Source organism: Drosophila willistoni (genome assembly GCF_018902025.1).
Source record: "Drosophila willistoni isolate 14030-0811.24 chromosome XR unlocalized genomic scaffold, UCI_dwil_1.1 Seg106, whole genome shotgun sequence".
Taxonomy (NCBI): Eukaryota; Metazoa; Arthropoda; class Insecta; order Diptera; family Drosophilidae; genus Drosophila; species Drosophila willistoni.
Genome location: NW_025814055.1, coordinates 2,054,172 through 2,198,350, shown reverse-complemented (window position 1 = coordinate 2,198,350; position 144,179 = coordinate 2,054,172). Strand labels below are relative to the sequence as shown.

Sequence of the window (144,179 nt, the reverse complement as noted above, 5' to 3'; positions counted from 1 at the left end):
AGTCTTCACATTTTTCAAATTGGATAACTCGCGAGAGAACCAGGGAGGTTTGTTAAGTCGCTCCAGCCTACCAAGAGGCACACAAATATCAAAGAGTGAATTCAGAGTATCATAGAAAAAACGAACAGCCGAGTTCATATCACTACAATTGTACAGATAAGACCAATCGGTAGTAGCAATGTTTTCATTAAGGCTGGCAAAGTCAGTCTTACGAAAGCACCTAGTTAGTGGTAACTCATTTGAACCAAGTAATGGTGAAAGCAAGGGCAAATCAATTTTTAAATTTAATGTAGGATGAAATTTGTCGTCTGGAAGAACAAATAGTTCGATCCTAGATACCTCACAATAAGAAGAATCCAATCCAAAAAATGAGATCTAACGATTTTCCATTAGAATTTAAGACAGGATTGACTTGGGATAAAGATAAGCCTAGAAGGCCATCAATAAAGTCATGTGACAAAGAGGGCAGCAACGTGGTAGATTCATCTGTTAGTGACCATGCTAAAGCGGGTAAATTAAAATCACCTACAACTATGATCATGTCTTGACTCGAAACTAAAGAGGAGACAAACTGAATTGCCTCTTAATGATTTAAATATACCACCATGTCTGACAATGGTGGAATATAGGAACAAGTAATGAAAGCATTAAAAGATTTAAAATTTACTTAAACACCGACAAACTCAATCTCCTGGGTACTAGAAAATTGAATCATTTCAGATGATAAAGCAGCATCAACAGCTATCAGAACGCCACCACCTATGCGAGAAATCCGGTCACGTCTGAAAATAGAAAAGTTTGTGGAAAAAACCGATGCATCAGCAATATCAGGTTTTAGCCACGTCTCTGTGAAAGCTAGAATGTTATGCTCAAAAGAAAGACTATCTACATAGAGATTAGGAAGTTTACATTTCAGTCCTCTAACGTTCTGGTAACCCAGGTTAAGGGACGAAGCTAGTTTTTTGACATACCAGCAGATGCTGATGTGGCAGGAATGGTGTTAGTTGTTGTAGGCAGGCGAATCGGTTGCCGATTTTTATACCCTTGCAAAAAGGGTATATTAGTTTTGGTCAGAAGTGTGCAACGCATAGAAGGAAGCATCTCCGACCATATAAAGTATATATATTCTTGATCAGCACGACGAGACGAGTTCAAATAGCCATGTTCGTCCGTCCGTCCGTCCGTCCGTCTGGATCAACGCAAACTCCTCGTAGACCGTTGGAGCTACAGAGCTGAAATACAATACATAAGGCCGGAGTTGGCCGTTGGCTGGTGGGCGCGCTAGGGTGCTCGTATGATTGAGTGAGCGAGATACTAAGATATGCTTGTAAGAAGCATGTGAAAATGCATTTGTTTAATAAAGTTGAAATATTTGCTTTACTGGTGTATGGTATACCTAAGTCGGCGAGACGACTTACTTACTTCATTATAAAAGCTTTCGGAATAGCGGACAATTTTGAAATACTCCTATAGGTTAAGGCTTCGGACTTTTTGCCATTTTTATGCAGAAGAATGATATACGACTCCTTCCAGATAGATGGTAAAGAGGAAGATTCGACAGACAATAAAAAAAATTTTAAAATGGGTTTACATAATGCGTTTGCACAGAACCTGAGTATACATCCAGGTAAACCATCTGAGCCCAGAGAATAAACAGGTTTAACTAATTCAAGTTCGCTAAGAAGAGAACTTTCATCAATCACTGGATTCAAAATGCATTTAGCCTTTTTTAAATAATACGGATACGGGCTTGCTCCGATATTCCGTTGAGGAATAAGTTGTTTTGAAAAAACTCGCAAACATATCGGCAAGAAAACTGAAGCTTACAGCGCTAAAGATAATTCTTTTAGCATTGTGTATTAAGCATCATCAATTTTGAACGAGCGACTGTATACAGAGCGTAATCTGATGAACGACGTGTTTTTTAAAACTTATAATATCGAGTCTTCACATTTTTCAAATTGGATAACTCGCGAGAGAACCAGGGAGGTTTGTTAAGCCGCTCCAGCCTACCAAGAGGCACACAAATATCAAAGAGTGAATTCAGAGTATCATAGAAAAAACGAACAGCCGAGTTCATATCACTACAATTGTACAGATAAGACCAATCGGTAGTAGCAATGTTTTCATTAAGGCTGGCAAAGTCAGTCTTACGAAAGCACCTAGTTAGTGGTAACTCATTTGAACCAAGTAATGGTGAAAGCAAGGGCAAATCAATTTTTAAATTTAATGTAGGATGAAATTTGTCGTCTGGAAGAACAAATAGTTCGATCCTAGATACCTCACAATAAGAAGAATCCAATCCAAAAAATGAGATCTAACGATTTTCCATTAGAATTTAAGACAGGATTGACTTGGGATAAAGATAAGCCTAGAAGGCCATCAATAAAGTCATGTGACAAAGAGGGCAGCAACGTGGTAGATTCATCTGTTAGTGACCATGCTAAAGCGGGTAAATTAAAATCACCTACAACTATGATCATGTCTTGACTCGAAACTAAAGAGGAGACAAACTGAATTGCCTCTTAATGATTTAAATATACCACCATGTCTGACAATGGTGGAATATAGGAACAAGTAATGAAAGCATTAAAAGATTTAAAATTTACTTAAACACCGACAAACTCAATCTCCTGGGTACTAGAAAATTGAATCATTTCAGATGATAAAGCAGCATCAACAGCTATCAGAACGCCACCACCTATGCGAGAAATCCGGTCACGTCTGAAAATAGAAAAGTTTGTGGAAAAAACCGATGCATCAGCAATATCAGGTTTTAGCCACGTCTCTGTGAAAGCTAGAATGTTATGCTCAAAAGAAAGACTATCTACATAGAGATTAGGAAGTTTACATTTCAGTCCTCTAACGTTCTGGTAACCCAGGTTAAGGGACGAAGCTAGTTTTTTGACATACCAGCAGATGCTGATGTGGCAGGAATGGTGTTAGTTGTTGTAGGCAGGCGAATCGGTTGCCGATTTTTATACCCTTGCAAAAAGGGTATATTAGTTTTGGTCAGAAGTGTGCAACGCATAGAAGGAAGCATCTCCGACCATATAAAGTATATATATTCTTGATCAGCACGACGAGACGAGTTCAAATAGCCATGTTCGTCCGTCCGTCCGTCCGTCCGTCTGGATCAACGCAAACTCCTCCTAGACCGTTGGAGCTACAGAGCTGAAATTTTGCATGTAGGCTTGTATATACTGCAGTCGTTGTATATCTCGGATTCAGTCGGATCGGATCACTATATCATATAGCTCCCTTACAAATGGCAAAGTCACAAACAGTGACTTTTCTCAATAACTTCGGTTTTTTCTGAGCTATGAACATGAAATTTGATATTGGTGAGTTTATTACACATAAAAACGACTATGCCAAATTTGAACAAGATCGGGTGACTATATCATATAGCTCCCATAGGAACGATCTTTCGAAAACAGTGACTTTTGTTAATAACTTCGTTACTTATGACGCGATTGCTTTCAAATTAAACATTTGTTAGTTTAATATATCTGTTAATGACTGTGCCGAATTTGATAAATATCGGGTAACTGTATCATAGAGCTCCCATAGGAACGATCGGTGGAAAACAGTGACTTTGATCAATATCTTCGTTATTTCCACTTTTATGGCTAGAGGTAAGGAAAAAGTTACCAAAAAAGTGGCAAGCGTATACAAACTTTGACGTGGTCGAAGTTAGCTCCGGCCCTCTGGTTTTTCTTTACAGTATACCACGGAAAAAGCAAACATTAACAAAAACGCGATGAAGAAAAAATTATATCTTTAGAAACTAAAATAGAAATTTTTAACCGCTTACGAAATAAAGAATAGTGGATATTCATTCATTTTATTCAATCAACGAAGCAACAATAAGAACAATTAAAAAAATTAAGACTCAATCAGAAAAAGTGTAGCAGCTGAAATGAATACGAGTACGAGAACCACTTCATACGTAAGAAATGTGACTATGAAAGACATGAAAAACGCTCTGATGATATGGGTAAAAAACCAAAAACAAAAAAAGAATTCCAATTGATATCTTATTAACTGTATATAATGTAAGTTCAATAAATGTCTTAAAACCGTATTTATACTCTTTTTCGCTTTACACGGGTTTTACATATAACACTTTTTTTTTTGATTTACACGGTTTTGTCAGGAACGTATCTACCGTGAAAAGCGAGGTACAGGTGCAGAATTAAAAAATTGAAATTGAGAAAAATTTGCATTCCACTTAGGAGTAATGCCTACAACAGTACATTATTCATATTTTAATACAAGTTTGGTATTGACTGTAACTTGCTTTATTAGGAGGCATTATTTCGTTTGTAACTGTACCAGGTGGTTGATATGTAACTGCCCCCGCCTACACACGGGCATACACGGAAAGCCGTTATAAAACCCATTTTATTCGCGCTGGAGAAAAGTAAACTTATTTGCTGCAATTTTTTAATGTTTTAATATGGTGCGCACCATAAGGGTATAAAAAAGATTTGTTAAGTGAAAATTAAAAAACTTGATAGTATCTGAGTTTGTAATGACAATTATATATGTATAATAGGGTTATATGCGTGGATGTTATGACAAGAGGCCAAGAATATGTGGCAAAATAATCAAACCCGAAATAAATGAAGTAAGTAAGTCGTCTCGCCGACTTGGGTATACCATACACCAGGTGAAACAAATATTTAAAATTTCGAAAACCAAATGTATGTCTATTAAATTGTTTTAGCATGCCCTCATATTATATGCTATCTCGCTCACTTTACAAACACACGAGCACTCTAGTGCCGCCATGTTTCTAGTCCGATTTCAATCAAATTTGGTAGTTTGATAGAAATAGATAATATTTATTAGTCTGCCCAATTTGATTATGAGGCTCAAAAAATTGCAAGAGCCAATCGGTTTTTTCTAAATTATGGAGGCGGAAGTGGGCGTGGCAACATATTAAAATATATATATTCTGCGCGCATACTAAGCATACTAAATACATACTAAATTTGGTGACTTTAGCTTTGTTAGTTTTCGAGAAAATCAGTTTTGTTTAATTTGCGGTGGCGGAAATGGGCGTGGCAAAATTTTTAAATAGTCAATATCTGCGCGTCTATTAAGCTAGCTTACATACCAAATTTAATGTCGGTAGCTTTCATAGTTTTTAAGAAAATCAGAGTTATGTAAATTCCGTGGGCGGAACGAGGCGTGGCAAAAAGTTGGAACAATTATTTTCTGCGCGCTAACTAAACGAGTATATAACCCAAATTTGATGTCTCTATCTGCCATACTTATTAAGAAAAACAGTTTTATGTAAATTCCGAGAGCGGAAGGGGGCGTGGCAAAAATTTGAAACAAACACGATAAGCGTACATACTACACGAGACTGCATACCAAATTTGGTGGCTCTAGCTTTTATAGTCTCCGAGATCTAGGTGTTCATACGGACGGACGGACGGACGGACGGACAGACGGACATGGCTAGATCGACTCGGTTTTTGATCCTGATCAAGAATATATATACTTTGTGGGGTCGCAGATGCTTCCTTCTGCCTGTTACATACATTTTGGCGACTTTAATATACCATTTCACCCTATGGGTGTATGGTATAAAAAGGTCCCCAGCGCTCCAACAACTTTTGTTTGGCATTTGAAAAATGTGCTTGAGTGCACGAAAAAGGCTCTGATAATATAGCAAGGGTGAATTTAACCCCTTTAAGCCGCGGGTTTCCCCTTATTTTCAACTTGTCAACTTTTTTATGAATATATTTTATCTTTGTTGCCTTTGCTGTGCGCTTACCCCAAAGGGGGTTTTCTACGCCGGGTTTTTACGGTGGAATTTTTATTGTGAAAAAATACTAAATATTTAATTTCCAGGCTTTTACATGAATATTGAGTATTGGCTTAAATGTTCAACTTTAAGACCCCCACACTCGGGTTTGAAATTTAAATTAAAATATTTGTGACTACTTTGTAACCACTGTAAATCTGCTCCCTGTTGTTGTCGCCGTTGTAGTTGCTTTTGTCACTGCGGCCACGCTGCTATCATCAAGACCTCCACCCAGTCTCTCATTAAACTCGACTAGTAAAAATAAAGCAAGCAAAAAGTATCGCCGACTCTGGTATACCATGTACTAAGAATAGGGCCAACTCAATAAGGTATATATTCTTAATTAGCATTAACATCCAAGTCAATCCATCCATGTCCGTCCGCCAGTATGGCGGCTATAAGCTGTGTAGACTCCTGTAGTTTTATTTCAAAGTGACAGAAAATAGCCAAGTTATGCATAGTACTTTTTTAACTCGATGGTCCGTAGCAGCCAAAATCTAACCCTTGATCGAATGTTACAAATATAAAATTTGGTCATTATACCATACACCCATAGGGTGAAATGGTATATTAAAGTCGCCAAAATGTATGTAACAGGCAGAAGGAAGCATCTCCGACCCCACAAAGTATATATATTCTTGATCAGGATCAAAAACTGAGTCGATCTAGCCATGTCCGTCTGTCCGTCCGTCCGTCCGTCCGTCCGTCCGTCCGTCCGTATGAACACCTAGATCTCGGAGACTATAAGAGCTAGAGCCACCAAATTTGGTATGCAGTCTCGTGTAGTATGTACGCTTATCGAGTTTGTTTCAAATTTTTGCCACGCCCCCTTCCGCCCTCGGAATTCACATAAAACTGTTTTTCTTAAAAAGTATGGCAGATAGAGACATCAAATTTGGGTTATATACTTGTTTAGTTAGCGCGCAGAAAATAATTGTTCCAACTTTTCGCCACGCCTCCTTCCGCCCCCGGAATTTACATAACTCTGATTTGCTTAAAAACTATGAAAGCTACCGACATTAAATTTGTTACGTAAGCTAGCTTAATAGACGCGCAGATATTGACTATTTAAAAATTTTGCCACGCCCATTTCCGCCCCCGCAAATTAAACAAAACTGATTTTCTCGAAAACTAACAAAGCTAATGTCACCAAATTTAGTATGTATATTGGCTTAGTATGCGCGCAGAATACACATATTTTAATATGTTGCCACGCCCACTTCCGCCTCCATAATTTAGAAAAAACCGATTGGCTCTTGCAATTTTTTGACAATCGCGATCAAATTTGGCAGACTAATAAATCTTATCTATTTCTATCAAACTACCAAATTTGATTGAATTCGGATTAGAAACATACAAAATATACGTATGAACGTATTTTGCTACGCGATCCATAAGGGCAGAATTGGCCGTTGGCTAGTGGCGGCGCTAGAGTGCTCGTGTGTTTGTAGAGTGAGCGAGATAGCATATGGTATGAGGCACGTTAAAACAATTTAATAGACATACATTTGGTTTTCGAAATTTTAAATATTTGTTTCACCTGGTGTATGGTATACCCAAGTCGGCGAGACGACTTACTTACTTCATTTTTTATATACCATTTCGCCCAATGGGGGCATGGTATAAAAAACACAAGGAATATAACATAATTGCATATTGCGTAATTTTGCCCAAAAAGCTGAATGAGGAAAGACAAGAGGCAAACTGGGAGGGACCTTCCAGTCGTGCATACGGACCGTATGAATCCGAATGTATGTACTTAATAAACAGAAATACAAAAGAAAGTGACCCAAGTAAACAAATTGTTGTATGCATGAAGAGTGCGCATTGTTCTACTCGACTCGTACATACATAATATAATTTTGAGTACTCAATTCTCGTGAGCAAGGTCTGTGTGAAACGGCGAAAGAGTTGCTAGAGTTCTGTTATACCAGGAAAAATGCGGGGATAATTTTAAATTTTAACATGCATGCTGGACGCCGGCCCGAGGACTAAAAATTGGATTTACTTGGGTGGGTGGGGAATAGGTTGGTGCTGTAGGAGACTTTTTAAGTTTTTCTTTTGTGTTTGTAAAATTTGTCGGTTGGGAATTTTGCCGAGGGCTTTTTTGCTTGGTCTTTATAAATGTGTTTTTATACCCTTGCAAAAAGGGTATATTAATTTTGGTCAAAAGTGTGCAACGCATGGAAGGAAGCATCTCCGACCATATAAAGTATATATATTCTTGATCAGCATGACGAGACGAGTTCGAATAGCCATGTCCGTCCGTCCGTCCGTCCGTCTGGATCAACGAAAACTTCTCCTAGACCGTTAGAGCTACAGAGCTGAAATTTTGCATGTAGGCTTGTACATATATACTGCAGGCGTTGTATATCTTGGAGTCAGCCGGATCGGATCACTATATCACATAGCTCCCATACAAATGGCAAAGTCACGAACAGTGACTTTTCTCAATAACTTCGTTATTTTCTGAGCTATTGTCGTGAAATGCCAAATTTGATCAAAATCGGGTGACTATATCATATAGCTCCCATAGGAACGATCTTTCGAAAACAGTGACTTTTTTCAATAACTTCGTTACTTTTGACGCGATTGCTTTCAAATTAAACATTTGTTGGTTTAATATATCTGTTAATGACTGTGCCGAACTTGATAAATATCGGGTAACTGTATCATAGAGCTCCCATAGGAACGATCGGTGGAAAACAGTGACTTTGATCAATATCTTCGTTATTTCCTATGCTAAGATTGTAGGCCGTTCTTTCGCAAAGATTAGCCTTTTTAGATAAAACGTTTTTCTATTTTGATGGCTATAGGTAAGGAAAGAGTTACCAAAAAAGTTGCAAGGGTATACAAACTTTGACGCGGTCGAAGTTAGCTCCGACCCTCTGGTTTTGTTTAACTTTTGTTTTTTCTTTTCCCTCAAATAGCCAATAATTTGGACACTTTCACAAACAAAATACGCATGGCAGAAAATATAACGCAAGCGATTAAGAAATATTGCTCAAACGACCAAACGAAAAACTATCAACCTTTTTCATGTTTCCGGTTGCGAACAAAGTATTCGGAGACACATTGCAGCTTTCGAAAAATGCCAAGTCTTAAACTAATGCAATTAAATTTAGAACAGGTAAACTTGTTATTAATATTTATCAAAATGGTATTAATATCGGGACCCAAAAATAGCAATGTTATGTGTATAAACGTTTTTTTAGAAGGCCGTAAGGTTGGAGTTACTTGCAAGTTCTCTCCTCTTTTTATGAGAAGCTGTCGAAATATAAAAGTAAGCAAAAAGAGAAGACAGAAAAAATTGTCGCACTCTGTTTTACTTATTAAGAGATTTAATATATGATGTTATCATGTTGAAATCCAGGGCAGGTTTATTGTTTAATGATTTGTTTTTAAATTATGGTTAGTCCGAATATTGCTTTTAAAAATACAACATAATCCTGCTGATCCTTTGAGTATCGTTAAACTCGACACAGTAGATGTAGATTGATATTCTTCTAATTTTAATCGTATATGGATTATTATTTTCTCCGAATATTGATAGGGCACACTTCAAGTTTTATGATTAAAAGGTTCCAAAAAGACTTACAATTACTAAAAGAGTTGAGCAAATGCTTAAAATTGCCAGTAGGTAGTTTTGAATGCTATGCCTAGCTAGATAAATTGCAATTGCATGCTTGTCAATCTCTGATATAAACCAAATGACATTCATAGGAAAAGATGTTTAAGCTGAAATGGTATTGTAAAGGTCTTTATTTGTATGTATTTATGTAAGTCTGGAACTTAATAAAATACGAAGGGCAAAGACATAAAATAGACATAAATGCAGGGAATACATAAAATAGGTTCGTCGAAATTTAAATTAGAGAAGAGTAATTTAAGTTTTTTTTCGTGGATGGCATATGCTATGGTTATGCTTTAGGCAGAGAAAATCGCTAAGATCATATCTTGAAACAATTATTAAAATACGAAATGTAGTTAAGCGTAAACAAAAAGGATGTTGTGCATTTATTGTTTAGGCCGGTTACCTTCGCCTTTTTCATAACGCTTCTTCCCCATCAGGGAGTTCGTGACTTGGGATCGCCCTAATTGCACGCACACACACAATAGTATGTATACATACATACAGAGTTAGCCCCAAAAACACGTTATTGTTGGTTTTATTGTTGTTATTGTCAACTATTTAAAATGCAGCAGTTCTCGGTCTTTGTGCTCGGCACTCGGAATGTATGACGCGCGGGCACGAGCACCCATTACACTCTTGTGGCCATTGTTTGCTTTTATATTCATTGTTGCATAAATCGTTTAAAAAGTTGCTGCTGCTTTTGCTATCGTCGCATCCACTTGTCCGCATTTAATACCCTTGAAGAAGGGGTATATTATTTTTTGTAACTCCACCATGACTAAGAGACGACTTCAGATTGGCACGTTCGTTTTTCCGTTTGTCCGTTTGAATCGAGGCAAACTTCTTAAAGACCGTCTAAACTACAGTGAGTGTAAATTTCGTGGTCAGCCGTATCGGGCTAATTCAGCAAAAGATGTTAAAGATGTTGTTTAAGATGAATAACTTTGTTATCCAATAAATTTGTTTTAAATTATTATTAAACAATTCTTAGTTTAGCTGCGGATTACATAATGCTATCGTGCGGATGCATACATACATATGTATGCAATAAAATTGCATGCTTTATAGGTTAACTTTTCGCTTTGACGTCTGTAGGTAAGGGAAGAGTAACTAAAAACTTGCAAGTGTATACAAACTTCGGCACAGCCGAAGTTAGCCCCGGCCCTCTGGTTTCTTTTTTCAACCGCTTGCTCGTTTGCTTGTTACGCCTTGTTATTTGTCATTCACACCACGTTCCAAAGAAAACGAGTGCGCGGAAAAAGAGTAAACGGGCGGCAGAGAAGGGATAACAAAGTCGGTGCTCGGAGAAAGCGCAGCAGCAAGGATTTAATGGCAGCGAATACGCAACACATAAGACGCGTCTATTTCCATAGTTCTTGAACTACCCAAAAGAATTCACAGTGTGCCTTGGATTTGCTTGCTCTCGTTGTTCATGCATTTGCATATTGTATTTAAATGCCGCCTGTATGTGCATTCAAGTGTAAGTGCAGAGGCAGATCATCTTCCTGCTACTGGTGCTTTTGGCGCAGTTTTGTTCTTAAAATTTCTCGTACGTGTTCAAAATTCACATTCACATGTACATTCAACTTATTAAGTCGTTGAAAGTTTCTCAAGCGATAATGTTCAATTTAAACTACGAAATCGTATCTAAAAGCAACATGTGGGAACAAATGCTTATAGTCAGGGCCGTCGAGAAGATATCAGGGCCCGGTGGTAGTAAGCTACGCACCCCCCCCCCCCCCCCCACACCCTTCTACCACATTCAGACAGTTTTTTTTTTGTTTTACATAAAACCATTTTTTGAAGGTTGGGCCCGGGCCCGTGTTCATAATGCCTGATTACGATTAGTAGATAATACACAAGTGACATTCTTTTACGGTTCAGATAAAGTTGTAAAGGTACATATTAAACTTTTCCCAAATTTGAAAATTTCGATCAAAAACCGGGCCCCGCTAAAAACTTCGGGCCCGGTGGGAATCCCACCTTTACCACCCCCCTCTCGTCGGGCCTGCTTATAGTTAATAATTTAATAATTAAAGCAACCTTAAACAAAATTTAATAAGTCTTTTTTCTTTCTGTTTATGAACTTCCCTTCGTAATCCCAATAAACAAAAAACCTAATCGATTACCCTGCCATGGATACCGAACACTAAATGTACAATGAAATACATACATTTACATGGGTATTTAAAGGCATAGGCCCATACACCCATAGGGTGAAATGGTATATTAAAGTCGCCAAAATGTATGTAACAGGCAGAAGGAAGCATCTCCGACCCCACAAAGTATATATATTCTTGATCAGGATCAACAACCGAGTCGATCTAGCCATGTCCGTCTGTCCGTCCGTCCGCCAGTCCGTATGAACACCTAGATCTCGGAGACTGTAAGAGCTAGAGCCACCAAATTTGGTGATAAGACTCCTGTAATACCTGCGGTGTCCAAGTTTATTTCAAATTTTTGTCACGCCTCCGCAAATTACATAAAACTGATTTTCTCAAAGATTGGAATGTGGAATTTGGAATGTTTACTGGCTTAGTACACGCGCAGTTTAGCTTTTTTCAAAACTTCGCCACGCCGACTTCCGCCCCCGAAAATTGAATAAAACTCATTTTCTCGAAAACCAACAAAGCTTGAATCACTTAATTTGATATGAATATTTGTTTAATTCAATTTGTTTAATTTGGACTATCGAACCCAATTTCAGCACACTAATTTTAATATCTACCAGCCTACCAAATTTTATTAAAATCGGACTAGAAACGTGGAAAATATGCGTATAAACGAGTTTTACTAGGCGATCCATAAGGGTTGGCCGTAGGCTACTAGCGGCGCTAGAGTGCTCGTTTGTTCTTGTAAGAGTGAGCGAGATAGCATAGGCTATGAGACATGTAAAACGAATTTAATAGTCATAATTTCCTAACGATCACGTGGGGAATTTGAAAGCAACAGAATTGTAGATTAATTACTCACTTACACTAGCTCCATTGAGCCACCGACTAGGAAAGCTGTTTCCCGAACATTTAGATTCTAAATTTTAGAAGCAGGGACCGTAATCATTATAAGTTTTATTAAACCAGAGAGCCATGGCTAACTTCGACCGCGTGTATAACCTTGCAACTTTTTCGGTAACTCTTTCCTTACCTATAGCCATCAAAGCCTATTCTTAATTGAAGGTACTACTGCCAACAATGATTTAGTGATATTAACCCCATTTGAAAGAAGGAAATAATGCAACTCTTATAGAAGAAAGCCACATACATATGTAAGTACACATACAAACATACCTACATATAATAAACTTTAAACCGGTTTAACAGAAACTCGCTCTACCAATATAAATTATCAAAGAAGCTATCTTCGGCTATGCCGAAGTTTATACACCCTTGCAGCCCTTGACAATAATATTTTTACATGTCCGAAATTCTTTTTCTGCAACTCAATTCATCAATACACAAACAAAACATTGAAATTATTAATCTTTTTACTTCAATTTTTTCTTTTTCTTCCCTCATTCCCTAAGGCAGAGCACGGCACAAAAAGAGCGCTAAAAAAGTTTAGTTCCATGTGTGCACTTGCTTGTGTGCGTATGTTGCTTTACACTGCGCAAAATGAAACTTCATCAAATTCTGCCTCAAATCATAAAAACGAGTGCAGCAAATAATCTTATGCAAAAAAAAGATAGAAAAGATTTTATATAAATTTGGGATTCAATACTATCTCATTAGTAAATTTCATAGAGATACTTCAACTACTTCACCTACTTTTTGTATGTCACTGGATGATATAGCGGTCCGATCCGAGAGTTTTTAATACTTGATCTGACGCAGGTAATAACGAGCAAAGAAAGGCCGATAGCTTTTAAGACGGCTGAGTAAAATGCGTAGGTACCGACGAACAGACGGACATGGCTATATCAACTCAGCTTCTCATGGGATATGTTTCTTCTAGAACTATATGATATAGTAGTCCGAACATGATGATTTTACGCGGGCTATAAGTAGCTCAAATACCAAGTTCCATGGCTATAGCTCTTAAGATGGCGGAGTAAAATGGATACGCACCGACGGACGGACGGACATGGCTATATCGACATTAAAATTATTATAAAATTGGTCAGATGTTTCTAACGCACAGAAGCAGACGTTTCCATCCCATATAGTATATATATTCTTGATCAGCATGAGAAACTGAGTCGGTGCGTATCCATTTTACTCCGCCATCGTATGAGCTATAGCGATGAAACTTGGTATTTGAGTTACTTATAACCCGCGTAAAATCATGATGATCGGACTACTATATCATAAAGTTCTAGAATAAACATAATTTAAAAAATTGGAGTATTCCCATGAAATGCACCAATGAGATAGTATTGGATATAAAACCTCAGATCCCAAAGTTTTAATCTGATCGGATGAACAGAACACAAGTTACAGTCAATATAAATCGGCTGCCGGCAGCGTTGCTTGCTGCCTACTACGTCATCATCAAATCAACAGAGCGCATGCGTACACACACACAGACACAACGCTACATGAACTGTATGTGTATGCGTGCCATGCTTTGCTTAGGAATTGATGAAAGAAGAAGACAAAATTGTAGTAAAAATATCAAAGAAACTAACTTCGGCTGTGCTTAAGTTTATATACCCTTGCAGTCCTTGGCCATAATATTTTTACATGTTCCAAATTCCTTTTCTGTATCATCAATTCATCAATGCACAGACAAAACCTTCTAAGTATCATTTCCATTTCGTTTTCTTCTCTTGCCCAAGCTGCATGTTGCGATTGGCACGCATACACATACAGATTACGTAGCGTTGCGTCTGGGTGTATGCGTGTGCTCAGCTGCTCTGTGGATTTCAAGCAGTGACGTAGTAGAGCCGATTTATATTGACTGTGTTATATTTATCCGATTTGATTGAAATTTTGGGATCTGATGTTTTATATCCAAAACTATCATATTAGTAAATTTCATGCGAATACTCCAATTTTTATGAAAATGTTTCCTCTAGAGCTATATGATATAGTGGTTCGATCCTGACAATTTTCATACTTTATCTCCTCCCGGCTATAAGTAGCTCAAATATCAAGTTTCATCCCGATAGCTCTTGAGATGGCAGACATGTCTATATCGACTCAGCTTCTCATGCTCATCAAGAATATATATACTTTATGGAGTCGGAAACGTCTCCTTCTGTGCGTTAGAAACATCTGACCAATTTTATAATACCCTCTGCAAGGGTATAAAAAGTAATAATGTTTTGTTTGTGTATTGATGAATTGAGTTGCAGGAAAATAAATTTCCAAATGTAAAAAAAATTATTGCCAAGGGTATATAAACTTCGGCATAGCCGATGTTAGCTTTTTTGATATTTTACATTTTTCCCACTTGAGGCAACGGCAAATAGCGATGAGCTTATACGACAACAACAATAGCATAAAAAAAAAACTTAAATCGCAAATGTTGTTAACACTTCAAGGTCATGCCACCATTCAGCTTTGAGATAAAAATTAATATACTGTGTGCCTGTATGTGTATACATACATATGTAGTTGTTTAGTTTCACATACATACATATACATATGTATAGCCTAACTTGAATCATTTAACCAAAGCAAATACAAAAATATATGTATATATAAGTATGTAAAATAAATATTCTATTATTATTATGTGCTGGGTAGATGAAATAATAAGTTATACGATTTATTTCTATCAGGCATTAATTGGGCAATTTAAATTTGCGATTTTCAATGCCCAAGTGGTGATATTATCATGATGAGTGAGTCGTGACCTATGTCATCAAGAGATGTCCTCAAACTAGGGTCCACTATCAGTTTGGGTGTAATATAAGCATGATCCGTAAGTATAAGCCATAATCAGAATCAGTATGTCACCCAACGTGTTGGTATCCCCAGGGGCTGAGTAGTCGGAGACGGATAAATGATAAAAAGTGCCAATGTATTAAATGCTGATGCTATATACCTGTGTATAGGGTGTCTGATATCCACAGCCAGCTAGTCCGCACGTCAACATTTTGATGGCAAGCCCCTGGGCCAATGCCAAAAATTGGGAAGAGTTCCACGCTTGACTGACTGACTGTCTGACTTACTGACATTATTTTAAATGTCAGTAAAGTGTGTGTGTGTGTGTATCAGCCACTTGAGCTTCTTGGCAAGAGCATTTAGCAGCAGCTAAACAATAACTGCAACCATATATAGTGACACAGTTTTTAGTGGAATGAGAATTGTAAAGACTTTTGGTCTTGAACTCCATAGACGGCACCAAAATGAAGGTATGTTCAATGAAAAATTAAATGGTATATTAAAGTATATAAAGTGTCTACCTGAACTAGAAGAAAACTATGACTTTTAAATTTTACACGTAGACTAATTAGTAAGCACATTGGTGATTTTTTCATACTTTTGCAAAAGAGTATATTAATTTTTGGTGTAACGCATAAAAAGAAACATCTCCGAGCACACAAAGTGTATACAGTGAAAGCTCTGGACGCAAACAAACAGCTTTCACAAGCGGATCTGTCTCGTAGCCGGACAAAATCGCAGGCGGACAAAAATACTGGAACAGTGGCTATCCGCCCATGGGCAGGGTTCGAATTGGACCATTATATCATATAGCCATAGGAACAACCCGTAAAAACAGTGACTTTTATCAATAAGTTCGTTATTTACTATACTCACTCGTACGCACTGAACATACATACATATCTACATACATCTTATTTGGGGAGCTAACAACACACAACGCATACATAATTCATTTAGAAAAATGTTAAGACAACGATACGGTGACTGCTTAGGATTTCTTTAATGCTTATCAAGTGCAATTGGGTGGTGGTAGAAGCGGTTGGCTAAAGGGAGATGGGAATAAAATTGGGCATACGCTGACAGCTACCGTTACGCTTCGTTTCCTCTTTTTGACAGTTGCCTCCTAGCTCGAGGGTGGAAGCCTGTCCTAATTAATTGCAAATGGGCAACCAGTTCCTACTGAAACTGTTGCACTACGAACAAATTTTTGATATTGAGGAATAAAGTTCAATTATATAGCTTGTCCCACTTCTAAGATACTACATATAAGGTTCGAATAACAACTTTTCAAGAGTAATGCGATCTTGAAATGTCTTCCATATACTCTTTGATTCAGCTGTTATCTCCTCAATTGGCACGCGTTTCCGGAGTGGTCTCTTGAGTTTTGGGAACAGCCAGAAGTCACACGAAGCCAAATCAGGCGAATACGGTGGTTGCTCAAGAAATTGAGCGTTTTCGGTACCAAACGACCCTTTACGTATGTAGGGCCAGTTGGTCTTTTAAAATGGTTATCGCAGATCCTTCGGATATTCCGATTATATCAGTAAGGTCTTTAACAGTCAATTGATTTTTGAGCACTAATTCCTTCACTTTATTGACGTGTTGGTCATCTGTTGTCGTCGATGGTCGTCGTATATTACTGATAATGACATTGACATGAAATTTGGCCCAGATGTTACTAGCAATCCTGCCAACTCAAGAAACTAAACTGCCAACTAAAAACACTAGCCCGAAATGTTAAGCCCGAGAAGTTTGAATGGAAAATTCACCTTACTTTTTGCCCACAGTAGTAAGTATTTCTAATTGGTGGCCCTATTCAGAAAAACGAAAATCTATTACCCTTTTTTAAAGCCAAACATTTAATCACATATTATTTATATATGCATATGTATGTGCATACACTCATACATATATTATAATTAATAAAATACAAATGCATCTATGTACATACATCCGTATATAAATTTAAGTACCCCAAGCATAGGCAAATGAACTAAATAAGTCGCCACCAACTTCGGCATACCATGCACCATAGTCAAATAATACAAGATACTCTTGCTTTTATCAATAAGGTATTATTGCTTTGCTTGCTTGATTGTCAAAGCCACAAACAGAATTTTTCATACGGAAGCAAAAGCAATAAGGTACCAAAATCCAAGGGCTTTTGCTTGGACGAGACGACCTTGCAATATTGTATCATGGCATGCACCAAGTTATAAGGGTTTTTGGAGAGTAGTGCTGCTTACGCGAAACACATTAAACTAAATGAATAGTAAATATTAGTTTATTATTTATTTGGAACTTAAAAAAAATTGTTTTTAAAGAGATGTCGCTGCTTCGTGGTGGCCGTTCGCCACCAGCGATTAATTTCTCTTACAAGAAGGGTAATTCAATTTTAGTCAATAGAGCGCAACGCATATACAATACATATTCTTGATCAGCACAACGAAACGAGCCAAGTCGATCCGTCTGGACCAACGTAAGCTCCTCCTAGACCACTTAAGCTAGTCCACTGAAATTGCATGTGGATTCATATACGTATGTATGTACACCTAGACCTCGCTTTGCGTTGGGGATACGTTCCAAAAAACACGACGCAAACTGAAACGACGCAAAGTGAATTACGATTTTCTATAGGCAACCATGGAAAGATCAAAGATAGGTTCCCGGGCCATGAAAATACTAATTTTTAGAAAGAAAAATTGAACGAAGTGAACATTTAAAAACAAAAATGTTAAAAAAAAACTGCTTCCATTAAATCAAAATAACCTATTCAATTATTTATCTTTATGAGTTTTTAGTGGCTTCGTTCACCAAAAATTTGTCCAGAGTTTGGTGAATAGCTTTTTTTTGTAAATTTAAATAAATTTCTTGGTAGCAGTTGATGTTTGCAGCTACCGCCTGGGATACCTTAAAACTTCTGTCATTGTCAGGATCGTTTTTTATAAAAATTCTCCATTGCTTCGTCAATCAAGCCCATCGCTTTTGGAATTTGTTTGGAGGATACACAGTTCTACGAGTAGGTAAGCTAGATGTCAATGTTGAAAAACGTAAAACTGACAAAAATTCAAAGGCAATGTTCATAAAAGTTGATATTGGCGTTGCCACAATGGCTGATTAAGAAAAAAAAAGTTAAACACTCGAACTCAAAACAACGCAACAACGAGAATTTAACGACGCACAGTGAAAATTAGAACTAATAAAGCAGCGACGCAACTTCGAAAAAACGCAAAACGAAACGACGCAAAGCGAGGTCTAGGTGTATACAGCAGGGGTTGTATATCTCTGATTCAGCCTGATCGTACAACTAACTTTTCTCAATTATTTCATTACTTTCCTAACAATTGTTTCTGTGAGTTTATTATTCCTATTAATAGCTATGCTAAGTTTCATCAAGGCCATGCGAATAATATCATACAGCTCCCATGTAAATCTTCATGCAAAAACAGCGACTTTTATCAATAACTTCTTTTTTTACGCGATTCTAATGTCTTGCTTTCTTATCTGTTTAATACAGCTGTTAATGACTATGCCAAATTTCATCACGATCGGATACTAAGTCATACAGCTCTCATAGGAACGATCGGCCGAAAGACAATTTACGCTTTTCCGTTAATTGTTAAAGAAACAAGAAGAATGAAGTAAGTAAGTCGACCCGCCGACTTGGGTATACCATACACCAGGTGAAACAAATATTTAAATGTCTATTAAATTGTTTTAACATGCCTCATATATGTGCTATCTCGCTCACTCTACAAACACACGAGCACTCTAGCGCTGCCACTAGCCAACGGCCAATCCTGCCCTTATGGATCGAGTAGCAAAATACGTTTCTAGTCCGATTTCAATAAAATTTGGTTGTTTGCTTGAAATAGATAAGGTTAATTAGTCTGCCAAATTTGATTGCGATGGTCAAAAAATTGCAAGAGCCAATCGGTTTTTTCTAAATTATGGAGGCGGAAGTAGGCGTGGCAACATATTAAAATATATACATATATTTTGCGCGCACACTAAACCAGTATACATACTAAATTTGGTGACTTTAGCTTTGTTAGCTTCTCCGACCCCATAAGGTACAAGACATAAAACTACATAAAACTTACATAAAACTGTTTTTCTTAAAAAGCATAGCAGATAGAGACATCAAATTTGGTTTATATACCTGTTTTAGTTAGCGCGCAGAAAATAATTGTTCCAACTCTTTGCCACCCCCCCTTCCGCCCCTAGAATTTACAAAAAACAGATTTTCTTAAAAACTATGAAAGCTACCGACATTAAATTTGGTATGTAAGCTAGTTTAATAGACGCGTAGATATTGACTATTTAAAAATTTTGCCACGCCCATTTCCGCCACCGCAAATTAAACAAAACTGATTTTCTCGAAAACTAACAAAGCTAAAGTCACCAAATTTAGTATGTATTTAGTATGCTTAGTATGCGCGCAGAATATATATATTTTAATATGTTGCCACGCCCACTTTCGCCTCCATAATTTAGAAAAAACCGATTGGCTCTTGAAATTTTTTGACCATAGCAATCAAATTTGGCAGACTAATTAATCTTTCTAATCTATTAATTAATCTATTACTACCAAACTACCAAATTTTTTTGTAATCGGACTAGAAACATGCAAAATATACGTATGAACGTATTTTGCTACGTGATCCATAAGGGCAGGATTGGCCGTTGGCTAGTGGCGGCGCTAGAGTGCTTGTGTGTTTGTAGAGTGAGCGAGATAGCACATATATGAGGCATGTAAAAACAATTTAACAGACATATGTACATATGTACATACAGTCGACAGCACAAGTATTTTGACAAAAGTTGTTGCTCTCTTTAGCGATTTGTTTTGAAGAAATTGAGTAGTTAACGGTTCTTACTTTATAAGAAATGCATATAACAGTTAATAATAAAGCAGAATGAAAATTTTTTTCTTCAATTGCTTTATGCATTTTCTTATTTTTTGCTTTATTGTCTTTCGTTAGCTGATGAGAGGTGGACAGAAGTATTTTGGCATTCTCAGCATTTAGTCTTTATTAGTCTGCTCAAGAGTAAACAATTATCACACGTGGTTATTATTGTTCAATAATTAGTTCATTGAAATAAAAAATCAATTTTACTTATTTGTTTTGCTACATTATGGGTAAAGCAAATGAATTAAGTGACATGGTCAAGTGTGAAATGGTGGCGAAGTATAACTCTGGTATTTCTGTAGAAAATATCAGTAACTTATACAATGTTTCTCGCCAAACTGATTGTTATCAAATAAACAAGTTTAAAAAACACCAATCCGTCAAAAACCTGCCGCGAAGTGGAAGACCTCGCAAGACAACTGAGACCGCGGATCGTTATATTCTGCGTAAATTTAAAGAAAACCCTTTAGAGATGCCCAAAACAGTTGCCCGGGACCTCGCTGATACGACCGATATTATAATTAGCGAAAGGTCAATTCGTAGGCGCCTTAAGGAAGCAGAGTTTGGAACGTATGTTGCCAGAGATATTCCCTAGATTACTGCCAGGAACAAACTGAAACGTCTCGAATTTGCTAAAAAATATATTGCTAAGCCCCAATCGTTTTGGCGTCAAGTTTTATGGAGTGATGAAAGCTCCTTTAGCTTCCACTGTTAAAAAAAAAAGTTTATGTGAGAATGCCAAAAATCACACATCAAAAAAGAAGACCGATTTGTGAAAAAATTAGCCATTGGGGTGGGTCAGTTATGTTTTGGGGATGCGTTGCTTATAACGGCGTAGGAGATTTGGTTCCCGTCGATGGAACCATGGCGAAATAAAAATATGTGACCGTCATTAAAGAGCATGCTTTGCCTTCAGGGGATAAACTTATCGGAGAGTCCTTTGTTTTCCAGCAGGACAATGCGCCATGCCATAAGGCAAAAATGATAACAAGTTTTTTTTAATGAAAATGAAGTAAATGTGCTGGATTGGCCACCGCAAAGTCCTGATGTGAACATCATTGAAAACCTGTGGGCTTATATTAAGCGACAGCGTTGTGCTGATCTCGAAAGGACACGACAGGACACTATTTCTGAGGTTGGAGAGCTCTGGAGACACATTTCGTTGGATTATATCCGTAACTTGGTAGATTCGGTCCCGAGACGTCTACAAAAAGTAATAAATGCTAAAGGAGGGTATATTTTTTATTAAACATAGCAAACAATACGTTGAAACGTAAAATTATATTCATTTTTGTTATTTTGGACATTTGTCAAAATACTTTTGTCACGCATTTTGTTACTTCGAATTTTCTGATTATTAATGTTTATTTTAGGAATTCGTTTTTGATTTAAATAAACTGCGGATATTCATATCTTTTCACCAAATTTATTTCTTTTCTTTTTTTGGTCTTTTAAAAAAACTTTAACATATTCTCTGAAAATTTTGTTTGTCAAAATACTTATGCCGTCGACTGTATATTTGGCGTTCGAAATTTGAAATATTTGTTTTACCTGGTGCATGGAATACCAAGTCGGCTAGTCGACATACTTTATTTCAACTATATTTTATCAATATGTAAATAAAATTTGTGGTTTATTAAATATCTTTGGGTTCTTGACATTAACATTTAAATGAAGTAAGTAAGTCGTCTCGCCGACTTGGGTATACCATACACCAGGTGAAACAAATATTTAGAATTTCGAAAACCAAATGTATGTCTACTAAATTGTTTTAACATGCCTCATACCATTTGCTATCTCGCTCACTCTACAAACACACAAGCACTCTAGCGCCGCCACTAGCCAACGGCCAATTCTGCCCTTATGGATCGAGTAGCAAAATACGTTCATACGTATATTTTGTATGTTTCTAGTCCGATTTCAATCAAATTTGGTAGTTTGATAGAAATAGATAAGATTTATTAGTCTGCCAAATTTGATCGCGATGGTCAAAAAATTGCAAGAGCTAATCGGTTTTTTCTAAATTATGGAGGCGGAAGTGGGCGTGACAACATATTAAAATATATGTATTCTGCGCGCATACTAAGCCAATATACATACTAAATTTGGTGAGTTTAGCTTTGTTAGTTTTCGAGAAAATCAGTTTTGTTTAATTTTCGGGGGCGGAAATGGGCGTGGCAAAATTTTTAAATAGTCAATATCTGCGCGTCTATTAGGCTAACTTACATACCAAATTTAATGTCGGTAGCTTTCATAGTTTTTAAGAAAATCAGAGTTATGTAAATTCCGGGGGCGGAAGGGGGCGTGGCAAAAAGTTGGAACAATTATTTTCTGCGCGCTAACTAAACGAGTATATAAATCAAATTTGATGTTTCTATCTGCTATACTTTTTAAGAAAAACAGTTTTATGTAAATTCCGGGGGCGGAAGGGGGCGTGGCAAAAAGATGGAACAATTATTTTCTGCGCGCTAACTAAACGAGTATATAAACCAAATTTGATGTTTCTATCTGCTATACTTTTTAAGAAAAACAGTTTTATGTAAATTCCGTGGGCGGAAGGGGGCGTGGCAAAAAGTTGGAACAATTATTTTCTGCGCGCTAACTAAACGAGTATATACACCAAATTTGATGTTTCTATCTGCTATACTTTTTAAGAAAAACAGTTTTATGTAAATTCTGGGGGCGGAAGGGGGCGTGGCAAAAATTTGAAACAAACTCGATAAGCGTACATACTACACGAGACTACATACCAAATTTGGTGGCTCTAGCTCTTATAGTCTCCGAGATCTAGGTGTTCATACGGACGGACGGACGGACGGACGGACGGACGGACGGACGGACGGACGGACGGACGGACGGACGGACGGACGGACAGACGGACATGGCTAGATCGACTCAGTTTTTGATCCTGATCAAGAATATATATACTTTGTGGGGTCGGAGATGCTTCCTTCTGCCTGTTACATACATTTTGGCGACTTTAATATACCATTTCACCCTATGGGTGTATGGTATAAACATGTATAATCTAATACAAAATGCTCTTTGCAGACGGAAAGGTTGTACTAATTAGGGCGTGGATAAACCTAGCGCAGTTATGTTATTGCGAGATACAACCTAGACGTACCCAATTCGTAGTTAAAATATCTGGGGTTATGTATTTCTTACCTTGAAATCCATTTTTGTGCCCCAACATTTTTTTTAAGTTGTCAAAATGTACATACATATGTAACAGGCAGAAGAAAGCATTTTCATGAAGAACTAGAAAACCCGCCATATAAATAATTTTCTAGTAATTTCTAGTGTAGACCAAAAATAGCTTACTTATTGTAAGTATGTATGTATGTTAGAAACCATAGATAGATTTGCCCTTTGACTTTGAAAGTTGGCATGAATTGGGCAGCCACAATTTCCGCACCAAATGACGTCATTTGGAAGCAGGAATTATATTTCCTAATGTTTGATAGGAAATGATTCGATTCAGTAGTGGATCCGGAAAATAGAGTTCACAGTGGCTCTGGTGGTGCTTCAAGTTGAGGTAATTTGATTTTGCCCCCAGCACAACACATTCCTTCCGTTTCATTATTGAACTTCAGAGCCTGACAGTAAGTGCAGACATGACTCTTCTGGCCATTGACGACATAGCGCCTGGAGCCATAATCAACATATCGAAATGAGCCATGGGTCATATCGAAATGCAATACGATGGTATTGCTCATGTCGATCTAGCTTATCTGTGCGCGGGATTCAGCGAAGCAATTGAATCATGCTCAAGCCTGGCTGCACGCCTTTCGGCTGGTTCCAATAAGAATCCTCTGCTTTGCCTTAGCCACTCCGCTTCCAGTACCAATTTCCGCTCTTCTTCAGTCCTATTCGAAACATTGCTTTTGATTCTTTCTGCGTTGTGAACGTTGTGACGACCCAAATGGATACCGTTATAAAAACCCATTTTATACGCGCTCGCGAAGATTTTCTTAATATTTTTTTCCGTAAGAACCTTCTCCTAATAATAACAAATACAACAAAAAAAGAATTAGTAAAATCGATCCAGAAATTCACGCGTGATGCCGTGACCAAGGAAAACGGGTTTCATTTTTATATATATACATAGATATGTATATATTCTTGATCCACATATTTCTCCTCAATATTTAAATTATCGCATTAATCTTGGCACACTGGTTGTATATTGTGATTTTTATGCAAGTCTATATATTATATTTGGAGGTCCTAGGTTTTTTACTCTCCAAAATTTTTATACGGACAGACAGACGCCGATTTTGGCGACTTTAAAATATCATTTCACCTAACAGCGTAAAAAGCTAAAATTGGCTTTTAAACGAATGATGCGCTGATTTTATGTTTTCGTGATCGGGACGAAGACAGTTTGTTTTGGCTTTCCCCTACATTTTGTAGACATTAATGTACCTTTCATTGTATAAAAATTACATTTAAATACAGCTACTACGAATGTTGAATTCTCTGTAAGATTGAATTTTTCATTAAGCGGGAAAAGCTAAGGGAGAATCGAGTGGAGCCAGGCTATCTTTAATCAATTTACACAATTTCCTTGTCATTTCCGGAAAACCGGCAGACTGGGAGAGAAAGGAAGGGAAATATAAGAATTAAAGGAACTTGTGTGAAGAATCTTGTATTAGTCCTTCATTGATTGAGCAAAGTCTCCCTTTTGTCGGCACAATTTCAGCTCGAAAAGATTGAAATCTTCACGAGGAGCAATTAAACATGAAGCAGACACATAGATTTAGTCCGCAGTGGAAAAAAATTTCTGCAAAAAAGTGACCCGGCATATTGATACGCACCCTTACACACAAACACACACTGCCATTTAGATATACAAATACATATACATATAATACATAGTCGTCGCCTACGACGACGTAAAGTCGTCTTAAAAGACAAAGTTCTCCACCCCGAAAAGCCGGAAAGCGAAGTTTCCTTGCTCTTCTCTTTCCTTCTTTTTTTTCCACTCAAGCTTTTTTTATGCTTTTCATACCATACACCAATAGGATGAAATGGAATATTAAAGTCGCCAAAATGTATGTAACAGGCAGAAGGAAGCTTCTCCGACCCCATAAAGTATATATATTCTTGATCAGAATCAACAACCGAGTCGATCTAGCCATGTCCGTCTGTCCGTCCGTCCGTCCGTATGAACACGCAGATCACAGAGACTATAAGAGCTAGACCCACCAAATTTGGTATGTAGACTCGTGTGGTATGTAAATTTATAGAGTTAATTGGAATTTCGGCCACGCCCCCTTACGCCTTCAGAATTTACATAAAACTGTTTTTCTTAAAATGTATAACAGATAAAGACATCAAATTTGGTTTATATACTCGTTTAGTTAGCGCGCAGAAAATAATTGTTCCAATTTTTTGCCACGCCCCCGTCCGCCCCCGGAATTTACATAAAACAGATTTTCCTAAAAACTATGAAAGCTACCGACATTAAATTTGGTATATAAGCTAGCTTAATAGACGCGTAGATATTGACTATTTAAAAATTTTGCCACGCCCATTTCCGCCACCGCATATTACACAAAACTGATTTTCTCGAAAGTATGTATACTGGCTTAGTATGCGCGCAGAATATTTTAATAAGTTGCCACGCCCACTTTGGGCTCTATAATTTAGAAAAAACCGATCCTGCAATATTTTGAGCATCATAATCAAATTTGGCAGACTAATTAATCTTATCTATTTCTACCAAACTACCAAATTTGATTGAAATTGGACTAGGAACATGCAAAATATACGTATGAACGTATTTTGCTGCGTGATCCATAAGGGCAGAATTGGCCGTTGGCTAGTGGCGGCGCTAGAGTGCTCGTGTGTTTGTAGAGTGAGCGAGATAGCATATGGTATGAGGGCATGTTAAAACAATTCAATACACACTCCTTTGGTTTTCGAAATTTTGAATAGTAATTTCACCTGGTGTATGGTATACCCAAGTCGGCGAGTCGACTTACTTATTACATCCTTTTATTATTATTGTACTTACGTTCGGTTTTGTTGTATTTTGTGGGCGGCGCACATGACTGGAAATTATTTAAGCAGCTGTCAGCTTTGCACCGTCGCGCTTGGCAAAACCAAACCATTGTTATAAAGGAAGGGCAAAGTAGAGGCAATACTGCATGAGCAGGTTTAGTGTACCAGAAGCAGGAGCTTGAGGTTAGACAGCAGAGAGCCAACAAATTGGCAGGCTGCCTTCCAGTTTGCTTCACTGACTTTTTGAGCGCACCAACTGCGCACACTGACGCATGCAAGATAAAAAGAAAGGCCAAAATAATCTCTGGCTGTAGTACGTATTATGATTTAGCCAAATGTCTGGGTATAGTATATAGCGACTTAAGCACATGTAATAAAGACAATTTAACCATGTTCTTAATTCGGATACTTTCTTAAAGGAGAACCAATGCATTACATTTGCCTTTTGAAATCTGAGAAACACGAATACCTATGTATATACTGATGGCAAATAACCATCATCAAAGCACTCAACTAGATGACAGATCTCTATTATAAATGTAAATACAACGTAAGTACATATGTATATCATATACATAGTAGCTATGTTAGATATACATAAAACAAGGATCGTGTCAATGGAATAGGCATTTAGGGAGTTATTGTATTTGAAACCATATAAAAGCTGTGTGAATTAAAGATTTTTGACATGCGGAGGGAACCAGTCTTTGTGCAACGTTTATAACTTATTGGTATTGTCAAGGCCGCAACTCGTCATAGACATTTTATAAAGGATAGATTGGGTAAAGCTTATGGGCTTTTGCTGTAGTGATTTTCTAGTGTCTCTTGGACTGCTATCTTAAATTTTGACGTCCCCGCATTCCCCAGTCAGTTATTATACACGTTTTAACAAAATTTTAATTACATTCAAAATTGTATTCAAAATAATCCTTTTAGGCGCTACAATATATGCAACTCCAAAGAGTTTATTTATTCATTAGTTTACTTGGGAGTCGCGGAAAACAAAAGTAAAGTTCAATGAAGTAAGTAAGTCGTCTCGCCGACTTAGGTATACCATACACCAGTAAAGCAAATATTTCAAATTTATTAAACAAATGCATTTTCACATGCTTTTTACAAGCATATCTTAATATCTCGCTCACTCTATCATACGAGCACCCTAGCGCCCCCACCAGCCAACGGCCAACTCCGGCCTTATGGAAAAACGTTTATATGCATAACTCGACTGTTTTTTATCCAATTTTGATCAAATTTGGTAATTTGCTAGATATTAGTATTTAATTTAAGTGTGCCAAATTTGATTGAATAAGGTAAAAAAATACGGGAGATAATTAAGTTTTTCAAATTACGGGGGCGGAAAAGGGCGTGCCAAAATTTGTATACATACAAAATGTGTGCATTTACTAAGCAAATATACATACCAAATATGGTGTCTCTAGCTGGAATAGTTTTTGAGATAAACGCTTTTTTTAAATTGCGGGGGCGGAAAGGGGCGTGGCAAAAATTTTAAATAAACTTGATCACTCTACATACTACACGAGTCTACATACCAATTTGGTGGCTCTAGCTCTTACAGTCTCCAAGATCTAGGTGTTCATACGGACAGACGGACATGGCTAGATCGACTCGGTTGTTGATCCTGATCAAGAATATATATACTTTGTGGGGTCGGAGATGCTTCCTTCTGCCTGTTACATACATTTTGGCGACTTTAATATACCATTTCACCCTATGGGTGTATGGTATACAAATACCAAAGATTTTATATTCGTGGCTTTCGCTGTATATCTCTTATCTCTTTTCATAAGCATTCAAACCTGACTACAGAGTTAAATCTTAACGCAACACTTAATCCCATCTTTTGCTGATTTTAAATAAGTTTTTTAGTAAATGGAATCGGCTTCTTACTTGAAAGCACTTACATCTCATAGCGGCTACTTTAAATGTAGCTCAATCCTTCGTTCATAAAACAAGTTGACCTTTTTTTGGCGCCGCCTTAAAAAAAGTCAAAGTTGATAGAAGATACTATGGAAGAAAATATTAGAAATGGTAAAATTGTGATTTAAAATCCTAAAAGTTGGTTGGAAAAAAGTGGCGCACTTGTAGGCAGGGTATCAAAATCAAAGCTACATTTGGATATAAATTGGTAGGTATATTATATCAGACCACAGTCATAATTAAGGTCTTAGCCAATCTTGCCAACAATATATTACTTTTGTTGTTTGCGGTGCAGAAAGCATTGCTTATACTTCGTGAAGTTCTTTTAAGTCAACGGAGAACCAGTTAATGGTAACTTTTCATTTGAAAAATTAAAATCGTTTTTAACAACCAATATCTGCGCGCGTATTATGCAAGTATTCGTCCCAAATTTGATGTCTGTGCCTAGTATATAGTCTTTGAGAAATACACATTTGGTTCTTCTAGCTCTTATAGTCTCCGAGATCTAGGTGTTCATACGGACAGACGGACGGACGCACGAACATACGGACATGGCTATATCGACTTGGCTGTTAATACCCATCAAGAATATACATATATACTTCCTTCTTCCTGTTACATACATTTTGCCGACTTTATTGTACCATTTCACCCCATGGTGCATGGTATAAAAATTTAACTAAGCCCTGGATGCGCCCCCTAATTTGAATCGATCTTGAAAAGAGGTTTAATCCATAATAAATCACAAATACATTCATACATATCGGTTTTATTATAACAGTTTTCAGAATCATGTCCCGGCACTTAACAAGTTTTAAAAGGAAGCTCAAGTTATAGGTGGCGACGAAGAATTTGGAATAAATGCAATTTGCTAAAATATGCAAGGAACGCACGCTGACACTCTCATACTGGCACACCCACACACAGACATCAAACATTGAAGCGACAAATGAAATGAAAAACGGCTGTGCAAATTAATTTCACGTTGTACGAACAACAAAGAAACAAAAAGAACAACAAGATGGAGTACAAAAAACCAGAGGGCCTTGGCCACACTCGGCTATGCCGAAGTTTATATACCGTTGCAAGTTTTTCTCTTTCTCTTACCTACAGCCGGCAAATCGGGAAAACATTTTGTTAAAAAGGTCAAATTTCCGCAAAAAAATGGCATACATGATTGTATGACAGTTATTTAATATAGTTGTATGATTTTGATCAAAATTTTATCAAAATTAGTTTTGTGAAAGAAATCTATATGATGTATATCTTTATAATGTTGTCGCCTGATCTTGATGAAATTTGGCATATTCGTTAATATGTATTATACTAATTTTTTATTTAATACTATTTTTTTGAGAGTCGATTGAAAAATAACGAAGGTTTTGATCAAATCCATTGTTTTCGACCTGTCTTTCCTTTGAAACCCATATAATTTGATGGTCCGTTCCGACTAGTTCTGAGATAAAACAACAAAGTTTTAGCGCTATAGTTATAGCGTTTAAGAAGGAGTTTGCGTTCATCAAGGCGGACCGACAGACGGTCGAACATGAAATCGTCCCTCCGAGCTGATTAAGAATGGATATAAATATGCTTACTTCTGTGCGTTACACGCTTCTGACCATAGTCAATATACCCTCATAGCAAGGGTGTAACAACCACTCCGAGTACTGTGACTGGAACAACGTTGTGTACGTACCGGGAACGATGAATAGCAAACAACAACTATGCGGAGCATACACCCATAACTCGATATACGTATACTAGTGCTGCTTTGTGATAAGGGTTGGGTAGAAATGAGTAAGCCCTGAAAGCATTTTTCGGGTGCTAAAGATACTAGCGATTCTCAAAAAGCAGCTAGACAAACATTTAAAGGATTGCAAATAAGGTTGCTCACACCCACACTTTATTTCAATTTAATTACCATGTTCTGAACGAACAAATAAAGGTTGGCTTAACGAAAAGAAATGTAAACCAAAAGAGAGACGTAACCCTAACAAATAAATTGCGGAGAGTCGAGTCGAGTCAGTTAGCATAAGGCGTGGCAAGAATCTACAATTTCAACGACAATACAATAAATTTTGAAAGTTAACAGAGTCCGGAGAAGTTACATTAACAACCAACAATCGAAGGAGAATGAAATCAAGCAAATAACAAGACCGATCCTGCCTTTATTCAATAAGTAGACCACGGTTATTCCAAGTATCCTTATAAGAAGCAAAATATCTACACTGTCACTTTTTGCAAGGAAGCAACATTAAATATCGTTAATTTACCTTCCGTATACTATGTACGCTACTGTATACCATTTATTATCCAGACGCTGACCAGGCAGCTCGCAGCCCCTATGAAACAACCCACCAAGTGAAACAACTGTCTTATCCGATTTCCTTCAAGAACGTTCAAGGATGTATGTATGTACGCACACTTATACTTTAAGGTGTTTCCGAACTCAGCTGTTACCTACTTTGTCGCGACTTTTATATAGCATTTCACCCTTATGGGTGCATAGTATACCAGGTGGTATACTGGTATTCTAATGTTATACATATTTATTTACCTAGCAAGTTGCTTAAAACAGTTTAAAAGAGTGGAGATGGCAGGTAAGAGCGCTAATAAGCTCGTCTGCTTTTAATAGTAAGCGAGATAATATACATATTAATTTGGTCTTATGAATTTGAAATAGTTGTTTCACTTGGCTTATTGTCGGCACGACGACTTATTTCATTATAGTACTCCAGATCTAGTAGAACTGAAATGACCATAACAAGCAACATTAAACAAACAGCAGGTATATGCAGCGCGTCGATGTATTTCTCTTACCTTGGCGCTGTAAAAACTAAGTATTTTACCCTTCAGCATTTAAAGCCATAGTTAAAACATTGTTTGGCCTGACGATGCCGGCACCTGCATAGCACAGCACACAATAGCAGAGCACAGTTTAGCTTTTTATTTAATCCATTACTCTGTAGTTTCTGTTCCTCTTTCCGTTGCAGGTACAGAATGCAGGGGTATGGTGCCCCAATGGTAACAGAGAAGCATGCAGCAATAAATAAATTTTCGCAAAACACCCCAAACAAATAGTAGTCGGAAGTGTAGAGGAGGAAATGGAAGAAGTGGAGGAAGTAGCAGAAAGGGGTGAGAGAAGCAGAGCGTCGGTCAACTTTTGACTTTAACCACATAAAGTTTGGGTTAAACGCTTGGGTTGACACTATTAGCTGAAGAGAGCAACGCGTAGGCAATGCATACACATGCTATGGGCTTTGTAAATTTATAAGATCAGGCATTGATATTTATAATTTTTGGCTTACGTAATTTGCGGCTTATTGTTAAATCAGTTCTGATCAATCTTCAGGGCTGACTGTGTTGGTTAAAAAATTTTAAAATCGTAATCGAATGACCCTGATCCTATGATATCTTGGTATAAAAGCCTTCTGTTACCATAGGTAATTAACAGTTCTCTCCTGTAGCAATAACCGAACATCAGCTAAAAACCAGAGGGCCGGGGCTAACTTCGACCGCGTCAAAGTTTGTATACCCTTGCAACTTTTTTGGTAAATCTTTCCTTACCTATAGCCATCAAAGTGGAAAAACGTTTTATCTAAAAAAGCTGTTTCCGAAAGAACGGCCTACAATCTTAGCATAGCAAATAACGACGATATTGATCAAAGTCACTGTTTTCCACCGATCGTTCCTATGGGAGCTATATGATATAGTTACCCGATCTTTATTAAATTCGGCACAGTCGTTAATAGATATATTAACTAACAACCAGAGGGCCGGGGCTAACTTTGACCCCGTCAAAGTTTGTATACCCTTGCAAGTTTTTTGTGTAAAAGGTCTAATGCTTGCGAAAGAACGGCTTAGAAAATAACGAAGTTATTGATCAAAGTCACTGTTCACCACCGATTGTTCCTATGGGAGCTATATAATTTAGTCGCCCGATCTTAATCAAATTTGGCACAGTCATTAATAGATGTGCTAAACTGAGAAATATAAATTTTTATGACAATTGCGTCAAAAGTAACGAAGTTATTGACAAAAGTCACTGTTTTCGAAAGATCGTTCCTATGGGAGCTATATGATATAGTCACCCGTCATCTTGATCAAATTTGGCATAGTCGTTTATATGTGTAATTAACTTACCAATATTAAATTTCACGATAATAGCTCAGAAAATAACGAAGTTATTAAGAAAAGTCACTGTTCGTGACTTTGTCATTTGTATGGGAGCTATATGATATAGTGATCCGATCCGGCTGAATCCGAGATATACAACGCCTGCAGTATATACAAGCCTACATGCAAAATTTCAGCTCTGTAGCTCTTACGGTCTAGGAGGAGTTTGCGTTGATCCAGACGGACGGACGGACGGACGGACGGACGGACATGGCTATTTGAACTCGTCTCGTCGTGCTGATCAAGAATATATATACTTTATATGGTCGGAGATGCTTCCTTCTATGCGTTGCACACTTCTGACCAAAATTAATATACCCTTTTTGCAAGGGTATAAATATTTAATTTGAAAGCAATCACGTTAAAAATAACGAAGTTATTGACAAAAGTCACTGTTTTCGACCGATCGTTCCTATGGGAGCTATATGATATAGTCACCCGATCTTGATCCAATTTGGCATAGTCGTTTATATGTATAATAAACTCATCAATATTAAATTTCACGACAATAGCTCAGAAAATATCGAAGTTATTGAGAAAAGTCACTGTTCGTGACTTTGCCGTTTGTAAGGGAGCTATATGATATAGTGATCCGATCCGGCTGAATCCGAGATATACAACCCCTGCAGTATATACAAGCCTACATGCAAAATTTCAGCTCTGTAGCTCTTACGGTCTAGGAGGAGTTTGCGTTGATCCAGACGGACGGACAGACGGACGGACGGACATGGCTATTTGAACTCGTGCTGATCAAGAATATATAAACTTTATATGGTTGGAGATACTTCCTTCTATGCGTTGCACACTTTTGACCAAAATTAATATACCCTTTTTGCAAGGGTATAAATATCAAACAAACTAACTTCGGCTATGCTGAAGTTTATGTACCCTTTTAGTCTTTGGCAATAATTTTTTACATTTTGACATTTGTTTCCCTCCAACTCAATTCATCAATACACAAGCAAAACAATATTTCTCTTTTTACTACAATTTTTTCTTCTTCTTCCATCATTCCCTAAGCAAAGCACGGCACGCATACACATACAGTTTATGAAGCGTTGTGTCTGTGTGTGTATGCATGAGCTCTGTTGATTTGATGATGACGTAGTAGGCAGCACTTAAGCCGATTTATATTGCCTGTAACTTGTGCTCTATTTATCCGATCAGATTCACATTTTTGGGATCTGAGGTTTTATGTCCAATACTATCACATATCTTATTTCATGGGGATACTCCAATTTCTGAACTAGAACTATATGATATAGTAGTCCGATCCTGATGATTTTCATACTTTATTTTACCCAAGTAATACAAAGCCCAAAAAAAACGCATACGCACCGACGGACGGACGGACAGACGGACATGGCTATATCGACTCAGCTTCTCATGCTGGTCAAGAATATACATACATACATATATAGTTTATGGGGTCGGACAAAAACCAGTTTAGAAACGTAGAATATGACTGGTTTGAATTTATTCGATCGGTTAAAAAATATGTTTTCCCAAAATAATTGTTTTTTTCTTTGAGTTGCCCATTTTAATTTACCAATTCTGTATTGCAGATTTCCAGCGAGCCTACCGAATGATTTGCACGATATTTAATATACCTCTAAAGCTGAAAGAATTTAGTACCCGCATTATTTATGAGCCTCGTAAGTTATCAAAATATGTATCAAGATAATGGCTTCCATTACAGTTTTTGTTATAAGTATTTCAACTATTTAGATGGAGTTTCAACCCTTGCAAAGATATTCCGTCGATATTTTATTTTATGATGCCGTCAAAATAAACAACTTGACAAAAATTGTACCCTAAAGCGAATTGGGGTTGTTGGAAAAGGGAATGATGTTGGTAATTGTGGTGTCAGTATGAGAATGTGGGTAGTTGTGTTGTAGCGGCATGCACGGGTTGTGCCGTAAACGAAACCAAAAAAAAAGAATTTATAGACAAAACTTTCTGGCATTGCAGAAGCTTACCCTGGTAGCTAGAACTTTTTTCTTGAATAAAATATTCATAAATTTAATCCAAACAAACACTTTCCACGAATTTCGTGTGCTTTATTTTAGGGGCCTGGGTTTTGTTTTAGCGAACGTTTATCACAAGAACGACGTCAAGTATTCCCACTTTTGCAACATTTTCCGGCGGTCGTTTTTGGTTTTCAAAGAAGAAATAAACAAAATAAATAATTCATAATGCAAATAGGCCAACTAGAAAAGAGCCAACGAATGGAAATAGCAGCCAGAAGGCAGAAGGCAACGATACACGAACTTCCGATTTGGAGTTCAGTGAAGGACTTGGGCATTCTCAGAGAGCTGGATGCTAGTGCTTGTGGTATCTCTTGTACCTTGTGTTGGTGGTCAGTGTGTACATAAGCACTATTTGAGTCGAAAGGATTACGCAAACAAATTCAAATCAGTGGTAGAGAACCATTTTAATTTTAAAAGGAATTCAGTCCATTAGAAACCTTTGTTAGGGGACCTTGCCATATACTAAAATAATTTTGACAAAAAAGGAAAAGCTTGCACATATGAGTTGAATTTTTTGCTCTATGCATGTCTATATGCGATAGTCTCGAGACTAATTGTGATTACAGCTTCGCTTTCGTGTCAGATGACTTCACCCTAAACATTTCTATGGAGCAATCGCATGTTGGTCCAACGGAGAATACACTACACAGTTTTCTATACATATAACAGCTTATGCATAAAAGTGTTATGTAGACGTACTTGGTATCTGAAAAATCAAAAACAATTTCCAGTGCATTCTAGTTAAACTTATGGTCTGCAGAGCTAAGCTATTGTTAAGGGCTTTTACAGCTCAAAATAGTCAACCAAGGCTGGCAGCAAAAAGAACAGCGGAAAATGGGAAACACCGCTTACATTAAATAAAAAATGTGAAATCGTTAGGTGGTTACAATACACAGGGTTAAACTAAAATAATCAAAAAGTGGAATGCCGGAGAAAGAAGAGGAAAAGCGAACGTAATCGCCAAGAAACACATATACACTCAGCGCAGTACGGTACAAAAAAAATGCAACAAAATCGGATTAAAAAGTGCTCACGGGTTGGGGCAGCCGAGCAAAAGCCCAAAGCCAAGCGAACTTAGGTTCTTCGAGGTTCAGGCAAGAGAGGTGCGAATCGCAGTAAGGAGGTTCTTTATAGTTCAACGATGGATTTACGATGTAGCACGACTTTGAACTATATTTGTCGAGGTTCACCAAAGAACCAGAAACAAAAAAAAAAAATGTATAGAACTAGAGGGTCAGGTCTACTTCGGCCGTGCTCAAGTTTGTATTTTGTTGCAAGTTTTTGTGTTAGTCTTTCTCCACTGGTCTCAAAGTAAAAAGCCTTTCACATAAATTCTACAAAAGCGCAGCCTACAAACCTATATCAAAGTAACGCTTAAAAGAGAGTAGTCATTTGATGTTAAACAAATTTATCAACTATAACAAAATTCGATATTTTTGATAATTATAAAGTCTAATGATAGCCACATATGTACAAATTGTTTTGACCAAATTAATTTTAATGAAAATGTAAGCCCACATCCAAAATATCAGAATTTAACAAAAATACTTTTTTTGCAAGGGAGTAAAAAAGGCCAAACGTCGCGTAGTGTTATTTAAGTTGATCAGTTTAATGTGCTGGTATATGTACTGTACTGTATAATAGTCTACCCAACCCAACTGGGTTAGGGTACTAAATAAGGGCATCATAAAAGGGAGTTTAGTAAAAGCAAAAATAAGAAATTACCAATTTAAAAAAAAAAATTCATTTAGTTTTATTCGACAATATATCAAAGCGAAATTAAAAGTACAGTCCTTTTGTTGTATAGTAATAGAAACAAGTTTTTATAATTACTTGTGTTGCAAAGTGCCGTCTTTCAATTGCTGTTTAAGAAAAATTACCCTTGTCCTTGGCAAAGCATTTAAATATTAAGGGAGTTACGATTAATTGATCCGTGTGAGTAATAATGAAATAAACAAGATAGCATGGAATAATATTGAATAGTCCAAATGTATTTATATATTTTTTTGTTTTCGTCCTGTTCCAGGAGATTTTTTAAATAATTATAAAATCGATAGAGAATTAAATTTTAGGAAGCTACCCAAAAGCGAAAAATGTGAATGATATTTGATGATTCTTTAATTTTCAAGCCAAGATTTTTGATAAATGTTTATACTTTTTTGATGGATTATTTATATCGTAAGTAATCGAATGTAAAACAGGTTGAGAAACACTTTATTCTTTGTACTACTGGGTACGACATCGTTCAGACACTTATGCTGTCCTTCTGGATTCCTTGGCGTGTTTGCTGCTTTTACTGACCGTACTTGCGTGCTCGTTCGACCATTGCTGCGATGTCGTTAAACTGACAAAAGCAAAGTTGCAAGTTGCACGATAAAGTTGAAAGAACGAAAGGATGCAAAAGGTATAGTAGTTGCAAGTGCCTTTAGACTTTTCTAAAGCTCAAATAATGCAGCCGTAATGTTAGAGAATATGGAGGAAAAAATGAATAAGGGGGGAGACGAGGTAGCATAACGATAGAAAAAGCTAGCAACGGAATTGCAGTATTCTAAGAAATTTTACGGTCATACCCTCCCATCGGAGGCCCCACAAAGTCGGACTTTCGTTTAGTGTGTCGGACTGAAAAAGGAAATTACGAATTCAAATTAGCGGCACTCAATCTCAATTTAAGTTCTGCCGCCACTCAACCGCCGACTAATGCGTTTTATTCCTCATTCACTGCTCGTCCTCTGTTCAGGCCCACTTTTATGCAATTTAATCAACTTATCGCGCAAAATTCACAAGAACGAGAAATACTGCAACAGCTCCCATCCAACCCAGCCGAAGTAATCAATGGTATTACTGTTTTGCATTAAAATGCAAAGTCATTCACCCTCACCCCACGTACCACAGCCACCAGCCGGTGCACCCTTTCCCCTCGGTCGCTCTCTGCTCATTGGCTCTGTTGCTTATTTAGGGCTAATTAAGTTTTATTTAATGGGTGGCAGTGCCTCTGAAATTCTGAGTTTGGCTCGGGCGCATTCACTTTAGCAGTTTGTTGTTGTTAATAGCACGCAAAAAGAGAACAAAAATTTCCCAACATAATAGAAATTTTTCAGTACCGCTTTTTAACTTTTTACACAGTTGGCAATTGAAAATTGGGGAAGAGAGAGAGAGTTTGTAGGAAGTAAGGAGAGGCAGGATAACTTTATCTATACCCGTTTAAATCATTAAGGGTTAATTAAATCTTTGTTTTTATTTTTATACCCTTGCATAAAGGGTATATTAATTTTGGTCAAAAGTGTGCAACGCATAGAAGGAAGCATTTCCGACCATATAAAGTATATATATTCTTGATCAGCACGACGAGATGAGTTCAAATAGCCATGTCCTTCCGTCCGTCCGTCTGGATCAACGCAAACTCCTCCTAGACCGTAAGAGCTACAGAGCTGAAATTTTGCATGTAGGCTTGTATATTCTGCAGGCGTTGTATATCTCGGATTCAGCCGGATCAGATCACTATATCATATAGCTCCCATACAAATGACAAAGTCACGAACAGTGACTTTTCTTAATAACTTCGTTATTTTCTGAGCTACTGTCGTGAAATTTCATATTGGTTAGTTAATTATACTAATAGGCGACTGTGCCAAATTTGATCAAGATCGGGTGATATCATATAGCTCCCATAGGAACGATCTTTCGAAAACAGTGACCTTTGTCAATAACTTCGTTACTTTTGACGCGATTGCTTTCAAATTAAACATTTGTTAGTTTAATATATCTGGTAATGACTGTGCCAAATTTGATAAGGATCGGGTAACTATATCATATAGCTCCCATAGGAACGATGAGTGGAAAACAGTGACTTTGATCAATATCTTCGTTATTTCCTAAGCCGTTCTTTCGGAAACATTAGCCTTTTTAGCTTAAACGTTTTTTCCACTTTGATTGCTATAGGTAAGGAAAGAGTTACCAAAAATGTTGCAAGGGTATACAAACTTTGACGCGGTCGAAGTTAGCCCCGGCTCTCTTGTTTTAACTAACCTGCAGTTCTGTGGACTACCCTAGGCTTAGCTTTATGGATGGCCCATGCGATAGGGTACTGTACTACAGCTATTTTGCTTATATATAAGATATATGATATATAATCTTCCCTATTTCATGTTCTATGGAGCTGCCATTGAAGCGCACCAGTACGGCTTTGTATTTATGGCTTAAATTGCAAGTTCAACTTCATATTTATTCTTATTGTGAGGTTACTAAGATCGAACCATTTGTTCTTCCAGAAGACAAATTTCATCCTACATTAAATTTAAAAATTGATTTGCCCTTGCTTTCACCATTACTTGGTTCAAATGAGTTACCTCTAACAAGGTGCTTTCATAAGACTGACTTTGCAAGCCCTAATGAAAACATTGCTACTACCGATTGGTCTTATCTGTACAATTGTAGTGATATGAACTCGGCTGTTCGTTTTTTCTATGATACTCTGAATTCACTCTTTGATATTTGTGTGCCTCTTGGTAGGCTGGAGCGGCTTAACAAACCTCCCTGGTTCTCTCGCGAGCTATCCAATTTGAAAAATGTGAAGACACGATATTATAAGAAGTTTCAAAAAACACGTCGTTCATCAGATTATGCTCTGTATACAGTCGCTCGTTCAAAATTCATGATGCTTAATACACAATGCTATAAGAATTATCTTCAGCGGTGTAAGCTTCAGTTTTCTTCTGACCCTAAACAATTTTATAATTTTGTTAATTCTAAACGTAAGACCTCTGTGCACCCATCTTTTTTGTCTTTTTAAAATAAAGAAGTAAGTAAGTCGTCTCGCCGACTTAGGTATACCATACACCAGTAAAGCAAACATTTCAACTTTATTAAACAAATGCATTTTCACATGATTCTTACAAGCATATCTTAGTATCTCGCTCACTCAATCATACGAGCACCCTAGCGCCCCCACCAGCCAACGGCCAACTCCGGCCTTATGGAAAAACGTTTATATGCATAACTCGACTGTTTTTTGTCCGATTTTAATCAAATTTGGTATTTTGCTAGATATTAGTATATTTAAGTGTGCCAAATTTGATTACATAAGGTAAAAAAATACGGGAGATAATCAAGTTTTTCAAATTACGGGGGCGGAAAAGGGCGTGGCAAAATTTTAATACATACAAAATGTGTGCATTTACTAAGCGAATATACATACCAAATATGGTGTCTCTAGCTGGAATAGTTTATGAGATAAACGTTTTTTTTAAATTGAGGGGGCGGAAAGGGGCGTGGCAAAAATTTGAAATAAACTTGATCACTCTACATACTACACGAGTCTACATACCAAATTTGGTGGCTCTAGCTCTTACAGTCTCCAAGATCTAGGTGTTCATACGGACAGAGGGACAGACGGACGGACGGACGGACGGACAGACGGACATGGCTAGATCGACTCGGTTGTTGATCGTGATCAAGAATATATATACTTTGTGGGGTCGGAGATGCTTCCTTCTGCCTGTTACATACATTTTGGCGACTTTAATATACCATTTCACCCTATGGGTGTATGGTATAAAAAGCGAGCACTGATTAGGCAATTGCCGATATGTTTGCGAGCTTTTTCAAAACAACTTATTCCTCAACGGAATATCGAGCAAGTCCGTATCCTTATCATTTAAAAAAGGCTAATTGCATTTTCAATCCAGTGATTGATGAAAGTTCTATTCTTAGCGAACTTAAATTAGTTAAACCTGTTTACTCTCCGGGGCCAGACAGTCTTCCTGGATGTGTACTTAGGTTCTGTGCAAACGCATTATGTAAACCCATTTTAAAATTGTTTCTATTGTCTGTAGAATCTTCCTCTTTTCCATCTATTTGGAAGAAGTCGTATATTATTCCTCTGCATAAAAATGGCAAAAAGTCCGAAGCCTCTAACTATAGGGGTATCTCAAAATTGTCCGCTATTCCGAAAGCTTTTGAGAAAATTATAACTTCTCAATTGCAACATTTTTGCAGCTCTATTATTTCGCCATCAACATGGGCTTGTGAAACGTAGATCTACAACCACTAACCTTTTAGAATTTACATCAATAATTATCAAGGGGTTCAAAAATGGTAAACAAACTGATGTCATATACACTGACTTCAGCAAAGCCTTTGATTCCGTTAATCATACCCTATTACTTTCTAAGCTGAGCGACATTGGGTTTCCACCCCTTTTCCTTTCTTGGGTTCGAGAATATTTAACAAATAGAAAACAGAAGGTACTTTTTAAGTCTTCTTTTTCCGTTTCCATTTCTGTGACTTCTGGTGTACCTCAAGGTAGTCATCTTGGCCCTCTGCTCTTCACACTATTTATTAACGATCTTCCATCAGTCATTGTTCATTCGCGTGTGCTTATGTATGCTGACGATGTCAAGCTTTGTCTTACTTATAAAGATACAGATTCATTTAGTCGGCTACAAGCTGATCTTAAAAACTTTCAATCCTGGTGCCAGTTTAATCTACTAAATCTTAACACTACCAAATGTAAGGTAATGACTTTTTTCGTAACTCTCCTCAACTGGTCACTTATTTCTAAACAACAGCCCTTTAGAACGTCTAAATAATATGAATGATTTGGGCGTACTTATGGACCATAAGCTAAATTTTAACATCCATATTTTCACCACGGTCACAAAGGCCATGAGTGTCCTGGGTTTCATTAAAAGATGGTCAAAAGAATTTGATGACCCCTATACAACTAAAGTTCTTTTTACTTCGCTTGTCCGTCCTATTTTAGAGTATGGATCTTGCATTTGGTCACCTCAATATGAGTCGCACCAGATTAGACTAAAATCCGTTCAAAAGCAGTTCTTGTTATGTGCTCTTCGTGGCTTAAGCTGGGATCGCAATGTCAATTTGCCTTCGTATTCTAGTAGACTTCTCTTGATTAACCTTCCGTCCCTAACTAACCGTAGAATTATGCTTGGTGTCATTTTTATGCACAAGCTCCTAATTGGTGATATCGACTCGCCTGAGTTATTAGCTCAGGTGAATCTGTCGGTACCATGTAGACGGAGTAGACATCCTTTGATACCTTTATCCCTTAGTCGTTGTTCTTCTAACTATGCTATGCATGAACCTTTTAGGGTCCTCTGCTCTGATTACAACCTTCTATCCCCTGTAATCGGCTCAGAGTTTTCTATTAATATGCTTAAAACATCTATCCTATCCCATTTAGTTAATAGATAGCTATAGTATTATTTGTTTGTCTGTCTTTTCTATTGTGTATTTTGTCCACGCGATTCGTGCCGTGCGTTATACGGCTGCACGCCTCGGTCGGTCGGGTGGGAGGTGGGCAGTTATCTGCTTGGGCTCGCGCGTAACAGGCTTTGTCCTGGTGTCGTAGGGGCCACTTGAACGTACTGCGCATAGTATCGTCAACGTCCGCTATACCTCTGGAGAAATTTTTATATTCCTTTTGGTTGCCAAATTTGTAATTAATTATTATACCATTGAGTGGCTGATGGTTCTGCTTCCGCTCATTTCACAGACAGTGTATGTTTTAGTATAGTAAAGTTGATTGAGTGGAAGGAGTTTCATTTAAAGTAACTTACAATTAAAATAGGTATAAACATGGACAAAACACTGACTTTTGACCAATCGTTCGTATAGTGGTCCGATTCTTAAATCCGAGACTTACAATGCCTGTAGTGTCTAGCATAACTGATATTTTTAGGAATTTGTGTTGATCCAAATGAACGGACACACAGTGGGCCAAAATGTCGTTTTTCTTTGTTTTTGGCATAAAATCTATATAGTTATCAAAACAAAACTCAGTACTGATGTTACACATATGTACGTATAAAGTAGATTTATGTTATCCATCTTATATCGATATTAAAATTGTTGTAGAATTTGATGTTAAAAATATCAAAGAAGCTAACTTCGGCATAGCCCTTGCAGTCTTTGGCTATAATATTTTTACATGTCAACATTCTATTTCTGCAACTCAATTCTTTTATATACAGACAAAACATTTAAATTATTACTCTTTTTACTCAACTTATAACGCACCGAAGGAGACGTTTCCGACCCCATAAAGTATATATATTCTTGATCAGCATGAGAAGCTGAGTCGAAATAGCCATGTCCGTCTGTCCGTCCGTCCGTCCGTCTGTGCAAATCAACTTCACGCCGCCATCTTAAAAGCTATCGGGATAAAACTTGATATTTGAGCTACTTATAACCCGGAGCAGATAAAGTATGAAAATTGTCAGGATCGGACCACTATATCATATAGCTCTAAAAGAAACATTTTCATAAAAATTGGACTATCCCCATGAAATTTACTAATATGATAGTTTTGGATATAAAGCATCAGGTCCCGAAATTTCAAACAGATCGGATAAACATAACACAAGTTACAGTCAATATAAATCGGCTCTACTAGGTCATTGCTTGAAACCCACAGAGCAGCTGCACACGCATACACACACAGACGCAACGCTACTACTCCAATTTCTTCACCGATGTTTCTTCTATGACTATATGATATAGTGGTTCGATTCTGACAATTTCCATACTTTATCTTACACGGGTTATAAGTAGCTCAAATATTAAGTTTCCTCCCAAACATCCGACCAATTTTAGGTCGGAGGTCGCAAGGGTATACAAAATCAAAACTGTTTTTATGTTATGAAATGTTGATGTTATTTATATGTATTTATTAAATTCCCAATAACAGAAAAAGCTTAACCAAAGTGTTTGTCTTTTGTAGACCATAACTTATTTGGCAGAGGGTTGTCCCACAAGTAATAATAAATGTAAACCTGAGGTAGAACCTATGTATAAAGTTGTGTTAAAAACTTTTTATCCTGGTTTGGCCGAACACTTAAAGGTGTACGTAAATGCTCCAACTCAACTCTATAATGACGTATACGCAATGTACTCTTGTTTGGATGGTAAGGGTAGCAAAATAGTATAAATTTATTTCCATGTTCTATGCTATTTGTATTACTTATTACTTTATGCCAGACATAAGTGTACTTTATAGTTATGCCATGCACCCATAGGGTGAAATGGTATATTAAAGTAGCCAAAATGTATTTAACAGGCAGAAGAAAGCTTTTCCGACCCCATAAAGTATATATTTTCTTGATCAGCATCAACAGCCGAGTCGACCGTCCGTCCGTCAAATTTTTGGTTGCCATTGCCAAATTGCCATTGCTTGTACAGATGTACTAAATAAAACGATTGAAAAAAAATATTTGGAAATTATTTTTAATTTTTTAAACAAACAAAAAATTGCTGTGCCAACTTAGCGATGTTCTCAAACCGCATACTCGAGCAGCGAGTGGGTATAATTTACATTTCAAACGAAAACGAGTCACCTGTACGCCCAATATAACTGACAGCCAATATTCATGGTCTGTCTAATATATACTAGGTACACAAACATATACATACATATGTAAGTAAGCATGTGCATACATATGTACGAACATACATACATATGTACACTCGGTAGGTAGGTTACACACCTATGCATATCTTTTCGTATTTATATACACATATGTATGTATGTACATGTGTATATGTATATTTAGAGACCGGTTTGCAAAACATTTCTTTGAAGTGCATACAACTATACGATTCACACATAGATATATATATTCCCTCACCCTTTAGTGTGCGAAATCAAATACTCAGAAAAACGAGTTTGGTTTTTGTTCTTTTTAATAAACTGGCCCGACCAGGCATTTGAATATTTATGGATTCTCGTCTACTGCAATACAAGTAGCTCGTAAATGCAGTGGTATATTAGTGATTATATTGAACGAAATACCGACAGCTGTAAATCGTGAACATCATATTGTATTTTATACGTCTAACCGAAAAATTGTACCAGATATGGTAAGTTAAATGAGAATGAATTAAATTAAATTATAATAAATAAACACAAAAATTGATTGCCCTAAACAATTAACTCAATCTACATATGTATGTACATGTATGTACACAATCGTTGTTGTCGAACAAGTGCTTGCTGTGTAATTTTAAGCATTCAAGGTCAAGGTAGCTCGGCCTACCAGTGGCTTCTGCCCAGTATACAGCAAGCAGTCGGTCAGTTAGGCAAGTGCCCGTCCCCCTCCTTACCCTCCGTTCACTAAGCAAACCAGTTAATAATTCCACTTTTTGGAACTGCGTATGAAACTGGTCAAAATATCTAATAACCAATCCCCAAGAATGATTTCCCCTTCAAAATGCCCTATTCCACCTCCAAAAATTTGTGTTTCAAATGTTCAAATATCGTTTGAAAGTTTTCAAATTTGTCAAAATTAAAACAAACAATACATATTCCTTGCAATAGCCGATGGCAGAAATCTTAAGTAAATCATTTGCAAATGCTAATCTGTAATCTGCAACACCTATTAAAAACGTTTATCCAAATATCAAATAAAAAATTTGGGATTGAAGTTGAGTTGAATTGAAAAAGTGGAACATCTTGAAAACTGTTTTCTTGAATATCTCATAACAAGAGCCAAGCAACAAAAACTAAGACAACACACAAAACACTTTTTCTGTCTGTAAACTAAAGTAGAGAGGTCGCGGTCAAAAATACTTATAAAGACGATGATTAATATACTTATGTTTATATGTACGCATGTTCGACGATATGTGTTTATGTTGTCGACCAACATACATACATACATACATACATACATTGTTTGTATCCCCCATCATTCCTTAAGTCAGGCGCCCGAAGTCCAGAGGGTATGGTCTCTAGACCCGTAGTAAGAGTGTCTGTCTGCAAGGTAATATGTTAATTCATGCGGGAATCATTTAAATTGTTCATCTTTAATGATGTTAATAGCTTGTAATTAAGCGCTTATTTGTTGTTGTTTGTACGGACTCTAGCTTCGTCTTTGTCTTCGTTGTATAACCGCCCTTTACTTCTATCTTTCTCTCTCTGTCCTTCTTTCTATTTACTTGTCTGCCTCTATCCCTCCTTGGCTTTCTGTGGTGCCTGCATGTAATATGTTAATGCAATTTATAAAGGGACTAAAGGACCTTTGCCTGAGTCGTTGACGCTACGCATTAATAACGCTGTCAGGTGCATTAGTGTTATATTATAGTGAAATACTAAAGAAGGTGATTTTGAGACGCCGATAATGGACCTATATATGTAAGTGACATTCGTCTTAAGCTGTATCAACTTTATAGTAGACATTCAACGGCTTACTTACTCCTTCAGCGAATTTCAAAAGATTTCTTATCAAAAGTAACGGAAATTCGCCAAACAAACAAAACTAATTTTCTTAAAGCACCATTATAGAATGGCTAGAGACATGAAATTTAATATGTAGATTTAAATAGACTATCGACATGTTCTTGCAATGCAAGTAAAAAGAATTTTATATAACCATCATAAAAAAGTCAAAAAAGTTGAGAGGTCTACACTTTACCTCTCATTAAGTTTATTACTTAATATTATCAAAACAAATGGCAGTTGGTTAATGTTATTGTTCGTTATTACTTAAACAGCCTAACTCTTTTTCGGTTATCGGTTAACAATTAAGGGTGCTATAGATCGAAACATTTTTAGTAATCACGAATAAGTAATGGTTAAATAGTAGAATCTGTGGCGATTAAATTAGTCAAACAATTTTTAAATTGTTTCTTATAATAATTAATAATTCTATTATTATCTTATTAAAATTGCATGAATTTTAAATATTTGTGAAATACTTTTAAAACTAGAATCGTTTCGGTCATATACGTAAGCTTTAAGAATGAAGTAAGTAAGTCGTCTCGCCGACTCAGGTATACCATACACCAGTAAAGCAAATATTTCAACTTTATTAAACAAATGCATTTTCACATGCTTTTTACAAGCATACTTAGTATCTCGCTCACTCAATCATACGAGCACCCTAGCGCCCCCACCAGACAACGGCCAACTCCGGCCTTATGGAAAAACGTTTATATGCATAACTCGACTGTTTTTTGTCCGATTTTGATCAAATTTGGTATTTTGCTAGATATTAGTATTTAATTTAAGTGTGCCAAATTTGATTGCATAAGGTAAAAAAATAAGGGAGATAATCAAGTTTTTCAAATTACGGGGGCGGAAAAGGGCGTGGCAAAATTTTTACACATACAAAATGTGTGCATTTACTAAGCGAATATACATACCAAATATGGTGTCTCTAGCTGGAATAGTTTTTGAGATAAACGCTTTTTTTAAATTGCGGGGGCGGAAAGGGGCGTGGCAAAAATTTGAAATAAACTTGATCACTCTACATACTACACAAGTCTACATACCAAATTTGGTGGCTCTAGCTCTTACAGTTTCCGAGATCTAGGTGTTCATACGGACAGACGGACGGACGGACAGACGGACGGACAGACGGACATGGCTAGATCGACTCGGTTGTTGATCCTGATCAAGAATATATATACTTTGTGGGGTCGGAGATGCTTCCTTCTGCCTGTTACATACATTTTGGCGACTTTAATATACCATTTCACCCTATGGGTGTATGGTATAAAAAGATTTTTAATAGAGAATAATAAGGCTCCTTGAAACTCTCACAAATAAGTTATTAACATAAAATTAATTACCGGATTGAATATTTGGCGTAAATACGAATACTAAAAGTATATGTATATTATAAGCATTCCTATCCCCGAATACTAAAAATAGCCTTAAATTAACTCAAAAGAACTTTTTGCATTACAAAATTAAACTTTTCACTCAAATAATTTTGTCGTCGCATAAAAGTGAAAGAGCACACATACATAGATAGCCCGTACAGAAAGTTCATGGCATATAAATTGCTTTTGATTATCAAAAACAGTTACGAAAACTGTTACAATGGAACTTGTAAAAGATATGTGTGTATGTATGTAAGACTGTAGGATTAGTTTGTATGTATGTAGGTACATATGTATGTATGTTTGTATGTGTGTCTGTGACATTTCCAGTCATGTTATTGTTGATGTTGTAGTTATGGTATGCGAAATGAAAATACAAAGACAACGCCCACAAAACAGGGTTCCTACACTCAAAAACAAGCCAAATCAAAAGTTCGGGTTTATCGTAAAATGATTAATACATTTTCACAGGTATCTTATGTTTTTAATAACTTATCATCTAGCTGGTATCTTTTTGAATACCTATATACATATGTAAATATATATAGGGGGGGCTAATTGGCGCATTTTTTTTTAATCCCTCATATATCCTGATCGGGAGCTCGTATCCTCTCATATGAGCACTTAAAGGTTAATTCATTGTCCAACTATTGACCAAAATTACGTTTCGATATAATTTACAGTTACAAAGCTATGGCGGTTTTTTCGAACATACCCCAAATCGGCGTTGTCAAAAATAGCGGGGCAATGTGGCGCGTCGGCGTTTTACAAGTTTTTATACAAAATAAAGCGATTTTTAAAAAAAAAAAATATAGTTTAATATTAAAAAACTTGATTATAAAAACACTTTGTGTACCACCAACAATGTTGATTGGTTTAGACTTTCAATTATGATTGTTAATTTGATCGATTGTATGGAGCTATATAATATAGTATTCTGATCCGTCTGATTCTGCCACATATACTGTTTTTTATCAATAACTGGTTGATATATCGGACTTTTATTCAAATATAGTTATGATTTTAAAACGCCATATTTACATTTCTACTAATGCGTCACTTTGCCCCACCCTCAGTTTTAGCATTTTAAACTAAATATTTTAAAACTGTGTGAATTTAAAAAAAACACGGAGTGAACACCATAAGTTAATACATATCGGAACCTGTTTTAATTAACATCTATCAAAATTAAAAAATTTTTTTTTGAGGTTAAAAATTACATAATCCCGAAATTTTGGATACTACGAATTGGATACGTCTGTATTATCCAAATAGAGCCTACCAAAATGCGACCTTAGGATACTTATTACTTTTTGGATCGTGCTATTATATTTCAAGATAATTCGACTGCGCCGGGTTGCCTCATGCGCTGATTAGCCCCACTTTGTCCTACATACATACATATGTACATATCTTGTTTTTCTCAGTGTGTGTCCGTCAGAGCTGTTCGCCAACTGTGCCCGTTCTCGTCGAATTGATTCCACATGTCAACACGCCAAAAAGTTTTTCTTTGTATGGGTGAAGTGTGGCGTCTGCATAATACGTATTTAGGCTTAACGGACGGGTATAAATTTCACTTTATATTTGGCCCTGTGTACACATATTTATTCTTCTTGATGTCTGTTTACGGATTTGCGTATTTCCCGTTTGTCAGTTATTTAACCTAATAAGCACATGTACATACATATGTACATATGTAAGATTGTATGTGTAAAATAAGAGTGTGAATCTATGTAATCACACCCACTCATAGATGAACATGTTCACAAGTGTTTATACATATATAATAAATACATACAATGTACACATTCATCTATAAATAATAATACATACATACATACATACATATGTACGTATGCATGTACAAACATGCAGAAAACCGACAGGTTGTGGATACATAGCGCAACAGACGGAGCAGAAGACAGCACAGAACAGAGCAACAAAGTTACAAAACACAAAACCAATTTAACTTCTTGATTTCTGGTTCATTTTCATAAATAAGTGGAAAAGCATCATTGCGACAAGGTCCTACCCGACAGCAAGTCCTTATCAAGCCAACAAAAAAATACAGACATACATACATACATACATATGTATGTATGTACATACATATGTAGAAAACCTACTTGGGCCTTGACTTTGTTCCTGAGTTTGAGTTTGGATTTGTTCTGGTTTGGGCATCATCAGTTGCTTTTTATGTGCTCATTATGGCAACTTGACATTAATAGGCAGCAAATACAAAAAACAAACGCAAATACAAATATATTTACATATGCGAACACAAACATCAATCCACCCACAACAGCCCATACATAGCTACACACAAACACATCTCCACATGGAGATGTAAGGTTATAAGCAAGCCCTTCTGGATGTACTACCTCTCCATCCTGTGGTTCCACTCCCTTCTTTCACAACCATTGAAAATAATTAAATTTTTAATTATGTTCACAAGTGAATTCGAATTCATTAATCTTTATTTTTACTCGTATTATCCGCAAATACACACATTGGAACTTGTACATATATGCACACATATGTATCTATGTATGTACATATACGTACATACAAGTACATAGATATGTATGCAAGTAGGTAAATGCATTATTTTTATTAACCCTAAGATATAGAGCTGAAAGTTGGTGGATAAATAAGTTTTGTTTTTGTTTGGGTCATTACTTACTGATAAAGAAATACAAAATTGTTATCTATGTACATATATTGCACATATGTACATACACATCTACATACACATGTGTTCCATTTTATTCTTGCGTCATAAGTAAGAAATTCGTCTCAGAGGGGTTAAAACCTCGCCTTTTCGGAATCTTACCCTTGTGCAGAGAATTCCTCTTACAAGCGACGAAGAGTTTTAGCAAGCGATATTCACTATATTTAATTTACTTAAATTTCTTCACCTTACTCTATGTATTCTTCTAGATGGTATAATATGTCGTCAATGATATAAGTAGTAGGGTTTGTTAAGTGCGAAGCCTAAGGGTATGAACAAAGAAGTGGCCTCTGGCATTGTAAGTTCTGCCAATCTTTTTAAACCATCAATCCATAGGGTGAAATGGCATATTAAAGTCGCCAAAAAAGTATTTAACAGGATCAACAGCCGAGTCGATCTAGCCATGTCCGTCTGTCCGTCCGTCTGTATGAACACCTAGATTTCGGAGACTATAAGAGATAGAGCCATTAAATTTGGTATGTAGATCCATGTAATTTGTAAATAAATAGAGCTTATTTTGAATTTTTGCCACGCCCGTGCCGCCCCGAAATATAAACAAATGATAAATTAAAGGATGGATACTTTTTCGGTGCCCGTTAGATGAGTTGTCTAAATGGCCCAGTAGGGCAACTGAACAAAGATGATCTGGATTCGAAACTCAGGCTGGTGTATGGATGTAGTTTTCATCTAAGCCGAAGGCCATAGTTGTTGGTGCTTGTAAAATATAGTTAGGTTGATAGATTACGCTTGTTACGCTTATTATGCTTGAGTGAGCGAGATACTAAGATATGCTAGTAAAAAGCATGTGAAAATGCATTTGGCCACGGCCCTCTGGTTGTAACTAATGTTTACTCAAAAGATCTAATTTAGTCAATACATCGTAAGATAGGTTAATATTAAATCTATGTAATCCAAAATAAGTAACGAAACACGGCTTATTAACTCAAAGGAATTCGAGATGGCACCTATATCTTACAAACTAGGATTGCTGCGAAAAACTAAGAGCAGATTCGGTGCCTACTAATGATTTATATGTCTGTCTCTTTTTATTGTAGTATTTTCGCGATTTCCGTTCTCTAATCCTAAAGAAGTTTTTTTTAAGGCATGGTACATAAAGATATGCAGAAGAATTAGAACAAATGCAAAATTTTATTGTACAAGAAGACTCCAGAGGCTAGAGTGGGCTGCCTATGTCCCTTTTGATATTGAGTAGCTCTTTCAATTTGCAGGTTTTTCAATGTAAATGCAGCATATGGGCATAATGCTGTCGACAGCGACTGGGGTATAATCATCATCTGCATCAAGTTAGATGATGTGTTGATCCAAAAACTTCCAGTCAATATGTCTATAATCGAAGCGCAGTCATTGGGATATTAGAAGTTCATTGTTTCAGCCCTGTCCTCGTGTTTAAGGCGTTGCTCGCATGACCTATGAGTGTGTGTGTGTGCGTGGGTGTGTCCATCTCAACTGGTAAAACTTTTATTGGCTCTTCGTTCTTGGTTTTTGTTTAATTGCAAAATTCTGGAAAAGTGTGGCTGGCCAACTTTAACTTCAACAAGTATCTTTATTGGCTTTGCTGCCACCTCCGACTGAATACTTACTTTGTGATGTTTTGCTTACAACAAAGATGAAAGATGTTTATGACGCAAGTTTTATACAACATACTGGGAGGGAAAAGTTTTCTCATATATGTACCTGTCTGAGCTCGTGCTTATGTTGGTAATCATTAAGGTTTAAGAATGAATACAAATTTGGTTTCGCTTTGATTTAACGCATTAGGAGAAGAAATGTCGTACAGGAGAAGAAAAGCTAACTCTTTTCCATAAGCAATAGGGTTTAATTTAACAACTTACCGCTTAATAAAAAGATTTACAAAGAATCCAAAAACAGTGGGGCGACGCGAACTTCGGCAAGATCCATACAAGTTGTTCTGCTCTTCGTACCTACAGGTGTCACACGCCACAAACATTTTATCTAAAAAGTCGAGTTTTCGCCAAAAAACAAGCTAGACAGCTGGATCAGTGAGGCGCGCTATATGCTATATGATATCCATAATTATCAGAATTATCACCTTTTTAGGGGTAAACGCATAGGGAACAAAAATAACAAATCTGACCAAAAATAATTTTTAACCCATCGTTTCTGTTGGAGTTACTTATATGATGTTGTCATCCGATTTTGATAAACAGACGAGTTGGCACAGGGTAAATATACCATGCACCAGGAGAAACGAATATTTTAAATTTCGAAAGCAAAATGTATATCTCTTAAATTGTTTTTATATGCCTCAAAGGATACGCTATCTCGCTCACTCTACGAGCACACGAGCACTCTAGCGCTGTATCTTTATGGACCGCCTCGATTTCAATAAAATTTGGTAGGTTGGTAGAAATAAATAAGATTATTTCCTGTGTCGAATTTGATTACGGTAGTCAAACAATTGTGGGAAGCAGTCGGTTTTTTTTCTTAATTATGGAGGCGGAAGTGGGCGTGGCAAAATTTATGAAAATGAAGTAAGTAAGTCGTTTTGCCGACTTTGGTATACCATACACCAGTAAAGCAAATATTTCAACTTTATTAAACAAATGCATTTTCACATGCTTCTTACAAGCATATCTTAGTATCTCGCTCACCCAAGCATATGAGCACACTAGCGCCGCCACCAGCCAACGGCCAGCTCCGGCCATCTTTACACATACAAAATAAGCGAAAATACATACCAAATATGGTGTCTCTAGCTAGAATAGTTTTTGAGATAAGCACTTTTTTTAAATTGCGGGGGTGGAAAGGGGCGTGTCAAAATTTTGAAATAAACTTGATTACTTTACATACTACACGAGTCTACATACCAAATTTGGTGGCTCTATCCTTTATAATCTTCAAGATCTAGGTGCTCATACGGACAGACGGATAGACGGACGGACATGGCAAGATCGACTCGTCTGTAGATGCTGATCAAGAATATATATACTTTATGGGGTCGGAAAAGCTTCCTTCTGCCTGGTTCATACATTTTGGCGACTTTAATATACCATTTCACCAAGTGTATGGTATAATTACCAAATTTTCATACCAAATTTAATGTCTCTAGCTGTTATAGTTGTTAAGAAAATTATTTTTATGTAAGAATATATATATCTTTTTGGAGTCGGAACTGTTTTGACTGTTACATACATTTCACCCTATGGTTGCATGGTATAGAACACAATCTTAGCACTTTCAATTGGCATGGCTAAAAAAGGTTTTGGTTCATTTTCATTTACTAGCCTCAGCTCCTGCTACTTTCCTTTTTGGGAGGTCCGACGTTGGCAAAATTCTATGCTTGTTATGTTTAAAGTTTCCACTTTGGTATTTTGCTAATTTAAAAGAAAATTACTAAAATTGTTGCGTATTTGTTTCGAATTCGGCTTTTTATTTGCTTTGGCGTGGTGTTGCGGTGCACGTACTGAAGAAAAATCAAATAAGCATAGCAACCACCATCTTTATAGATAAAGGAAAAGCCATGTCGATCGATATACACCGTACGATGATATTTTTATACCCTACTGGGTATAAGCTGGCTAAAATTACCTGAATATCGCCTCTGTTGCCCAACTCATTCCATCATTGGTCAACGATATACAGCAGATATTATAGAAGGCTTCGACATTTATTAATATCAGTCGTACTTACTAGATTATAAATTAAGAAATGTTCTTTGCTGTCTGTTTAATACTCTTCTGCAGAGTATAAAAATCAACTGAAATTCATAAAAAGCCGGAAACCAAAGTTCTGTGCAAGAAGTTAAGGCAACGAAACACGCAGAGCTTGTCGATTGTGTGCGTTGGCTTGTTGGTTGTTGCGGCGCATCAAGAACTTTTTGATTTTTTCGTCCGTCCGTCTGGATCAACGCAAACTCCTCCTAGACCGTTAGAGCTACAGAGCTGAATGTAGGCTTTTATATACTGCAGGCGTTGTATATCTCGGATTCAGCCGGATCGGATCACTATATCATATAGCTCCCATACAAATGGCAAAGTCACGAACAGTGACTTTTCTTAATAACTTCGTTATTTTCTGAGCTATTGTCGTGAAATTTAATATTGGTGAGTTAATTTCACATATAAACGACTACGCCAAATTTGATCAAGATCGGGTGACTATATCATATAGCTCCCATAGGAACGATCTTTCGAAAACAGTGACTTTTGTCAATAACTTCGTTACTTTTGCCGCGATTGCTTACAAATTAAACATTTGTTAGTTTAATATATCTGTTAATGACTGTGCCAAATTTGATAAGGATCGAGTAACTATATCATATAGCTCCCATAGGAACAATCGGTGGAAAACAGTGACTTTGATCAATATCTTCGTTATTTCCTATGTAGGCCGTTCTTTCGGAAACATTAGCCTTTTTAGCTTAAACGTTTTTCCACTTTGATGGCTATAGGTAAGGAAAGAGTTACCAAATAAATTGCAAGGGTATACAAACTTTGACGCGGTCAAAGTTAGCCCCGGCCCTCTGGTTTTTCTTGTTTTTTTTTTTTTTTGGCTTGCAAAAATCGTGCCAACAACTGATTTGACTGAGGACTTTTACCGACTTGCCACTGGGGTTTGAAGTGAGGTCATCGCCGGGCGTAGGGTAAGTCGGGTGGGTTGGGTGAAGTGTTGATCTCTGTTGAAATCCAGCAGTTGCTTGTCGCTTTTTTTAGTTCTTTGCGGATACTTTGACACTGACAAAAATTTGGTCAATTTACTTTAATATTGCAAAGTAACATTTAAAACTCATCTTAAGAACAACTATCTTCGAAATAGTGGATAACTATGGTGACTAATTTGATTTTTTTTTTTTTTGTACGGTACGATGCTCAGATGTACCTATATATTTTAAAATCTTAATCACTTTTGGTACGATTTTGATTTCTTTCAAAGTGTATGTCCAATTCATAATTTTTATTTAGTATAAATATACTAATTCTTTTTAATTTAGGAAGCTCAAAATATTCATTTGCTTAGTATGGCAACTCGCAGTGTTTTTTCAAAAACAGGTTGGGGATATAAAGAAAAAACAATAAAAATAAAGGTGATAGGTGACGATATAGAGAAAATAATACAATAATAATTGTATTTTGATATGTCTGCAAAACATGAAGGAGAGTTGCAATGACATAAAATTAGACAAATTTTTACAACACCATGAATTAATTCCAAAGCTGTTAACATGACGTTGCATCTAGACTCGATTGTTGAGGCTGGCCAATAATACTTTATATACTTGATGGGGTCCGAAAATGTTTCTTCTACCTGTTTCATACATTATTGATGCGTTGTATAAAATGGTACTTACTTTCAACACGTTGCACGGGAAACTTAGAAAATTCGGGAAAGTTTTCTGATAGATGCTAACTGAGAATTCAAATCACACTATCCATATTTCTTGCAAAACTGACTCTAAATAACTATGGATATGTTCTTCGGTTATGCCGATTGTTTGAGCAAGAACAATTGGAAAAGTACTGCACACAAATGGATTAGTCTTTTTTCCGGGTGATGAGTACAGTAAAGGATATTGACTAGGATGCCGTGGCTGTAGACGTCTTGCAAGCTCAGTTCAAGTGGTTAGCAAAACGTGGATCGCAATGGCAATCATATTGGCAATTCCCAGTGGAAATAGTAAAACACTAGCTCCCTGGATGGAGATTTATGTAAGAGATTTATTCGTATATGAACAAATAGAAAGTTTTAAAGATATATCAGTTTACAAACACAAATAGTATCAATAGGGCGAGTTCACAAATTATTCTTAATTAATTACAACGTTTAATGTTCAACTCAAAAAAGCGACTTCTTGACTCACTGCAACTCACTGGCCACACTCTCAACTTGCCAGGGCTACAAAAAAGACCAACAACCCAGCACACATCTTACATTTATGAATCGAGGTTTAAAATGTAAAAAAAACAATCTTTTTAGACTTTTGTGTTTACACGATGCAAAAATGAAATTCGCTAGCGCATTTAGACTAGGGAGTTTTTCATTCATACTAGGATATTGACCAAAAGTTCGGAAAAATGACTTGATAGTTATACATCAGTCTGGATTGCCCGTTTAGTTGAGTAAGGTTCATTTCAACAATCCGTGGGAACGGATTGATACAGCCAGGACAAGTCCAGTTTGTCCATGCGTCTGCTCCATTTATCCGAGCTACTGGCCCATTTTTTAACTGGTTTAAGAGTAAAGTTTCTTTTTGGAATTCCTATAATCACGATAACATTATTATCTTGACTTACTTTAAAACAGTTTGGGGCCAATGGGATAATGTTTAACACTAGATCTACCACACCAGTCAAAATGACTGGTTTTACTTTTTATTTCATAAATATTGACTAAGTGTTTTTATTTTTTTCGATATTATGTTATGACTTTTTAAATAACCAATAAATACATACAATTTGATAAGTTAATTTCATTTTGTGTTCATAGGAAAAGAGATTTTTTTTGTTTTTGGCACTTATACCGTAACCAGTCATTTTGAATGATTGATATGCAAATATTTTATATTTTGCCCTTTTAGAAAGTTCCCTTGTTTGAAACATCACTGTTTGTAAGTTTGTTTACACATCCCTGAAGATCTCACAGCTGAATATCAGTTATCAAGCTGAAGAAAGGCAAATAAAAATCACCGTCCAGTAACGCAGAATCCCCGGCCTGTACGTAAATGGTGCCAAATAGGGCATTGTTACAACAGCAAGATTAAAACTAAAACACAATTGATGCATTTTTATTATTTTATTTATATTTTTATACCCTTGCAAAAAGGGTATATTAATTTTGGTCAGAAGTGTGCAACGCATTGAAGGAAGCATTTCCGACTAGTATAGTATAGTATAGTAAAGTATATATATTCTTGATCAGCACGACGAGACGAGTTCATATAGCCATGTCCGTCCGTCCGTCCGTCCGTCCGTCCGTCTGGATCAACGCAAACTCCTCCTAGACCGTAAGAGCTACAGAGCTGAAATTTTGCATGTAGGCTTGTATATACTGCAGGCGTTGTATATCTCGGATTCAGCCGGATCGGATCACTATATCATATAGCTCCCATACAAATGGCAAAGTCACGAACAGTGACTTTTCTCAATAACTTCGTTATTTTGTGAGCTATTGTCATAAAATTTAATATTGGTGAGTTAATTACACATATAAACGACTGTGCCAAATTTGATCAAGATCGGGTGACTATATCATATAGCTCCCATAGGAACGATCTTTCGAAAACAGTGACTTTTGTCAAAAACTTCGTCCTTTTTGACGCGATTGCTTTCAAACTAAACATTTGTTAGTTTAATATATCTGTTAATGGCTGTGCCGAATTTGATAAAGATCGGGTTACTATATCATATAGCTCCCATAGGAGCGATCTTTCGAAAACAGTGACTTTTGTCAATAACTTCGTTACTTTTGACGCGATTGCTTTCAAATTAAACATTTGTTAGTTTAATATATCTGTTAATGACTGTGCCGAATTTGATAAAGATCAGGTAACTATATCATATAGCTCCCATAGGAACGATCAGTGCAAAACAGTGACTCAGATCAATATCTTCGTTATTTCCTATACTAAGATTGGCCGTTCTTTCGCAATATTAGCCTTTTTAGAGTTACCATAAAAGTTGCAAGGGTATACAAACTTTGACGCGGTCGAAGTTAGCCCCGGCCCTCTGGTTTTATGTCTCATTAAATCTTTTAAAGGATTACGAATTTTAATATAAAATAATAGGACTTTTCTTAACCAGTCAAATTGACTGGCTCTGGTATAAATAGGTATAAAAATGTTTGGGGTAAATCTAGTGTTAATGGCCGAGGAACGTATCTAACGTATCTTTTCAACGTTATGCTCCCATAAAAGCAAATGTAACAGTAAATAGCTACCATAGAAATGAGCAAGAGGCATGAGATGATTTTTGTTATTAGTACCATTTTCACACTAATGATCGTATCAAATGTATATGTATGTACATAAATGTACATATCTAAATTTTTGAACAATTCATTTTGCTTAATGTTCGAGTGTATTCGATGTACATATATCATCCGTGTACCATCTGCCCATACACCGATTCCGTTTTTATACGCAAATTTCCCCTTCTCCTGCTTTGCGATTCCGTCCAGCGTACTCAACTACTTTATTTGCGCTTTTGTGTTTTGGTTACATTATTATTTAACTTGCGAATGCTTTCAATTTTATTTTGCTTTTTGTGTCTTCTATGCTGGATTTGCTTCCACCTTCTTTCCACTGTTTATTATATATTCGGCTTACTCCCACTCTCACTATACATAAAAGAACAGCATATTTTCCATCTCCCTTCTGCACTGACTGTACAGAGCACTTTTATATTTCGTTGGCCATTTGGTGGCGCATGTTTTTCTTTTTCTGTTTGTTCACGGCACAAAATATATCTTTGCGGCGTAAAAGTTTGTTTATAAATCAATTGTTGCAAAGTTTTCTTCTGTTAGGAAGAAACGACATCAGAGCACAGTTTGCTGGAAGAATGCCTTGTCAGCAGTGTCTCCTAAAATGCACTCTATGTAGTGGCGGAGGAATATTAGGTAACCCCAATGATCAGTTCCAGGCACCAATATTTAGCCCTAGATCCGCAACTTACTCTATGCAATTCTAGAAATAAGAGCGTGTAGAGGGACCAGTCGTTAGGCCTGAGTTAAGACACAAATTTGCGTTCATTTAATGAAATTATGTTCGTTAATGTGTGCTTCGTTTGAATTTGTTGAAAAACGCTCTTTTCTTTTGAACACAATCAAACAGGTATAATTTTAATATTAAATGGTGGATTGAAGAGGATTAAAGCCATTTGGTGAATAAATAAGTCTTTCGTTTTCACTTTAACTGATGGATTGCAACGAGCCAAACAAAGTTATTCTTTTGACTAAGAACCCAAACCTTACCCTTGTCTCATCAAATAAGGACGAGATTGCAAAACGTTTTTGGCTTACACACCATGAAGACAATGATATTGTACCATATCCAGCTATCGAGCAAAAACAATCAAGATACATATGTCTGCTTACGTACCCCGCTCCACCACTCAAGCTAATTTCATTACGTCAGAAGTCGTTGATTGATTTCGTGTACGCTTATTCAAAATGTCCCCAGGCACACTGGTGAATGTACCCTCTGGGCCGTTTTTTTTGCTTCCTAGTTTCTATATGAATGTAGTTTTGCTTCAGCGTGTTTTTATACTCTTACAAAAAGGTACGTTCATAAATTTTAATCAGGAGTATCCAACATAAAATTTCGGTAGAGAATAACATTGATAACGACTTCCCTTCCACAGAAACGATCAAGCGAGAATTCATCGATATACAAATAAATTTCGTTTGTTTTAGAAAAAAAGCCTTAAAGTATAATATCCGTTAAAGAGCAACCTACCATCCCATTTGTTTTCGTTTTTGGGTTTCTTCTGTTGTCAAAGTGAATCCTGATGATAGATTATTTGTGAAGTTTAAATTTGACAGAATGACATTAGAACTTGTTTGTTGCTAAATTTAAATTGAAGCTAAACCTTTTGTATACGCAATTCGGATTTAATTTTCAAACTGATTTATACTTACGAATATTTATGCATAGTTGGTAAATCAAGTGGCTCACAGCTTTTTGCGCACAGGTAAGACTGTGACCCGTCTCAACTATCTAAGATATCAAAAAACTATACGCGCAGCCTAAAAAAATAGCAACCTTTCACTAATAATAAATATATTTCATTATTTTTGAAGAATGAGCTTCACGCATGTAGGCTTCTGTACGGATTGTTTATCTCTGACTCAGCCGGATCGGAGCAACGTCAAGTGACTTGCAGTGACTTTTCTCAATCACCTCATTATTTTCCAAGCTGCTGTCTTAAAAATGAATATTTGTGTGTTTAATACACCAATTAATATATGTGCCAAATTTCATCAAGATGAAATGGCTCCATCATACCAACAACCGCTCGAATAAAAGTGACTTTTATAAAAATGAAGTAAGTAAGTCGTCTCGCCGACTTGGGTATACCATACACCAGGTGAAACAAATATTTAAAATTTCGAAAACCAAATGATGTCTATTAAATTGTTTTAACATGCCTCATACAATTTGCTATCTCGCTCACTCTACAAACACACAAGCACTCTAGCGCCGCCACTAGCCAACGGCCAATTCTGCCCTTATGGATCGCGTAGCAAAATACTTTCATACGCATATTTTGCATGTTTCTAGTCCGATTTCAATTAAATTTGGTAGTTTGATAGAAATAGATAAGATTTATTAGTCTGCCAAATTTGATCGCGATGGTCAAAAAATTGCAAGAGCTAATCGGTTTTTTCTAAATTATGGAGGCGGAAGTGGGCGTGGCAACATATTAAAATATATGTATTCTGCGCGCATACTAAGCCAATATACATACTAAATTTGGTGAGTTTAGCTTTGTTAGTTTTCGAGAAAATCAGTTTTGTTTAATTTTCGGGGGCGGAAATGGGCGTGGCAAAATTTTTAAATAGTCAATATCTGCGCGTCTATTAAGCTAGCTTACATACCAAATTTAATGTCGGTAGCTTTCATAGTTTTTAAGAAAATCAGAGTTATGTAAATTCCGGGGGCGGAAGGGGGCGTGGCAAAAAGTTTGGAACAATTATTTTCTGCGCGCTAACTAAACGAGTATATAAACCAAATTTGATGTTTCTATCTGCTATACTTTTTAAGAAAAACAGTTTTATGTAAATTCTGGGGGCGGAAGGGGGCGTGGCAAAAATTTGAAACAAACTCGATAAGCGTACATACTACACGAGACTGCATACCAAATTTGGTGGCTCTAGCTCTTATAGTCTCCGAGATCTAGGTGTTCATACGGACGGACGGACGGACGGACAGACGGACATGGCTAGATCGACTCGGTTTTTTATCCTGATCAAGAATATATATACTTTGTGGGGTCGGAGATGCTTCCTTCTGCCTGTTACATACATTTTGGCGACTTTAATATACCATTTCACCCTATGGTATAATAACGATAGCATGTTCTATAAATGTATGCCCCGCATTGCCTCAGATTAAGAATGTTCATTCGCGAAAACTCGAATTTTTAGATAAATGAGTAACAAAAGAACTTGCAAGGGTATACAAACTTCGGCATGGCTGAAGTTAGAACCCGCACTCTTGTTTTTTGGCGGACAGGCGGACGGATATGGCTATTGGAACTCGCCACGTCGTGCTGTGCAAAAATATGTATAGTTTATATTGTCGGAAATGCTTCTTTCTATGTAGTGCACACTTCTGATCAAATTTAATGTACCCTTTTTGTATGGGGTTGTACAAATATTTGGATTTCAGTCGGATCGAAACATTATATCTCATGGCACTTATAGAAACGGCAGAAATTACTTTTATCGGTAACTTCGTTATGTTTTAAGCTATTCTCATAAAACACATACATTGTGATAACTGTGCCTAATTTTATTAAGATAGGACGACTATATCACATACCTTTCATAGAAACAATACGTCGAAGAGGAATCTTAGCTTTGGCAGTTTTATTCAAATAGGTAAGATAAACAATATAACTAAATAAATATTTCAATATTTTACAAACCGTTTTGAATTTGGCGGAATGTCGAGAAAATACATGTTCGTCACATTCGGTTGCGATTTTTATACTATGTACCAAATAAATGAAGTAAGTAAGTCGTCTCGCCGACTTGGGTATACCATACACCAGGTGAAACAAATATTTAAAATTTCGAAAACCAAATGATGTCTATTAAATTGTTTTAACATGCCTCATACAATTTGCTATCTCGCTCACTCTACAAACACACAAGCACTCTAGCGCCGCCACTAGCCAACGGCCAATTCTACCCTTATGGATCGCGTAGCAAAATACTTTCATACGCATATTTTGCATGTTTCTAGTCCGATTTCAATTAAATTTGGTAGTTTGATAGAAATAGATAAGATTTATTAGTCTGCCAAATTTGATCGCGATGGTCAAAAATTGCAAGAGCCAATCGGTTTTTTCTAAATTATGGAGGCGGAAGTGGGCGTAGAAACATATTAAAATATATGTATTCTGCGCGCATACTAAGCCAGTATACATACTAAATTTGGTGACTTTAGCTTTGTTAGTTTTCGAGAAAATCAGTTTTGTTTAATTTTCGGGGGCGGAAATGGGCGTGGCAAAATTTTTAAATAGTCAATATCTGCGCGTCTATCAAACTACCAAATTTGATTGAAATCGGACTAGAAACATACAAAATATACGTATGAACGTATTTTGCTACGCGATCCATAAGGGCAGAATTGGCCGTTGGCTAGTGGCGGCGCTAGAGTGCTTGTGTGTTTGTAGAGTGAGCGAGATAGCATATGGTATGAGGGCATGTTACAACAATTTAATAGACATACATTTGGTTTTCGAAATTTTAAATATTTGTTTCACCTGGTGTATGGTATACCCAAGTCGGCGAGACGACTTGCTTACTTCATTTTACTTATGAATAACGTAACAATTTCAACAAGTATATTTTAAAGTTTTGTTTTGACTAAAACCATTCAACTTTGCTTTTTACTCTCGACTTGTTCGGCCAATTACCAATTAGTCGAAAGGTTGAACTAAACTTCAATAGTCAGGCATGACGTAATTTTTATACCATACACCCATAGGGTGAAATGGTATATAAAGCTCGCCAAAATGTATGTAACAGGCAGAAGGAAGCATCTCCGACCCCATAAAGTATATATATTCCTTTTCAGGATCAACAACCGAGCCGATCTTGCCATGTCCGTCTGTCCGTCCGTCCATCCGTCCGTCTGTATGAACACGCAGATCTCAGAGACTATAAAAGCTAGAGCCACCAAATTTGGTATGTAGACTCGTGTGGTATGTAAATGTATAGAGTTAATTGGAATTTTGGCCACGCCCCCTTAGGCCCCCAGAATTTGCATAAAACTGTTTTTCTTAAAAAGTGTAGCAGATAGAGACATCAAATTTGGTTTATATACTCGTTTGGTTAGTGCGCAGAAAATAATTAATCCAATTATTTGCCACGCCCCCGGAATTTACAAAAAACAGATTTTCTTAAAAACTATGACAGCTACCGACATTAAATTTGGTATGTAAGCTAGCTAGCTTTATAGACGCGCAAATATTGACTATTTAAAAATTTTTCCACGCCCATTTCCGCCCCCACAAATTAAACAAAACTGATTTTCGCGAAAACTAACAAAGCTAAAGTCACCAAATTTAGTATGTATACTGGCTTAGTGTGCGCGCAGAATACATATATTTTAATATGTTGCCACGCCCACTTCCGCCTCCATAATTTAGAAAAAACCGATTGGCTCTTGCAATTTTTTGACCATCGCGATCAAATTTGGCAGACTAATAAATATTAACAAATATTAATAACAATTTAATAGACATACATTTGGTTTTCGAAATTTTAAATATTTGTTTCACCTGGTGTATGGTATACCCAAGTCGGCGAGACGACTTATTTACTTCATTTGTCGTATATTGATCAAATTTGGTGTTTTGCTGGATATTAGTATCAAATTTATGTGTGCCTTGTGATGGCACAAGGTAGAAAATTACGGGACATAATCGAGTTTTTTCAAATTACGGGGGCGGAAAGGGGCGTGGCAAAATCTTTAAACATACAAAATGTGCGCATTTACTACACTTCATGGATCTACATATACATTTGGTTGCTCTTGCTTTTAAAGTCTCCGAGATCTGCTTGTTTATACGGACAGACGGACGTGCGGAAAAGGCTAGATCGACTCATCTGTTGATCCTGATCAAGAATATATGTATATTCTTTATGGGGTCGGAGAAGCTTCCTTCTGCCTGTTACATACAATTTGGCGACTTTAATATACCACTGCTCCCTATGGGTGCATGGTATAAAAATGTACATACATTTGGAGGTATGTATAATAATTATTTTAGTAACAGCAGCAGTTGGAAGCAAAGTGAGTATGACAGCTGTACAATACAGGACTGCAATTTAATTGTAACTGAAGCATTTTAATTGTTATGGCAAATAGGATTATTAATGAAGTAAGTAAGTCGTCTCGCCGACTTAGGTATACCATACACCAGTAAAGCAAATATTTGAACTTTATTAAATTAATGCATTTTCACATGCATTTTACAAGCATATCTTAGTATCTCGCTCACTCAATCATACGAGCACCCTAGCGCCCCCACCAGCCAACGGCCAACTCCGGCCTTATGGATAAACGTTTATATGCATAACTCGACTGTTTTTTGTCCGATTTTGATCAAATTTGGTATTTTGCTAGATATTAGTATTAAATTTAAAATTATTAAATTTAAGTGTGCCAAATTTGATTGCATAAAGTAAAAATATTCGGGAGATAATCAAATTTTTCAAATTACGGGGGCGGAAAAAGGCGTGGCAAAATTTGTATACATACAAAATGTGTGCATTTACTAAGCAAATATACATACCAAATATGGTGTCTCTAGCTGGAATAGTTTTTGAGATAAACGCTTTTATTAAATTGCGGGGGCGGAAAGGGGCGTGGCAAAAATTTGAAATAAACTTGATCACTCTACATACTACACGAGTCTACATACAAAATTTGGTGGCTCTAGCTCTTATAGTCTCTGAGATCTAGGTGTTCATACGGACAGACGGACGGACGGACGGACGGACAGATAGACGGACAGACGGACATGGCTAGATCAACTCGGTTGTTGATCCTGATCAAAAATATATATACTTTGTGGGGTCGGAGATGCTTCCTTCTGCCTGTTACATACATTTTGGCGACTTTAATATACCATTTCACCCTATGGGTGTATGGTATAAAAATTGATAGAAATGTAATTGTTTGGGAATTAAACGACATTAAATAGTTTAAGTCAATATTCATGTACTCGAACCACTGTATATTTTCTATTGTTATTTACGTTTACATTTGTTTGTGAACGCAGCGTTGGTACATCCGTTATTCTCAATTTGCACAAACCACGCTGCTTAGCATCAAATGCATGCGAACGAAAAACACTTACATTTTGGCATTGGTACAGACCAATCGCGTTCATTGTTAACTACATTTAATTACACTATAACCGAATCAAAATTAATACAGTCCACTCATTTCGAAACATACAAATTTTCTGGTCCTTCGAGCCGGATAGGGATCGGATCGGGATTAAAGATAACGGATTTCTGAATTTAATAGTTCGATCAGCCTAATTAGAGTGTAATTAAAATAGTTGTGAAACCATCACTGTCAAACGATAAACCGCATTTCTAATCAAGGTGCGTTTACTATTACGCAACTTACACGTGCGTGCAACAACGCATATCAGGCAGTTGATTCAAGGTAATCAGTCGACGCATTGTACCATCGCTTACTAAGACTCAAAAACACGTTCGATCATTTGATGGATCTTAGCGAGGATTATTGCCAATTTCAAGGGGTAGAAAACTACGTCGACCCTAGTGAGGAGCTTGAAGAGTGCGAAGAGAACTACTACAAGGCATATGATGTACTCTCAGAAGCTACCAACGTGCTACGGAAACCAGACAATTCAACTGATGAGCTTACTTCTCAATTACTTCATACACTTAACGAAAGTGGCATAAAATCGGAATTATAGTGTGAAAGAATCAAGATTCCAACGTTTTCGGGAAACTATAAGGATTGGCCGCAATTCAGTGATTTATTTAAAGGCTCAATAAATCGAAAACAAAGTCTCAGTAAGTGCCAAAAATTCCATTACCTAAAATCATACTTGGAAGGTGATGCATTGAAACTTGTGAAATTTAAAGAGCTTGATTTAAATTCCCGTCGCATGTTTGCATATAAAACCAGATTATGTTACAACTGCCTTAGTAAAGATCATCAAGTCAAGAAATGTAAGTCAACCTTTAATTGTCGCCTATGTAAATTGAGGCACCACACATTAATACATGTAGAGCAATCAAACGCCTCTAATGTACAAGGAGAGTCAACACAGCGGGCAAATCGGACCGCAGAGTCACATAACTCTGGATTGGCGCATTCCGGTCCGGCTGTTGCTCATCACACTTTGGAAACTATTCCTGCGGAAGCTAAGCAAGCAATTCTACCTACTCTTTTGGCTACTGTAATCGACGCATGGGGTAACAAAACTATTTGTAGGACCCTGCTCGATACAGGGTCGTCAATCACGTTGGCGACTGAAGCATTTGTTCAACGTATTGGTGTTTCACGAACACATGCCCGGATATCAGTTTCAAGTCTCGCCGCCAATAGTGCTGGGGTCACTAGAGGGCGATCACCAATTCAACTATATTCGCGGACCAATTCAAACTCTATTGAAGTCACTACGCTAATCATGAGTGTACTAATGTCATCGATACCAGCGCAAGCAATCAATACGAGCTCATCCCACTGGAGACAGATTCGTCAGTTGAAGCTGGCTGATCCCTCATTCCACATACCTAATGCTATCGACGTGATCATGGGTTCGGATCAACTATGGAATCTCTACTTAGGAGAGATCAAAACTTTTTGGTAAAAACAATCCTATTGCTTTTAATACAAACTTCGGTTGGGTCATTGCAGGTTCATATAGCGCTGCAGGTGACACCGTAATGCCAGTATTTTCCTACCATGCTCATGAAGACCTCGACACACTGGTTCGGACTTTTTTGGAGATAGACAACGTTCAAGCATCAAAAGCCACAATTGAAGCCACCGATCCAGTAGAGCAACACTTTCGAAGTACACATACCCGCACACAAGATGGAACGTACATCGTCAACTACCCATTTAAAGATGAAGCCCCAGCCATCTACCCAACATTGTCTCAGGCTAAGCAACGATTTAGTTCATTGGAACGACAATTTCGTAAGGATCCTCAACTTAAGCAGCAATGTGTAAAGTTTATAAACGACTACGAAAAACAAGGACACATGGAACTTCTATCACAGATGCAAATAGACGAAAACCCTGATACTTGTGTATATTTAGCTCATCACGCTGTACTTAAGCAGCTCGACTACAAAATGTCGCGTTGTATTTGACGGATCTGGAAAGGATGAGAAGGGTTTCTCGCTAAATGACCGGCTTCACATAGGACCATCTATACAACGAGATTTATTGGGAGTATGTCTACGTTTTCGACAGCATCGCTATGTATTTTGCGCTGATATAGAGAAGATGTTTCGCAAGATTTTAGTGTCATCCAAGCACACTTATTATCAAAGAATTATATGGCGCAAGGAAGAAGACGAACCATTTTAACATTATCGTTTGTTAACAGTTACTTATGGATTAGGCCCATCGCCATTTCTAGCTGTACGAGTTTTAAAGCAACTCGCCGATGATTATCAAGAGAAGTACCCTTTATTATCAATCGCGTTGGCAAGAGACGCATATGTTGATGATATTCCCACCGGATGCGATTCAGTGAACGAGTTGATCGCACTAAAAAATGACCTTATTTGGTTACTGAACGAAGCGAATTTCAAACTTCAAAAATGGAGTTCAAATTGTGACGCACTTCTACAAACAATCCCAAAAGAGATCTGTGAACATCACCCTTCGAACGAAACATTAACAATTGTAAAAATTCTAGGTCTACACTGGAACCCCTGCAAAGATGATTTATCAGCCAATTTCAGTAACCAAAGGGAGACGCAAGTTCCAAGCAAACGGACTTTGTTATCTGACATTGCGAAGCTTTATGATCCACTTGGCATTTATGGACCCATTCCAGTTATGCTCAAAATCCTATTTCAAGAAAGTTGGATAACTTCGTTGCCTTCGGATGAACCTTTACTGGAGAAACTATGTGCGCGCTGGCACGTAGTACGAGAAGAGCTTTGCCTACTTCAGACCTGTCGGATTTCTCGCTACATTGCAATACCAAATACGGACATTGAATTTCATGGGTTTGCAGATGCTTCGGCACAAGCTTATGGAGCTGTGGTGTACAGTCGTGCGAAATTCGGAGACAGTTACCAGGTTACACTCATTGCCTCCAGAACACGAGTAGCACCACTGAAACCAATATCGATCCCACGACTAGAACTAAATGCTGCGCATCTGCTGAGTAAATTGATGACAATCATAAAACAATCGCTAACAATTTCTATTTCTAGCAGTTCTTGTTGGACAGATTCGGAGATAGTTCTGCATTGGCTATCTGCCTCACCGCGCACCTGGAACACATTTGTTTGCAATATAACAGCTGAAGTTTTAGAAGAATATCCACGCAGCTGTTGGCAACATGTACGGTCGGAACAAAATCCTGCTGATTGCATCTCTAGAGGAATGCTACCATCAAAACTTGTGGCACATCAGTTGTGGTGGACAGGACCGAGTTGGCTGTCCAATCCCAAATCAACATGGTCAGCAGTCAACCCACAATGTTGGCAATCAAAGGACAACAACGTTACACTGGAGAAACGGGCGATCCCACAAGTCACACTACATTCGTTAGAGGAGGACAATTGGTTTCAAAAGCTTGCTAGCAAAATTTCGGATTGGAGTCGAATTTTAAGAATTATCTGCTATTGCTATCGATTTGTTAATCATTTACGTCGTACTCCAGATGCCATACTTCAAGATTATTCAAACTCTAGGCACATCACAGCAATAGAAATTCAACATGCCCATAATCAACTAGTTCAATATGTTCAACGTACATTCTTTGACAAGGAATATGAAGCTCTTAGCAAAGGATGTCAACTTTCGCTTAAATCAAAGCTTATTCGATTAACCCCATTCTTGGATGAAGATGGAGTTATGCGAGTTGGAGGACGCATCGATCATTCATCATTGAGCTACAACGCTAAACATCCCATCTTAATACCAAAATCTACGCCTATAGCTGTCTTACTTGTTCGACATAGTTCGTAAAGTGGTTTTTCGTTGCAAGATTTGTTTCATGCAAAGACGAGCTACCAGTTCGCAGATTATGGCTAATCTACCGGTACCTAGGTTTCAACCACTAAGATGTTTTCTTCATACAGGAGTAGATTATGCTGGGCCTAGTATTTGTTTGCCTATCTACAAAGGCAATTCATCTTGAGCTGGTGAGTGATCTTACGTCGTCTGCATTTATCGCCGCTTTGAAGCGTTTCTGGGTACGTAGAGGACCAATCACAGATATGTATTCTGACAACGGCACCACGTTTCAAGGTGCACAAAAAGAACTCAAAGAGATACGAGAGTTACTACTATTACAAAACCAACCACAGGAGTTAGCGAATTTTGTCGGACAACACGGCGTAAACTGGCATTTCATACCTCCATTTTCACCGCATTTTGGTAGACTTTGGGAGTCTTGCGTAAGATCAATCAAGTTACACCTTCGACGAGATGTTGGTGCTCATGTACTAACCTTTGAAGAATATTCCACAGTTCTAGGCCAAATAGAGGGCATTCTCAATTCTAGACCATTGTGTTCAGCTGGTGACACAAGTTTGGATCCCCTCACGCCTTCACACTTTCTGACGGGCGAATCGTATACATCTATACCACAACCTAATCTGCTAGATGTTAACCTCAATCGGTTGCAACGATAAAAACACTTGCAAGCTATGGTCCAAGGATTTTGGAAAAGAAGGCACAACGAATATTTATCTACCCTGGAACCCAGGAATAAATGGCAACGCGACAACCTAAATCTGCAACCCGGGACGCTAGTAGTCATTAAAGAGCCGCATTTGCCACCCTCCAAATGGTTGCTGGGCCGCATAACCGAAGTTCATCCTGGACAAGATGAGAAAGTTAGAGTCGTCAGCGTTCAGACAGCGCGAGGAATAATCAAGCGCCCAATTGTAAAGGTGGCCGTTCTACCGTTATTCTGAACGATCGTTCAGGGCGGGCGGTATGTTTGGGAATTAAACGACATTAAATAGTTTAAGTCAATATTCATGTACTTGAACCACTGTATATTTTCTATTGTTCTTTACGTATACATTTGTTTGTGAACGCAGCGTTATTCTTAATTTGCACAAACCACGTTGCTTAGCATCAAATGCATGCGAACGAAAAACACTTACATTTTGACATTGGTACAGACCAGTCGCGTTCATTGTTAACTATCTTTAATTACACTATAACCGAATAAAAATTAATACAGTCCACTCATTTCGAAACAGTAATGTACAAAAAAAATTTATTGACTGACATAAATTTTAACTGAAAATCATGTGAAATCCATTCTCAGATGGATTAAAATGAACGCACATTGGGATACACTTCTTTTAGTTGTACCTAGATCTACAGAAGATTAAAAAGTATATAACTTGTCTCGCCGAATTCGGTATACCATGCGCCAGGTGAACATTTTTTCCATATTTCGTGTCCGATTTTAATCATATTTGATAGGCTGGTAGAAATTAAGTAAGAATAATTAGTGTGATCAATTTGATTTCAATAGAGAACAAATTTCGAAAGCCAATCGGTTTTTTCTAAATTATGAAGGCGGGCGTGACAATAATTTAAAATAATTTGCACGCATACTAAACCAATCTAAGTACCAAATTTGGTGACTCTAACATTGTTAGTTTTTGAGAAAATCAGTTTTATTTAATTTGCGCTGCCGGCAGCAAGCGTGGCTAAATTTGGGAACAAACAATTTTTATACCCTTGCAAAAAGGGTATATTAATTTTGGTCAGAAGTGTGCAACGCATAGAAGGAAGCATCTCCGACCATATAAAGTATATATATTCTTGATCAGCACGACGAGACGAGTTCAAATAGCTATGTCCGTCCGTCCGTCCGTCTGGATCAACGCAAACTCCTCCTAGACCGTAAAAGCTACAGAGCTGAAATTTTGCATGTAGGCTTGTATATGCTGCAGGCGTTGTTTATCTCGGATTCAGCCGGATCGGATCACTATATCATATAGCTCCCATACAAACGCCAAAGTCACGAACAGTGACTTTTCTTAATAACGTCGTTATTTTTTGAGCTATTGTCGTGAAATTTAATATTGGTGAGTTAATTACACATATAAACGACTATGCCAAATTTGATCAAGATCGGGTGACTATATCATATAGCTCCCATAGGAACGATCTTTCGAAAACAGTGACTTTTGTCAATTACTTCGTTACTTTTGAAGCAATTGTCATAAAAATTTATATTTCTCAGTTTAGAATAACTATTAATGACTGTGCCAATCTGTCGACATCGTTGAACTGCAAGTGACCAGCAGCTGACGAATTTGCTAACCCCGCCCTATCCCCGTCATCGTCTACATTTCTCTACGATGTGAGTGCGGTAAGAAATTAGTCTTGCTATATTTCCTCCCCTTGCCTGCACCCACTCCATATCTTGCAGCACAGAAATGTTGTTGTTTCTGCAAGTCCATCAAGTTTCGCGACTAGTGCAACAAAACAAAAAACAAAAAGTAAAATAAAACAAATACTTCTAGCACTTTACAGTTAGTAAACCCATTGTAAGATTAAATTTACTCATGGGACTGTTGACTTTTTGCCTTTGAAGCCAAAATGAGGCACACAAGCAAATGGGATATCAAAAAAAATGAAGTTAGTACGTGGTCGCGACGACTTTGAAATACCATACACCAAGTGAAACAACTACATTAATTTATAAGAACAAATGTATGACAATTATGTTCTAACGCTTTAATTTTGAGCATGATAGTTAAAATATTGCTGGGAAGTGAAATAAACAAAATCTAGGCACAAACTACTCGAGTCTACATACCAAATGTGGTGTCTCTAACGTTTATGGACTTTAGAGGAACAAACACTAGTTGCTCAAAAATATTATACACAGGCTAGATCGAATTGACTGTTGATTCTGATCGCAACTAAAATATCATTCTTTTATCCTCTGGCTACAAGGTATACAAATTTACTTTTTTCATATCGCTTAATCAATTGGAAATTCACGGTATGTTTCTGTATCTCTTTTTTTCTGTGCTGAAAAGTGTTCAAAGTTTATGGTCAGGAAAAGTTAATTTTGTTTTTTATTTTTACAAGCAATTTGGGACACAGAGCACGAAGTTCTAAGTGCTTCAATTTAGAGGAGGTCGAAAAGTTTGATTGCCTAATTCGCACATTGAAAATAGAGTAGAGAATAGGGACACAGTCACAGAAAATCTAAACATACAATGTAATCCTTACATGAATGATGAAAAAAGGGAGCAAAATAAAACTTAGGTGCACATATATATATATATATATATATATATATATATATATATATATATGGGTATAAATTATAGTGACGATTTAATTAAATCGATTTAAAGAAACTTAAAAATTAGTTTTCGAAATATTTAAATTTAGTTTTTCTTACCAAGTACTTGCAATGTCTATATATAAAGTCTGTATATATATAATAATATACATAGTGTATTCTTGATCAGCGTCTATCAACAGCAATTATGTCATTCATACACATTGAAATACGTTTAATTACTTTTACGATTTTCCAATATCTTACCGTCGTCCTTTTTTATGTTCACCCTGCCCCTTTTGTACGAGCACTAATTTTACATTATCAGCCTCTAGCAATTACATTAATTATTGCAGAAGTGCATCAACGCACTCACGTTAGAACTTAATTTTCAACAAATTTCCGCATTAATGTGTAAAGAGTGTGGCAACAGGAAAACGGCGAGCGCCGTCCTTATGCTGTTACTAAAGCAAAGTCAGCCGCGACGCGTTGTACAAATAAAATTCCAAGTTAACGAACGTATACACATACATATATGTGTATGTGTGATGAGTGTGTGGTAGACCAACGGTAGTAAGTGAAGTTTGGAAAACAGCTATAGTAAAACTCTAGGACCAGATCCAGAACCAGGACCAGGAACACAAACGTGAACAGCAGAAGACAGGAATACAGGAAGGCGGGCCAGCTCAGAAACCATTTTGTGCCTGTAGCCAAACTTGTTGTTAGTGCTGACAGCACTCAAAAGCTTTGTGCCACGCACAGCATCCATCCCTTTCTGTGTGATATTTTTGACATACTCGTTATTGTCATGGTACTACATACACATACACAAATGCATATGTACATATACATATGTCTAAGCATACATACATACAGGCCCAAAATCCAGTTTGGCTAACATGCATGCCGGTCGACGAAACTCTCCAGTGCTGGTCTTCACTTTCGCAGATCGTACTTGGCCATCTCGTCCGGTTGTCACCTCGATGCTGTGCGCTGTCGCAAATAAGGACGATATCTCCCAGAGCTAGCGGGTGTACCGAATGATACCACTTGGTGCGGCGACACAAATCAGGCAGGTATTCGTTTACCCACTTGCGCCAAAACGAATGAGTCATCTGCTGTTTAATCCGCAAATCCTTCATGGTAGGGTGATAATCCTCTTCTTGCGGATGCGGAGTCTGAGTGGAGTTGGCTGTACCTAAAAGAAAGTGATTCGGAGTTATAGGATCCCCTGTCGGACTATCTATGGCAATGTGCGTCAAAGGCCGTGAATTAACAATATTTTCAGCTTCGCACATCAAGCTGTAGAGGGTATCCTCCTTTAAATTTCCTTGTAGTAGCACGTGTCCCATAGCTCGTTTTACACTTTGAACTAAACGTTCCCAACATCCGCCTGCATGTGGATTCAATGGGCAGTTAAAAAGCCACTCGATTTTTTCGATTGCGAGCCCGGCAGCTACTTTCTTATACAATTCTTGTCTTAATATTCGCTCGGCTCCCACTAGGTTTGTTCCGTTATCAGACCTGTTTCTTATTGGGACTCCACGCCGCCTCATGAAGTTATGGATGACTTTCAGGCAAGTGTCGGCCGTCAAGTCCCTAGCCAATCCCAAATGTATGGCGCGTACAGTCAAACAAGTAAAAATGCATATCCATCGCTTCTCCGTTCCTCTTCCCCTAACCACTGCAAACGGCCCCATGTAGTCAATTCCAGTGTAAGAAAATGGACGAACAAAAGGAGTAACTCTATCCGAGGGCAGTTGTCCCATCAAGGGTGGTGCTGGGCGAGCTCTCTCCATACGGCATATGAAGCATGTTCGTGACGTCCGACGTACCTCTTGGCGTAGGTGAGGAATCCAAAACTTCCGACGTATTTCAGCGATGATCGTATTTTCATTTTGATGCTTCCATTTGTTGTGATAATGTGTGATTAGCAGTTTCGTCACGTGGCTTCCTTGTGGCAGAATTATTGGGCGTCTAGTGTCCATATCAACGGCACAAGCTTTATCTATGCGTCCGCCTACACGTAACATGCCATCATTATCTATCTCCGGTGTTAGTTTTAGAAGACTACTTCCCTTGTCAATGAGTTTACCCCTGGCGAGCTCACTATACTCATCTGGATAAGAACTCTTTTGTACACTTCTGAACAGAACTACTTCAGCATAGTCTATCTCTGAGCATATCAGGTAATTTTCACGAACTTCTTTTCTTCTAAATCGTAGCACCCAAGCCAGAATCCGTACGAGTCTCGTGTACGATGAGAATCTTCCAAAGAGATCATCCGTTTGCTTCGTGGTGACCATACAGAATTTTGGGCGCAGCTCCATGTCAGTACTAAAATTACCCTTGCTCTGCTGTGGTGATTCCTCAAGATCATCCAATAAAAAATCTGGCCCGGTTACCCATAGTGACTGTCTGCTGTCTCTTTTAATCTTCGTGCCAAAATCCGCTGGATTGTCCTTGCCGGCAACCCAATTCCATTCTTCGACGCGAGAGCTTTCTAGAATTTCGTTCACTCGATGGGCGACGTATGGCTTGTACTTTCTCTGATCTGAACGGATCCATGCTAAAACAGTTGATGAGTCCGACCACATACAAACTCGTTTTGGTTGAATATCATGTCCCTCCAATATCGAATTTCTGAGCCTAGTCGCCATAACCGCAGCCTGCAACTCCAGTCTTGGCACAGTAGACAGTTTCATCGGTGCGCATTTTGTCTTTCCCATTATAAAAGACACTTTCCATCCTTCAGCATCTTCAACTCGCCAATAGCCCACTGCTGCATACGCCATCTCGCTCGCATCTGCAAATATGTGTAACTCTACACACTCATTACTAAAAGTTGTGCCATACCATCTTGGAACCTTTATTAAAGCTATTTCATTAACAAAACGAAGCCATCTTTTCCATTCGATGTACTCTTCTTGATTTATGGATTGATCCCATTCTATCTTTTTCCTCCAAATAGACTGAAGGAGGAGTTTTGCCATCAACGAGTACTCGACTAATATTCCGAAGGGATCGAAGATTGACATAACGATCCGTAGTACTTCCCGCTTTGTTGGAATTCTTTCATCAGAGAACAGAGATTTATCGATTTTATTAAACGAAAGTATGAACCCAAATTTATCCTCTGCCGTATACCAATGCATACCAAGTACCTTCTGACTATACAATGCCCCATCTTTATCGAGGCTCAGAACATCATCCATGCTACCTTCACCAAACTTATCATTGCAGACTTTAGAGTTAGATACAAATTTCTTCAACTCAAATCCCCCTTTCGGTGTATCTGTATCACCTGTTCCGTAACTCTTATTGCTTCTGTTTCGTTGCCATATGAGTGGACGAAATCATCAACATAATGATTCCTCACAATAGCATCAGCCGCCTGTGGAAACAAGTCCTTGTATTCCGATGCATTCTTATTCTTAACAAACTGCGCTGATGCGGGTGAGCATTTCGCTCCAAACGTCATTACCATCATCTCATATGCCTTAAACTCATCAGTTTCATCCTTTCTCCATAGAATGCGTTGAGCCCATCGGTCATCTTTGCGTATCAAGACGCGATGAAACATTTCTTCTATGTCTGCGCAAATACCTACGGACCTTTGTCTAAATTTCATAAGTACGTAACTTAATGGTTGGCATTGGTCGGGCCCTCTCATCAGCAGTGCATTCAGCGACACACCGTCGACTTCCGCTGCAGCATCGAATACGATTCTAATTTTCCCGGGTTTATGTGGATTGACGACTCCAAAGTGTGGCAGGTACCATGCCTTATCCAGGCTTTTGTTCTGTTCTGACTCCTGAATCAACCGAATATATCCCTTTTGCTCGTATTCCAACATCAGTTTGCAATACTGCTTCCGGTATTCAGGGTCCCTGTTAAACTTCTTTTCCAAAGATAATTGTCTTTTAATTACCATTTCTTTGCTATCGGGAATGTTGAAATCGTCCGTTTTCCATAACAATCCAGTCTCAAAACGATTGTCCATACGTCTTGTTGTCTTTTCCAGTAGCATATTTGATCTTTCAAGCTCTTGCCCTTGATGCTGATTCTTCACATCTCTTACATCCATTTCAGCATCAGCTATATAATAGCGAACGAGTTCCTCTATGTCAGAGCGATCGTTTATGACGTACATTCCATTCGGACCAGCATTAGGATGGTTATCGATCTTACCATATACCACCCAACCTAGTTTAGTCTTTACCACAGCTGGTCCATTCCAGCCTGACGACTTCACCTTTCTGGGTATGCCTAGGTGCACATTGTCAAGACCAATCAACAACTCAGGTTCTACATTGCTATACGACTGCAATGGTATGTTCTCGATATGTCGATTTTTAAAATACAAGTCCTTTCTATTTATTGTTTGTTTGGGCAACTTTAGGTTTTTGACTGTTCGAACGCCCTTTAGATCATAAATTGTGTAGCCATTTGTTCCCGATATGCCCACATCGAATCGGCTTGTGCTTTCGGTTACCTGCTTATTGCCAAACCATTGTAATGTCAGATCTTCCTTTGGGCCTTTTAAATGGAGCGCAGCAGCCAAGCTCTCATTCATCAGAGAAACAGCAGACCCTTCGTCAAGGAAAGCAAAACATTCCACTGTGTGACCCTTGGCATGTAGCCGTACCGGTAGTATCTTGAACAGAAGCGTTGAGCCTTTGCTCTCTGTTGCAGTGCCAGAAAACTCTTTGGAACTGCTGAGTTTTACTACGACAATCGGTTCTTTCTCCATATGCAGCAATGTATTGTGGCGTCTGTTGCAGTTTGGCACTTCGCATTTAACTTGAACTTTGCACTTGTCGCTGCAATGGCCTTCACGCAAGCAATTAAAACACAAGCCCTTTTTCCGTACAAACTGCCATTTCTCATCGTGATTCAAGTTTGCGAACCCATTGCACTTCCTCAGCCAGTGACTTCCGTTACACATAATGCATCTTGCTTCCATATAATCCGATGTTTGATGTCTCTGATCTGCATGAAACATTCTTGTTCTTTCCTTCTTTATTTTGGACGTTGATTCCGAAGTACTAAGACAGGCCCCATATACAACTTTCGCCATTGTCTGTAACCATTCGCTCAAGTCCTTGATTGTCGCTTCGCGATTTAACGACATAACATAGTTTGACCAGCTGAGCCTTTGCTGCACCGGTAGCTTTCCAATAAGAATGTCCATTAGTGTTGGATTTGACATGTGATGACGTGCATTGGCCGCATCCAAAAAAGCTGACAGGTTCCTCACCTTCGTAGCAAACTCAACCAAGTTTTCTAGTTTATCTTCTGAAATGTTTGGAAATGATCTCACATTATTAATTTGACTCTTTACCAGTTGTTCAGGTCTTCCGAATCGGTCCTTTAAAGTTTCCATCACGTCAGGCACATTCTGACTGTGAATAAGTAGACATTCAACTACTTCCCTAGCCCGGCCTACAATCGCCTTTTGTAGGCGCAATAAATTCTGTCGGTTATTATAACCGTACTCCACTGTTGTCATATCAAATGCCTCCTTGAACATTGGCCATGATTCCGGTGTACCATCGAAAGACGGAAGATCATACAACTTTCTAGGCGGTTCTGCTCGTGCCATCAACTCGCTGTCCTTGCTGGCCGCTGTACTTCCTGTCGGCATACAAAAGTTCGCCCGAACTTCCTCCGACTGTACCTCATCCCCACGGGATGCCGCTCTAGCCTGCTGATGTTCAAATGCCCTACCAACCAGTAAGCCCGTTCTCTCGATTCCAGCCTGAATTGTCTGCATTTGTAGTTCGTTCATCCTGACCATTTCCGCTTGAAATGCCTGCATTTGAACCACGTTTGTACGTGTCGCCTCTAACTGAAATTGTTGCATTTGTTTCATCATGTCTGCCATAGTGCTCAACATTAAAGTCATCTCGTTCGAGCTTTTCAGCGGCGCCTCATTGTCCCTATTACTGCTGCCCGCAGCGCTATCCGCCATAACAGCGCCATTTTGTTCATCAACCATCGGGTCGATTAAACCTGACGCCGTGTTTGCCGCCATTTTTCTAGTTACCACCATCCGACAGAAAATCCCTCCAAATCAACAATCTAATAGGCACTTACCTTGTGCTTCTCATAAACATTCAATTCATCAATCCAAGCCTCTTTAGAAGCATCCTCGCCTTTGTCCAAAGGTGGATTGTCCCGCGAAACCAACTGAACCGCGAAATAAAAATTGTTGACTCGACCCACGCGCCGTGGACCCCTTGGCTTATAATAACTTCTGACCCCCTCCAAACGCCCCTGGTTCCAACTTCATCCAAGTTGTTGAGGAGTTGATGAGTAGAGAGTGTGATAGAGAGTTTTATTTCCTAAGAAATATTACAAATTAAATCAACTTAAAAACTAATAGCGAATTTTACTCACGCTTTTCTCTCCACGGCTCGATATCAAGTGACCGTTTTTGTACACTAGCCCTTCTAGTGTCTTCCAACACTGTGTCTTACAACACTAACAATCATATGTTCTTATAGCTAAATTATGTGTAGTCTAACACTATCAAATTACATTTCAATTTGAATTTAAATTCTAACGCTATTGTCATTTCTTCACAACACCGGGCATTCAAGTCGAAGGGCCCCCTATACTACCAGCTTGAAAAATTATGTCGAGGCGAATGAAAGGTACACATTTTTAGGTTTTACATCAAGTATGATCGCTTATGTGAATAAAACAAAAACGACTTCTTACAAACAAACAAACAATTTTATTTGCCTATCTTTTTTCAACAATGCACATCTACGTAAGGCGTAATTTTAATAGATTTCAAATCATCAAACAGTCAAAAGTTTTTGTAGTAAATTGCTCTGTAAGTATAAGGCTTTAATAATGCGTTAATTTTCAATTTGATTCAAGTTTTTTTTTTGAACTGCCATAAGCAAAGAAAGTTTCTAAAATTTTGAAAACAATGTCTAAAGATCCAGTAGCTTACAGGGCTTCTGAATTCCAGGGGCCCCAGCGTCCATCAGTTTATGACGTTTAAAAAACGATTCGTACTGAGAACCTCGTTTGAAGGGCCCCTAGTAGCTAACTGGTATATTGCTACATTCAACTTCGGTTTTTCAAGAAAATTTGTCTATACTTCATTCGTTTTAAAGGGCCCCAGTCTTTTCCAGTCTTACAGAGCCTGTGAACGACAGGGGCCCCAGCGTCCATCGATTTATTATGGTAAAAAATGATTCTTACTGGGAACATCATACGAAGGGCCCTAGTGATTAAAAACTGCTACTCTACTAAATGAAATTTCATCAAAAGGGGCCCCCTACCTTGAGGGCCCACCGGGCATTTGCCCGGTTGCCCGGTGGGCCAGTCCGGGCCTGCATACATACATACATAGTTGTCAGAAATGCTTTCAATACTGCAGACTGGGGATGTATTTTGGACGCATTATACAACTTTGGAGTCCCAGAGTATCTATAAATTATCTGGAGCTACTTCGAGAACAGGCAACTGTGCTTCAGTACTACGAACGGCCAATCAACATACTCGGCTTCTGCAGGGGTACCCCAAGGCTCCGTTCTGGGGCCGCTGTTGTATGACGGGATCCTTCGCTTGAACCTGCCGGCTGGCTGCGAAACTGTTGGATATGCTGACGATGTCGCTCTGGTCATAGTGGCAAAAGAAGTCGCGAAAGCGGAGGCGTTGGCGAACGAGGCGATCTTGCTCATCACAGAGTCGCTGCGTTCGGTGGGCCTACAACTAACAGCGCAAAAATAGGAGCTTGTCCTAATAAGCAGCAGGAAACGGGTCGAGACGGCATCGGTCAGTGTAGAGGGCTCTATCATATGCTCGAAGCGCGCTATTCGGTACCTTGAAGTTTGGCTGGATACGCGGCTATGGTTTCGAGAACATCTGGAGCATGTGCACGCAAAGGCTCTGGAGTCAGCGAGGGCTTTAGCGAGAATCATGCTGAACACACGCGGCCCCAGACAAGAAAGAAGACAACTACTCTCTAGCGTTACAACATCTATTATTCTCTACGCGGCACAGATTTGGACAGATGCAGTAAAGACAGAGAGCTATACCAGAGGTATCCGGGCAGCATATCGTCTCACTGCGCTCAGAGTATGTTGCGGGTTCAGGACCATCTCCGACGACGCCGCACTGGTTATTGCGGGAATGGTTCCGATCGAGCTACAGCGTTGAGTTGTTGACCTGTAATTAATTAATTGTCGTATTTGCTTTTATTAACTTTCTTTTTCTTCTTGAATTTTGATTTGTAGTGTGTAACTTTTTGTCCTCTATTTCTTTCTTCAAAATGTTTCTCGTCTAACTGATTTATTTCTGCTGTCTTTTTGAATGGATTTGTCGTTTTTGACAAATGGTGGTGTTTAAATCTAGTGTCTATTTCGAAGTCGTGTCTATCTTCATTTAAATTGTTTATTTGATGTATTTTTCTTGTTTGGGTATTATAGTCGGGGGATCCTGCATAGATAAAAATGTCCGCTGGTGTTCGGTTAGTTGTTTTATGTCTCGTCTTATGGTTGTATACGTAGAGAATTTTTTCAAATTTAAGTAATTTATCTTCGATGTCATTTTCACTATTTATAATTCTGAGTTTTTCATTTACTGTTTTATGGAATCTTTCTACATCTGAGATGCCGTTTTTACTTGATGTGATTTCTAACTTTACATTTTCTTCTTGTAGCCAATTTTTTAGTGCTATACACAGAAATGCTGAATCTTTGTCTGATTTTATTTCTATTGGTTTGCCCATTTCAGTGAATACTTTCATAATTGCTCTCTTGGCTTCTAACCAATCTCTAGACTTTACTTCTACAAGTGTTGCAAATTTCGAGTAAATGTCAATGCATGAAAGGAATTGTAAATTGTCGATCATGTAAAAGTCCATGACGTATTTTTCTCTGATATTAAAAGTTCTGGTGTTATTTCAAAAGTTAGTTTTGTATTTCTATTTTCTGTCTTTGCGATATTGCATACTGAGCATTCATTAATAATGTTTTGAATTAGGTTTTGAAAATCGGGAAAATAATATTTTTCTTTAAACAAATTAATCGTTTTTTCAATTCCTGGATGTAATAATTCTTTATGTTGTTTTAGGATTATTTCTTTAAATTGTGCAAACGTTTGAAGGTCCTCTAACTTAATGCTAGATTTCGAGGTTTTTGTATTCGCGTTTGGTTGTATTATTTCGATAAAAGCTTGTTGGAATATGGGAAAACCTTGTTCATTATGAAAATATAGTACAGTGTTCTTACTGCAAAGATATCTTATGATTATATCCCTTGCGTAAGCATTGGTCATTTCTTTGTATGTTATTTTTATGTTTGTTTTGTAAAAGTAAGTTGTTGTTTCTGCTTTGTCTTCTGAACCTCTAATGAATTCTATTTGTCTGTTGTAATAATTAATGGGTCTTTCTACTATTGGAATGTAGTTTTCATTATCCTCGTGAGCACTACGTATTGTAGCTGCTGTGCTTTCTGTTGATCCTAAAAAGTTTTCATCTATTTTAACTCTGGAAAGGGCATCTGCTACATGATTTTCTTTGCCAGGTAAATATTTAATTTTGTAATCAAACTCATTTAGTCTTACTTTCCATCTTTGAAGTTTCATATTTGGTTCTTTTATATTGTTGAGCCATACTAAAGGCTTATGGTCGCTTAGAATCTCGAACTTTCTACCGAAAAGGTATGGCCTAAAATATTTGGTTGCCCATACAATAGATAGTAATTCCTTTTCTATGGCTGAATAATTAAGTTCGTGTTCGTTAAGTGTTCTACTACCATAAGAAATAGGTCTATGGTCCTGTGAAAGGAACGCACCTAAAGCTATGTTGCTAGCATCTGTGGTTAGGAAAAATGGTTTTTTGAAATCGGGATATGCAAGTATAGGATCATTCATAAGGAGATATTTTAATTTTTCGAAGGATGAAATATAATTTGGGTCGTTTATATTTATTTTAGCTCCTTTCTTTAATCCTAGAGTTAAAGGTTTTGCAATATGTGCAAAGTTCGGTATAAATTTCCTGAAGAATCCGCATAATCCTAAGAATGATTTAATTTCTTTTGGAGTTTTGGGTATCGGAAATTTTTGAATTGCTTTGACTTTATCTGGGTTAGGTTTTATACCTTCTGTTGTTATTATATGACCAAGGAATGCTGTTTCCTTTTTCATAAATTCGCATTTGTCGAGTTGGAGTTTAAGATTAGCGTCTCTTAGTTTGTTAAATACCTTTCTGAGTGATAGTATGTGTTCCTCCAATGAAGTGGAGTACACAATGATGTCATCCAGATAAACAAGGCAATCCTTATAAATAAGGTCTTCCAAAAGATTATTCATGCATCTTTGGAATGTTGCCGGGGCATTTTTAAGACCAAATGGCATACGTGTGTATTCGTAATGGCCATGTTTAGTTGAGAAAGCTGTTTTTGCAATAGATTCAGGATCCATTTGAATTTGATGAAATCCCTTAGCTAAATCAATGGTGGTAAAGTATTGGCATTTTCCCAGTTTGTCGAGAATTTCGTCCATGACTGGAATTGGCAATTTGTCATCTATTGTGACTTCATTTAGATTTCGATAGTCAATGACTAATCTGAATTTTTGTTTCTTGGAAGCATCTCCTTTTTTTGGAACGATCCAAATGGGTGAACAGTAGGGGGAATTCGATTTTCGAATGATACCCTGTTCAATCATTTCATTTATTTGTGTGTTGACTTCCATATCAAATGTTTGGGGATATTTGTATGGTCGTTTATAGATTGGGTCCTCATGTTTTGTATGAATAGAGTGCTTTATTGTACTCGTGAAAGTCAAATTTTCACCTTCGCGGTACTGAATGTCACTGAATTCGTACAAGACCTTTTTTAGTTTTTGAGTTTCCTCGTTGTTTAAATGGTCGAGTCTATACTCATTGCTTTCTATTATTTCGTTTTCAATCGCAAAATTTGTTTCCGGGTCCCTTTCTGTGGGTGGGTCCAAAACTTCTATGTTTTGTTCTTCTTCTATTTCTTCAACATCTCTAAAATAAAATGTATAGTTTCCTAATTTTGCGTATTCTTCTTCATAATTTATTTGTGCTTTGCAGGCTTTTAGGAAAGTTCTGCCTATCAACATGTCGTATTTATTTGAAAATTTATGGATATAAAATTTTTGTTCTGTCGGACAAAGTTTGCTGGGTGCAAGGAAAATAATTTCTTTTAGTTCTACTGCTCCTTTAATCATGTAAATTTTGGAATCTCCTAAATAGGTTTTGAAATTAAAAAAGTTTTCGGACATTATATTAATTGAAGAGCCTGAGTCGACTACACATCTCAAAGGTTTATTGTTCATCATTATTCTGATGAAGGACTTGTCTCTATCTCTTCTTCCGATTGATCCGAGGCATTCTGATGAAAATTTTCGGATGTGTCCATTTTGCTAATTCCACTATTACTTTCTCTTTGCCTTTTTGTAGGCTGGTTTGCTACATTATTCTTTGAATAGTTGTTTTGCTGTTGACTATTCATTGGATTTTGAGCCCTGTCAATATTTAATTTTTGTTGAAATTCTTGGAATAGTTTTTGGTTTTGTATTGTATCTGATTGTTTTGTTTGAGACGGAGTTGTACTATTGGGTACAAAAGTTTTTCCACCTTTTTGATTCTGATTTTGGCTTTGATTTGATTTTCTTATTTCTGTTATACTATTCTCGTATAACCCTTCTCTTTGAGCTACTTGCTTCAATTTGCTGACTGTGGTTATATCGTATCTAGCTAACGTCATAAATAATCTATCGGGTAATTTTTTGTTTATTACGTCTTTTATAGTGTTATTTAACGCATTTGTATAAAGAGCGGCGTTATTTGCATCGTTTTCTAGACTTAATTTGTTTGTGATAATATAGGACTTATCTTCTAATTCTGCTACAAACTTACGAAGATTTCCTGCATAGTTGGTGTTGTAGAGGCGTCGAAGAAGTTCCTCACAGGGGGTCTGCGTTTTTAATTCATTGATGAGGAGTGTCCTTAGTTCCGGCCAGGTGTTGGCTTGTCCAATTTGTGAGAGCCGTTGTGCTTCTCCAGTGAGCTGCATCTCGATTACACTGAACAATATGTTATGTTGCCTTATATCATGGGTTGGATATAGGTGCATAATAAAATCTATCCTCCTTATGAATGACGTCAGATTCTCTGGAGCTCCATCATAATTTGCCACCTGTCTTAACGAAGACAGTGCTTGATTGAGGTGGGCTTCGGTGAGTTCTACAGCCATTTTATTTCTTCTTTTTTTTTGTTTTAGTGGTGTTTTATTTTTTTTTTTTATTTTCTGGGTTTTAGTGATGTTTTGTTTTGTTTTTTTTTTTTTTCTGGGTTTTAGTGATGTTTTGTTTTGTTGATCTTCTGGGTTTTTTGTGGTGTTTTGTTTTGTTAATTTTCTGGGTTTTGGTTATGTTTTATTTTGGATTTTGGTTTTTTGTTCGCACACAAGTTGGCGTTTTTGTTCCTCAATTGGATTTAATGGTTGTAACACACAGTTAATATTTTCGCGCACAGTTGGCGTAAATATTTTTTTTTTTTGGTTGCAACACACAGTTGATATTTCCGCGCACAGTTGGCAGAAAATATTTTTCACTGTTGTAGACTTTTGAGCACTACCCGTAAGTTCTTGATGTCGGATCGGAATTTTATAGTGATTATTCACTAATTCTATGTAACGCACGGATAACAATTCTACGCGTCGCACGGATAGAATAACAGTTCACTACAATGATTATTCACCAATTCTATGTAACACACGGATAACAATTCTATATGTAACACGGATAGAATAACTTTTTCCCAATCCTACCGACTGCGCCAATTAAATATTCAATTTTCCCAATAAGGAAAAAAAGATATTTTTTGTGAGTTAAAAGCAACGTACTTTATTATTTGAATGAAAACTTAGAACTGGTTACAAAAATGTCTTATGGTTATATTTATAAGCTAAATTTGGGAGCCCTTTGGTGGCGTGATTGATATTTCGATGATTTGATTGGTCCGATTTTAATTGCTGAGTTAGCGTTCTCACGCTTTTGGTTGTTAGGGGGACAATTATTATTTCAAGTGTTTAATTGTATATGTTAATTTTATGGATTAGCGTTCATACGCTTTGGTTTTGAGGGGGACAATTGTTTATAAAAACGGATGTTTACTTTAACGTTATGAATTTTAGGGGGCGAAATATTTATATGTTATTGGGTATTGGAGTCGGATATATGACTATATAGGCATATGTATTTATGTATGTGTGCACATTTATGTACATACAGTACATACATACATATACCATGGGCTTGATTTTTCTGCTTTTGTTTTAATTAAAATTTTACATGTCAACGATTTTTTTAAAGATGGGTGCATTTGTTGTTCATTGTGAATGATTTTTTTTATTTCCTCCGTAAGCATCCGTCGTGTAGCCACCCAACTTCCCAGTGGGTCGTTTCAGTATTTTTTGGCACTCGTGTCGCCCCGTGTCGACGTTAAAATCAACGTTCGCTGTCAACAGAATTTTGTGATAACAAGAAGAGAAACTGAAAGGGCGACGACCATGCCAATCTATTAAGTTCATCCATTCCCAGCCATCGATGCCTTTGCTAAATGGGAAACTACGCCAGCAGTCACCCAATCCTTCTTTCCTTCACAGCACTCCTCAAACCGTATTCACTACCTTCCATCTCACATCTTTAACCTATGTATGCATGCTTTTGTTTCGCTGACATGATGCGCGACAATTAAGATCTGAAAATGAATGAAGTAAGTAAGTCGTCTCGCCGACTTAGGTATACCATACACCAGTAAAGCAAATATTTCAACTTTGTTAAACAAATGCATTTTCACATGCTTTTTACAAGCATATCTTAGTATCTCGCTCACTCAATCATACGAGCACCCTAGCGCCCCCTCCAGCCAACGGCCAACTCCGGCCTTATGGATAAACGTTTATATGCATAACTCGACTGTTTTTTGTCCGATTTTGATCAAATTATGGTATTTTGCTAGATATTAGTATTAAATTTAAGTGTGCCAAATTTGATTGCATAAGGTAAAAAAATACGGGAGATAATCAAGTTTTTCAAATTACGGGGGCGGAAAAGGGCGTGGCAAAATTTTTATACATACAAAATGTGTGCATTTACTAAGCGAATATACATACCAAATATGGTGTCTCTAGCTAGAATAGTTTTTGAGATAAACGCTTTTTTTAAATTGCGGGGGCGGAAAGGGGCGTGGCAAAAATTTGAAATAAACTTGATCACTCTACATACTACACGAGTCTACATAAAAAATTTGGTGGCTCTAGCTCTTATAGTCTCCGAGATCTAGGTGTTCATACGGACAGACGGACAGACGGACGGACGGACGGACAGACGGACATGGCTAGATCGACTCGGTTGTTGATCCTGATCAAGAATATATATACTTTGTGGGGTCGGAGATGCTTCCTTCTGCCTGTTACATACATTTTGGCGACTTTAATATACCATTTCACCCTATGGGTGTATGGTATAAAAACACACTGAAAACTGACGACGCGTCGTTTAAGTCAAGTTTTTATACCATACACCCATAGGGTGAAATGGTATATTAAAGTCGCCAAAATGTATGTAACAGGCATAGGGAAGCTTTTCCGACCCCATAAAGTATATAAATTCTTGATCAGGATCAACAAGCGAGTCGATCTAGCCATGTCCGTCTGTATGAACACGCAGATCTCGGAGGCTATAAGACCTAGAACCACCAAATTTGGTACGTATACTCGTGTAGTATGTAAATGTATAGAGTAAATTGGAATTTTGGCCACGCCCTCTTACGCCTCCAGAATTTACATAAAACTGTTTTTCTTAAAAAGTATAACAGCTAGAGACATCCAATTTGGTTTATGTAGGTACTCGCTTAGTTAGCGCGTAGAAACTTATTATTTAAACTTTTTGCCACGCCCCCGGAATTTACATAAAACTGATTTCCTTAAAAACTAAGTAAGCTACCGACATTAAATTTGGTATGTGAACTAACTTAATAGACGCGCAGATATTGACTATTTAAAAATTTTGCCACGCCCATTTCCGCCCCCGAAAATTAAACAAAACTGATTTTCTCGAAAACTAACAAAGCTAAAGTCATCGAATTTAAAATGTAGATTTTTTTAGTATGCGCGCAGGATTTGTATACTTTAATATTTTGCCACGCCCATTTCCGCCTCCAAAATTAAGAAAAAATCGATTGCCATTTTTTGACCATCGCAACTAAATTCGGCAGACCAATTAATCTTATGTAGTATAGTCGCCAAAATGTATATAAACGGCAGATGCAAGACTTTCCGATCCCATAAAGTATGTATATTCTTGATCAGCATCTCCGTCCGTCTGTCCGTATGAACACGCAGATCTCGGAGACTATAAAAGCAAGATCAACCAAATGTGGTATATAGACTCGTGTAGTATGTAAAGTATAGTACAAGGTGGCCCAAAAGAAATCACCCTATTGGAAGATGCTCTTATTTTTGCAAATGGCCGCCAATGTCAAATCTGTTTTGACATTTGTGGACTAGACAGATACAGAATACAAGTGAATAAGCCATGGAGCGATACACTCCCCAAGAACGCGGAATAATTGTGAAGGACGCGTTTCCGCGTCGCTTAATTTCGCGTTTTGCCGATTTGCACTGGGCCGCCAGATCTCCCGATTTAACGGTCCGGGACCGTTATTTTATGGGGTTTTTTGAAGTCTCGTGTTTACATCAACAAGACTGAGACCTTGGAAGCCCTCAAGGAAAATATCCGACACGAATGCGAGAATTTATCGCCAGAAACGCTCGCCGAAGTGATGGAAAATGCCAAAACGAGACCGTATATAATCAAAAAACAGAATCGAAGTTTTTATACCATACACCCATAGGGTGAAATGGTATATTAAAGTCGCCAAAATGTATGTAACAGGCAGAAGGAAGCATCTCCGACCCCACAAAGTATATATATTCTTGATCAGGATCAAAAACCGAGTCGATCTAGCCATGTCCGTCTGTCCGTCCGTCCGTCCGTCCGAATGAACACCTAGATCTCGGAGACTATAAGAGCTAGAGCCACCAAATTTGGTATGCAGTCTCGTGTAGTATGTACGCTTATCGAGTTTGTTTCAAATTTTTGCCACGCCCCCTTCCGCCCCCGGAATTTACATAAAACTGTTTTTCTTAAAAAGTATGGCAGATAGAGACATCAAATTTGGGTTATATACTTGTTTAGTTAGCGCGCAGAAAATAATTGTTCCAACTTTTTGCCACGCCCCCTTCCGCCCCCTTCCGCCCCCGGAATATACATAACTCTGATTTTCTTAAAAACTATGAAAGCTACCGACATTAAATGTGGTATGTAAGCTAGCTTAATAGACGCGCAGACATTGACTATTTAAAAATTTTGCCACGCCCATTTCCGCCCCCGAAAATTAAACAAAACTGATTTTCTCGAAAACTAACAAAGCTAAAGTCACCAAATTTAGTATGTATATTGGCTATTGCGCGCAGAATACATATATTTTAATATGTTGCCACGCCCACTTCCGCCTCCATAATTTAGAAAAAACCGATTGGCTCTTGCAATTTTTTGACCATCGTGATCAAATTTGGCAGACTAATAAATCTTATCTATTTCAACCAAACTACCAAATTTTATTGAAATCGGTCAAGAAACATACAAAATATGCGTATGAACGTATTTTGCTACTCGATCCATAAGGGCAGAATTGGCCGTTGGCTAGTGGCGGTTTCAGTTTGCTGTTTGTTATAAATTTCATTGCTGTTCGTGTTATACCCTTGCAAAATGTATTACAATTAGAGTGAGATGATTGAAACGGAATATTTAGGCATATTTGATCAGCATAATAAGCAGACTTGATATAACCACGTACGTCTGCTCATGCGTTCTAAATTTCTGGATCTTAAAAAAAGTTCTGTTCGATGTATTCCAAAGGCATTCCAAAGGAAACTATCACGCATTGTGGATGTAAGACTTATGTATCCTTTATGTCACCAAGTTCCAGATTAAAGGGTGCAGAGCTTGGTTCATAAAATAGTCAAAGACTGCAAGGGCACTTAAACTTCGGCATAGCTAAAGTTAACTTTTCTGATATTTGTTATTATACCATACACCCATAGGGTGAAATGGTATATTAAAGTCGCCAAAATGTATGTAACAGGCAGAAGGAAGCTTCTCCGGCACCATAAAGTATATATATTCTTGATCAGGATCAACAACTGAGTCGATCTAGCCATGTCTGTCTGTCCGTCCGCCTGTCCGTCCGTCTGTCCGTCCGTCCGTCTGTCTGTATGAACACGCAGATCTCGGAGACTATAAGAGCTAGAGCCACCAAATTTGGTATGTAGACTCGTGTGGTATGTAAATATATAGAGTTAATTGGAATTTTGGCCACGCCCACAGAATTTACATAAAACTGTTTTTCTTAAAAAGCATAGCAGATAGAAACATCAAATTTGGTTTATATGCTCGTTTAGTTAGCGCGCAGAAAATAATTGTTCCAACTATTTGCCACGCCCCATTCCGCTCCCGGAATTCACATAAAACAGATTTTCTTAAAAACTATGTAAGCTACCGACATTAAATTTGGTATGTAAGCTAGCTTAATAGACGCGCAGATATTGAGTATTTAAAAATTTTGCCACGCCCATTTCCGCCCCCGAAAATTAAATAAAACTGATTTTCTCAAAAACTAACTAAGCTAAAGTAACCAAACTTGAGTTGTAGACTTGCATAGTATGCGTGCAGATTATTGAAATTTATCTTTTCCACGCCTACTTTCGCCTTCAAAACCTAGAAAAAACCGATTTCCTCCAGCAACTTTTTGATTATCGAAACCAAATTCAGCACACTAGTGAGCTCTATCAATATCTACCAACCTATTTATTAAAATCGGACTAGAAACTTGGAAAAGATACTTATAAAAGAGTGTTACTAGGCGGTCCATAAGGGCGAAGTTGGCCGTAGGTTATTGGCGGCGCTCGTGTGTTTTTGTGAGGGCGAGCGAGATAGCATATGCTATGAGGCGAATTAAATAGACATTTTAGCAATTTAAAATACTTGTTCACCTTTTTTCATACATACAGGTACATACATATTTCGTAAAACAAATATTTCAAATTTATAATAATAAATGCATTTTAAAACCAGAGGGCCGGGGCTAACTTCGACCGCGTCAAAGTTTGTATACCCTTGCAACTTTTTTGGTAACTCTTTCCTTTTCAAAGTGGAAAAACGTTTTATCTAAAAAGGCTATGTTTGCGAAAGAACGGCCAACAATCTTAGCATAGGAAATAACGAAGATAAAGTCACTGTTTTCCACCGATCGTTCCTATGGGAGCTATATGTTAGCCTTTTTAGCTTGAACGTTTTTCCACTTTGATGGCTTTAGGTAAGGAAAGAGTTACCATAAAAGTTGCAAGGGTATACAAACTTTGACGCGGTCGAAGTTAGCCCCGGCCCTCTGGTTTTAAACTTCAGATGCTGCCCATATGAAATAGTCGTTAGGAAATCATTGCTACATGATCAAATGTTTGGTTCGCATCAAAGGAACCCTTTTTGCGATACGAATTGATAGATTAGTTATTTGTAGTCATATCCTAATTGGAAAATCGTTAATATCATTGTCCATTTTGGATCCAATGGCTCTCAAGGATTCGAAAGGGTCGAAATTTACGAGGTTGGGAGTGGCTTTCGCTTGGCTTCAGTCAGTCTCCTGATCTGAATTATATTGAAACCTTGTGGGGTGAGCTATAGAATCAAACGGGAACAGAAAAAAGTGTCAACAATCGATAATTATGGGAGAATGTCAAAGAAGATTTCAATAGAGTCCTGCCAAGCTTTGATTAAGAGTATCCCCAACTGGATGGAAAAAGTAATGGTAAAATAAAGGTTGATACATTAGATATTAGTCACATAATAAAACAAAAATAGATTTTAAATGATTTGAAAACAAAAAAAATTACATATAACTTAGTCAATTGAAGTGTACCTATTATTCTCACCAAGCAAAAGTCAAAAAAGTTAAATTTTATGGAGTGTACCTATTATTTTTATCATGAGTGTACATGTATATATTTTATGGTGTCAACAAAGCTGCCTTTTGCCTGTAGCATACATTTTAGCAACATTATTTAATGTTTTCACGTTTTTTATAACGTTCCAAATCTAAAATTTTTCTAGGTTTTGCAAGCTTTCCAAGCCATTATGGAGGTAAAAAATATTTATGAAAATCGAAGAATTTCTTGTCAATAAACAATAAACTTCGTTTAATGAGACAACCATTTGAAATTTATAATAGCAAATGAATTTATGTGTTTTGTTTTATGAATTAAAAATATTTGTTTCACTTGGTGCATGGTATACCGATGTCGGTTCTGAGACTTATTTAGATCAATTTTTAAAGTTCTATAATTTTGTCAAAAAAACTCTTCATTATTCATTTTACTAACCCGTACCTGTTATGTGGAGTATATGGTTGTGGTTGTGTTTTGGTTTGGTCCATAACGAACAAATTTTTTATCATGACCGGCAAAACATTTCCGCACTGCTTACCTTTTTGCATATGCCACAGAAACCACAACCCAAGCGAAACAGCAGAATGAACAACGAGCGAAAAATGGAACAAAACACAATAAAATAATGGAAACTAAAAACAGTAACCGAAAACTACAAAAAAGTTTTGTTTTGGGTGTCAGTGTCCAAATACCAGATCGACTTTATGGCTTACCCGAAGTGCTTATCAGCCTAAAAAAGTTTTGTTAAAGTAGTCACACAGTGGCCAATTTTGTAAATGTTGCTGGCGTAAATTTTATTTCGAGTTTTCCGGTTTACAAAATTGTTGATATGTACTGGGGACCATAGGGTGGAATTGTATATTAAAGTCGCCAGAATGTATGTAACACGCAGAAGGAAGCTTCTCCGACCCTATAAAGTATATCCACTCTTGATCAGCATCAACAGCTGAGTCGATGGAGACTGGAAGAGCTAGAAAATACAAATTCGGTATATAGATTCGTGTAGTATGTACAGTGATCAAGTTTATTTCAAATTTTTGCAATGTCCACCGTCCGCATAATTAGGAAAAGAGCCATTGCCTCCCTCAATCTCCTGATATCGTAATTATATTAAACTGGGTAGTAGACTGATTAGTGTTACTAATTTCTTCAGTCGTTTTATTAACATCGGACTGAAAATAGCAAAGCATACCAGCATAAGCTGCATACCAGGAATGTTCAATTCATCACCAATTAAAGAGCTTGGAGCCGAAGTTACCTTCATTGATGTTAATACATATGTACGTGTCTATGTACATTTATGTTTGTGTATTTTGAAGCTTTGTTTTTGCATTTGGTGTTAAACGTTAGTTGCAACTTGCAATTTAAGCTGCCATTTGGTAAAGACATTTTGTAGGTTTTAGCCTCTCTTATTCTAAGAGCTTATTTTGCCTTGTTGTTTGTTGTCTTTGTGTCTTGTTTGTGTGTGCCAGTGTGTGTAAGAATGCGTCTTAGGAACTGTCACCACACTAATCCTTCTTTTTACTGCCCTTTCTTTATTGATGTGTGTTGAACCATGTCCTTAAGCAACAAGAAAATTTTCTTAAAACACCAAGAAAGCAATACAACAACACTGTCAACAATGTCAAATTTACCTATTTTTCTTACTCTTTGGAATTAAAGGAAATACATATGTACGTACATAAATACCGATACATGTTACATATGGGCAATTCCGAAATCACTCACACGACTTTCGGAAGCAGAATAAATGTTTATATGTAAAATAAATCAAAGAAAGTCAAATTTTATCCAGTTCATCACCAATCATTTTTTGAAGTACTTTTAGAGGATTATCAATTGTAAAATGAAGTAAGTAAGTCGTCTCGCCGACTTGGGTATATCATACACCAGGTGAAACAAATATTTAAAATTTCGAAAACCAAATGTATGTCTATTAAATTGTTTTAACATGCCTTATAACATATGCTATCTTGCTCACTCTATAAACACACGAGCACTCTAGCCCCGCCACTAGCCAACGGCCAATTCTGCCCTTATGGATCGCGTAGCAAAATACGTTCATACGCATATTTTGAAGGTTTCTAGTCCGATTTCAATCAAATTTGGTAGTTTGATAGAAATAGATAAGATTTATTAGTCTGCCAAATTTGATCGCGATGGTCAAAAAATTGCAAGAGCCAATCGGTTTTTTCTAAATTATGGAGGCGGAAGTGGGCGTGGCAACATATTAAAATATATGTATTCTGCGCGCATACTAAGCCAATATACATACTAAATTTGGTGACATTAGCTTTGTTAGTTTTCGAGAAAATCAGTTTTGTTTAATTTTCGGGGGCGGAAATGGGCGTGGCAAAATTTTTAAATAGTAAATATCTGCGCGTCTATTAACCTAGCTTACATACCAAATTTAATGTCGGTAGCTTACATAGTTTTTAAGAAAATCTGTTTTTTGAAAATTCCAGGGGCGTGGCAAAAATTTGAAACAAACTCCATAACTGTACATACTACACGAAACTGCATACCAAATTTGGTGGCTCTAGCTCTTATAGTCTCCGAGATCTAGGTGTTCATACGGACGGACGGACGGACAGACGGACGGACAGACGGACATGGCTAGATCGACTCGGTTGTTCATCCTGATCAAGAATATATATACTTTGTGGGGTCGGAGATGCTTCCTTCTGCCTGTTACATACATTTTGGCGACTTTAATATACCATTTCACCCTATGGGTGTATAGTATAAAAACGCTAACAATAACTATGCAAACTTAAATTTGTATAAGGGTTTGCACTATAGGGTCACGCACACGACAAACTTTCGTAATTAATAAAAAATGAAGTAAGTAAGTCGTCTCGCCGACTTAGGTATACCATACACCACTAAAGCAAACATTTCAACTTTATTAAACAAATGCATTTTCACATGCTTTTTACAAGCATATCTTAGTATCTCGCACCCTAGCGCCCTCACCAGCCGACGGCCAATTCCGGCCTTATGGAAAAACGTTTATATGCATAACTCGACTTTTTGTCCGATTTTGATCAAATTTTGTATTTTGCTAGATATTAGTATTAAATTTAAGTGTGCCAAATTTGATTGCATGAGGTAAAAAAATACGGGAGATAATCAAGTTTTTCAAATTACGGGGGCGGAAAAGGGCGTGGCAACATTTTTATACATACAAAATGTGTGCATTTACTAAGCGAATATACATACCAAATATGGTGTCTCTAGCTGGAATAGTTTTTGAGATAAACGCTTTTTTTAAATTGCGGGGGCGGAAAGGGGCGTGGCAAAAATTTGAAATAAACTTGATCACTGTACATACTACACGAGTCTACATACCAAATTTGGTGGCTCTAGCTCTTACAGTCTCCGAGATCTAGGTGTTCATACGGACAGACGGACAGACGGACGGACGGACGGACGGACGGACGGACGGACGGACGGACAGACGGACATGGCTAGATCGACTCGGTTGTTGATCCTGATCAAGAATATATATACTTTGTGGGGTCGGAGATGCTTCCTTCTGCCTGTTACATACATTTTGGCGACTTTAATATACCATTTCACCCTATGGGTGTATGGTATAAAAAAAAGTATTTGAAAAGATAATTATTTTATTTTATTTTTATGATTATTAATTCAATTTAACATAAATTATAAATTTTCATCTATCTTTCTCAAAAAATGTACACGTTAAGACAACTTTTAATGTTTTTCGGTCACTCACACGACAAAAAAATGACTTAACAGAAAAGCAAAATTACGGTAAATTCGAAATCATGTGGCTCTCTTTATATTTTTCATAGTTACATATCTAACAATATTTCACACAGCTTCAAATGACGGGGTATTCTAAGGTGCGTATCAAAATGATAAGACACTTGGTTTTTCTTGAATATTTTTAAAATTAAGGCACCTACTGGACTAAAAAACTTATGGAAATATTTAATAATGGAACAGAAAAGCGTTTTAACACATTTTATTCAAATATTTTAACAACAAATGGTTTTTTTTCAAAAAAATAGAAAATGCAGTATTTTCAGTTGTATCAAAATTATAAGACACCTTCGGCTGTAGCACTTAAATATAAAAAAAAAATTATAAAATTAATAAGAAACGATATTTTATAGATTTATTGTTGATCCTTGGCATCTACCAACTTCAAAAATTCTTTTTTTCATAGAATCTGACAATTTTTGAAGTAACTCTGGCTCTAAAGAACGCCACTCCCTAAAAATCGATATTTTCAGGTCCTGTATGTTCTCATAGGTCCTGTTGTTGCTATAGACACGTCGTGCCATTATACCCCAAATATTCTCTATTGGGTTTAAGTCCGGTGAGCAAGCCGGCCAGTCCAATAAAGCCACCGAACGACGATCCAAAAACGATTTGGTTTCGCGACTAACGTGAATTCGTGCATTATCCTGCATGAAAACATGTGGAATCTCTCTATTTTCATTTAAAAAGGGGATCAAACTGTTGTCTTAAACCTGTATGTAATCACAGCTTTTCATTTTGGAGCTGGTACACTGCAAGTCTAACGTCCCAAACTTGTTGAATGCTCCCCACACCATTACTGAACCGCCACCAAAATTTCTCTTTGAAAAATAAAGAGGATCCTTTCGCAGATCGCGCCAATAATGCCGGAAACCATCGAGACCATCGAGATTAAACATTTTCTCATCAGAAAAAATAACCTTATTTAAAATAAAAACATTAGACATATACAAGAGTTCAATGCTGCATTTTTATACCAAGTCCCAGTTTGTATCCAAGTTTCGTTGGGCAAATTCGATCCTTGCAGCTTTGTGACGGGGTGTTAAAAAGGGAATTTTTTTGAGGACTGCTCGAACAATGTGTTCAGAATCATTTAGTGTACGCCAAACAGTCATGCGGGACACTTTTTTACTGGCAAGTGCTGCAAGCCGGGAACAGGACGCAGATGAATTGCTCGCTTTATTGATAATAAGACGTTTGTCGCGTGAACTTAAAACTGGTTTCCGACCACTACTCCGTTTCTTGGCATAATCATCCGGATTCTTCAAAAATTTGCGATTGCGGTGCGACTGCGTCCAATTTCCCTGGATATTTTGGACACAGTCCAACCAGATTTCGAAAAAGCAAGAATGCTTCCCTTTTCCTGCTCCGAAAGTAATGTGGAGCGACCCATTTTATTTATTTAAGTCTTGAATCAATTTTTTTTAGTTAATCTCTACTAAAAATTTGCTTCCGATTCGGTTAACTTAACTTTTCTTAATGTGTCTTATAATTATGATACAACTGCAATCAGACAAAATTCTTCCATTTCCACGAAAAACTAACGGTGGTACTCCAGAGAATGCTAAAAATAGCAAGTAACGGTTATATTTTGCAGCTTATGCTTTGATCTATCTATCTCAATATTTGTTTTTGTAAAATTCCAAACAACATGTAATTGGCGATGAAATGAAATCAAATTTTTTGACTGTCTTATCATTTTGATACGCACCTTACAACATATCCAAAATTCATCCAAATCGGTGATTCGCATACCTGAAGTTCCCCTTGTAAGTTTAATTTAAGACAGAGCCCGGCACTCATATCCCCCGGGGGACGAACTCGTTCGGCATCTCGTATGCGTGTAACCGAACGGCTGCCGAAGACCTCACACACAAAAATCATGAGCAAGAGGGTGGATTCAGTTCAGAGCCCGGCACTCATATCCCCTCGGGGACGAACACGTTCGGCACCTCGTATGCGTGTAACCGAACGGCTGCCGAAGTCCTCACACAAAGGATTTTAGTTCCCCTCAGCATTTCGACGTAAGCAGATCTATGTCGCTTTGTTGAGAGAACACACATGAAAAAATTGATCGCTGCTTTGTTTTCTCTATCTTTTTCTTGCATAAGATTATTTGCTGCACTCGTTTTCTTGATTTGAGGCAGAATTTGATGAAGTTTAATTTTGCGCAGTGTAAAGCAACATACGCACACAAGCAAGTGCACACATACAACCAAACTTTTTTAGCGCTCTCTTTGTGCCGGGCCCGATTTAAGAACATAACCTTTACGGCAGAGGTAGGCGCCCATAGCCCGTGCGGGCACTTTTGCTCGGCAATTGCTCGTGTGGCCGTCTGTGTGCATGCCGTGAGCACGAAGTACAAGTTCAAAGCGTAAAAAAACAGCTAGTGTCGCACAGACTTTTGACGAAAGCAGTACTATGTCGCTTTGTTACGCAGCTACACGCAGAAAAATTGATGCTTCACTTTCTTACATGGCAACTTTAAAAATATTTTGCCATTATTTATATTTTGTCCCTATAGGGTAAAAAGTATATTATAATATAAGCGAACATGCATAATGTAATATAAATGTAAGATATACATGTATGCACATATATGTATAGTATGAAAAATATATACATATAATAGCCGATACAAAATATGCATTCATTTTTATGACATTAAGGTAAAAGGAATTCAAGACTTATGACTGTACTTTGTTTTTTAAGGCGATTCGGTAAAAAAGGGTTGTGGGAAAATTCCGCAGTTTCACTTTCAGTTTAATTATACCCTTGCAAAAAGGGTATATTAATTTTGGTCAAAAGTGTGCAACGCATAGAAGGAAGCATCTCCGACCATATAAAGTATATATATTCTTGATCAGCACGACGAGACGAGTTCAAATAGCCATGTCCGTCCGTCCGTCCGTCCGTCTGGATCAACGCAAACTCCTCCTAGACCGTTGGAGCTACAGAGCTGAATTTTGAATTTTGCATGTAGGCTTGTATATACTGCAGGCATTGTATATCTCGGATTCATCCGGATCGGATCACTATATCATATAGCTCCCATACAAATGGCAAAGTCACGAACAGTGACTTTTCTTAATAACTTCGTTACTTTCTGAGCTATTGTCATGAAATTCAATATTGGTGAGTTAATTTCACATATAAACGAGTGTGCCAAATTTGATCAAGATCGGGTGACTGTATCATATGGCTCCCATAGGAACGATCTTTCGAAAACAGTGACTTTTGTCAATAACTTCGTTACTTTTGACGCGATTGCTTTTAAATTAAACATTTGTTAGTTTAATATATCTGTTAATGACTGTGCCAAATTTGATAAGGATCGGGTAGCTATATCAGTGACTTTGATCAATATCTTCGTTATTTCCTATGCTAAGATTGTAGGCCGTTCTTTCGGAAACATTAGCCCTTTTAGCTTAAACGTTTTTCCACTTTGATGGCTATAGGTAAGGAAAAAGTTACCAAAAAAGTTGCAAGGGTATACAAACTTTGACGCGGTCCAAGTTAGCCCCGGCCCTCTGGTTTTTTTATTCGTTTCTTCACATACGATTCGCGCAGTGTAAAGCAGCTTACGCACACAAGCAAGCGCACGCATACATTGACAGTTTGATCTGGCTCTCTTTGTGCCTACCCCTGCTTTACGGCAAAAGAATAATTCGGTCTAGGAGGAAATCGCGTCGATCCACACGGACGGACGGACTGACGGACATGGCTATTTGAACTCGTTTCTTTGTGCTGAACAAGAATATATATACTTTATATGGTCGGAGATGTTTCTTTCTATTCGTTGCAAACTTCTTACCAAAATTAGTATACCCTTCTTGCAAGGGTGTATTTTTGTACATATGTATGTATGTATCCTAATATCTAGTTGTGATTTGTCTTTAGTTAGGCTTTGAGTTTGATTGTGTTTTTTTTGTCAAAAAATGTTTACACCTTTACACAGGAATCCAATCTACAATGTACCTGCATCCTTATCAGGGCTCGACGGCAGGAAAAACGAAAAAAAAAAAACCGTCAAGCCCGAAACACAAGCAGATATGGAAACATTTTGTGGTAATTAAGAAATATTACCTTACCCAAAAAGATATACAACAAAAAATGGAAAAAAGGACAAAACAAAAGCAGGAATAATAAGAACAACAAGCCATAAAGTAGTCCCACCCAAAGGCAACACACGCAGACATGAGAAATATAGACAGTGGCGTCAACTGCACGAACCCTTACCCCATTATCCGCTGACAGTCCTTATACTTCCCAACATGCTCCATTCAACCCTCGTCCATGCTACATCTATCCCCAACCATTTATGTGTCGCTACCTCTTCACCACATTGTGTCTCTCCTTTTAACATTTTCTAGTGGCTTGCGACTTTTTGGTGTTAACTTTAAATTAGCAGCAAAGTGAAAAGTGTTGTCGGTTGGCTTTTAAAATGTTGTTGCAGTGTTTCTATTTACCATGGTATATATCTCGTTGGCAATTGCCTCTCCTCAATGCCTGGTCCTCAGCTTAATCTAGAGCTTGCTGCCTGCCATTTGTCTGTCTTGGTCATGTTATAAAATAATGTATAAATGTCCTTCTTCATTATATTTCGTATGCTTTTTATGTATATTTTTTCTAATTTACTTAATGTTTTCTACGGCACCTTTTATGATGGCTTTTTTTTTTATATGTTAGAACATTAGGTCATGCTTTTAGTCCTTAACATTAATGCGTCTCACTGTTTCTAATTGCCGCATCTTAAACACAAAAGGAACAGATATGCTGATTTGTTTTTTAGATTACATAAATTATTGTACGATGCACCCATAGGGTGAAATAGTATATCAAAGTTTCCAAAATTTATGTAACAGGCAAAAAAGAATCTTTCCCGACCCCATAAAGTCTATACATTCTTATTCAGCATCAACAACATTAGAGAATTACTTTCACTCGTTGCAGAGGACGGACGTGTTTTTTTTGCGCTTATCAACTTTTATTTTTTCTCGCGATTAAATACTTTTACATAACTCTTAAATTATCGGTTTAATTAATAATAATTTCAACATCCGAATTTTATTTTCATTTCGCGAATTCTTGCTGTCGCTTTTGTTTAAATTTAAATAAAATCAAAACTTACAACAATACTTGCATTAGCGGTGATGTTGTTTTGTTTATCTCTTTTGCTTTTGTGTCATTACCGTTTTAACTAACTCTCGCGCTCTTGCGTACAAATTGTTGTTGCATGTGTTCAATTTGACGCGCTCTCCCGCTCTTTCCTATTCTTGATTGATTTGCGCTCTCGTCTTTTGCCTACCCGCGACTCTGTGATACGTGTTTTTGTTTTTGTGTTTTCATTTCTTTTTATGCTTTAGTTGTGAAGGCTTACTCTGCACATTAACCCTTGTGTCAGGACTGGTCAGTATATTCTTATACACAGATTTTTTACATTTAGAATTTTTATTTTTTATACCATACACCCATAGGGTGAAATGGTATATTAAAGTCGCCAAAATGTATGTAACAGGCAGAAGGAAGCATCTCCGACCCCACAAAGTATATATATTCTTGATCAGGATCAACAACCGAGTCGATCTAGCCATGTCCGTCTGTCCGTCCGTCTGTCCGTCCGTCCGTCCGTCTGTCCGTCTGTCCGTATGAACACCTAGATCTCGGAGACTGTAAGAGCTAGAGCCACCAAATTTGGTATGTAGACTCGTGTAGTATGTAGAGTGATCAAGTTTATTTAAAATTTTTGCTACGCCCCTTTCCGCCCCCGCAATTTAAAAAAAGCGTTTATCTCAAAAACTATTCCAGCTAGAGACACCATATTTGGTATGTATATTCGCTTAGTAAATGCACACATTTTGTATGTATAAAAATTTTGCCACGCCCTTTTCCGCCCCCGTAATTTGAAAAACTTGATTATCTCCCGTATTTTTTTACCTCATGCAACCAAATTTGGCACACTTAAATTTAATACTAATATTTATCAAAATACCAAATTTGATCAAAATCAGATAAAAAACAGTCGAGTTATGCATATAAACGTTTTTCCATAAGGCCGGAGTTGGCCGTTGGCTGGTGGGGGCGCTAGGGTGCTCGTATGATTGAGTGAGCGAGATACTAAGATATGCTTGTAAGAAGCATGTGAAAATGCTTGAAATATTTGCTTTACTGGTGTATGGTATACCAAAGTCGGCGAGACGACTTACTTACTTCATTTTTTGTATTTCCTTTTGTAATTAAATTAAACTTTTTGATAAAATGGTTGTCTGCTCAAAAAATAATTGCATAGTTGCACTAATGCGGTTGACTCCCATGATTATATTCTTTGTTGGTTGTGTGACAATGCGGTTCACGTTAAGTGTGCAGGTTACACAGGCAGAATCAAGGAGTCTATTGCTAAAGGTGGTGGCTTAAAATATGGATGTGATGCTTGCCGGGAGGTCGAGAATGAGATGCGCTCTTTCATGAGGCGGACTAGAGATAGTTTTGACACTTTAAGGGCAGGTTTTAATAAACTCCAAGCGGAGTTTACTGCGGTGGAGACTCAGTTCAGAAGTTTATCGCTTATGAATGAGTCTCCGAAACGTAAAAGGACCAGTCCTTGGGGTGTTTCTGTATCTGTAGATCCGCCAGCGTCTCTTATCGTCCCCGACCGGTCTCATGCACCGTCCACTCCTAATGTACAGCAATTGATATCGTTTAAGAGCCCGGTTGTGAATGCTATTAGTAATGAATTACCGGTATCACCTGGGAATGATCTCTTAAAAACGATGCCTATTGTAGTGTCCGATGTGTCTGGGCAATTACCCATTCCAATGGAAATTGCCGATAGTTCTAAAAGTATCGAGGGCCACGTAAACAAGTTGACTGCTGCAGTGGGTGACTTGTCCAACGTTACTGCTGCGGCTAACGCTTCGGGACCGCGGCCTCTCGTTGGCATACCACCAAAGAAACATATATTTGTTTTTAGGCTAGACCCTGTTGTCACATCTGATGATGTAATAGCCTATATTCGGAAGAAAGTTAACGTCTCGAATATTGCGGTGGAGAAGTTTAAATTTTCTAATTCTCGGGACATTTCGTCCTTTAAAATATCTACCAATATCTTCGACACTATATGTCGAGAAGATTTTTGGCCTAAACATATAATAGTTAAGGAATATACTGTAAAAAAGAAAAATCGGCAACCGATTCGCTTGCCTACAACAACAACTAATACTATTCCTGCCACATCAGCATCTGCTGGTGTGTCAAAAAACTAGCTTCGTCCCTTAACCTGGGTTACCAGAACGTTAGAGGACTGAAATCTAAACTTCCTAATCTCTATGTAGATAGTCTTTCTTTTGAGCATAACATTCTAGCTTTCACAGAGACGTGGCTAAAACCTGATATTGCTGATGCATCGGTTTTTTCCACAAACTTTTCTATTTTCAGACGTGACCGCATTTCTCGCATAGGTTGTGGCGTTCTGATAGCTGTTGATGCTGCTTTATCATCTGAAATGATTCGATTTTCTAGTACCCAGGAGATTGAGTTTGTCGGTGTTAAAAATTAAATTTTAAATCTTTTAATGCTTTCATTACTTGTTCCTATATTCCACCATTGTCAGACATGGTGGTATATTTAAATCATTTAGAGGCAATTCAGTTTGTCTCCTCTTTAGTTTCGAGTCAAGACATGATCATAGTTGTAGGTGATTTTAATTTACCCGCTTTAGCATGGTCACTAACAGATGAATCTACCACGTTGCTGCCCTCTTTGTCACATGACTTTATTGATGGCCTTCTAGGCTTATCTTTATCCCAAGTCAATCCTGTCTTAAATTCTAATGGAAAATAGTTAGATCTCATTTTTTGGATTGGATTCTTCTTATTGTGAGGTTTCTAGGATCGAACTATTTGTTCTTCCAGACGACAAATTTCATCCTACATTAAATTTAAAAATTGATTTGCCCTTGCTTTCACCATTACTTGGTTCAAATGAGTTACCACTAACTAGGTGCTTTCGTAAGACTGACTTTGCCAGCCTTAATGAAAACATTGCTACTACCGATTGGTCTTATCTGTACAATTGTAGTGATATGAACTCGGCTGTTCGTTTTTTCTATGATACTCTGAATTCACTCTTTGATATTTGTGTGCCTCTTGGTAGGCTGGAGCGGCTTAACAAACCTCCCTGGTTCTCTCGCGAGCTATCCAATTTGAAAAATGTGAAGACACGATATTATAAGAAGTTTCAAAAAACACGTCGTTCATCAGATTATGCTCTGTATACAGTCGCTCGTTCAAAATTCATGATGCTTAATACACAATGCTATAAGAATTATCTTCAGCGGTGTAAGCTTCAGTTTTCTTCTGACCCTAAACAATTTTATAATTTTGTTAATTCTAAACGTAAGACCTCTGTGCACCCATCTTTTTTGTCTTTTCAAAATAAAAAATATGAAGTAAGTAAGTCGTCTCGCCGACTTAGGTATACCATACACCAGTAAAGCAAATATTTCAACTTTATTAAACAAATGCATTTTCACATGCTTCTTACAAGCATATCTTAGCATCTCGCTCACTCAATCATACGAGCACCCTAGCGCCCCCACCAGCCAACGGCCAACTCCGGCCTTATGGAAAAACGTTTATATGCATAACTCGACTGTTTTTTTGTCCGATTTTGATCAAATTTAGTATTTTGCTAGATATTAGTATTAACTTTAAGTGTTTGATTGCATAAGGTAAAAAAATACGGGAGATAATCAAGTTTTTCAAATTTTAGGGGGGCGGAAAATGGCGTGGCAAAATTTTTATGCATACAAAATGTGTGCATTTACTAAGCGAATATACATACCAAATATGGTGTTCCTAGGTGGAATAGTTTTTGAGATAAACGCTTTTTTTAAATTGCGGGGGCGGGAAGGGGCGTGGCAAAAATTTGAAGTAAACTTGATCACTCTACATACTACACGAGTCTACATACCAAATTTGGTGGCTCTAGCTCTTACAGTCTCCAAGATCTAGGTGTTCATACGGACAGAGGGACAGACGGACGGACGGACGGACGGACAGACGGACATGGCTAGATCGACTCGGTTGTAGATCGTGATCAAGAATATATATACTTTGTGGGGTCGGAGATGCTTCCTTCTGCCTGTTACATACATTTTGGCGACTTTAATATACCATTTCACCCTATGGGTGTATGGTATAAAAAGCGAGCACTGATTAGGCAATTGCCGATATGTTTGCGAGCTTTTTCAAAACAACTTATTCCTCAACGGAATATCGAGCAAGTCCGTATCCTTATCATTTAAAAAAGGCTAATTGCATTTGCAATCCAGTGATTGATGAAAGTTCTATTCTTAGCGAACTTAAATTAGTTAAACCTGTTTACTCTCCGGGGCCAGACAGTCTTCCTGGATGTGTACTTAGGTTCTGTGCAAACGCATTATGTAAACCCATTTTAAAATTGTTTCTATTGTCTGTAGAATCTTCCTCTTTTCCATCTATTTGGAAGGAGTCGTATATTATTCCTCTGCATAAAAATGGCAAAAAGTCCGAAGCCTCTAACTATAGGGGTATCTCAAAATTGTCCGCTATTCCGAAAGCTTTTGAGAAAATTATAACTTCTCAATTGCAACATTTTTGCAGCTCTATTATTTCGCCATCAACATGGGCTTGTGAAACGTAGATCTACAACCACTAACCTTTTAGAATTTACATCAATAATTATCAAGGGGTTCCAAAATGGTAAACAAACTGATGTCATATACACTGACTTCAGCAAAGCCTTTGAATTCGTTAATCATACCCTATTACTTTCTAAGCTGAGCGACATTGGGTTTCCACCCCTTTTCCTTTCTTGGGTTCGAGAATATTTAACAAATAGAAAACAGAAGGTACTTTTTAAGTCTTCTTTTTCCGTTTCCATTTCTGTGACTTCTGGTGTACCTCAAGGTAGTCATCTTGGCCCTCTGCTCTTCACACTATTTATTAACGATCTTCCATCAGTCATTGTTCATTCGCGTGTGCTTATGTATGCTGACGATGTCAAGCTTTGTCTTACTTATAAAGATACAGATTCATTTAGTCGGCTACAAGCTGATCTTAAAAACTTTCAATCCTGGTGCCAGTTTAATCTACTAAATCTTAACACTACCAAATGTAAGGTAATGACTTTTTTTCGTAACTCTCCTCAACTGGTCACTTATTTTCTAAACAACAGCCCTTTAGAACGTCTAAATAATATGAATGATTTGGGCGTACTTATGGACCATAAGCTAAATTTTAACATCCATATTTCCACCACGGTCACAAAGGCCATGAGTGTCCTGGGTTTCATTAAAAGATGGTCAAAAGAATTTGATGACCCCTATACAACTAAAGTTCTTTTTACTTCGCTTGTCCGTCCTATTTTAGAGTATGGATCTTGCATTTGGTCACCTCAATATGAGTCGCACCAGATTAGACTAAAATCCGTTCAAAAGCAGTTCTTGTTATGTGCTCTTCGTGGCTTAAGCTGGGATCGCAATGTCAATTTGCCTTCGTATTCTAGTAGACTTCTCTTGATTAACCTTCCGTCCCTAACTAACCGTAGAATTATGCTTGGTGTCATTTTTATGCACAAGCTCCTAATTGGTGATATCGACTTGCCTGAGTTATTAGCTCAGGTGAATCTGTCGGTACCATGTAGACGGAGTAGACATCCTTTGATACCTTTATCCCTTAGTCGTTGTTCTTCTAACTATGCTATGCATGAACCTTTTAGGGTCCTCTGCTCTGATTACAACCTTCTATCCCCTGTAATCGGCTCAGAGTTTTCTATTAATATGCTTAAAACATCTATCCTATCCCATTTAGTTAATAGATAGCTATAGTATTATTTGTTTGTCTGTCTTTTCTATTGTGTATTTTGTCCACGCGATTCGTGCCGTGCGGCTGCACCCCTCGGTCGGTCGGGTGGGAGGTGGGCAGTTATCTGCTTGGGCTCGCGCGTAACAGGCTTTGTCCTGGTGTCGTAGGGGCCACTTGAACGTACTGCGCATAGTATCGTCAACGTCCGCTACTGATAAACAACATGTCCGTCCGTCCGTTTGTCTGTATAAACAACTAGATCTCGGAGACTTTAAGAGATAGAGCCACCAAATTTGGTAAGTAGACTCGTGTAGTACATAGATCGAGTTTAATTAAATTTTTGCCACGCCTCTTATTGAAGTAAAACTGATTTTCCCAACGACTTCAAAAGGAAGACCTCAAAAAAATCAGAGTTTTAAGCATTACAAAAAAACAAACTAAAACGTTTTACATTGCCATAAATTTCAAAATATTAATTTATTTTTTCATATTCTTGTTTAAATTGTGAAACTATTAAGCTTGAAACATTGTTAATCAGCAAAATTAAGTTAATGAACGCTGAATGAAACCAAAAACGTATACATCATTTCATTAACAATTATTTTAGAGCCAATATGTAAATACTTACAATATATACATTTATCGGAACGGAAGAATGGGCGGCAGATGAATTCCAAAGGGGCGTGTAGCTGTTGCTTTTGACAGTTTGACGAAGAAACTCGTAAAGAAAGATTTCAAGAGCTTTACTGCTCCTCTATCGTGCTAGCTTACTCTGCTAATAAAATCAAAACTGATTACCACATCATCTTCAACAAGACGCAATACGCTGCGGAATCGAAGCATGTATGTATATCATATTACTCATAGGCAACGCCATACAATTTACTTACAACGTGAACGAGCAAAACGTTAACAACGTTTCACCAGTGAGTGTAAGCGTGTGGGCTGATGAGGGCGACGAATAAAGACTTTATGGTTTCGGGGGTTGAGGATTGTCTGATGAAGACAAATAGATGACAGCAACGCGGTGCTACGTGATGTGCATGCGTCTTCTGCATGCCTTTGTGTGAGTGTACGAGATGGTAAAAGGCAAAAACAATTAATTGAGTGTAAAACTGGGTAAGCATTCGAAAAAAAGATGGTGCCAAGGGCGTGGGGCTTGAGGCAGGTTGCTGTACGTTGAAGTTACTCGCGCTTGTGCTCCGCAAAGTACAACTAAAAATAAATCGCTTTGCAATAGCGCTATGATTTAATCAAATTTGTCACTTTTACGATTAAGCAACTTGTGAAAGACTTTGAGTGTAACACTCCGTTGCGAGTCATTTTGTTGCGCTTTCGGAGATGCAAATGTGTCTCAAATCAAATTATGTCCTAGGAACCATCGAAGTATTCCTGTGGCGATTCATTGGAAATGATATAAACATTTCTGATTGCCTCATTTCATTCGAAACCATGCATATCGTTGAATACTGTTACTTATCTCTAACTGGAGAAATTGTCTTACAGCCTATTAATTTAACTTAAAATGTGATAGATCGGCTCGGCAGTTGATGCTGACCAAGAATACGCATATATATATCTTAAGAAAAGCCTTCCTTGTGCCTGTATATGTATTTTGGGGACTTTAATGTACATATTTAATATACACTTTGGGTCCTTGATATCAAAAGGTAGAAAAAAGGGTAAACAAATTCTCAGTTTCGCGTGCACGTTTTAGATTCGTGACGTTAAGCTTGTCGCCCACTGCACAAACCAATTGTCAAAGTTCTAGTGCTGCCGTGGTTCCTGCCAGCGCACTGTGGACGGAAAGCCCGATTTTTATACCATACACCCATAGGGTGAAATGGTATATTAAAGGCGCCAAAATGTATGTAACAGGCAGAAGGAAGCATCTCCGACCCCACAAAGTATATATATTCTTGATCAGGATCAACAACCGAGTTGATCTAGCCATGTCCGTCTGTCCGTATGAACACCTAAATCTCGGAGACTGTAAGAGCTAGAGCCACCAAATTTGGTATGTAGACTCGTGTAGTATGTAGAGTGATCAAGTTTATTTCAAATTTTTGCCACGACCCTTTCCGCCCCCGCAATTTAAAAAAAGCGTTTATCTCAAAAACTATTCCAGCTAGAAACACCATATTTGGTATGTATATTCGCTTAGTAAATGCACACATTTTGCATGTATAAAAATTTTGGCACGCCCTTTTCCGCCGCCGTAATTTGATAAACTTGATTATCTCCCGTAATTTTTTACCTTATGCAATCAAATTTGGCACACTTAAATTTAATACTAATATCTAGCAAAGTACCAAATTTGATCAAAATCGAACAAAAAACAGTCGAGTTATGCATATAAACGTTTTTCTATAAGGCCGGAGTTGGCCGTTGTCTGGTGGGGGCGCTAGGGTGCTCGTACGATTGAGTGAGCAATATACTAAGATATGCTTGTAAGAAGCATGTGAAAATGCATTTGTTTAATAAAGTTGAAATAGTTGCTTTACTGGTGTATGGTATACCTAAGTCGGCGAGACGACTTACTTACTTCATTTGGCATAAAGTCTAAAAAATCATGGAATGATATGGTGCCTTTTGTTATTTATTTAGAAACTAGACACTCTAAGCTCAATATATCGATGAACTATAGATTAGTTGTTGCAGCCCTGCATGAGAGCCAGGGCCCTAAAGACAAGCATGTGCTCAGATGTTTGTTTACATTTGCAAGCTTTACAAATTTGCTCAAGTTTGAGGTGACGTATTTTAGAGAAAGTAAACATTAATACCAAATTACCTATGGAAAATACAGAGCCAGGTATGCTTAATATAAATTCCAGTTTAGAATTGTGTAGTATGTGTTCAATGTTGTACATGTGTTTTATGTTGTAGTATATGTTTTTCTTGAAAACTAGACCCGAGTCCACGTGAATTATGGAGTAGAACTAATATGGGGCCACTCCCGGCCACAAAGTAAATATGTGAAGTCATAAATAAAAGTACATACTTGTTCGAGGTAATAATCTTATTTGCGTCTTCTTGCATCCCTCTTTGCACATAGCACATATTGCAGCCACTTTTGAATTCAGCAATGCACCGTTGCTTGATGTATGGCGCAACAACACAAACAAATGAAGTAAGTAAGTCGTCTCGGCGTCTTGGGTATACCGTACACCAGGTGAAACAAATATTTAAAATTTCGAAAACCAAGTGTATGTCTATTAAATTGTTTTAACATGCCTCATACCATATGCTATCTTTTACTCTACAAACACACGAGCACTCTTGCGCCGCCACTAGCCAACGGCCAATTCTGCCCTTATGGATCGCGTAGCAAAATACGTTCATACCTATATTTTTCATGTTTCTGGTCCGATTTTAGTCAAATTTGGTAGTTTGATAGAAATAGATAAGAATAATTAGTCTGCCAAATTTGATCGCGATGGTCAAAAAATTGCAAGAGCCAATCGGTTTTTTCTAAATTATGGAGGCGGAAGTGGGCGTGGCAACGTATTAAAATACATATATTCTGCGCGCATACTAAGCCAGTATACATACTAAATTTGATGAGTTTAGCTTTGTTAGTTTTCGAGAAAATCAGTTTTGTTTAATTTTCGGGGGCGGAAATGGGCGTGGCAAAATTTTTAAATAGTCAATATCTGCGCGTGTATTAAGGTAGCTTACATACCAAATTTAATGTCGGTAGCTTTCATAGTTTTTAATAAAAAGTCTGTTTTTTGTAAATTACACGAGTCTACATACCAATTTTCGTGGCTCTAGCTCTTATAGTCTCCGAGATCTGCGTGTTCATACAGACGGACGGACGGACGGACAGACGGACATGGCTAGATCGACTCGGTTGTTGATCCTGATCAAGAATATATGTACTTTGTGGGGTCGGAGATGCTTCCTTCTGCCTGTTACATACATTTTGGCGACTTTAATACATATACCATTTCACCCTATGGGTGTATGGTATAAAAATTGGCCAAAATGTCATAAAAGTGTGGCAAACTTCGAAATGCAGAAGCGCGAAATAAATACAGGTATCCCTTGTATAACGCGGTCCTATACAACGCGTTTTTTTAGCTTTATACAACGCGAAGAGGCAAATACATAATTATGAAAAATGTATGTACATATGTATTATTATTCATATCTTGTATATTTAATTGTATAAGAAAGTATGAACTTTAGTATTGAGTTAAAATATATGTGCATCTGTTATTTTGTATGTATTTTATTTAAAAATGAAGTAAGTAAGTCGTCTCGCCGACTTAGGTATACCATACACCAGTAAAGCAAATATTTCAACTTTATTAAACAAATGCATTTTCACATGCTTCTTACAAGCATATCTTAGTATCTCGCTCACTCAATCATACGAGCACCCTAGCGCCCCCACCAGCCAACGGCCAACTCCGGCCTTATGGAAAAACGTTTATATGCATAACTCGACTGTTTTTCAAATGTCCGTATGGTATAAAAACATCCATAAAATTGTTTTTTCGACTATTCTGGCGAGCATGGGAGAGCCTATCGCGTATAACGCGATAGTTACGTTCCAGAAGAATTGCGCGTTATGTAATTGCGCGTTATCTAAAACATAGATTTCATATAAATTTGGGGGTTATGTCCCAATAGGTTTTTATACCATACACCCATAGGGTGAAATGGTATATTAAAGTCGCCAAAATGTATGTAACAGGCAGAAGGAAGCATCTCCGACCCCACAAAGTATATATATTCTTGATCAGGATCAACAACCGAGTCGATCTAGCCATGTCCGTCTGTCCGTCCGTCTGTCTGTCCGTCTGTCCGTATGAACACCTAGATCTCGGAGACTGTAAGAGCTAGAGCCACCAAATTTGGTATGTAGACTCGTGTAGTATGTAGAGTGATCAAGTTTATTTCAAATTTTTGCCACGCCCCTTTCCGCCCCCGCAATTTAAAAAAAGCGTTTATCTCAAAAACTATTCCAGCTAGAAACACCATATTTGGTATGTATATTCGCTTAATAAATGCACACACTTTGTATGTATAAAAATTTTGCCACGCCCTTTTTCGCCCCCGTAATTTGAAAAACTTGATTATCTCCCGTACTGTTTTACCTTATGCAATCCAATTAGGCACACTTAAATTTAATACTAATATCTAGCAAAATACCAAATTTGATCAAAATCGGACAAAAAACAGTCGAGTTATGCATATAAACGTTTTTCCATAAGGCCGGAGTTGGCCGTTGGCTGGTGGGGGCGCTATGGTGCTCGTATGATTGAGTGAGCGAGATACTAAGATATGCTTGTAAAAAGCATGTGAAAATGCATTTGTTTAATAAAGTTGAAATATTTGCTTTACTGGTGTATGGTATACCTAAGTCGGCGAGACGACTTACTTACTTCATTAACAGAGCAATCGATACATCGGATCCTCTGCTGTCGAGCATATTTTTGAACAAAAGATCGCAACACAACAAATCAAAAATATTACCTCCAGCAGTTATTAACCTCTTAGAAAAACCCTCATTTAATTGTAGTGAAACCATTGACGGTTCAAAATATGATGCTAGCGATGAGGAGTCAGACTCAAATTATAGTCCATTTATTTAAATGCTTAAGATTTCTAATCATTTAAATAATATTGTTATGTATTGGATATTTTATTTTTTGTTTATGTTTTTTGTTATTAATATGTTTTTATACCATACACCCATAGGGTGAAATGGTATATGTATTAAAGTCGCCAAAATGTATGTAACAGGCAGAAGGAAGCATCTCCGACCCCACAAAGTATATATATTCTTGATCAGGATCAACAACCGAGTCGATCTAGCCATGTCCGTCTGTCCGTCCGTCCGTCCGTCTGTATGAACACGCAGATCTCGGATCCGTCCGTCTGTATGAACACGCAGATCTCTCTGAACATGCAGAGCTAGAGTGGTATGTAAATATATAGAGTTAATTGGAATTTTGGTAACGCCCCCAGAATTTACATAAAACTGTTTTTCTTAAAAAGTATAACAGCTACCGACATTACATTTGGTATGTAAACTAGCTTAATAGACGCGCAGATATTGACTATTTACAAATTTTGCCACGCCCATTTCCGCCCCCGCAAATTAAACAAAACTGATTTTCTCGAAAACTAACAAAGCTTAAGTCACCAAATTTAGTATGTATACTGGCTTAGTATGCGCGCAGAATATATATATTTTAATAAGTTGCCAGGCACACTTTGGGCTCCATAATTTAGAAAAAACCGATTGGCTCTTGCAATTTTTTGACCATCGCGATCAAATTCGGTAGACTAATAAATCTTATCTATTTCTTTCAAACTACCAAATTTGAAGGAAATTGGACTAGAAACGTGGGAAATGTACGTATTTATAAGCGAGTTTTGCTAGGCGGTCCATAAGGTCGGAGTTGTCCTTAGGCTATTGTGCTCGTGTGTTTTTGTGAGTGTGAGCGAAAAAACATATGCTATGAGGCGAATTTAAAAGACATATATTTGTTGTTCCAAATTTGAAATATTTTTTCAGGTGCAAGGTATACCGAAGTCGGCGAGACGACTTACTTCATTTCTATTTGTTTTTTTTTTAAATATGATTTTGAAAATATATAAACGAATCGCAATTTGGTCTCATTTTAGGTAATCCGACAGAGAATAATGCTCAAGTCTTTACCTGTTCATATATTAACGATTTGTCTTTTATTCACGGATTTCGTTAAGTCTGGTGTGCCAATTGGTAAGCAGAATTTTAATGGCTTTTGTAAAAGTGTTGCTTAATAATCATTTTCCAAAAGCAACTGGCGGACCTTCAATAATATTGGAAAACAAAGATGCATTGCTAACTTGTGTGGTATCTGAGAACTCTGCCAATAACACAGTAATATGGAAAAAGGGTGATGAAATATTAACCGCTGGCACAGTACGCGTAACAAAGGATCATCGTATACGGATTTTGCACGATGAGAGTAAGTAACACAGAAAAAGCAGAATACAAGTAAGGGCAATTCAAAACCTATTCTCATTACACAGATCCTAAAGAACGAAGTATGGATACGGGTGGGGAGGTCTGGGTCCTCTTGATAAAGAATTTGAAAGCAAGCGATTCGGGTGCTTATATATGTGAGGTTAACTCAGATCCTGTTCTGCGAAGCATACGTATATTGACAGGTATATTATCCTGGTATCCTCAAGTATTATGATCATTTAAATTTATTTGTATATAAAATATTCTAGTCAAAAGCCTTCCCACTTCAACGGGAGAGCATCCAAATTCGACCGATATGGCCACTGTCGAGTCTACTGATGTATTTCTTCTACCTCCTCCACTGAATGCGCAGGACAATCGCAGTTTTTGGCGACCAAGTCAAGTGCCACCTTTAATAACACATGATTTTACCGAGTGCTGTGAGCGTGCCAATGTGTCAAGTCAATGCATGGGCTTTTGCAATGTCCACAACATTTTGGATGGGACGACGGGCATCGATCCCGAAGCATGTGAAAAGGATTTCCCTAGTATAGTTCGCTGCATGGCCGATGGCAGGAACCATGTGCCATGCTGTGTCGAAAAGCAGATCCCAGATTTGTGTCAAGATATGTGTCGTGGAGAGTATACACCCTTTACAGATAAGCTGAAGACGCGGGTATCCTGTGTTCAGCACACTTTAAGTGGTTTGAAATGTATACTGAAAGGGGTGCAGTTGATCCCAAGCATGCCCACGTTGCTGACCATCGATCACGTGAGTGAGACCAAAGTAAATGTTAGTTGGGAACCGCCAGAGAAATTAAGTGATCGTGTCAATAGTTATGCTGTAAATCTCACAACTTTGCACAGTTTCGACCAAGATGAACTAAGCGGCGAAGTGATACATAAAACTTCTTTATATCCCGCAGAAACGTCCACACTGTATAGTGTTTTGCCAAATCAAACATCTCTGACTCTTACGAGTCTAATACCCCTTACAATGTACGCCGTCATTGTGACGGCGGTCAATGAATTTGGCTCGAGCTTACCTAGTGAGCGATTGCGTTTTTTCACTCACACTTCTGCTTCGGCTACCGAATCGCAAGCAGGCAATGCAAATAAACAGACAATGCCCAAACTGCCGGACATTCGAAACTGTTGTGAGTCCAAGGGCATGACTCATCGAATGTGTCTGGACAAGATGTGCGATCCACAGAAAACCGATTTGGCCACACTGCCAGACTTTATGGTATGTGCTCCTTGGTCTAATATCACATTCACATGTTTGGCCAACAACTTGGATCATACAAATTGCTGTCGTGCTCGTGGAATACCTTCAGCGTGCTTCCCACTCTGTGAGGGAAAGTTGACATCATTAGATTTCAGTTTGTTTAAGTGAGTACAATTGTATATGAAATAAGTCAATACTTTTTATACCCTTGCAAAAATGGTATATTAATTTTGGTCAGAAGTGTGCAACGCACAGAAGAAAGCATCTTCGACCATATAAAGTATATATATTCTTGATCAAATAGCCATGTCCGTCCGTCTGGATCAACGCGAACTCCTAGACTGTTGGAGCTACAGGCTTGTATATACTGCACAGCTTGTATATCTCGGATTCAGCCGCATCGCTCCCATACAAACGGAAATATCACGAACAGTGACTTTTCTTCATAACTTCGCTATTTTCTGATCTACTGTCAAGAAATTTAATGTTGGTGTGTTAATTATACTTATAAACAACTGTGACAAATTTGATCAAGATATGATAACTATATAATATATCCATAGGAACGATCGGTCAAAAACAATGACTTTTATGGATAATTTCGTTACTTTTGACGCGATTCAACTTGTCAGTTGTATATTTCTGTTAATGACTGCCAAATTCGATCTAGATTGGGTGCTTTTGTCATATATCTCCCATAGGAACAATCGGTGGTAAACAGTGACTTTGACCAATAACTTTGTTATTTCCCATGGTAGGATTGTGGGCCGTTCTATCGCAAACATTTGACATTTTATATGAAACCTTTTCCACTTTGACGGATATAAGTATGGAAAGACTCACAAAATAAGCTTGCAAGGGTATACAATCATCGGCGCTGTCGAAGTTAGCCCCGGCCCTCTGGTTTTTTCCTTCTTTTGCTTTATCCTTTATTGTCTCATGCCAATTACTACTGTCTGGTTCTTTTATTTTTTTTACAGATGCCTTCGCTTTATGTCTGAATACAGTAGTTGTCTATTTCAAGGCTATGGGGTTCTAGCTGATCCACCATCTAAACTGCGTACGGTGGCCAAAACGGACAATTTCGTAATACTGGATTGGAATAACCCCAAGCGTCTGGCCGATACGGTCATTACATATCATGTAAAATTTCGTCGACTTGGTGTAGGCGATGACTACCTGACTGTGGAGAAGGTATCCACAACTAGTTAACCGTCCCTTAGCACATTGTTTGGCTAATTCATTAAGCGTTTTGCAGCACCAACCTCCGCTAATACTTGAAGGGCTCGACGCGGATGTCTACTACGAGTTCTATGTGGTGTCAATTAATAGGTATGGCAAGAGTGAGCCATCGCCGCGCCTTATAACACGCACACAACCCGCTGAGCAAATGCAATCCCAGCCATCCAAATACAACATGACAACATGTTGCCAGGCATCAGGTCTTTTACCACAATGTGCCCCTCTCTGTTCGTACAACATTCGGCTGTCGGACATTGAGCGTCTGGGTCCGGCATGTCGAGCACAAATGCGTAAGTAAGAGGTGGCTTGTTGTTCTTCCGCTCCTCGTTACCTCCGCCTTTTCTTTACCAATGCCTCCTCTTTATCCGCCTAGTGCGCCTGCTGCTACTCTAGCCGCCCACACAAAACTCTATTTAGTGTCGGCGGCAGCCAGTTAGGTCTATTGTATTTCTACTCCTAGTAGCATATTTTCCTTTTTTCTGTGTTTTGTTAAGTTTAGTTTCGTTCTGGCTAATTTAATGAGGCTGTGTTTGCGGACGTTTCTGAATATAAAATGCAATTCGGCAAACGGCTACTAATGAAAGTTTTTAAGTTATGCAAATAATTATTAGTTGATGAGTCAAAAATACTTTTTTTGGTATGTTTTTTGTATGAAGCTTACATGCTGTCTATAGGAAGAGCAATTTTAATTGTCACCAATAGCTGTTTCGTTACTTGATTTCCAATGAGAAATACAACTTTACGTCCCTAGGTTAAGGTATACTCCGAAATGCGGTCCTGAATTTCGCAATTAACCTAATTGGCTACCACAAAATGGGATGAAATAAAAGAGAAACGACCGGCCATCATCAATTAAATTATAGAACACATTTTGTGTCTATAACATGATGACTGTGTTCAATATCCGAGAAGATTACTCAGCAACTTTAACCATGTGATAACAAATCTGCGATAATTTTCGGCAAATTGACACACATTGCCATCTCATGGTTGTAAGCTCTCAAAAGGAAATGCAAAATGCTATAAATTAAGGTCAACCTTTTGGATGAGAGCGTTTGGAAAATAAGTGGAGTCAAGCAGTTTAAATGAAGAATTATTTTTAAAGAAAATTGATGACCAGATGTTCTAGAACTGAAACAATGTCGGTTTACGGAAATTCTAACTATTTTGTCTCGATTCAGCTATCCTGGTACGTTGTGCTGCTGGTGGACGGGATCACAGTCCTTGTTGTAGTCGACGCGGTGTCATTAACACCTGTATGCCACTTTGTCGTGGCGTTATGCCGCTTGCGTTGACCACAAAATCGGCCACTGCGGCAGCTGCAGCTTCAACAAACAGTGGAACCGTGGTAGCAGGTGCTGCAACTTTAACGTCGTCAGCAGCGCCGCCAACATCAGGGAGTAACTATATGCCCGATTGTTTATCATATGCAGGCAACATTCTGCAATGCTTTGAGGAAGGTAAGTGAGCGTTAAGTGGACTAGTTATGAAGGTAGCTGTCAGTCCTTGGCTGTCAAATAGGCTATGTGTATGTATTCCATTGACGAAAGTCCTATCACTCTGACTTCTTAGTTTGCATCGTGTCCTTTTAGTGACACCTGAATTTCTAATATCTATTCGATAACTGTTAAACATTTGAACCGCAAAAAAATCCGGATTTAACACAAAATTCCTAAAATTTAACTGTTTAGCAAGAGCTACATATATATGTATGTATGTATGTATTGGTGCTGTGCCTCGTTTGTGTTTACAACTAAATGTTTGTTTAATTGCGTATGTGTTCAACGTTGAGCTTAACCATAAGGATGCATTTGCGTATACGTATCCCAATGAGTATACGCCTGGTTGAACGTCATTGTGCGTTAAATTATTTGGTCAGAGCTTTTTGTTGGGCTTAACCCACAAAATTGGCAGACAAAACCAATATTGGTCAATTGAAGTTGTTTTATAAAATAAAGACCCCCGACTCTCTCGTAGGCACCCAAAATATACCTGGACCACCTGAAGACGTGCATGCCACGTTTGTGAACCAAACTACAATCAGTTTGGTCTGGTCGCAGCCCGATGTGGATAATTACTCAACGGGTTTCAGCATGTCTTCACCGCTGGACTTGGTTACTGGCGATGAGCTGGCTGCAGTAGCTGGTAATGTTGCAACTCCCCGGAATGCGGATGTGGAAAAAGAGATGACATCATCAGAGTTTACCACCCCAAGTCCTGCTGATGATATTGATTTTATTGTACAATACGGCAAAGTCAATGACATGACCATGTATGAGACAGTTGCCAAATTAGAAAATGTAAGTATCCAAGTTAGCAATACAATAGAAATCAAAAACATTTGCCTCTTCTTTGTACCTGTTCCTGAGATCTGAGAATGGGGCAGCGCGCTTCATTTGTATATGGGCCAGCGGGTGGTATTTATTACAAATTTTTGCTTTTTGGGCAAGTGTAAATTTAGGTATTTCGGCCGAAATGTCAAGCCAGACCAAACATTTTAAATTGTGCTAAGCTCTTTGCAATACCCTTGCAAAAGGGTATTTTAGTTTTAGTTAGAAGTGTGCAACGCATAAAAGAATGCATCTTATAAAAAACCAAAGGGCCAGGGCTAACTTCGACCGCGTCAAAGTTTGTATACCCTTGCAGCTTTTTCGGTAACTGTGTCCTTATCTATAGCCATCAAAGTGTAAAACGCTTTATCTAAAAAGGCTAATGTTTGCAATGTTATGTTCAACAAAGCCGTCTGTCCAGTATGAGACCCAGATATTTTACGGAAGTGCTTTGTGGGCTTACCTAACCATCTAGGGAGACCGGTGGGCAGTTGTTACCGCTGAGGGCAAACGTATTCAAAACATTCTAGTCCAGGTTTATAGCTATGCTCCTTTAGCCAAAGCTCAAGAACTAAAAGCTCAGATATTGTGCCCATCAATGCCTCTGCTGCATAATATGTATTCAGCTGCCAGGAATGCTGTGCCATCAACTTAGATGTCAGCTGTTGGCGGGTAATGGGACACAATATGCATGTCGGATGTGTATAATGTGTTGAGTAACGCCCGCAGCGCACTTTCTTGTGGATTTCCAGCTGCAACAGCTTTAATTGATGATTCCGCTGATCCTATTGTGATGTAAAATTGTCTGTGGTTCAGGAAGTTTTTGATCAGTAGATATATGTATACATATATATAGGAATAGTATGTTTTATCACCGTACATACTACACAAGTCTACGTACCAAATTACGCACAACGTCGATTTTTCCTATCCCATTTTAAAAATTTGATATTTATACGCGATAATTGCCACGCCATAAATTAACACATTAAAATTCCTCACTAACATTATATAACCACATAAAATGAGAGTCGATAATCTGATGTAGGAGAATGATGGAGAACTCAAACCATCCGTAAATTTTTTCCCCATTCCTCTTTGCAAGCCTATTTTATGTGTAAACATTTCAGTGATCGGCAGGCATAACTAATCCTATTGAAATTGTGGGATATGATTATTTAGATATTCCAACTTTTTCGCGATTTTTCGGAATATTTAATCGTACTTTATCTCGACCAGGTTATAGATAGCTTAAGTATCTACTTAATTATTTCATTTCAATACCTTTGAAAGCGGTGGCGATCAAGATATAAAAGGGTATAAAAAATCTGTTCCGCGACGGACGTTGTGATTAAAATAATATAAAAAGTTTAATGAAAAACAGAGAGTAATACTTGGACAGCTTTATTTGTCAGAATTCAATGCAAAATTTAACAGCTGGAATAATTTACATTTCAGCGATGAAAATTTGAAAGTTCTTTAATAACTTTATGCACTAGTTAATATTAATTGATATGCCCATAAAATATGAAGCTCAAAGCTTTTACAATTAAATATTTTTGGGAATATTTATTTTTGGTGTCCTGACAATGCTAATCCAATTTAAAGATATAATCTTTAATATCTGTCTAAAACATACAGCCTTAGAGCGTGGGTGGTGACAGAATGTGCTGTACATACGGACAGAGTTCGTTAGAAGAGAAAGGAACTATGACTATAGTTGTGGATAAAGTTTTCAACGCCTTGTCTGGCAGTTACAAAAATGATGGTTCGATGCTCCACGATGGGTAGCGCCATATGCAATGAAAACGTGACCATAAACTAGTAAATATTGCTGCCGACCCAAAAACCTACAACCATACTTGGTTTTTGCTGTTTGCCATTGGTATTGTTGTAGTTTTTGGCTCGCCGGTTGCTGATGATATTTTTGTTGTTTTTGTTTTTATTGTAGTTGTTGTTGTCACACATTAACACGCTTCAATGGCAGTTGGGCCCGGAGATGTTTGTGCTGCTGCACTGCACAAGCCATGGCCATCAACAAAGCTATTGGCCTCAAAAAAAACTTGCAAATGTTAAACAATGCGAAGTAAGTGAAATGTCTCGCCGACTTAAGTATACCATGCACAAAATGACTGATAAAATAAAAATATGTAAATTATGTTTTATATGTAACTATTTTGAATGCTTCTTACCGTTCAGATACTATCTTGCTCACTCTTATAAGCCCACAAGACGGCCGTCGGCGCTCAACGGCCGATTCCGCTCTTATGGCACACCTATTAAAAAACGTTCATAAACATAACTTGGCTATATTCAGTCATTTATCAGTCATATTAATTTTAATAAAAATATTGATAGAATATTGATAAAAATTCAACATAAAATTAATGTGCCAAATTTGATTGCGATGTTAAAAATATTCTAATTGAATTTTTTCAAAATTCAATGACAGAAAATTGAACTTACTATACCAAATTATTCTATGGTATGACAAAAACACAAAGGGCCGAACTATTTTCGGTCGTTCCGGAAATTTTATACCTTTGCATCTTAATGTGTGTATGAAATAATCTTTTTAATTTTGCTCAAAACCGCCGCAATTAGGGATTATAACATACATAGGGGAAAATGGGGCTAATCGGCGCATGGGGCGACCCGGCGAATGGGGCAACCCTGCGCATGGGGCAACCCGGCGCAGTCGAATTATCTTGAATTTTAATAGCACGATCCAAAAAGTGATGTGTCCTAAGATCGCAATTTGGTAGGCTATATTTGGATAATAAACTTAGATGTATCCAATTCGTAGTATCCGAACTTTTTGGGATTATGTAATTTTTCATAAATAAATTTTTTTTTCGCCGAGAAATGATTTCAAAAACATTGACTAAATTTTTAATTTTGATAGATGGTAACTAAAACAGGTTCGGACATGCATTAACTTATGGTGTGCACTTCGTTTATTTTTATACCCTTGCAAAAAGGGTATATTAATTTTGGTCAGAAGTGTGCAACGCATAGAAGGAAGCATTTCCGACCATATAAAGTATATATATATTCTTGATCAGCACGACGAGACGAGTTCAAATAGCCATGTCCGTCCGTCCGTCCGTCTGTCCGTCCGTCTGGATCAACGCAAACTCCTCATAGACCGTTGGAGCTACAGAGCTGAAATTTTGCATGTAGGCTTGTATATACTGCAGGCGTTGTATATCTCGGATTCAGCCGGATCGGATCACTACATCATATAGCTCCCATACAAATGGCAGTCACGAAAAGTGACTTTTCTTAATAACTTCGTTATTTTCTAAGCTATTGTCATGAAATATAATATTGGTGAGTTAATTACACATATAAACGACTATGCCAAATTTGATCAAGATCGGGTGACTATATCATATAGCTCCCATAGGAACGATCTTTCGAAAAAGTTATTGACTTTTGTCAATAACTTCGTTACTTTTGACGCGATTGTTTTTAAATTAAACATTTGTTAGTTTAATATATCTGTTAATGACTATACCGAATTTGATAAAGATCGGGTTACTATATCATATAGCTCCCATAGGAACGATCGGTAGAAAACAGTGACTTTGATCAATATTTTAGTTTTTATCTAGCGGCCTACACTCTTTCGCAAACATTAGCCTTTTTAGCTTGAACGTTTTTTCACTTTGATGGCTATAGGTAAGGAAAGAGTTACCATAAAAGTTGCAAGGGTATTCAAACTTTGACGCGGTCGAAGTTAGCCCCGGCCCTCTGGTTTTAAATTCACACAGTTTTAAAATATTTAGTTTAAAATGCTAAAACTAAGGGTGGGCCAAAGTGGCGCACTAGTAGAAATGTAAATATGGCGTTGTAAAATCATAACTATAGTTGAATAAAAGTCCGATATATAAACTAGTTATTGATAAAAACAGTATATTTGCCAAAATCAGACTACTATATCATATAGCTGCCATACAAAAGATGAAATTAACAATCATAATTGAAAGTCTAAACCAATCAACATTGTTGGTGATAAAAAAAGTTTTTTTATAAAACAAGTTTTTTAATATTAAACTATATATTTTTTTTTTTTGAAAAAGCGTTACGTTTTATATATATGATGTAAGTAAGTCGTCTCGCCGACTTGGGTATACCATACACCAGGTGAAACAAATATTTAAAATTTCGATAACCAAATGTATGTCTATTAAATTGTTTTAACCATATGCTATCTCGCTCACTCTACAAACACACGAGCACTCTAGCGCCGCCACTAGCCAACGGCCAATTCTGCCCTTATGGATAACGTGGCAAAATACGTTCATACGTATATTTTGCATGTTTCTAGACCGATTTTAGTCAAATTTGGTAGTTTGATAGAAATATATAAGATTAATTAGTCTGCCAAATTTGATTTTTTCTAAATTATGGAGGCGGAAGTGGGCGTGGCAACATACTAAAATATATGTATTCTGCGCGCATACTAAGCCAGTATACATACTAAATTTGGTGAGTTTAGCTTTGTTAGTTTTCGAGAAAATTAGTTTTGTTTAATTTTCGGGGGCGGAAATGGGCGTGGCTAAATTTTTTAATAGTAAATATCTGCGAGTCTATTAAACTAGCTTACATACCAAATTTAATGTCGGTAGCTGTCATAGTTTTTAAGAAAAAAATGAAGTAAGTAAGTCGTCTCGCCGACTTAGGTATACCATACACCAGTAAAGCAAATATTTCAACTTTATTAAACATTTTCACATGCTTTTTACAAGCATATCTTAGTATCTCGCTCACTCAATCATACGAGCACCCTAGCGCCCCCACCAGCCAACGGCCAACTCTGGCCTTATGGAAAAACGTTTATATGCATAACTCGACTGTTTTTTGTCCGATTTTGATCAAATTTGGTATTTTGCTAGATATTAGTATTAAATTTAAGTGTGCCAAATTTGATTGCATAAGGTAAAAAAATACGGGAGATAATCAAGTTTTTCAAATTACGGGGGCGGAAAGGGGCGTGGCAAAATTTTTACACATACAAAATGTGTGCATTTACTAAGTGAATATACATACCAAATATGGTGTCTCTAGCTGGTATAGTTTTTGAGATAAACGCTTTTTTTAAATTGTGGGGGCGGAAAGGGGCGTGGCAAAAATTTGAAATAAACTTGATCACTCTACATACTACACGAGTCTACATACCAAATTTGGTGGCTCTAGCTCTTACAGTCTCCGAGATCTAGGTGTTCATACGGACAGACGGACAGACGGACGGACGGACAGACGGACAGACGGACAGACGGACGGACAGACGGACATGGCTAGATCGACTCGGTTGTTGATCCTGATCAAGAATATATATACTTTGTGGGGTCGGAGATGCTTCCTTCTGCCTGTTACATACATTTTGGCGACTTTAATATACCATTTCACCCTATGGGTGTATGGTATAAAAATCTGTTTTTTGTAAATTCCGGGCGCAGAAGGGGGCGTGGCAAAAAGTTGGAACAATTATTTTTTTCGCGCTAACTAAACGAGTATATAAACCAAATTTGATGTTTCTATCTGTGATACTTTTTAAGAAAAACAGTTTTATGTAAATTCTGGGGCCGTATATATTTACATACCACACGAGTCTACATACCAAATTTGGTGGATCTAGCTCTTATAGTCTCCGAGACTTGCGTGTTCATACGGACGGACGGACGGACAGACGGACATGGCTAGATCGACTCGGTTGTTGATCCAGATCAACAATATATATACTTTGTGGGGTCGGAGATGTTTCCTTCTGCCTGTTACATATATTTTGGCGACTTTAATATACCATTTCACCCTATGAATGTATGGTATAAAAACTTCAAAAACGCCGTTGCGCCACATTGCCCCGCGATTTTTGACAACGCCAATTTGGGGTATGTTTGAAAAAACCGCTATAGCTTTGTAAACGGTAAATTATATCGAAACGTATCTTTGATCAATAGTTGAACAATGAATTAACCTTTCATTTAAGTGCTCATATTAGAGGATACGAGCTCCCCATCAGGATATATGAAGGCTTAAAAAAAAGTGCGCCGATTAGCCCCCTCTCTCCAACATACAGTTGCGGCAAAAGATTTGATACATAAATTTTTTTGACCTTAAATTCTGATTTCATGCGATTTCTATTTAATGTTAGTGAAAAGTGTTGGTGTGTTAATTTATAACGTTGATTTGACCATTTTATTGAGATGATGTACCCTAAATTTCGTCGTCGTATCTCTAACGGTTTTTTTTTTTTAAATGAATTTTAATAAAAAGGTCCACAATCCGAACCCGACAAAAAACATTTTCAAAATTTGTAAAAATGATTGTACGCCTTTGGACCTCTGCATCTCATTGGTAAATTTGGTAAATATACTCCTACTTGTTCACCGATATTTCGTATAGCACTTAATGCGTTCAAGCGCTAAGGGGCGTCGAAAATTCGAAGGAACCCTGATTTGCATGCACACTACACGAGTCTTGAAAAAATTTTGTGGGCTTAGCTCATGATGGGGACGCAAAAACGAACATAGATTTATTCTCGTGATTATGATGCTGATGAGGAATATATACACATTATGGCTTACATCTGCCTGTTGCATACATCGTGGCGACTGCAAAGATCAAAAATCAAAATTTTGAAATTAAACAACTGTACAACATGTATTGGACATCTAGTAACAAATGTATGTATATACATTAACAAAATATTAAATTTTGAAAATTGTATCTATAAAGTTACATTTCGGCGGATAAACGGAGACAATCTTAGACTATAGGAATGCGACACATAAGTATATCATCATATTTTATCGTATACTTAAATACAATACAAATACAATATATGATAGTCTGATAAAAATTATCAAAATTGTACGCAAATAACATAAATTACCCAGGTAAAGACTTTTGAGCCAAAATTATTTTTCGATCGCTTGTTTCTATGGGAGCCAAATGATATCCCGGGACCCTTCCCGATCTTGATCAAATTCGGTATGTTCGATAATGGGTAAATTAAATTGACAAAGATTTATTTTTATGACAACGGTTAAGAAAATAACAAAGTTTTTAAGAAGAGTCACAGTTAGTGACTTTGCCATTCCAAGATTTACGACACTTGCAGTATATAGAAGCCCACCTTTCAAAATTTCAACGCTGTCTAGGAGTACGGATGGACATGGTTATATGAACTAATCTCGTCGTGCTGATTACCAGTATATATACCTTATATGGTCATTGCACGCATGATTTTCAAATGCGGTAACTTCAAAAATAAACTTATATTGATTAAGAACCATTAAAAAATGATTTGTAAAGAAGTAATGACAGAATTCATAAATTTTAACAGTTTGTAGTGTAAAGCGCGAAACGGAAGAACATATATTTGCTTATAAGTAGCTTCGAATCCTTGTTGCCGATTGACCACTACCCCAAAGGTTGAAATTGTTCATTAAAGTCGACAAAATGTACCAGGCAGATAGAAGCTTTTCGACTCCATAAAGTATATATATTCTTGACGATCGAGCTATGTCCAGCTGCCCAGCTGTCCATCTGTCCGTCTGTCCTGATGAATACTTATATTTCGGAGAGTATAAAAGAGAGGTATAAAGCCTTGGTATAAAGCCTTTCAATAAACATACCTACATACATACTTTCTGTATAAACATTTGGTCTACTCAATTGGTGCATGATATACGAGTCGGCGAGACGACTTACTTAATTTTTCTAAATGTGGAGACACCTTTTTTCACGACTAAGTTATAACACTCTTCCGTAACGCCAGACTGGAATTACCCAAATATAAGTACGTAGCTTTCTTGGTATTTTCCTCAGATATATTACATAGCTATACTTACAACATGAATTATAGCTTTAATAGTATCGTTTAAGAAAGAGTTTTTAAATGTAAATTTTTAATGTTGTCAGGGTGGTATATTTACTTTCCATCTACAGGAATGGGATGTTATATAAAAGAAAATCGTTATTTTAAGAATGTCCTATATCAGAATAACATCTTTCTAGCAAACGGCTTTGACAGACAACAAAAAAACTCTAATGATATGTAATTGCCCAACCTAAACTGAGCAACTATAGAACCTTCTCTATGCGGCTGGGCCAATTTCCAAACAAAATCCCAGTTTCACCGCTATCCATTTCGTTCCCATGATTGAATCAGTGCCAATAATTTGGCAATTTCTATTCGTCGCCAGATGCACAGAAGGACAACGGCAGTCAAAAGCACATCCGCATCTATGGGTGTCACCAGCATCAACAAAACACAAAACTTTTTTTTGACTCTACAGGATATTACAGGAACAGAATATGAAATGCGGACGGAAATAAAAGGGGTTTTGCGCCTCCTTTCCAAATGATTTTGTTTTTTTTTTCCCCTCTGGTGTTGTTGTCGTTGCTGATATTATTATAGAGCGCAGTAACTTTTGCGATGATTCTTACGGCCGCTGTTGGTTGACAACCAAAAAGAAGCGGAATTTTATTTTATTTGTTGGCAGCGACAGGACGAAGCGGTCATAAAAAACTTTTTAATATGAGTCTACAAACAGTGAAATAAGACCAAAGTAAAGAAAAATGGGTCATGGCAGAGACGAAAAGCAAGCCAAAATTAGGCACATTAAATATTCTGATACAGTTCTGTTTTTAGAGTTTCTCAAACCAAAAAGGGGTAACTTGATGGCGATTATGTGCCCTGTCACAAGACAAACGCTAAATGACCAACTGGGGACCTAGTTTTATGGCCAAACAGTGAGTTTCTCCTCAGCTGGGTATGCCTTTTGAATATTTAGTTGCCATGCTGGCGACCCAGCCTCGACCGAGTATTAATTATTCATTTTGATACACTCGAATGGCCCTCGTCTTGCCAATTGTTGCGGTTAATGCAATTATAGGTGAAAAGGGACCGATAATAAAGTGACATCAAAGTTGAAACTAAAGGCTTTTGCGGCTATTAGTGTTGGGTCGAGAGCATAATAAATCGTTTTTCGGTTTAGATTTAATGCGTTTTAGATAAGTTCAAAGAATTCTTCTCGGCTAGACAAAATTAGTTGTCTGTAAGTGTATTTGTGTGTAAGTGGGTGTGTTATGTTTTCCAATTTATTCCCTAGGGCAAGGAAAATGGTTTCTATTGGATAGTAAATTATAGTTTATCAATTGTGGCTAGCACATTGGTCCCAATTGCCACCTTTTTTACATAAAGTCGAAAAAATCCATGAAACAAAAATTCTAAAATTTCAAAAAAATTTTCTTCTAATGGGTATAAATAATAAATATAAATATATTTCATGCTCAGCGTTGGCTACTTGATACCGCGCCGCTGTTATAATCTTAAGTGTTTTCCACAGGAATTAAGCAATAATTGTCATATGAATCTTCATGGCTTATTATACCCTTGCAAAAAGGGTAAATTAATTTTGGTCAGAAGTGTGCAATGCATAGAAGGAAGCATCTCCGACCATATAACGTATATATATAGTTAATCAGCACGACGAGACGAGTTCAAATAGCCATGTCCGTCGGCTTGTCCGTCCTTCCGTCCGTCTGGATCAGCGCAAACTCCTCCTAGACCGTAAGACCTACAGAGCTGAAATTTTGCATGTAGGCTTCGGATTCAGCCGGATCGGACCACTATATCATATACCTCCATACGAACGGCAAAGTCACGAACAGTGACTTTTCCCAATAACTTCGTTATTTTCTAAGCTATTGTCGTGATATTGAATTTTCGTGAGTTTATTACACCGATTAACGACTGTGATCAAGATCGGGTGACTATATATATTTTTTGATAAAACGTTTTTCCACTTGGACGACTTTGATTGGCTATAGGTAAGGAAAGAGTTACCGAAAAAAGTTGCAAGGGTATACGACTCGGTCGAAGTTAGCCCCGACCCTCTGGTTATACCATACATCTGATTGCACAAGGTAGAAAATTACGGGAGTGAATTGAGTTTTTATACACCCATAGGGTGAAATGGTATATTCAAGTCGCCAAAATGTATGAACCAGGCAGAAGGAAGCTTTTCCGACCCCATAAAGTATATATATTCTTGATCAGCATCTACAGACGAGTCGATCTTGCCATGTCCGTCTGTCTATCCGTCTGTCCGTATGAGCACCTAGATCTCGGAGACTGTAAAAGCTAGAGCCACCAAATTTGGTATGTAGACTCGTGTAGTATGTAAAGTGATCAAGTTTATTTCAAATTTTTGCCACGCCCCTTTCCGCCCCCGCAATTTAAAATAAAAAGCTTATCTCAAAAACTATTCTAGCTAGAGACACCATATTTGGTATGTATATTTTGCCACGCCCCTTTCCGCCCCCGTAATTTGAAAAACTCGATTATCTCCCGTAATTTTGTACTTTGTGCAATCAAATTTGGCACACTTCAATTTAATATTAATATGCAGTAAAAAACAATTTGATCCGAATCGGACAAATAACACTGTGATAGTTTTTTTCAAAAAAAAAAAAGACATGGCAAAATTCGATAGTTTCACCCTATTTCGGGTCCTGCGAATCGAACTGCATCATTAGTTTTTTAAGTTATCACGATGGTTTCATACAAAATTTTTTCGGGAAGTTTTTCATCAAAGTTGCCGTTTTTTCGAAAAGGGTGTTTTTTTCATTTGCTTCTAACTTCTAAAATATTAATTTTTTTTACAAACTTTCTTCAGTAACGTTTCTTAGAATTGAAAGAGCTACAAATGTTGGGAAGACATCTAGCCTTTAAGTCCGTCCGTTCCCGAGCTTTGGGACAAAATGTAAAAAAAATCGAATCTTGACCCAATTTTTTTTATGTTTTCTTTCTCGCATTTTGCTAATATTGAAAATTTCCCATTCGAATCTGGATCCTAATGTGAGAATTTACTATGCTCAATGGTATCAGAAGAAACACCAGACCTATCTAATTTACGGTTTATAATATAACCATTTAATCAAATTGAATTTTTATACCCTTGCAAAAATGGTATATTTATTTTGGTCAGAAGTGTACAACGCATAGAAGGAAGCATTTCCGACCATATAAAGTATATATATTCTTGATCAGCATGACGAGACGCGATCATAAAGCCGTGTCCGTCCGTCCGTCTGGATCAACGCAAACTCCTCCTAGACTGTTAGAGCTACAGAGTTGCATGTAGGCTTGTATATACTGCAGGGATTGTATATTTCGGATTCAGCCGAAGTCGCCAAAGTCACGAACAGTGACTTTTCTCAATAACTTCAATATTTTCTGAGCTATTGTCATAACTTAATATTGGTGAGTTTATTACACCCATAAACAAATCTGCCAAATTTGATCAAGATCTTTCGAAAACAGTGACTTTTGTCAATAACAATAATCAAATTGAATTTTTCTTAGATATGTTAACAAAATTAAACTAACTGTATTTGTTTAGTTTTTGAAAAATGATTATACAGTCGGTATAATAAATGGATATTATTTATTTCGCAACAATATTTGTCAAGGGCGTAGCCTGGTTTGAGCACGGGCGGAGGAGGGAGGGGTCCATTTAAATCAATGACTTAAACGTTGATACAACTTTTTATAGGTTTTCAAATCAAAATGTATTGAAAAAGTTAAGTTAAGAAAGTCACTGTTTTCGAAAGATCTTGATCAAATTTGGCAGATTTGTTTATGGGTGTAATAAACTCACCAATATTAAGTTATGACAATAGCTCAGAAAATATTGAAGTTATTGAGAAAAGTCACTGTTCGTGACTTTGGCGACTTCGGCTGAATCCGAAATATACAATCCCTGCAGTATATACAAGCCTACATGCAACTCTGTAGCTCTAACAGTCTAGGAGGAGTTTGCGTTGATCCAGACGGACGGACGGACACGGCTTTATGATCGCGTCTCGTCATGCTGATCAAGAATATATATACTTTATATGGTCGGAAATGCTTCCTTCTATGCGTTGTACACTTCTGACCAAAATAAATATACCATTTTTGCAAGGGTATAAAAATTCAATTTGATTAAATGGTTATATTATAAACCGTAAATTAGATAGGTCTGGTGTTTCTTCTGATACCATTGAGCATAGTAAATTCTCACATTAGGATCCAGATTCGAATGGGAAATTTTCAATATTAGCAAAATGCGAGAAAGAAAACATAAAAAAAATTGGGTCAAGATTCGATTTTTTTTACATTTTGTCCCAAAGCTCGGGAACGGACGGACTTAAAGGCTAGATGTCTTCCCAACATTTGTAGCTCTTTCAATTCTAAGAAACGTTACTGAAGAAAGTTTGTAAAAAAAATTAATATTTTAGAAGTTAGAAGCAAATGAAAAAAACACCCTTTTCGAAAAAACGGCAACTTTGATGAAAAACTTCCCGAAAAAATTTTGTATGAAACCATCGTGATAACTTAAAAAACTAATGATGCAGTTCGATTCGCAGGACCCGAAATAGGGTGAAACCATCGAATTTTGCCATGTCTTTTTTTTCGACTATCACAGTGTAATAGCCAAGTTATGCATATAAATGTTTTTCCATAAGGCCGGAGATGGCCGTTGGCCGGTGGCGGCGCTAGTGTGCTCATATGCTTGGGTGAGCGCGATACTGAAATATGCTTGTAAAAATAATGTGAACAGAATTTTTAAAAAATACGTAAATGAATGTTTTAAAAAAACGTAAATGAATGTTTTATTATACATTTGAAGTATTTTACTGGTGTATGGTATACCTAAGTAGGCGAGACGACTTCATTTTTATTTTATGTTTTTGTTTCGTTTTGTATATTTCTTTGGTGCATCTGATTTGGTGAAGCCATGTGTATACATATATAAAGTAGAACCTGTGTATAAATGTGTGCTAACAAGTTTCTATCCCGCTTTAATCGTACCGTTAACTTAAAGGTGTCAAATTAACCAACTCGATAACACACAAGTTAGACTTTATGCCATAAAATCGTAGATGGGGCCCAATGTGCCTGTTTTTAAAAGGTAATCGAGGCCAAGCCACATCTCAACTCGAGTAATTCAAAATGGTATAATACGATTAAGTTTGGATTAAATTCAATATTGAACAAAAGACCTATTCTTAAAAGAGAAGTGTACATATGTATAATGACTTCTCAAATAGTAATTAAAGACCATTAGGGCTTTTGCTTTTCACTGATTTTACAAATCAACAACACGTGTTTGAATTATAAGAAATAAATTTTGTCAAACATATTGAATGTCTTCAACAGTACCCTTCTTGATGTCGGTGTTTTAAACAGTTATTAAATTTAAGTGTGCCAAATTTGATTGCATAAGGTAAAAAAATACGGGAGATAATCGAGTTTTTCAAATTACGGGGGCGGAAAGGGGCGTGGCAAAATATACATACCAAATATGGCGTCTCTAGCTAGAATAGTTTTTGAGATAAGCTTTTTATTTTAAATTGCGGGGGCGGAAAGGGGCGTGGCAAAAATTTGAAAGAAACTTGATCACTCTACATACTACACGAGTCTACATACCAAATTTGGTGGCTCTAGCTCTTACAGTCTCCGAGATCTAGGTGTTCATACGGACAGACGGACAGACGGACGGACGGACGGACAGACGGACATGGCTATGGGTGTATGGTATAAAAATTTAGTAAGTCGTCTCGCCGACTTCGGTATACCATGCACCAGGTGAAAAAATATATATTTAATTTCGAAAATATTTATTAAGTTCGCCTCATAGCATATGTTATCACGCTCTAGCGCCGCCACAAGCCTACTGCCAACTCCGCCCTTAAACCGCTTGCTAAAACTCGATTATACGTATATTTTCTACGTTTGTTGTCCGATTTCAGTAAAATATGGTAGGTTTGTAGCCATTGATAGGGCTTAATAGTGTGCCGATTACGATAGTCAAAAGATTGCGGGAGGCAATCGGTATTCTCTAAACTATAGGGACGTAAATGGGCGTGGCAATAGATTTAAATAATCATAATCTAAGCGCAGACTAAAAAAGGGTAAATACAAAATTTTGTGACTTTAGCTTTGTTAGTTTTCGAGAAAATCAGTTTTATTTAATTTTCTGGGCCAAAGTGGGCGTGGCAAAAATAATTGGAATAAACTTGATCACCGTGGATACTATATGAGTCTACATGGCAAATTTGGTGATTCTAGCTCTTATAGTCTCTGAGATCTAGGCGTTCATTCAGACGGACAAGGCTAGATGGACTCGGGTGTTCATGCTGATCTAGAATATATAATTTTATATCTGGTCTTTCCAGATAGAAAAAAAAAAAAAAAGATATTGTTTTGTTGAGTTGAAAGTCCGCTCTTTATTCAATGAATGAATACATAAAACTAAAGTACAAAGATGTCTTCGAGTAATATTTATAGGCTAAACTTGTGAGCCCTTTAGTGTCGTGATCGATTATAAATAAAGTCGTCTCGCCGACTTAGGTATACCATACACCAGTAAAGCAAATATTTTAACTTTATTAAACAAATGCATTTTCACATGCTTCTTACAAGCATATCTTAGTATCTCGCTCACTCAATCATACGAGCACGCTAGCGCCCCCACCAGCCAACGGCCAACTCCGGCCTTATGGAAAAACGTTTATATGCACAACTCGACTGTTTTTTGTCCGATTTTGATCAAATTTGGTATTTTGCTAGATATCAGTATTAAATTTAAGTGTGCCAAATTTGATTGCATAAGGTAAAAAAATACGGGAGATTATCAAGTTTTTCAAATTACGGGGGCGGAAAAGGGCGTGGCAAAATTTTTATACATACAAAATGTGTGCATTTACTAAGCGAATATACATACCAAATATGGTGTTTCTAGCTGGAATAGTTTTTGAGATAAACGCTTTTTTTAAATTGCGGGGGCGGAAAGGGGCGTGGCAAAAATTTGAAATAAACTTGATCACTCTACATACTACACGAGTCTACATACCAAATTTGGTGGCTCTAGCTCTTACAGTTTCCGAGATCTAGGTGTTCATACGGACAGACGGACAAACGGACGGACGGACGGACGGACGGACAGACGGACAGACGGACATGGCTAGATCAACTCGGTTGTTGATCCTGATCAAGAATATATATACTTTGTGGGGTCGGAGATGCTTCCTTCTGCCTGTTACATACATTTTGGCGACTTTAATATACCATTTCACCCTATGGGTGTATGGTATAAAAACGGATGTTTACTTTAAAGTTTGATTTTAGGGGGCGAAAAGTTAATAAGGTTTAGGGTATTGAAGTTGGATATATGACTATATATACTTCGTAACAGCTTCCTTCTGCCTGTTACATACATTTTGGCGACTTTAATATACCACTTCATGGTATACCAAAAGTATATCCAAAAGGGTCCCTGGCATTTTGGCTTCGACCTTGCAGGCTTATTTTCAACTGATGAAATATCTTAAAATATGTGTAATGATTAAAGAGTATAAGTAACCAGAGGGCCGGGGCTAGATTCGACCGCATCAAAGTTTGTATATCCTTGCAAGTTTTTTGTTACTCTTTCCCTATCTATAGCCGTCAAACTGGAAAAACCTTTCAAAGGTCTAGTGTTTGCATAAGAGCGTGAGACACACCTTCATGATTAGGTCCAGGATTAAATTTGCAAATATGGTACATATATGAATTGATATTTACTAGCGATTACACCGGAAATGCAGTTATAGAAAACGGCTTAAGCCCAGAATGTATAGTAGTTGACCCGAAGTCGGCCGAAAACGGAATAAACCCATTAGGCAAAAAGAAATAAACAAATATTCTCAAACCAAAACGAAACGAAACCGCTATACAAATTTAGACATGTTACTCAGTGACAATGACATACAAACATACAAAAAAGGAAAAACTCCGAACTTGTTATGGTCAGAAACGAGTTAGTAGCTCAAATCAAATCATTTTAGACAACGCTTTTAGTTCATATTAGGTCTACATAATCCAACTAGCTTTTAACAACAACTGCATATACATGTAGCTCTGGTTTTATTTATATGGCTGAAAAATTGTATATTTGTAGTTTCATTTTATTTTTCGTCACTGCCGAAGGTAGTCCGGCCCTATAGTTTACCTTTACTTATGTTTGGAGATTTGTATATTTTTATTCCTTTTTTTTCTGTATTTCTCTTCCATTTCTGTGTAATTATGCAATTAGGAATTGACCACAAATGAGACGAGTATCGATTTAACAGATTTGGAACCGAATGTCTTATACAGGATCACAGTGGTGACGCGTGGGAACTACGGGACCTCGTTACCAGCTTCTATGCTGCTAGTGGATACCTCGAATAATAATACAAATGGTAAGAGTGCTGGGTCGGTCGTTGTTATGATGGTTTGTGGAAGGGAACAGTCAAAATTAATTGCACTGACTTGGTGTGATGGTATCTGTCTGTTTTAGGACAGCAAAATGGTACCTGGGCTGCCCCCTCACCACCGCACTCCCTTACTGTGGCGGGTCACAGCGCCACATGGATGCAATTGACTTGGCAGCCGCCGGAATATGCGCATCCACACGAACGTATGACGTACAGGTAAACGAGCGAATGGGCAAAGGACTACAGAATACTTTATGGTTTTCATAATGTTGCAGAGTCTACCACAAGCCTATGAAGGCGGAAAAATTTATAAAAATCGAAACAAAATTAGCTTGGTTGCGTATGATTAATCTCAAGCCCAGCTCGCAGCATGTTTTATATGTCGAGGCTGTGGGAGAGAAGGGCGTTTCTTTGCCATCAGAAACGTTGGTGGCTTGGACGGATCCAGCTCTGCCCGCCTTTGTCGATGTAAGCCAGCAGACTAGATGGCAGGAAATGAATATCTTTCTTTCATTCCTTTATTTTCACTTTCAGCCACCAACTGTCCATCCTGCGGACAACATTCCCGAGGGGGGCTCGATGACCATTCTATGCTTGGCGTTGGGCAATCCAGCGCCCACCATCTCACTTTATGTGGGCGGACACTTGGTACGTCAGGATACCTCGAGGCACATGGTCACTGTCATTCATAATGTTTCAGCAGATATGGAGCACGTCTCTTGCTATGCCGATAACGGCTATGGTGTGCCAATGCAGGCCACTCGCAGGGTGAATGTTTGCTGTACGTACATACATACACTTAACTCTCAGAAATCACTGTAGAGAGCAATGTAAGTTATTATATGAACTTTTTACCGCTTGTTCATTCAAGATCCTCCGAAAATCCAAGCTGCCGGCATTACCGTAGCATCTGTTGGCGATGAAATCGAGCTGCGTTGCACAGTGGACTCCAAACCAGCGCCAAAAACTATATTCTGGCGTGAAAAGGAAGGCCGTATTCCTGTCATCACGGGCGGCAACTATTACGTCTCGGTCCGAACCAACGACACACGATCTTCAATTTATACAATGTCCTTGCGCATAAACAAGCTGCAGACTAACGATGTGGGCGACTACTTTTGTCATGCAGAGAACCCCTTTGGAGCCACCACCATTCCGGTTTCAGTACGCATACGTCAAACGCCCGCTTTGAATCACAATGTTACCGAATGCTGTGCCGAGCAAAATGTTTCGCTAGCCTGTCGCAGTGCGTGCAGCTATTATGTGGACTTTGATGCCATAGCTGATAAGCCCGAATGCATTGTCGAATTTGATAAATTGATGCGCTGTGCTGCAGATGGCTCTGATCATCGATCGTGCTGTGCTGATGAGCATGTGCCACGGAAGTGCTTAAACTGGTGTCGGGGCGAGTCAGTGCGCTCCAAAGAGATTTGTAGTTTACAATATGCCCGCACCATTGTGGGGTGCTTTGAAAAAAATCGTGATAGATTGCCTGGACCGCCGGAAAACATTGTAATTAGTGTAATGTCAGATAGCGAAGTGAGCATCAGGTATGTGTCTTTTAATAATTTGAAAAGTTGATAAAATGTACGAAATGTACATTTTGTTAGAAAAATTAGGATATATTATGAAAACGTTTTCGCACACTTCCCTACTGAAAAGTATCTTTATACCCTTGCAAGAAGGGTATTTTAATTTTGGTCTGAATTGTGCAACGCATTGAAGGAAGCATCTCCGCATATAATGTATACATATTCTTGATCAGCCATGTCCTTCTGTCCGTCCGTCTGGATCAACGCGACCTCCTCCTTGACCGCTAGAGCTACTGGGTGGAAATTTCGCATGTACGCTCGTATGTATATACTGCACAGTTTGTATATCTCAGATTCATCATCCGGATCGCATCACTATATCTTATAGCTCCCATACAAACGGCAAAGTCACGAACAGTGACTTTTCTCAATAACTTCGATATTGTCGTGAAATTGGTGAGTTTGTTATACCTATAAACTGTGGCAAATTTGATCAAGATCGGATGGCGATATTATATAGCTCCCATAGGAACGATCGGTCGAAAACAGTGACTTTTGTCAATAACTTCGTTACTTTTGAAGCAATTGTCAAAATAATATATTTCTCAGTTAAACATAACTATTAATGACTGTGCTGAATTTGATCAAGATCGGGTGAATATAACGTATAGCGTCCAAAGGAACGATCGGTTAAAAACAGTGACTTAGATCAAAAACTTCCTATGCAAGGATTGTAGGCCAATCTTTCCCAAATTCAAGAATTGTTAGAAAAAACGTTTTTCCACTTTGACGGCTATAGGTAGGGAAAAGAGTAACAAAAAATTTGCAAGGGTATCTAAACTTTGACTCGTTCTCTGGTTTATATTGTGGAACTTTAAGATTTCATCAACATTGAGTGTATTGGGCCCAGCCGTTTCAGTCCATTTGCAATAATCCATTAAAAAAGTGTCCAAGTACTTAAATGGCACGTACCTATTCGCGCTAAGCCTTTCAACACTTTTTCATGGCATGGACCGGAAGTAAACTCATCCATTTTGCACACTGAAAGCAATACATTCATTACCCTTCCCACAAAACTCCACCCTCACTCGATTTAGTTGGTATTGTGTGTGTACGTGTGTGGGTGTGGGTTGGGTGTATGTTTGTATGTGGCAGAACCCCTGTGTGCACTAATAGACCACAAATCCATTAAAGCTGAGATTTTTATCTCACTTTAATACACTCAGTCAGCGTCAAAGGTTGTTGGAGAAGAAGAGGATGAGTAAGCTGAGTTGGAGGAAATTGTTGGTTGGCTATTCAAAGATAGAGATAGATAAACGAAGCCAGAGGGAGGAAATAAAGTCAGCTTGGCGGCCCTAAATTTATTAAAATTCCACACAAGTTTTGCCCGCCTGTAACAATATTACCACTCATAATACGGCGCCTGGTCCGCATCTTACAAACTATTTCATTACAGATGGGATGCGCCAACAAAAAATCCAAGTGCCGTTGACGGCTATAGAATATTTTACCATGAGGCCGCCGTATTGCCATCAACAACAAGCGATCCTTCGTCGGCAATGAAGCCAGGGCCAGGAAATGGCATGGATACCATGAATAATGCAACAAGTATGAGTAGCGGTGCTACTGCTGCTCTCGAGATACGGCGCATCGATGTAAAGGACACAACAATAAGCATTAATGGCCTCAAGAAGGATGTGCTGTATGAGCTGGTAGTGAAAGCTGGAAATACCTACGGTGCGTACTCACACACATGTACATACATAGTTTTCTATTAAGGCTTAATTTGCCGACTCTTGTCTCCTCTTCGGGCAGGTGCCAGTGTTCTGACCAATCCTATTAGATTCACGCTCGGAGAAAATCATGTGACCTCCGCCACGAGTAGCTATTCCAGTGCTGTCGGCACTATTAGTGGCATTGTAGCAAGTATTTTGGCCATTTTGTTAGCTGCCGCTGCTATTGTATTCTATCGTCGTCAACGCCTTAACCACGGCAAGACTGGCAATGGCAATGTGGCATTCGAGAACCCAACTTATACGCGAGGCTTGGAGCAGGTGCAGGTATGTATTATGATGAGAGGACGTTTACTGAGTAATTTGTGGTTGGGATATACTCAGATGGCCTGGTCGATAACAACATTTTCCACAGTTTAGGAAGCTTTTAAAGGCATTAACATGAAACGTATCGTATACAACGATATTTTGGATTTATTGCTTTATTTCCTTGAATATTATATTCAGCTAAAAGCCAGCTACGCACATGGACTTAATTATTGTCTCGTTAGCTGAGATTTTAGATACTATTTTGTACATGCAACGACATAATTTATAAGCCTTTTGTTTCAACAAAAAACCTTGTTTAACTTTAATCAGTTCAGTTAATCCTTTATTTTTATGAAGATTATTCGGTAGGGACAGAACAACCAAAACTCCATTAGCCAAATGCTAGAAATCTCTTTGATTCTTCAAAATACATATATTTGAATACTTTTAAAATATCCACCCATAGGGTGAAATGGTATATTATAGTCGCCAAAATGTATGTAACAGGGAGAAGGAAGCGAACCAATAAATCCTATATATTCTTGATCAGCATCAACAGTCGACTCGATCTAGCCATATCCGTATATCTGCCTGTAACATACATTTTGGCGACTATAATATAGGTACCATTCAGGGTGAACGGGTGCATGGTGTAAACACTAGGATTTCACTACATTAGATATGTTGGTCTAATTACAAAATACACACATTCCAGGAACATATCAGAATCAGAACCAAGTCCAAGTTAAAAACTTTAGTAGCTGTCACATTATTGCAGATACGAAGCGAATTTGAAGCAAAGTTTCCCAATTAGATATTTTTAGTTATATTCTAGCAATTACTGTGGACAATGATACAAATGCATTAATAGGCGTACAGTTGGGCAAAATCGTTAAAGAATTTCGGTTAGGTAGTAAATAGTCTTACTGAGTATATTCACGTAAGTTAGCACATGTAAATACAATTTTCCGTGTGAATCTATACGTTTTTATTTTATATTTGCAATTTTGTCGTTTTTCTCCTTCCCCTACAATCCAAATTTACACACATACGCATGGTGTCCCTACTCAAAGTTACCCACTGTCACATCGGCTATCACAACAGAAAATGGCCACCATCATGGTGGCGGGAGCGGTGGTGGGGCCGCAACCAACGGCAACAGCAACAGCAGCGACAGCAACAGCAATAACAGTAATATCATCTATAATGGCAATGCTGCCACAATGACGACATCCACAACAACAACCGCACCGACGGCAGTAACGACAGGTGGAGGCACAACCGCGTTGAACGGAAGGCACCGTGTCGGCGGTACAGATGTGGCGCATCACTTTCACAACCCACTCAGCAATTGCAATACGCAGTGCAATGAAGTAAATCCCACAATTTATGAAGAGCTCAAACTTGGCCAAGAAGGTGCTGGATTTAAGAAACTTGTGCCATAAATGACAAACGCGCACAACACAAGGAACACACACACACACACACACAACAGTCAGACAGATAGAGCACAGACGAACACCAACCAAGTATAGCTATACAGTATATCCGTATATACATATATCCATATATGTATATATACATATACATATTTATATGTATGTATACATATAAATATATGCTAAATGTAGACATAGGCCGTGTAAACAGCGCAAAGCGCCACACAGACACACTCATTTATGTACACTGTGACGTGACATCTTTACAAAAAATGCATTGCGAGAAAGTTTTGGGTACATTTTTTGCGTAGCTAACAAGGTAAAAACTGCAAAATATTTGGGTAGCGTAACGTAATAAATTTGTAGTATGTAACTGTGATTGAAAATAAAAATATAATAATATAAATAATGCTTTAACATTATTTGCTTGGTAACAGCAATCGAAAGAAACGTAAAATGATGTATTTCTCTGTATTTTATTTATGATATTACAAAAACAAAAACCAAAATGAAGTAAGTAAGTCGTCTCGCCGACTTGGGTATACCATACACCAGGTGAAACAAATATTTAAAATTTCGAAAACCAAATGTATGTCTACTAAATTGTTTTAACATGCCTCATACCATATGCTATCTTTTACTCTACAAACACACGAGCACTCTTGCGCCGCCACTAGCCAACGGCCAATTCTGCCCTTATGGATCGCGTAGCAAAATACGTTCATACGTATATTTTGTATGTTTCTAGTCCGATTTCAATCAAATTTGGTAGTTTGAAATAGATACGATTTATTAGTCTGCCAAATTTGATCGCGATGGTCAAAAAATTGCAAGAGGTAATCGGTTTTTTCTAAATTATGGAGGCGGAAGTGGGCGTGGCAACATATTAAAATATATGTATTCAGCGCGCATACTAAGCCAATATACATATTAAATTTGGTGAGTTTAGCTTTGTTAGTTTTCGAGAAAATCAGTTTTGATTAATTTTCGGGGGCGGAAATGGGCGTGGCAAAATTTTTAAATAGTCAATATCTGCGCGTCTATTAAGCTAACTTATATACCAAATTTAATGTCGGTAGCTTTCATAGTTTTTAAGAAAATCAGAGCTATGTATATTCCGGGGGCGGAAGGGGGCGTGGCAAAAAGTTGGAACAATTATTTTCTGCGCGCTAACTAAACGAGTATATAAACCAAATTTGATGTTTCTACCTGCTATACTTTTTAGGAAAGTTTTATGTAAATTCTGGGGGCGGAAGGGGGCGTGGCAAAAATTTGAAACAAACTCGATAAGCGTACATACTACACGAGTCTACATACCAAATTTGGTGGCTCTAGCTCTTACAGTCTCCGAGATCTAGGTGTTCATACGGACAGACGGACAGACGGACGGACGGACGGACGGACAGACGGACATGGCTAGATCAACTCGGTTGTTGATCCTGATCAAGAATATATATACTTTGTGGGGTCGGAGATGCTTCCTTCTGCCTGTTACATACATTTTGGCGACTTTAATATACCATTTCACCCTATGGGTGTATGGTATAAAAAGAGAAAAACCTAATAGGAAAGCTTAGATTGCTAGCTACCGATCCCTTCGACTCTAACATATACATGTAAATATAATGGAAAATGTATGTATACTAAATACATATATCCCTCAAAAAGCATTTCATTCTCCTTATTCTTTGCGCCCATATACTGTTGTCTATTAAATTCATCGATGTGGAGTCAAATTGAGTAAGTATTGGGGCTCGAAGTTACCAAACAGAATAAAGAAACAGCAAAAAAAAAAAAACAGAAAACGGCAAAAGCAACTACATATGTATGTATATATGTATACACATTGGATATATCCAAGAATAAAACTTGATTCAAGATCTACTCTGCTTATTTTCATCTACTCTTTTGTTTCTTGCTGTGTATGTCAGGAATAAACAACGTTCTTAATACAATATTAAAGGATGGCCTCTTCTTTTCTTGCCCCTACTCCTTTATACATACTCATACTCATATCCAAGCATCTTCTCTATCTCATTTTGACGGAATGTTGATCCCTCTGACGATGTTTGTTCATGTAATGTTGCATGCAGTAAGGCGTAGTATTATGTACTACACACACACACAGAGTTATACTTCGACAAAGATGTGGTAAGATGAGCCATAGTATTATTATTAGTATGGCATAAGGATGGAAGAAGTTTAACTTACATACATATGTATGTAAATTTATTTTTATTAGAATATCTAAGACGGCGCTTTACGCCATAATCCGTTATGATCTGATACTGATATAAATATGATGCCATCATGACAGGCTGGTACCACAGAATATTATTATAATTTAGTTACAAATATAAGGCAGGTAAGAATTTTAGATAAGTGTGTGATTTCTAATAAGCTCTAAGCTCTCTAAGCTCTCTTTCTAATAGCTCCCATACAAATGTCAAAGTCACGAACAGTGACTTTTCTCAATAACTTCGTTATTTTCTGAGCTATTGTCATGAAATTTAATATTGGTGAGTTAATTACACATATAAACGACTATGCCAAATTTGATCAAAATTGGGTGACTATATCATATAGCTCCCATAGGATCTTTCGAAATCAGTGACTTTTGTCAATAACTTCGTTACTTTTGACGCGATTGCTTTCAAATTAAACATTTGTTGGTTCAATATATCTGTTAATGACTGTGCCGAATTTCATAAAAATCGGGTGACTATATCATATAGCTCCCATAGGAACGATCGGTGGAAAACAGTGACTTTGATCAATATCTTCGTTATTTCCTATGCTAAGATTTTAGGCCGTTCTTTCTTTTTTTTTTTTAGATAAAACGTTTTTCTATTTTGATGGCTATAGGTAAGGAAAAAGTTACCAAAAAAGTTGCAAGGGTATACAAACTTTGACGCGGTCGATGTTAGCCCCGGCCCTCTGGTTTTAAATATGTAAACATTCATATTTTTCTACTTGTCTATGCGCTTTTCAAACTTCCGCAGTGCTTGCTTAGTGCAATCGCTCTGAATAAACTGCTGCTTGAATTATGCAACACGTTTAAGTGCCCCATGCATTCTTTATACTCTTACTTACATAGCCCCTCCCCACATGCATCTTTCGCAATAGAAGTTGCTTGCTTCTGCCAGGAAAGAAGGGGGAAAAAAGGAAAGAAAGAACAATTTTCATAAAAATTAACATTTGTTAGTTTAATATAATTTTTAATGACTATGTCTAATTTGTAAAGATCGAATGTAAAGATCGAATGACTATATTATATAGCTCTCATATACAGCCTATGATTGTTGATCGCGAAAATTAGACCTTTAGAACACAACACTTTTCTCCTTAGATGTCTGTGGGTAAGGTAACAAAAGTTTTTTGAGATTTGAATAGGGATTTCAGGAGAAGAAAAATAAATCTTCATTTGATGAATTCGAAATATGGACTGAGTAGGGAGCTCGGGAGATCGTATCCTCTTATATGAACACTTAAAAGAAATGTTAATTCATTGTGCAACTATTGATCAAAGATACGTTTCGATATGATTTACCGTTACCAAGCTATAGCGGGTTTTTCGAAATTAGCGTTGTCAAAAATAGCGGGGCAATGTGGCGAATCGGCGTTTTACAAGTTTTTTATACCCTTGCAGAAGGTATTATAAAATTGGTCAGATGTTTGTAACGCACCCCATAAAGTATATATATTCATGATCAGCATGAGAAGCTGAGTCGATATAGCCATGTCCGTCTGTGCGTATGCGTTTAACTCACCCGTCTTAAGAGCTATCGGGCTGAAATTTTTATACCCTTGCAAAAAGGGTATATTAATTTTGGTCAGAAGTGTGCAACGCATAGAAGGAAGCATCTCCGACCATATAAAGTATATATATTCTTGATCAGCACGACAAGACGAGTTCAAATAGCCATGTCCGTCCGTCCGTCCGTCCGTCCGTCCGTCCGTCCGTCTGTCCGTCTGTCCGTCCGTCTGGATCAACGCAAACTCCTCCTAGACCGTAAGAGCTACAGAGCTGAAATTTTGCATGTAGGCTTGTATATACTGCAGGCGTTGTATATCTCGGATTCAGCCGGATCGGATCACTATATCATATAGCTCCCATACAAAAGCCAAAGTCACGAACAGTGACTTTTCTCAATAACTTCGTTATTTTTTGAGCTATTGTCGTGAAATTTAATATTGGTGAGTTAATTATACGTATAAACGACTATGCCAAATTTGATAAAGATCGGGTGACTATATCATATAGCTCCCATAGGAACGATCGGTCGAAAACAGTGACTTTTGTCAATAACTTCGTTACTTTTGACGCGATTGCTTTCAAATTAAATATTTGTTAGTTTAATATATCTGTTAATGACTGTGCCCAATTTGATAAATATCGGGTTACTATATCACATAGCTCCCATAGGAACGATCGGTGGAAAACAGTGACTTTGATCAATATCTTCGTTATTTCCTATGCTAAGATTGTTGGCCATTCTTTCGCAAACATTAGCCTTTTTAGATAAAACGTTTTTCCACTTGGAAAAGGAAAGAGTTACCAAAAAACTTGCAAGGGTATACAAACTTTGACGCGGTCAAAGTTAGCCCCGTCCCTCTGGTTTTTCTGTGCTTTTGATTATTTGGAGCAGATTAAGTATGGAACTTATCAGGATCGGACCACTATATCATAAAGCTCTAGAAGAAACATTTTTATAAAAATTGGAGTATCGCTATGAAATTTACATATGTGATAATATTGGATATAAAACCAAAATTTGAATGTGATCGGGTAAATATAAAACAAGTTACAGTCAATATAATAATCGGCTCTGCCGGTAGCGCTGCTTGCTGTCTACTACGTCTTTCGTCATCAACAGTTTGTATATTGATGAATGGAGTTGCAGAAAACTAATTTTGAACATGTAAAATTATTATTACCAAGGACTGCAAGGGTATATAAACTTCGGCATAGCCGATGTTAGCTTCTTTGATATGTTTAAAACGATATTTCGAAAAAACAATATAATTTAATATTTATAATTTGTTTTTTAAAAATAACTTTTTGTACCACCAACAGTGTTGATTGACTTTTATTTATGACTGTTAATTTCATTGTTTGTATGGCAGCTGTATGATATAGTATTCTGAACCGTCTGATTTTGGCACATGTACTGTTTTTTCAATAACTAGTTTATATATTCGAATATAGTAATGATTTTAAAAATTCCTATTTAAGAGTAAAAACTAGAAGAAATTACTAATAAATTTTGTCCCACCCTTAGTTTTAGCATTTTAAACTTAAAATTTTAAAACTATGTGAAACTTTTAAATATACATGTCGGAACGGAAAAATATAAATGCGCACTTAGCATATTTATCACTTTTCGGATCGTGCTGTTATATTTCAAAATAGCTCGACTGTGCCGGGTTGCCCCACGCTCCCCTACGGAGTTTATATAGAGAATCTTAGGCTCTAGGG

The 144,179-nt window shown here is 37.5% G+C and overlaps 1 protein-coding gene across 2 annotated transcripts; it reads left to right on the top strand.

Moving 5' to 3' along the window:
- The first annotated feature begins 33,887 nt into the window (after positions 1–33,887).
- On the top strand, positions 33,888–139,150 carry LOC6651915 (Ig-like and fibronectin type-III domain-containing protein 2). Of its 2 annotated transcripts, XM_002074360.4 has the most exons (17): positions 33,888–33,977; positions 112,261–112,357; positions 112,416–112,586; positions 112,651–112,788; positions 112,855–113,977; positions 114,794–115,007; positions 115,072–115,345; positions 116,237–116,515; positions 117,033–117,355; positions 133,525–133,672; positions 133,771–133,903; positions 133,963–134,155; positions 134,222–134,468; positions 134,559–135,237; positions 136,676–136,956; positions 137,035–137,279; positions 138,335–139,150. In XM_002074360.4, the coding sequence occupies exons 1-17, from the start codon at positions 33,969–33,971 to the stop codon at positions 138,704–138,706; spliced, it is 4,926 nt and encodes a 1,641-aa protein (XP_002074396.3). In that variant the 5' UTR covers positions 33,888–33,968; the 3' UTR covers positions 138,707–139,150. The 2 variants fall into 2 exon arrangements, with proteins under 2 accessions (XP_002074396.3, XP_046867763.1); XM_047011807.1 differs by lacking the exons at positions 136,676–136,956; positions 137,035–137,279; positions 138,335–139,150 and having other exon boundaries at positions 134,222–134,335; positions 134,391–134,468; positions 134,559–134,626.
- Positions 139,151–144,179: the final 5,029 nt, after the last annotated feature.

Bases quoted from the DNA above. Each gene is read 5' to 3' on its own strand.
- LOC6651915 (XM_002074360.4), top strand. The intron at 133,673-133,770 runs GTAAGAGTGCTG...TGTCTGTTTTAG, and splicing joins CTCGAATAATAATACAAATG to GACAGCAAAATGGTACCTGG. The intron at 133,904-133,962 runs GTAAACGAGCGA...ATAATGTTGCAG, and splicing joins CACGAACGTATGACGTACAG to AGTCTACCACAAGCCTATGA.